The sequence below is a fragment of the Notolabrus celidotus genome, chromosome 16, assembly GCF_009762535.1.
Source record: "Notolabrus celidotus isolate fNotCel1 chromosome 16, fNotCel1.pri, whole genome shotgun sequence".
NCBI classification, from domain to species: Eukaryota; Metazoa; Chordata; class Actinopteri; order Labriformes; family Labridae; genus Notolabrus; species Notolabrus celidotus.
The window spans coordinates 28,724,088-28,845,983 of NC_048287.1; the positions used below are offsets into that span (position 1 = coordinate 28,724,088).

Below are 121,896 nucleotides of genomic sequence, written 5' to 3' on the forward strand. Positions count from 1 at the left end.
CTATGTGTGTGTGTTGGAGGGGGGTGAAGGGGGCATATGTGGTCAGTGTCTTTGGTTAAATCAGCTTGATATGACCTGAATCATCCAACAAAACTTCTTCCACAGAGACAAATAACCAGGAACTTCAGAAGCCGTTGTTTCGGCTGTGTTTCATCGTCTCTGTTTACAATTATCTCTGAATGTGTTTGAACTGGTGCTAAGTCAGTGATTCTAATATTATCTCTACTTCTCTTGTCTACAGCTTTGTTCTCTTTTCTTCCTTTCCTCCTCCACAAAATGTGTTCATTATTTTTCAGTGTGTAAATAAATAAGCGACTCCTGATTCAGCAAGGTGTCTTTTAAAATCAGAAGTTTGGAAGGCTGCAAGAAGTTTTGAGAAACTTGTTGATTTTGGCGAGCGTTGTGGACGAAGCAGTTCATCTGATATCTTTCCTGTCCGGTGCATTAGTAGTGTAGTATTCTGTAACCAAAGATCACCTCCTGCTTTTCTTTAACTGTATAATTAAAGTTGTATTCACACATGCACAAAACTCTGAAATCTACAGGTTGCGCTGTATGTGTGAACGCAAACATCAGAACTTTTTAACCCTGATTTTGCCCAGACTTTTTCCACACAGTCCCCCCTCGTAAAATTTCCACATGACGCCAGGGTGAGCCAATGGGAGAACGCAGCTAGGAATCTTCTGGAAAATTCACTACCAACATGCAGGCAGGTGATGACGTTCACATCATGTGACCCGTATCAGGACAAGTTAAAAAATCAGAGGTTAAAGAAGGAGAATCAAGATGTCTGCACATCTGTCCATGTACATGGAGCACTGATAGAAATGTAAAAACTGTCACCATCACATGGTCTCTGTTGCTTCAGCCACAATCATGCTGTAAACATCACATTGTAAGCTCTCACATACTGTCTTTTCAAGGCAGGACATTTGCGCCCTTATTGCACAATAAGTGCAATGTGTGATGCATGGAGGCTAGTGCTGGGGCAAAGTCGTTCCACCTCTAATCCACCATCAAAGGCAGTGACAGAGGCGTGATGGAGAGAACGGTGGCAGCATGTAGCGTCTGAGCATGCAGGGTGGGACAGTGCTCTGTGTGCATGTGCATGTCTGAGTTAGTGTGTATTGTGGGGCTTCCACTCGGCGTATTCAAGCTGTTCCTCTATATCCGCAACATGGAGTCACACCGAGACACTCACACTGTCCTGATGCAGGGTTCCAGTGTAAGTACTAAAGCGTAGTGATGGCAGGACTCCATTCTGGCACTGTTGTGGGATTGCAATGTGTAAGAGGCTTGTGGCTGAGACCCAGCTCCCCTCCCACCCACTATCCCCCCCTTGTACAACAGGTAAGACTTCATGTTGTGGGGGACATGTGTGAGAGAGAGAGAGCAACTTTGAAGAACTTCTGGGACAGAGCTCCTAAAAAAACCATCAGGAGTGCACGTCTGAGAGAGGCTGAAGCTCTCACTGTAAAAGTTTGCAGTGGAAGATGTAAACAAAGGCTCCTCTGGCTGAAAATAACTCTGTAGAAATCCTAAATCTTTTCTCTGATGGCCTGGTCTGATCATGTTAATCATATTAAGGCCTCGGTTTTAAATTCAGTCTGCCCATAACCAGTTAAATCCCCTCACGGTGCATTTCAGCATAAAACCTGGGACTGCAGATTTCAGTCCAAGGATGTGTTTTGAAGGGACCTTCCAACTTCAGGGGTTTGAATGCCCTCGACTTCACAAGAGGCGTGACCTGCATGACGAAGCAGCTGGATGCAGTTAGAGTGAACGTTTTGTAAACATTTGACCTTCTTTAGTTGAATGCATGTATCGGGAGATGTATTTGCAAACCTATTCATGGTCCTGTCATAAGTAGCATCAATGTGAATGATGTGTGTGTCAGGTTTTTATGCAGCACCAGCAGCACATTTCTGGAGTTATAGATATTACTTTAACTGTTTAAAAACTCCTCGTCTGATTTTCATGGATTGGAAGGAATCGTGTCTCCATGCAGTGAACTGAATGTCTGATATTGTTGGTTGCTTTGTGTGAACCCAAACACACATACAGCCACACACTCACACCAGCTATAATCACTGTATTCAGACTCTTTCCGTCAGGGCTGCGGGCGGCATCGTTATCAGAGATTGATCTGACTACGTCTTTCCGCTCACTTCATTTTGGCAAACAACCGCGCTCCGACAATCAGAGCTCTGTCCATCAGATGAGGGGGCTGAGATGAAAATAGGGGGCTTTAAATCATGCAAGTCATTTATCTGCTCCCTGAATAGTACCCCGTTCCATCTCTGTCGTCTCTTTTATCATCGCTCCTCACTCCACAGCGTCAGTGAATCCATCCCTCCGTGAAAAAGACCAGAAATCCAATTACAGAGCAGATCCAAACGTCCCCAAGTGTTGGGAAGCATCCTCAGAGTTTTATGTTGCTCTGACAGGGCTTGTGACAACTCCAAATAGGGGATACAATAAAAACAGATGCAGGTGTTTCTACAGTGAGCTGTCGATCCTCTTTTGATTTTTCTTTCACCAGTGGGAGAAGGTGGAAGTTTTCATGGGGCCTCTTTCCATGATGCCTTTAAGCGTGGCAGATTTCACACCCGAGATATGAGAGAAAGGAAAACAGTCACTGGCACCCACCACCCACACAGGAGCAATGTTATTCAATCTATACTGCTTGTTTCAGCTTGCAGGGTGTTTTTTAGGAGGGTTTCTCGTGGATGGCGGTGAACAAGTGCTGAGACAAGCATCTCTTCCTGAGAGGCGGAGACACTTCCTGACACTCTTGTTCTGTTAATAATAGAGTCTGTGAGTGGGTGGGATGAAATGCAATCATCGCAGTGTTTGTCTGATGCAGTGAGAGCAGACAAAAGTGCTGTCAGAGGCAACGCATGGAGATCTGCTGCGATACAGCAGAGCCTATATGCTGTTAGCAGCCTTTGTCTGACTTCTTCAGCGTTCTCACTCAGCCTGTCAAACTCATGAATCTTTTTTGACAACTTTGGACAGGAGTTTAATTCATTTGATCCCCTTTGAGTGTTTTCCTAAAAAGTGCTGAGTGTTTTAAACCACGTCATCACATCTTCTCTGTGAGCCTGTGCTCCTCTGGCCCAAAGGAGCCTGCATGCAGTCGATCTGAACTACGATGTCTACTTTAACGTTTCATTTAAATGCATGCATGTTTCCATATGCACAGAATTGTTTTGATTTTCTTTTGATAGTGTGTGAGTTTTCTCTTTTGCATCGCATTAAGTGCGTTTAACTTTGTGTTGTGCATTTTTATGCAGCCGCCCTTTTGATATTTTCTGTTTGGGCTAACTGAAAACCAGATCCAAGCGTGAGTATTTTGTTGTGACTGTGTTTCAGATGCAGCGATCAATGAGAGGGTTTCATGGTGTTTTTGAAATGATAAGAGTTTCAGGAAACACAGGACCAGACGGGTGTAGATGTCACTACTGTAGATGGACCATCAGCTAAAAACATACACTGCTGCATCCTCTCAGGTACTCTGAGATGTCTACCCCGTCTGCCCAGCCTCTCCGCCCTCAGCCCCTCCTTCTGTCTTGGCTGAATCTGACCCAGTGGTGCCCCTAGAGGCCGCTCCCGGCGACTCAGCACCTCCCAAGCTGCCATCAGGGGTAGCAGCAGCGAGGGAGCGAGGATTGGAGGCAGGGCTGGCACTCAGGGCGGAGTCAGGGGTCCGGCTTGCACTGAGGTCGCCGTGAGGAGTCAAGGTGGCCTCCATGCTCTCGGAGAGTACTTCCGTGGTCACAGCTGTGGGGGAGACGGCGTTCAGGAGAGGCTTGTGGGAGCCGTAAGTAATTGCAGCGTCAGTGTCGCTGTCCAACGGGAGGCTGGAGTGGGTGAACTCCACTCCAGAGTCGCTCATCTCCATGAAATTGTCCGAGGTGAGAGCCTGGTAGCGACCTGGTTTGGACACTTCAAGGCCCTAGAGAGAAGAGAAAGGGGAAAGGGTTAGGATCAGAGAGAACTTAATCGTTGTTTGTTTTAGATCATGAAAGCCAAGGACAAGAGGAGAGGAAACAAGTAGAAGGTAAAGGGGAGAGAAGATGTTCCATTAAACAATCGAGTGTTCAAAGAGAGGAACTAGAATATATCTGAGGAGGTGGAGAGTAAGAAGTAAGATATGAGAGTGAAAAAGAGGAGTACAAATCGACACTGTAAAAGATGGAGGAAGGATGGAGGGAGGGACAGGAAGTGTTAAAATTTAGGTCAGTGAAAAAGAGATGTGAATTATTTATGCACAAACATATTTATAGATTTACCTTCCACCAGCATGCAGCCAACACTACTTATTGTCTCTGTAACATGAGCAATAATCTACAAGGATGGGTGTGCATGTGTTAGAGACTAAAGATCCAGTATAAATGAAAACAGTGTAAATGTAGGTCGTGGATGAGAGGCTACGCTCACTTTTTCTGTTAAATATGCAGAACAAGTTTCATTATTTAGACAGAATGAATAAAACAAGTGGACAAACCTTCTGAATGACTGAAGCACATTAATCATCTGCTAAAATCAGCGTTTACTGTAGCTGTTATTGGTGAGATTAAAAGTTAAATCTGTGCATTCTGACAACTGTCAAACATTTGGGTTGGAGTTGTTACATGACTTTTATTTAACCCTTTATTTGGTGCATATTTAGGAATGAATAAAAGGCATTTAAAATCTTCTACAACAACAAGGCGAGTAAAAACAGTGAGTGCTCGTAATACTTGCAGCAGTTTAATCGATCTATTAAAAAACTCTGTGAACTTGTTGCAGTTTTCCAGAGAAGCACTTTCACATGTTCCTCAGAGCAGGGTTTAAGTGCATCAGCTGGACATAACTCAACTCAACTTTATTCATACAGCACCGACAAGCATGCAGCCCAAAGGGCTTCACAAAAGCATAGAGAGAGACAGAAAACAATAGGAATGGGTAACACAATAAAAGACATAATCATAAAAAGAACAACTTAAAAATAAAATGAAATCAATAAAATAAGTAAAGATTGAAAGCAAAATCTGTTCAAGTTAAAATAATCAGGTAAATACAAGAAATAAATAGAAAAACAAAATAGATAAGATACAGAAATGTTTAAAAAAATTATAAAATAATAGTAAAATTAATAATAATAGTAATAAGAAGAAGAAGAAGAAGAAGAAGAAGAAGAAGAAGATGGAGAAGAATAAGAAGAAGAAGAAGAAGAAGAAGAGGAAGAAGAAGAAAAAGAATAAGAAGAAGAAGAAGATAAGAATAAGAAGAAGAAGAAGATAAGAAGAAGAAGAAGAAGAAGAAGAAGAAGAAAGAAGAAGAAGAAGAAAGAAAGAAGAAGAAGAAGAAGAAGAAGAAGAAGAAGAAGAAGAAGAAGAAAAAGAAGAAGAAGAAGAAGATAATAATAATAAGAAGAAGAAGAAGAAGAAGAAGAAGAAGAAGAAGAAGAAGAAAAAGAAGAAGAAACTGACGCCCTGTTTGTGGATTTACCTTTTATGATCATATAAATAGAAAAATTTAAAAGTCACAGAACTTTAAAAAAAATGTGATAGCACAGGATGAGAGTAATCTGTGATTGGACCCTACTCAGAGAGCTGATTCTAAGGGTTTGTTTTACCAGGTAAGCTGTGTTTGAATTCATTAAAGATCTCTCTCCTCAGCTGTGGCATGAGTCTGACAGACACTCAGCGCTGTCCCCGCCCTGCAGGTTCTGAATTTATGCAAATGAAGCTGTCAGCTCTGATCTGTCAGGGCCGTCCTGTCCTGTGAAAGTGGGGCAAATCTCTCCAAATATGTCCGTGATCATGCTGCTTGGTAATGACGGTCATGGTTGTAGACCTCCCAGATATCCCTGTGGAAGCTTCTGCTACATGCTCACCCATCTGTTAGTTTGTGTAGGTGTTGTTTAGTTTCAGTGAGAATGTCTCTATAGTCTGCATTCAATACGAGTTTTGATGTTTTATCTCTTTCGGGTTGTGTTATCCAAACTTCTGCAGATATTTTGAAGCATGTGTTTGCGTGTTACTTAGCAACATTCAGCACTCTCAGTCCAGTCTCAGTCTCAGTGTAAGTTCAAGCTTAAGAGTCGTTCATAGTGCAACATAAGAGATATGACCGACTTTGGTTACTCCCAGCTGGTGCACTCAGCTCCAGGAGATAGTCTCTGGAGGCAGAACATGACATTAAAAGGAAACTGTGGAGGTCACAGCGTTTACAACTAACCAAGATGGCGGACAACGCATAAGACAAAGCATAAGACAGCTTCAATGCCACGTGTAATTGAACGTTTTCACAGTTTTACCAAAAAAGAGGTGAAAATGACACAGAAAGAGCAGAAAGAGGATGAATCGGCTTCATCACGGACACAAAGATCACACTGGTTTGGTCAACGTCATCTCGATCTCCCGCCCACTCATTCACAGTGAATGTTCCAGGATATTAGATGTGCAAGTGTGAAAAGGACCTGAGTTCGACTCATGTTGGTTTTTCTACTCTTCATAAATGAGAAGCAGACTAAAACAGACACTATAATCATTGATTATTGTTTTATTAACATATGAATTGTAGTGTATTGAATACATCATTTGTTGAACTGTTTTCCTGCCCATCTTTGACAAGAAATGCTTCTTGTTTGCTTCTCTTACCTTGATGGTGACCTCTGTGGTCTCTGTGGTCTTCTCACTCAAAGACTGCATCAGAGACTCCTCAGCAAACCTGGTGTATGCATCATGGACCACCTGCATTAACACACACACACATACACACAAACATAGGAGGCATGTCAAAATGTGGCCACAAAACATGAAACATCCCAGCAGCTGAGCATTTGTAAAGTGGTCGTCAAAGGCACAAAGGCACTGCTGAAGGGGACAGAAACACACACAGACACACACAGGGCACATATTACTGCACAGAAAGCACTCAGATATAAATATAAGTTTACTGAAGAGGACGTTTGTGTGACATAACGGAGAGACTAGCGTTATATTTTTGTCTGGAGGTTGAGAGGAAACAGAGCCACAGCTGAATATCAGATCTAAAAACTGTCAGTGTCTTTGAACTGCAAGAGAGAGCGACTATGAGAGAAAGTGAGGAAGATGAGGACGAGATGCTCTTGGTCTAAAGAACAGGAAATGGAGAGGAGAAGTAAGACTGGGGACATATTGGAAAACCTCAAACTTTGTGTAGCTGTTAGCTTTGTTTTTCATAAACTGACAGTTTCCTTGCAATGAGGCTAATTTGAAAAAGGGGCCTAAATGTTTGCATAATGTACGACTTAAATACGTGCAAAAAAGCACCAAGAAGCTACTGTCTCTGCAGCACAGTTAGCGGTGCATCAACCCCTTTGCATGTGCTTTAAAAGTTAGACTGTGTTTTGTTGTTAGTTGTACAGGTTTCGTTCAAAAGCTGTGCAGGCCCTTTGTGAATTTGCTCCATACAGTGTGAGTGAGGTGAGAGTCTTTAAGGAAAGAAAGAGAGATGCAAAGGGAACAAAAAGGAGAGAGAAAGGAAACTGCACTGATGATAGAGAGCATTGACAGTAAGATGGATGAAGGAAAACTATGTAGGATGGGTAAGCATTCAAGTCATGAGAGGAGGGATTGAAGAAGGCTGAGAGGTATGATGGATTTGGTTTTCATGCTGGTCTCTTGGGTTCAGACCCGAGGAGTCGCTAACATCCCCTCACACGTGTCGACTTTTGTTCTCAGATCTACGAGGAAATCCATAACATGTCAGAGCGACCATCCTCAAGGGCCTCTGCTGTCATCTCAACCTCCACTGTCAGCACATCAGAAGTCCCTGTACACACATGAAAACTCAACGGCAGCAAATGTAGATATGTAGGCAAATATGACAAGACAAGGATGCACACACACATACGCACGCACACACACTATCAGATCAGGTGTACACTCAGACACTTGGAGTGATGAGGAGGAAGGTGGCCGCTGGATTTACATGTTTTGTGTGGATTGAAAATCTATGCATGAGTGAAAACGTTACCTGTTTGATGATGTGGCTTTCACTAGTCGTGTTCTGACATGACTGGTTCGTGGACAGTGTTTTAATGTTGTGTTTAGATGAAGGCATGACGTGGAAACTTACTATGAAACATAATACTTACGCAAAACTGGACAAACACAGAGAGACACAACAAAGCACCAACAGCACACTCACAGACTGACTGGGCGAGCAGGTGATCACACACAGACAGTAAATCTACTGTTTGATCACGGACTGTTTAATAAACCTGCTCGTACAGTTTAATCACTACTGTCCTTAACACAACACAACGCGCAGAGTCGGCACAGATACCCACACATACACATCAGATATTTACCTTAAACTCCACCCACACAACCAAACAACACCGAGGGGAGAATCATGTGCATGTGTGTGCGCTAAGCTCGCTGAGTCACCACATACTGAGAGCTAAATACAGCAGTGAAGCTACGCGCCGGCAGTTATCAAAACCTGAATGTGTTTGAGTAACTGCAGAGCTCGATGTGAGCCGCTCATCAGCCCAGAGGAGGAGAGAGAAGGAAGGAAGGAAGGAAGGAGAGGAGAGGAGGATAAAGCAGAGGAAAGAAAGTCACACACCGCATCAGTGTGACTTTCTCTGATATTATAGCTCAGCTGCAGTTACACACACTTATATAAAGGAGTTATAAACCATCTCAACAGGTCGTTTAGTCGCTATATTTAAGTTTAAAACCTTGTTTTCTTAAAGCAAGTCAACAGAGCTGGACTCCACTTTGGTTTCATGAACTGGAGAGTAGAGGCAGCTCCTTCCCTGGGCTGCTTGTTTTAAGAAACAGGAGATTTTAAGAGTAAATATTGGATTAAAGTACTTGTTAAAATGGACATTATTTACAGTGCGCACCACAACCTGGAGCAGAACTGTGACTGCAATCCTGGAAGACAGATCTCTCTTGACTGAGCTCGACCGACCAACATGTAGCCTTATGTAGAAGGCTTTCTATATCTTTAACCTAAACGTAAAGAAGTGATCGATCCTTATATTAAACCTCTAATACACAGCAAACAACTATTTTGTTTTGTTGTTAGGGAAGCATGCTGGTGCGTTCCCATTTTGATGCCCGTTTACTACAAAGTGCATTCACAACAAACGATCATTTTTAAAGTTTACTATGAATCTTTGGTTGCTTTTAGAAGCTCTTGGTTTCTTTTGATTCACTTTTTTTCCTCTTAGTGAAATAATCTGAAGCAGTCTGACCTGCTACCACATGATACTAAAGTCTAAATTTAGATATCCATATAATCTGCATTAAAAATGAAACTCGTGCACAGCTCAGTCAGTTGAATATTGAGAGGTCTGTAAGGATCACAGAAACATCTTGTCCCAAGTTTTGGTGCCTCATAAACTAAATTCAATGTATCAACTTTTTGTCAAATCTGGTCTTTGATCAACTTTTGTATGTTCATTAAGACTTTAGCAGTTTCCGTTTTACATGCTCCATGTGCTTATCCATTTTTTTCTAAAGTGCCACAATGTCTAACGTTTCCAACCCTCATTTCTGAAACTGTCACTAGTCATTAATCAAACATCGAGCTGATCAGAGAGCGTATTTTCCAAAGAAAGCAGCATTTTTTTTAAAAACACCAATATGAAGAAGATAAAGAGGCCAGAAGTCAGTTCTCTCACCAAGCAGAGGCTCCGTTTGAGGCTCCTTAAAGTCAGAGGGAGAAACGTAGCGCACAGGCGACAGCGTTAGCTGGGCCTCTGATCAGACACAAGCTGCTGTGAGCACAAAGGACTCCTCTACAGCAGGGTTTGAAATTCATTCAACACCAAACACTCATAGTGAACCAAAGATGCACATCACAAAGACATCATCAACTGGACAAACATTTAACAGTCGTGAAACCCAATTTCTCCTGATATTCACAGGTATTAAAAACAAGTACAAACATATTTACATCACCACACAACCCCAAACCTGAAAGAAGTAAGAACATGAAACCTTTAGATGCTTAAATCCAAACATGTGTACAGGTTTACTCAAGTTTTATAAACAGATCCAGCTCATAGTCGTCCATGTGTTGCAGTGTGGTAGCACTGACTGTAACTGAAATAATGAGTTTAACAGTTTTGATACGTACACTTCCAGTCAAAAGTTTGAACACACCTTCACATTCAATGGTTTTTATCTATTTAAATGATTTTCCACAGTGTAGATTAAAACTGAAGACATCAGAACTATGAAATAATCTGGTTTTGCCATAATCTGGATTACAACAGTAGTCAAATAGGGCTATCCATTGTGTACTAACCCTACCACTGAACAACATAACTGATGGTCTCAAACACATTAAGAAGGCAAGTCATTCTACAAATGAACTCTTGACACGGCTCATGTTCATTAGAAACCATTCCAGGAGACCACTTCATGAAGCAGACTGAGAGAATACCAAGAGTGTGCAAAGCTGTCATGAAGGAAAAAGGGGGCTACTTTACAGAATCTAAAATATTAAACATATTCTGCTTTGTTTAACACTTTTTTGTTAATTAAATAATTCCATATATGTTCTTTCATAGTTTTGATGCCTTCAGTATTAATCTACAGTGTTTACAATAATTAAAATAAATAAAAAACGTTGAATGAGAAGGTGTTTCCAAACTTTTGACTGGTAGTGTATATTGTTAATTAACAGCGGAATAAAATGATTGAACGTTCTGATATTCAAATTTCAGAGGCATTTTAACGCCTCTCTCCAAAATACTCAGAAATAAAAGTACGCTTTAAAAATGTAAATCATATGAGATGTAGTTCAAACACCATTTTAAAGTCTCAGCACAGCAGTCCATCTCTGCAGCTGAGTCTGGGCTGTTTAAAGTTTTGACATGATGAAGACGGAGCATCCGCAGCGGGTTTCTTATCGCTCCATTAATGCATTCAGTCTAATGGATCATGTAGTAAAGATGCTGGTTCTGGGAGGAGGAGCTAACCACCATGTATTTTAAATGGCCTGATAATAATGTCATTTAATCATTTGGGGGACATTAAAAGATATATTAGTGATGCAAAAACCATAAAAAGTAATCTAGTGTGTCTGATTTCTTTAGATCTAATAGCTGTTATAGAGTATTCAGTGTTTCAATATCTTTCATTAAACTCTGATGTGATTGATGTGGACCTCTTCGATGTACCTGTGTGGTGTCTGTGACGCTCTATCAACCCTGAAGCTGTAAGTCTTAGGTTCAGGTGTCGTCTCTCGGTGAGTCACCTCTTTGTAATAGCTTTTTAATTGCCTTATAATTCAAGTGAAATCCCTAGATGCTGACACTGACTGAAGGCTAAAGTTAACTGTTAGCTCCTCTAAATCATCCAATCAGTGGGTTAATCAGCTGCTATTGATCAGCTGAAAAGGAGGAGAGCAGAGCTTAAATTGCCAATAAGCAAACAATCAATGCCACTCACTCTTTTATTTCTGTTTAAATGAGCTCAGGATGGTGTGGAGTCTGCACAATTCATTCTTAGTTAAAGAGTTTTATTCAGGATTGACATTCTGAGAGTAAGAGACGCACTGACGGCGCCATGCAGGGCTTCTTTCTTGTAGTGAATCAGTCATTCAAAGACTCTGAAAACTGATCAATAGCTCTCAGTTACAATAAATAGTGTTTAAGTTTGGATGCTGCACTGAGGCTGCTTGATGTTTATTAATGAAGCAACAAAATGCATTTTCACATATCGGCTTATATCGTGATTTATGATCAGTGCAAAGACAAACTGCAGCTTCATGAACGGCAACATGAATATTTGTTGCTACAATCTTGTTACTGTTTGCAGGAGTCATTTAAATAAAACTCAAGGTTTCATAATTTGCTCATGTTTAATTAGAGGTTTTGTTCTCATTTTATTTTGTCTTGGAGGCTGTAAGGGCTCAAACTGTAGAACTGGAATGGGACAGCACTTTGAGACTTCTCACATGACCTGCATGACGTCACCAGCTTACCTTAGCAGTGTTAGGAATTTTTATTGCACAATTTTTACTTTCCTCAAATTCAAGGCGTTTAAGGGACGACTGACTGCCATGTGATCCAGGCTCTGACCATACAGACTGCTGAACCACAACATTTAAAATATATAAATAGGCTTTATTATTATTTTATATAAATTCTACTGTATACACATCTGTGTGAAGATAAATAGATTAAGGCTGTTTTCTATATTTATACTTACAGGCAAACTTTTTTACCTGTAAATTTCATTGTAACTTTCATGCTTCTTTTTTACTGTCGTACTTTTTTAAATTTCATGTGGCGTTCATTTACCTTTCCATGCACACAGGCTTCCCCTAGGAAACCTGTGTTTCACGTCACAGTGCTATGAACTATGGGTAATTCCCTTACGCTAAGTCTGCAAAAATGCCCACTTACGGAAAGGGGGCATAAAGGGCTCAAAAAGTCTGAGAGAGATCCCTCACACACTTAATGATTTGACAGTGGGACAGCCCTAAGCCCTCACGGACTTAGCAGGAACGCCTCAAAGTCAGTGAGTGCTTGAGGGTGGACATTGAGATTGAGCCAGTGTCTGCGTGTTTCCTCCTCTGTAAATGTCAATAAAACCATCCTATCACACTTCACTCTTTAGCAAGGACATCCTTTATCCCTAGAGGCCCCTGAAACAACCTGTTTCATTCAGATGTCATATTGCAATCAGACGTTAGAGATGGATTCTGAAATTAAGTGCAACAGCATATCAAGTCTGGACATGACTTTTTTTTTTAGAGGTTTTCACATAACAGGATTATTTCGAGTGAAGCACAAACAGACCCAGGGAGCGGTATTAGAAGTACTGCATCACTGGGAGTTGTCCTCAGTTATGTTTCTTTGTTTTGGCTCTAACCATGCATGCCAGGTCCAGCACTGCAGGGGAGGACCAGCCGACCATCTGACACCCACAGCAGGAACAGAACCTTCCTGCTTTTAAACCAAAACACAAACCTAACTCTTCCCAATTGTGAAGCAGGATTTACTTTGCCTTCTCCCTTTGGATCATTTCTTGTTCTTATCCCTGTGATCTACAACATCCCTCCTCCACAGACAAAACGAAGGATGCACTGGGTGGGCGTTACCTGTCTGAAAGCATCGCCGTCTCCCTTGCCCGCCTGCTGAGCGAGGAGCAGAAGCTTCTTGTTCTTCTCGTTTCTTTTGTGCACTCTATAGACACAGGACAGCAGGCAGACCAGCAGCATGAAGGCGATCAGGCCCAGCATGGAGAGGACGGCCACAGTCAGCGGAGGCAGCTTATAGGCTGAGACAGAAGAAAGCACAGAGGAATATGAGTCTACTGTGGCTGCACGAATGTTGCTTTAAGCTCACTTTGCTGTGCAGCTTCTTAATCCTTCATTTTTGGTTCTTATTGGAACTAAACATTTCTTTATTCTGCTTTTAAATGTGTTTTGAGGTCTCCTTCACTGAGAATGTGAAAATGTAACCTAAGAACAACAACAAGTTCTTGTTGGTGGTTTTCCTCAGGTAAAGTTTTTTAAGTAATTGAACATTTGAGAGAATTAAAACTCTTGCATTTGTTTTTAGACCTTTCAGACCTTCTTGAGCAGAAATGGATAAAGTAGGTCGACATTATTAATCAATGTCTTCTCCTCTTACCGTCCACCTCAATGTAGACATTAGCCACAGGAAACCCAGCCAGATCTGTCACTTTGAAGACGCCTATGTCGGCCACATGGAGCTTCTTCATCATGAGCTCAGATCCCTCCACAGTCAGTCTGCCCTCCAACATAGTGTCCAGGGGAGACACCAGGACCCCTTGGTCCAGGACAGCCCGGGGCCGGTTGTCTGATTTGGGTATGTAGACGATGTTAAGAAGGGAATAGTGCAGGTAGAGTTTCATCTTCAGGTTTGCTCCATAGGACAAGCGCGGGAAGATCTGGTGCTCTGTGGAGAATCAAGGGGGAGAAATGTTAACTCTGTATTTAAGGAGGAGATTTAGACTGTGGTTTTCAAACGCTGAAATGTCTGACACCTGCATTCTTTGTAATAACCAGCAGGGGGGGGAGTATTCATCAGTACATCAGGGTATTCATTTTGTTTCATTGTATGGTCTATACTGGAGGTAAAGAGACTTTTAAAGCAGCAAAGACCACTTTGTCCACAAGGGGAGGGACAAAATAGACACAACCCAAAGTTCCTCACAGCAGCTTTAACTACTACAGATACTATCTTTCACTAAAGGTCATCCCTATTCAGAAAAATAAGAGGACTATCTTTACAAATCACATTGCAAAACTTCTGAAAGGTTAAAACTGTCCAGTCACTACAGAGATCACAGTCTTACATCCAGGAACATTTCCTGCTTTAACATTCAAGGGCTTAAATTTCAAAGATTATAACATCAGAGAGCTGTATGCTGTATGAGTGTGGTTTAAATATATTAAAAATGACTCCAGAGAACATAAAACCCAATGAAAGGTTTACTTAATGCATCACATTAAGAGGATATTAAGCCAGGAAACATTAGATCCAACGAGAATAGACACTGCATTAGCGCTGACGGCACAACTAGCTGAAAGATGAACATTCATTTGTGAAAAGCTATCTAAATAATGTGGGCAGGGTTTGATGCACATTTCTACAGCTAGCAGTCATGTTGTTAGGCTTCACTGCAGAGAACTTTGTGCAATCTTAAGCCATACTGACAGCCTAGATTGCAGGCTGATCGGTACACTGATTGGTACATCAGCAAATCCAGACTACCAGAACTCAGCACATAAGGTTTTAATAAGATCACATCACTTCTGTTTTAACATCTTTATGCTGGTTCCCTGTATGGTTTAGAAGAGGTAGTGATTTTAAGATATTTCTGATTACTTTTAAAGCTACTTTTAAATCTCTCTTTTGCCTTTCTCCCAGCTACACATCTACATGAGTACCGTACAAGCTGAGATCCTCGGGTAGAGGTCCTCAGTATGCATCAAAAACCAAACTGAGAACTAAAGCGGACAGAGCATTTTCAGCGAGGGGTCCAAGACTCTGATCGATCAGGTCAGCTGAGTCAGTGTTCTTTTTAATCTCTTCTGAAAACATACTATTATCAAAGAGCCTTTCTTGATTCCTTTAGAGTTTCCTTTAGACTTTATACAGACATTCCTGTTCTCCAGAGAATGAGTTCAACAGACTTTAATGGCTCTACTATTCAACATCTACATGCTCCCCTTAGGTCAGATAATAAGAAACAACCAAATAAAATACCATAGCTATGCAGATGACACACACATTTACATCACCATATCACCAGGGGATTATAGTCCCATACAAAGACTGAGTAAATGCATTGAACAAATCAATGACTGGACGAACCAGAACTTTCTTCAGTTAAACAAAGAAAAAACTGAAATGATTGTTTTTGGAGCCGAGGAAGAAAGGTTAAAGGTTACTGCTCAGCTCCAATCTGCAATGATGAAATGTTCAAACCAAGCCAGAAACTTTGGTGTAGTCTTAGACTCAGACCTTAATTTCAGCAGCCACATTAAGACAATTACAAAGTCAGCCTACTATCACCTTAAGAATATATCAAGGATTAAAGGACTTATGTCTCAGCAGGATGCAGAAAAACTCGTCCATGCATTTATCTTTAGCAGACTAGACTACTGTAACGGGGTCTTTACAGGACTCCCTAAAAAGTCCATCAGACGGCTGCAGCTCATACAGAATGCTGCTGCTCGAGTCCTAACAAGGACCAAAACAGTAGACCACATTACTCCAGTTCTTAGATCTCTACACTGGCTTCCTGTCTGTCAGAGAATAGACTTTAAAATCCTGCTGATGGTTTATAAAGCACTGAATGGTTTAGGCCCAAAATACATTGCTAATCTGCTACTACTTTATGAACCACCTCGACCTCTGAGGTCATCAGGTCCTGGTCTGCTTTCAGTCCCAAGAGTCAGAAGGAAACATGGTGAAGCAGCATTTAGTCATTATGCACCACATATCTGGAACACATTCCCTGAAAGCTGCAGGTCGGCTCCAACTCTCACCTCTTTTAAATCAAAGACTAACACTTTTTTATTTGCCACTGCCTTCCTATCTTAGCTCATTTTAACCCACTTTAAATTAAAATTTTAATGTAATTTTTAATATATTTCTAATTTTCCTTTTCTTTTCTGTTTTATTATATTTGTCATTTTAATTATGTTCTTTTATGCCTGTCTGAATGTCTCCAATGCTTTTAATGTTTTAATGTAAAGCACATTGAGTTGCCCTTGTGTATGAAATGCGCTATACAAATAAAGCTGCCTTGCCTTGCCTTGCCTAATGTCCTGACTTTCTTTGAGGTTTTCAGCTACTGGATGACCCACTATATCTGGTAAAGACACTCATGTAACTAAAAGTATGAATAATAAATACATCATCATTTTACTCATTAGTAAAGTACAATATCACCAAATTGATTACTGTGACCAGAACATCAGCATGAAAGCACGGCCACTGTGAGGATGTTAACTGTAGCACTGAGCTCAAACCACCACTAAGAGCTTCAAAGAGCCATCACTCTTCAGATGCTTGAGACATCCTTTTTTAGGAGCATACATAACCATTATGTCTCAGTCTGCGGTTACAATATTTTGTTCCCTAACCTTCATTAAATGTGTATTTGACATTCTTATATACACTCCATTCAACATACCGCCCTGCAGGCGAGTTTAACGCCATTTGAAATACATTAAAGAATAACTTATGACCTTTTTCACAACACCATTAAGATACTTTAATGCCCTTACGAAAAAGATAATGTGGATCAGGACTCTCTGCAAAGATTAAAAGGTAGTAGAGACACAAAAAGGGTAACACTACTTACATTTTGATTAAAAAGATATCAAAAGCTAAATCTTTCAGAAAAGTATTTAAGCTTTTATCAAAAACCTGACTCCCCACATTACCCAGCTCTAAGTATTGCACAGACATCAGTACTGCATTCAAATTAGCTCCACTTAGATGCCCACAACACATACATGAGATTGATGGATCAGCCAATTAAATCTGAGAGGGTGCAAGGAGCTAACGCTTAGGTCTCGCCTCACCTCTGACATTCAGACAGTTCCTTCTTCTCACTTTGCCCTCGCGGTCCAGCACCGTAAAGCTCCCCTCGTCCATCATCCTGACTGAGTGCAGTGTCACCTGTTTCTCTGACACGCCCAGGCGTCCCACATACTCCTCTGCAATCACCGCCGTCTGGTTGTAAAGCACTATGGGAGGAGACTCTGTAGCATGATGCATCAGAGTCTGATTGGGCTGAACCAGACTGGGCCTTAATATGGACAAGAACATATAATAGAACAGAATAGATAAAATATGGAATAAAGCAGCACAAGAAATGTTTCATTTTCCTTAACAGGGTTCATTCAGATAACAGTAGAACTTAAGAAGAGGCACATGGGTGTGTATAGGTCCTCTCAGTGTTTTTGTAGCTGTCTTTACAGCATTGAGAGCTGAACAATTTGTAACACAATGCAGATTTCTTTGTCCTTAACTCACTAACAGTACCTGAACTCCAGGGTGATGGGGCCTTCGACTTGGTTCAAACGGATGTGGTAAGTTTCTCCATACTTCACCACTTGCTCCAAAGCACAATCTATTCAACAAGACAAGAGGAAATTAAGGCTAAAGCACAATCCCTGTAACTAAAAACCACTGTGCAATGATATGGTTGAATACACTGCCTTCAAATTAACAAGAGTACAAAAGTTTAATCGTGTTCTTGTTTAACTTTAACTCCTCAGTCATTAAACAAATCTTCTGTTAAGTAACTCAATAAGAAAGTACAAAGCTTGGTGACCTAAAACGTTCATATTTCGTCAAGGTTTGCTAATAATCTGGTAAAAATTGGGGCACTGAATTACTGTAATTATTTCCCTTACTTCCAGATTAATAAGCAACTTTAAAAAGACAATAAAAAGTGACAATCCAGATGAGTTGTAGACTATCTTGTATGGCTCCAGCTACTTTAAAATGGCATTGCTGGATATACGATATGTCTCTACTATTTTTATTTCTGACAGTCCAAATATGTTGACACTGTCTGTCATTGCATTTATGCCTCCTTCTCGCCACAATGACCGCAGCCATTCGTGCATAACGCTGTGCCAGTTTGCACCTGCCTTTCAAACGTGCTAAATATAGAAGCAAAAACACCGACCGCAATCTGCTTCAGGTTTGATAAATTACATTGCTGGTGCTTAATGATTACATTTGCATCTCCTCCTCCCAGTATTTTGCTTCCTGATAATCTGCATGTATCCTGCATATTCATGAAGGCAAACACGCTAAATGGATTGCACGTGCTATTTTCCTCATTTGAAAGACGCAATCCTTGGTGCTCCCTATCAAGTTTACCTGTGTTTTTATACATGCAAACCCTTTAGTAGATTGGGCCCTTAATGTGTTAAATTTTCTGTACAACACAGCATGTTCACTAATGGGTAATTTGCACGCAGTTTTCATACCGCTTATAAGAAAACAAGCTAGCTTCTTGTTCTTGACTGAGCACCGTCCAGATCGCTAAGTGGCCTGACTGAACAGAATTTGTATATAATCATATTTTGTAGCTTTTACAAGTTGTCTCCATTAGAGCAATGCATTTCTTTCTGACACAACTATGACTTTAAATAGACAAATTCACACTGAGTAATACTTTTGAGCTTTCAGAGTTCATATCAGACAGCTCACCCCTGACAATGAGGATGAGGTGCTTGGCTGTGTTAGAGTTGTTGGCGATCTTGATGACATACACTCCCTCATCTTCCTCCTGTACGTCCTCGACCACCAGGTGACCCAGAGAGTTGATGTGGCACCGAGGACTCATCACCTTACCTTCCTGCAGCAGAGTCACCTCGGCGGAGCGATTGGTCCTGGGTTTGAACACCACCTCACCGACGTTCCCAGACGGGACATCGATGTGAATGTCCTCCCCAAAGAAGGCTGTCCTGTGTTCCTCTTTGACTGATTAGAAACATTCATGTTTCAAATCACATGCTGGAAAAAGTCTGCCTTATCTACCCAAGTTTTAAACATGTTAACATTTTAGCCTATCTCATGCACATGTTTTGTTTCTCAAAAGCATCCCCCGTCATGCATTGTAATCCAAACAAGCATGCATTTTACCTTTCAAAGTTGCTGACACAACTGTGGAAGAAAAATTAGATAAGAGTTTATTTTAAAATACATCTTTTTATAGTTATATTCTGATTTGTTCAAAGACCTCTGAATAATTTACTTTGTTCTTATGGAAAAAAAAAAGAACTTACACAAAAAGTATGAAAGTGTTTGAAATGTTAATTCCTCACATAATGACTGCTAAAAAAGAAGAGATGTAAATACAATCTAGTCTTTTTCAAGAAAAGAAAGGAGAGCGGAAAAAGGGTCAATTAGTTATATTGCAAAATTACAAATGTATAAAATATAGCTTGCTCTTTTTGTAGTGTTGGAACTCATTCAGTTTTGCAGGAGGCCTGTTTCAGCCATTTATCTTTCCAAACCCAATCCCATGAGACTGATTATATTGGTGCTTACCGGTGCAGAACAAGGCGCAGAGCACTGCAGAGCTGATTACTTTCATCTTGAAGAGTCTGTCTCTGGAAAAAAGAAACCCACACAGAAAATACAACAAATAAGGAAGCTTTTAATAGCATGAAAGTGAGTCTAAAAGATCAAATATGAGGTATCTAAAAAGAGATTTTTGCCATACTTATAAGACAAGATACATTTATTAGAAACAAGAATATCTGCTTGAAAAGGTCAGTGTGTTTAAGGCGAAGATAAAATGTCTAATTTGGGTTCAGTGTTCAGTCGAAAAACTAATCTGCAAAGTAGAAGCATGCCATCTTCAATCTGTGTTTTGAAGCTGAAGTGAAGTTCTGCTTCTCTAAAAAGAATTTCACAAATTAGCTCCTCAAATACCTGAGAGAGAGAGAGAGAGAGGAGAGAGAGAGAGAGAGAGAGAGAGAGAGAGAGAGAGGGTGCACTGCCAGCAGCCACTGACGAGGAAATCTATAGCCAAATATATGATCAGGCCAAGTTTTATGCACAGAGCGGCTTCGAAGCAAAGACGAGAGACGTGTGGTGAGCTGAAGAGCAGCTGTCGTCTCCCGCAGTGTGAGGAGTCGATCTGCTCTCCAATCACATCACATGACCCCGAGCCAGAGCGAGCGATGAGGATGGAGGGGATGAGAGGAAGAAAGGAAATGAGGAGGAAGAGGAGTGGAATATAACTTTTCTTTAAGATGCCGCAGTGCTTGAGGGAGCTTGTTGTAGCAGCTAGTGCCTCATGGTTAGCATGGTTTATATTCTGTTTGTACTGGATTAGCATGTGGTTGTTTATTTGTGAGCCTGCTGTGCTCTGTTTAAAGTCTCAGGAAGTAAATAATGCACTTTGGAAATGTGGCTTTGAGACTTTTTATTGATTAACACAGTTTCCCTTCTGAGATTAATGAATTATCTATCTGTAGTGACTACTTTAAACAAAACCAAATGTATCTTCAGTAACCTCTGAGAGGTGAATTGGGGGAGCTAGTATAGACACATGCTCCTGGCAATGCAATAAACAATGTCCAATGCATTGTTCCACTTTCATCTGCCCTAAAAATAAAACATAAAGCAAATAAAGTCAAAGTAAATGTTGCATGCCATCACAGTCAAAAGCTTGCATGTGTTATACCAAGCTGCAAACACCTGGAGCCTTAATGCCCACTATGAAGGCTGCAGCCAGTGTTCAGCATCAGGCTTACTCCTCCTCACAACACTCCTCGTCACGAGTGTTTCACATAAGGATAAAATAAAAGCAGCATAAACACCTCATTCTGTCTCTCTAAATGTACTTATTGACTGACTGAATGACTCCATCTCTGTTAACAGAACTTACAGCAGAGAGTGAGAGGGATATAAGTGCTGTAGTTCGTGATCATCCCCCGAGATGATGACATGGACTGGAGCCAGTTGGCATGAGGCTGCTTGACCTTTCACGACTGCAGCACTGGATTAGACTGAGCAGTGGCAGCAGAGGATGGATGGATGGATGGATGGATGGATGGATGGATGGATGGATGGATGGATGGATGGATGGATGGATGGATGGATGGATGGATGGATGGATGGATGGATGGCGGAAGAGACCAAAATAAACTGCTTTAAAGAGAAGTACTGAGGATGGAAGATTCAAAGAGTCACAACTCTTTGCTCTGACTTCCTGTTACAGACCGGATGTCGTTGTGACGTATGAGAAACACTGAAAACTGAAACGGCTCGTTTCAGCACACATTTACAGAAAGATGGAGAAATCAGAACAGGGGCAGAATGTTTTTTTTTTTCATTTTCAGGGGGTCTGTAAACAGGGACACATATTTCAGGTAGAGAACCATTAAAAAGTAGATTTTGCATGATATGTCACCTTTAATACTTCATTCCACCACACACAGGCTTTTGTGCATTTGATAGGAGACAAATGTGACACTTCTGCTCCTGTCTTCCACACGTATTCAGAGGTCATGCTGTGATGTTTTTAAGTTCATAATGATAGTCAAATGTTCGAAAAGTTAATATTTCAGAAGTACGAATTTGACTCTGTGTTTTCACTAGCGCTGTGGAAAAATACCTCCTGGAAGTCATATGTAGGTTTACTGCCAGATCAAAACACTGGCAACAAACCTACAAGTAACTGCCAGGAAAAATGGACCTGATATGTTTGCGCTAAAATGGCTTGTGCAAACAAACAGATTTGAGCTTCAAAGGGTGGAAAGTGTCAGAGACCTCCTCTGAAAAGTGAAGTAAGAGTTGTTGTGCTTTTTGTATCTCCTGCAGTGTTACAGACAGAATAATAGGATCACTGCATCTTTAGATTCTGAAAAGAGAATATGGAGGCATTGAATTCCTGCCAGCGTATTAAGATGAGGGGAGAGAGTGCCATTTGAAGGAAAAAAAGGAGAAAGCAATCTACTTTCCTTTCAACAGACGTGAAGTAACATCTCAATGACACTCAAGCATTAAAGTGGGCAGAAACACTGCCCGCAATGCACTCAGTCTTTTAGTGAAACACTATAATTGTAGCATATTTTTCTAATCAGTGCCTCGGGGAGCAAGTCTGATTCAACGTACTTTAATGTTCCACAGAGCCATTAGCTTATTACATGTGTGAGTGTTTGTGTCAGGGTGCTGAAAGGAATAAATCACAGGTTTAAATCATTGATAGAGAGAGCTATATATCTGAAGGAGAAATGAGAGGTTGCTGCATGGTTATATATGTTGTACAGAGAGAATTGACAGGTACAAGCAGATGATATGGAAGCTGCAAAGTTAGAGATGAAAAATAAATTATCAGAAAAGTGCAGTCATGGTAGAAGGAGTAGCAATTTATGGAGAGGTTTATGTATGCTTCATTTTCTGGAGAGTGATGCATCTTCTGGCAATTTCAAATATCACATCTGCTGCTTCAGAAGGGTGTTGTGATTGTGAGCCAGATATATAAGGATACAGGGTTTTCAGTTCAATGCATCTTGATACTTTAAAGCTGGGGTTGGTAGTCAGATTTAGATACACTTTTTGTTATACTGGTTAAAATGATCTTTCTGTCCCGATGACAATCAATACATAATGTGTTCTTTAAAAAGAGTGAAAAAAAGCTGCTATCTACAGCCGGAGTAAACCTGGGAAAACACCAACCAATCACCGTTTTTGGGGTCCAAAATTTTAAACCAATGAAATCCTGTCCTGCCATTCTGCCCGCCTCCTGCGCGTACATTCACTCCCCGTCTCCTGCCTCTGCTTCCCCTGACTCTATTTACTGCCCCTCTCGCTCGACCTCGGGCCTGTCCCCTCTGACCCGATGAGGTGCTTTGCTCAGGACTGTAGTCCGGATCAGAGTCTAAAAAGCTCTCACCACGGGGGCTCTGACAAGCAAAAGAATTAATGACATTTAGTAAGTCCTACAGAAACTGTAGATGTACTGTAGCGTCTGTCCGGACGCTGTAGGGATGACGAGCCGATTTGTGAACGCGTTGAGCTTTAACAACAATCAACCAATGTTTGAATGAATGAAGAACTTCTCCTCTTGTCTCTCCTCTCTCCCGCTCACACACTCTACACCTCTCCTGATGCCTTCACTGACTGTCAACACTGTAGGAATTAAGAACATCTACACTGAACACGTTTAACAAACAGTAGAGCTGTTAAAGTATTATATATGTGTTATAACTTTTCTCCTGATATCGTGTCACCGGTACAACTGGATAATGCTAGCATGACAGTTGTGAGTACTAACAGCAGCCATGTTTGTTTGTTTGTTTGTTCACCATTGGAATGTTTTGGTGAGGACCGGTTTTGAATCAGTCACCATCATATGGTCATGAATCAGGGGCGCTTGTACATGTGAGCGGGGGCGTCGTTTTGGAGGAGCTCCGAGGGGAAGGGAGGAGGAGTTAGACGGAGTCCTGAAGACATGCTACATTCAAATTCATGCTAGTTTTCTGAGACTACCAACCCCAGCTTTAAGCAAGGAAAATAATTTGTTGTTTTTTTATCTTATTATTGAATGCAAAGAACAATGCTCCAAATTTACACAACCCCAGTTAAAAAGTTATTATTTTTAAATATATTGAAACAGACAGAAATGATACTCAAGCATACACTCCTCTTTGAAGTCAACAGGGCCATTACACACATTGCAACTTTAATAGAACAGGACATCACACATCCACTGAACAAATATGTCATCCTACTCCCATCAGGTCGCAGATACAGGGCACCGAGGTGTAGAGGGACTCGCCTTGATCCCTGCTGCTATGGCGGCCCTAAACAAAAGGCCTTGCTGAACAGTGTAGAGTACAGACTTTGTTTGTTTGAATGTTGATGCTGGTGTTTGCTTGCAGTGTATTTCGTGTTCTTTTTGTGATGTATGTCTGTGGAACAGAAGAGGGGCTGTGGAGAAGGATCTCCTAAGGGGGGTAATAAAGTCTAAAGTCTAAAGTCAAAGTCTAAAACCAGAATCATGGGGCGCTGGTGACCTAGCGATCTAAGCGCCCCACATACAGAGGCTATAGTCCTCATTGCAGAGGTCGCCGGCCGCGACCAAGTCCTGGATGTCTTCCCCCCTCTCTGCTCCACACATTCCCTGTCTCTCTTCAGCTCTCCTATCATAAAGGCACAAAAGCCCAAAAAATATACCTTCAAAATAAAAAAATAAAATAAATGGGTATGTTTGCAAACACTTATAATTTAATTGTATTTTTGCATCACCCTCTACAAACAGGCACAATAAACAAAGGTAACAACACGTCCCTGGGTCCCTCTTAAAGTCCTAGCAAAGCATGCAGTCTCAACCTGCTTTTCACTGTGTGCTGTTAACCTGTGCTATGATTTGGCGGCATAATTAATAATTCATTAACTGATTGGTCTTGGTGTCTGGTTGTTAACAAAACCCTCCCTTGCCGATCAGAGGTGAGGACTTTGAGCAGTGTGAAAGGTCTGATGTAACCTGCCTGTTTCCTGACCCTGGACCATCATAAGTCCTGGATGGCGTGCAGGTTAGTTTGATTTTTCTCTCAGTGTTATTGAAAGGTACAACTATGAAGCGACCTTGGTCCTTTCACTTAAGGAGCGATGTCCTTTTTAAAAGCTTTGACAGTAAATGAGGTCACTGCTCTTCTGTCATTTGTTATCACCAATCAGATCAATCAATAGGTGCTGTGTGACACATTCAGCGGCCTCCTCAGTGTGAGAGGCGTGGAGATTGCCTCTTTAGTACTGATCTCTTCAGTCTGACATCCATCCCGACTCTCTGACACAAGAGCCTTCTCCTCTTATCTCTGCATCCTGCCTCCATCCTCCTCCTCTTCATCACAGCATTGTCCCTCTCATATTTCTGCTTCTCTGCTGTCCTGCCGTTTTCTCTTCTTTCTATTCATCCTCTCAAACATTCAGTCTTGTTCTGATTTGTCTTTGCCTTGTAATCTTTCTCTCTTCGTCATAATCCTTCTGACTAATTCCTATTAGACGTCGGTCCTGAGTGTTAATTTAATGATAAACTGGGCTAGAATTACCCTTATATTGAAATCATCTCCCAGAGCTGATATGGTGGTTTCTATGCTACAGTAATACATCCATGAACGTTCAGAGGTTTTTATCCTACAGTTAGCAGTGATGCCTGGTTTGGGACCATGACTTATGTGCTGCTGCTGCTGCTGCTGCTGCTTTCTATGTGCAATCTGTTGTTTGTGAATTTCATTGGTTTGTGCTTTTCTGTTTCCACAGCGAGGGTGATAAATGTGTGCAGCACTCCAGTCCAAGATAAATTTCCCTAAAGGACAGTTAAGCATATTGTGTTGAATCGTATACTGTCGTATTAAAGTGTGTCAGGTCAGAACTCATCATACTTTCTCATATAAGATAATTTTGTTTTTTATCTTATCTTATTGTTTCATAATCTTTAATATTGCATTGCATCATACCATAAGGAGAGTTGGATGACATGCACCACATCATGCCAGGACTGGGAATCAACCCCAAGGCACTGTGGCCTCAGTGCACAAGACGCTTCATCAACACTTAAAGGTACAGTGTGTACAAATGGGAATGTTAAGCTATATCTAGGGGTCAAAATCTCGATGAAACGCTCCTTTGCTCACTATTAAGCGAGGTAACGGTGTCCTTTGAGGACAAGAAGCTCCTGTGATGCATCAGTATGATCCTCCATTTGTCAAGTTCTTACCATCAAATATGTCTATCAATGCAAATACTTTTGACCACGGCAACCACGCTCTTCTTCATTTTTTGAAACATGGCTGTGCAAGATGGCACCCTCCTTTAAAGGGGGCTTCCTCCTATGTAAATATAAAAGGCTCATTCTGAGTTAACAGGAGTGTTTTACAAGAAAGCCCTAAAAGTTTACACTTTACCTCCAATAGCTTAAAAAACACAATCCATTGAGCTTTAGAATATTCAAACTCTCAAATAGAATTGTTAAAGGCCTACGTAAGAGCTGCACATGTAGATTAGCTTTCCAGCCAACTCCTTAATGTTAACATCCTGTACTTAAACACTGATGCTCATGTAAGTGCTCTGTCTCTATCCAACAAGAACTCACTCCGCCATGACTCAAATGCTATCTGATAGTTCCAGTTGCAGGAGCTTTTACAGTATTACTCTCCTTTACTGGATGTTATGAACCCTCTTATTCTCTCTTATCTGGTCCGATCGGATGGCACTCATGAGCTGCTACGCTGGCATACGTTTCTTTCTTTAATTACAGCAGACTGATCAGTCTCTTTGTTGTTTTTGCAGCATGACTTAATATTGTTTCTTAATATAGATTGTGTCACTTACAGCACCTTTTGACTAGTTTGTTTATTTGACCTCTTTTGTGAGCGTTCTTATGGGTCTTAAAGGGATATTCCAGTGTTTTTGAAGTGGGGTTGTATGAGTTTTAAATCACTTGTAGCCACAATGGATGCTGCTCATCTTGGCCCCTTAAATGAGAAACTCCAGGGAGCAACAGCATGCAACCTAGGCTACAGATTTTTGCAGACAGGATCCAAGCATTCATCTCGGTTTAGGTGTACGCTTGCACTGGAATTTTTTTTCAGCACTTTGCCACCAGAAAGCTCGTTCATTGCGGACACAACACACGTGCTCTTCTGCCTGCCCAGTAGAGCGTACCCCTAAACCGTGATGAGTGCTTGGGTCAGATTTTTTCAAAATTAGCTAAATCATGTAGCGGAAGTGGCCCCATCTGCAGAAATCTGTAGCCTAGCTTGCGTGCTTTTGATCCCTGGAGTTTCTCATTACATGAGCCAAGCGAGGCAGCATCCGTTGGGGTTAGAACAATTACTAGTGATTTAAAACTCATACAACTCCACTTTAAAAATACTGAAATATCCCTTTAAAACACTGTGGGCTGATCTGTGGTGGGTTACATGTAGGTCAAATGTACTGACATCAATACTAGACTCTTTCAAGGCACTATGAGGAGTTTTTCACCTGCTGAGAAACAGACTGAAACCAACACTGATGCCTCTGACCTTCAAAAGCAAACAAAACCGTAAACAACAACACTGATAACTTCTCTGTTGTCATTTTTAATGCCTTAAACCACTCGGAGGGGGTAGGTGTCAGACCACATGATTGACATTTGGCTTTAGAAACACCCTTTTTCGGCTGTTTTCATGGCAAATAATCACATTGAGTGATAAATCTGGCTGTTAAAAGACAGCAGGGTGAGGTTTTTTGTTGAAAACATTACTTTTGCATGTACAGAATTGGGGTTTGGGGTAGGCAGTAGCTCAGTTGGGGGTGGCAGTAGCACAGTCCATATGGGACTTGGCTTGGGAACTGAAGGGTCGCCAGTTCGAGTCCCAGTATGAACGAAGTTTGGCAAGTGGACTGGTGGCTGGAGAGGTGCTGGTTCACTTGAGCAGGACACCGACCCCCAACTGCTCTGGGTGCGCTGGTTTGACAGCAGTATCCTCACTCTGACATCTCTCCCTAAGCATGTTCACTGCATGTGTGTGCATTGTATGTATATACCCAAAAAAAAACTGTATGTGTAGCATGTCCAAAAATAGCATGAGTGAAAAAATTGAATTCCCCCCTGGGGATCAATAAAGTACCTTTATAAGAGGTCTCATTTTGTCCACAATGGGGTGCCAAAATTGATATAAATCAGAAGTTCCTCACAGCAGCTTTAACTAAAAGATAAAGACATCAACCAAATATTAAAAGTATGTCCCCTCTCTGGATCACAGTGTTTCCTGCACCTGCACCCCTCTCCCCCCTCCTCTGCCACACACAGCCTGGAGCAGCTGCTGGTGCACCAAGGGTGTGTCACGACCGGCATGAATGGGGGCTGTCCCGTTACGGGGATGTCCGGATGGAAGATGGAGGAAATGAAAGACAATGAATGAGTAATGAAGAGATGAGGTTGTGGTTGGATATATCCAGACACTTTGATGTCAGAGTCTGTGTGTAACGAGAATGGTTTTCATATTTTGGCATGCAGTCTCTGTTTCTGCTCTTTAATCCAACACAGACACTGATTTACATCAGGATTAAACTCGCTTTGTTCCTAAAATTACTCCTAAGAACAAGAGAGAAGAGTCCAGGCCGCAGAATTCACTGTTTTTAAAGACTCTCCTTCGATGGGATAAATACTTAGTCAGCGTCTTAAGTGTGCCGTAGCGCACAGCAGCATTGCGTAACCAGAACCGTAACCACCAGAAAATACCTCATTTCAGGCGGGTATATCCCACACACAGGGCAGAATAATGCAGCACAGCTTGGGCCACACACACATGCAATCTTTGCCGTATTCTGTTGTGCGTAAAAACCCCATCAGGGATCTCATTCTAAGCATCATAGTTGTGTCAGATTGAGCTAATTATCGAGACAGAAGCAGGACGGTGAGGGAATGTACCGTGTTGCCCACATATTGGAGGAGGAATGAGGCCACTCGGTGCGCAAATGATACCTTATGAAATAACATCCTCGCTTTTACGCGTGGATACTGAGACTTTCTCGGGGATTTCACTGTTTTTCCACATTTTAATGCATTGGAAAATGGTTCATATTTATGGTATTGAGTGGAAATGTCAGTAAATGTTGGCATCCAGCACACCTTCGCGACGTTGCTGGTGGTTTCACGCCCTGATCTCAATCAGCTGTACGGGGGGACCGCTCAGCACCAGCACCAGCACCAGCAAACACTCAGAACATCACAGGAAAGCTGCATAATTTAACCCAATATCTCCCTGTTTGAGACAAATACTGTGGAAACACACTACATGCTGTCATACACAAGGATAATTGGATGATGGTAATTACCTTTAGAAAAGCTTCGAAGCCGAAAACCACCGGGCTGGGAGCTGGGAGGGGCTCAGGAGGGATGCTTTCTGGAAATCTCCTTTTTTTTTATTTATTTATTTTCTTAATCTCGTCCACCCCATCACCCCCAAACCCCGACAACAACTCACTTCAATGGGGCCGGATCGGGAGGAACTGGAGACTTTCGGTTGATGTCGGGTCTGTGGACCATTTGAAATCGATAGCACTCGGGAAGCTTCGGTAAAACTCGTCGGTTGTGGCTCGGGGCCATAGAGAGCTGGTCTGCAGTTAAACCTAAGGACAGGCACGACTTCTCCAGGCTGATGTTTTATGTATCCGGTCACCAGACAGCGTTTTCCGCCCCATGTGTTACTTTGTTCTGCTCAGGCTGACTTATTTAGGTCACTGTTTATACTTGAAATATTTTTGTGTTGAAGTGGCTGAGGTAAAACCTTTAATATATGAGGGCTGCCAAAAGCATACATATTTTTAAAGGCAAACTCAAGACCTACCTTTTTAGTCTTGCTTTTATTCTTAATAGTTCTATTTATTTATTTATTTATTATCTATTTCCAATTTAGTCACTTTTATTCTACTTTATTTATTTATGTAATTAATTATTTATTTTAACCCTCCTGTTATGTTTGTTTCTCTGGAACAGCAATAATGTTCAGAATCAGAATCAGAATCAGAATCAGCTTTATTGGCCAGGTATGCTTGAACACACAAGGAATTTGAATTTGGTAAACTGTGCTCTCTTTGTACAAGGCATAAGAATAAGACCTACAAATAAAAATAAAATAAAAATAATAATAACATCAGCTATAAATACAAAAGAACAACAAATAGGCATGAATAAAGTTCCTGGGTCAATTTGACGCGAGGCATATTCAATTATCCAAAAGTATCAGAAACCCCAAAAATTCCAATTACACATTTTTTTAATCTAATTTTTAACTCCATTACTAACCATTTAAATCAAGATTTGGTCCATTTGTGTTTCTTAATTCTCACAGATCATGGTTCAATGAGAATAACTCACTCGTTTTCATGAAAATTAATGTTAAAACTTTTTTAATGTACATTGGAAAGCCCTAAATACAAATACAATGGTTTTACATGACATAGATTTTTGTTTATTTTATTTTAAATTTTTATTTTTTTTATTTTTTATGAAGTGATATTGATAAATTAACATGACACCTCTTCTGTCACATGCTGCCCAGATTTTTATACTGCATTTAGCTGGTTTGGAAGGTATATATTGCCTAAAATAGAATTTTAAAATGGGTCAATTTGACCCGCAACATAACAGGAGGGTTAAGTCTAGCATCTTAAGTTATTTTAATGGTTTAATATTTTAGTCTTTTATTATCTTAGAAATGTATTTTACTTTGGTGATTTTAATTTCCTGTTTTGAGTTTTAACATCTTATTTTACCTCCAGTGTTTCCCCATTAATATATCATCAGAGCATTTCCTCAGTTCGTTCAGCAACTTCTTTTTTATTTTATTTATTTATTTTATTTTTATTGTTTTTATTATTGTTGCATATTGTGTTCTTAACCTTAGGATTATGGAGTGGGTTTGGGGTCGGGGCTGGGGGTGGGATCTTTTTCTTGATTTATTCTATTTTGAAGTTATGTACAGCACTTTGTGTTACAATGTCATTGTATGCAAAACGCTTTACAAAACTGAATGCCTGCTGTGAATTGATCCATTTTCCCATAGACTGTATATTAAATCAATCAATCAATCAATCAATCAATCAATCAATCAATCAATCAATCAATCAGACTTTAATTATATTGTCCCTAAGTCTCCTGTCATGTGAAGGTTATTCTCTCTGCTACCACCTTGGCTATAAGGCTCAAATACAGAGCTTTGCATGGTCTCACATATAAATAAATGAATAAATAAACAAATCAAACAAATATTCTTCAGCAAAGACAATAAAAATAAAATGTCTAAAAATGCTGTTTACAGTGTTTCTTTTAAAGTTGATTGGGTGTATAGTTGTGCAAGAAAGAGTGCATTTGTACTAAATAACATGCTCAGCACAACAGAATGACTTTGGGTGTGATTTAGCTTTTATACAGCGGTATCATTCTCTTAGCTCCACTATCACAGGTTTCATGACTTCACTGCTTCTCAGAGCAAATATATTGGTCTTAGTCCTTACTATGGTGTGTTTTTCTACATCTTATAATTTAGGCCTATTGTTTAAATGACATGTTATTTGAGTAAATATCAGAGTACAGCTTCAATCTAGACGATGACTGTTGGCGGTAAAGTTAGTGAAGCCACGTAGAGGTATTCAGAACTCCTAAAGCACTATCATCACTCTCTCTCTTATTCTCCTCTATCCCTCTTTCCAACCCCAACTCGGTCTCAGCAGATGTGTGTCTAACATGAGTCCGGTCCTGCTGGAGGTTTCTGCCTGTTAAAGGAAGTTTGTCCTTGCCACTGTAACTTGCTAAATGCTGCAAAGTGCTCTGCTCATGGTGGATTAAGATGAGATCAGACTGAGTCCTGCTGTCTGTAAGATGGGACTGGATCTTATCCTTGATGCTGGGTCTTTGTTATTAATTGAACATAGAGTACGGTCTAGACCTGATCTGTTTGTAAAAGTGTCTTCAGATAACGTTTGTTGTTATTTGGTGCTATACAAATAAAGGTTGATTGATTGAGTGATAAAGCAGAGTGATATCTATGGTAGACATTCATACAAAGTTCCACAGCTGTTGTATACCTTTATATCTCTCGGCCAATCAAATTACTTGTTGAGAAGTGGGCCTGACTGTTGTACATGTGTCACACTGAAGCTCTGCTGGTTAACAGAGAACTCTTGCACTGAGCTCTTAGTGCCCGTTACCTTCATCACCAAGTCATCCAGAGAGAAATAAAAACACCAACCAGACAATAACTGTTGTTCAGAAGCAGGTCTCACTAGTAGTCAATCTTCATTCAATTAAAATCAAAGAATTGAAGTCAGCGTGAAGCGTGTGCTTGCATTATCAGCAGCTGTAATGTGTAACAGTGTTAGCTTCCTCAGTCTGTGCTCCTGTGGTGTATATGTATCATTTCCTTCCTCATTTCAAAGATTGAAGGTATTAAAGCTCCTGCAAGGGTTTTTTGCTGGCTATGAAACGGACTGAAATTAATACTGACGCCTCTTCTGTGCCACAATAGCAAAACAAAACCATCAGCAACAAGACTGATGTCTTCATATCCACACTCACCACTGCGATCTCTATAAATTGGTGAAGTGGCCCTCCCTTCATACCCGACAGCTTCACCACTGGCTTTATTTCGTATACAAGTCAATCCTGGGCAAGCCACCTCCCTACCTGTCCTCTCTTCTTCACGTCACCCAAGCCTCATATCGCACTAGGTCCAGTAACTACATCAAGTTCATCATCCCCGGTACTTCTACTGTTTTCGGCCGTAATTCCTTTGGTTTTGCAGCAGCTTACGACTGGAACAACTTACAAAACACCCTCAAACTCTCAACCTTGACTCCACTCACAACCTTCAAGCTAAAACTTCAACAGATTTTAATTGACTGTTGCTCCTGCTGATCACTTCGGACTTTACTTACATGCATACTTTTACACACATACTTTTTTACACCTTGCGCACATTGCTTGTTACTTGTTCACTTTTGTTCTGTTTATGTTTATATGACTGTGTATGTGTTCCTGTTGGCGCCTCTTGGTCAGGTCATGTTTGTAAATGAGAGCTGCTTCACAAACATTTTTACCTGGTAAAATAAAGGTCTAATAATATAGTTATTTTAATGGCTGAAACTGCAGCTTGGGGTAGTTGTCAAAGTAATTTACAGCAGGCTGCAGAAAGAGAAGTTTTTTGTATTTTAGAGAGAAAGTGATGCACTTGTCCGTTCAAAGAAAGCAGGATGAAGAACATTTCTTACACATTTAGGTCAGCAAAGAGATAACAGTTTGTCCACCAGGGGGTGCAAACATCCACACAAACTTAAAGCTTCTTACAGGAGATTTAAGTGTTCATAAATACCAACCAACAGATACATGTATATAGAAAATTGTGTTAAAAAGATCAATTAAATCAAGTTAAATCACAGACATATGACTACTGTTCGTAACGGGAGGAGTCTATGGATGCCTACCTTTCTGTTGCGTCTCCATCTGTTTGTTGTTGCCATGAAAGTGTAAGACTTCCTGGGTTCAAACCCTTAGAGAAAATAATAACAAATACAACTTTTTTTTTTCCTACAAATGCCTTTTTATTTCGCACACGTTTCACAGTCACATTGGGATCTCAGGTCAGATTGTTCTATGGGAATTAAAAAAGGTACAATCAAGAAAGCAGAGATACAAAACACACAGACACAAAGATGACACGGCCGAGAGTTTGATTTGAATACATAATATCGTGGCTCAGAATGTAAACTTGTGCACTTCTTCACAGGAAAAAACATTTGAATGCAAGAAATGAAAACCTGATAAAGATGAATATCAAATAAATACAAGTGATGTGGAAAATTCTGGAAAGCTTCATTGTGATGACAAATTTTAAAAGTCACACAGATTTTGTTTTGCTTTTCTTTAAACATATCGAAATGTGGATTTGTCTTTTTACAAAGTCTGAGTTAAACATGTTCACTAATTTCAAGTAAATGCTGGTGTGATGCTGCTGACATTTTCATTGGTTCTGGTCCCAATAAGCATTTTGAAAACCTAGTGTTTTAAACAAACTTGGGCCTAATCCGACTTGTTTCACACATGATAATAGTCAAGCTAAGAGATCAGGCGTTAAAGAGTCTAAAATATCAGTAATGACTACTGCTGACATGCTAACTTGCTTCCATGACCAGAGCTTTGCTTGCTGAAAATGCAGCGTGTGGATCCACCTCATGGCGTTGGCTGGCATCTGAGGAGGATGCCGACACTGCTGCATTTAAAATGTTATCTTGTACATTTTCACAAATTTACCGAAAATGATTGTATTTCCAATTTCAAGCTACATAGCTTCCAATGTAGAAGTAGCACAGATATCCGAATCCAGAAGTACTAAGTGCTGGACAGAGACAGCAAACATGAAGAGAGAATTTAAAGTCTGCACACCAGAAGCTGCAGACTTTATCTCCTCTTTTTACAGCTACATAAGTTGTAATTGCAGACTCTGTTCGCTGCTTCCTTTTTATTTAATCTATTTACTAGTTTTAAGATTCTACAGAGATAAGAAGGAAATGGTCCTGAGGAAGTTGTCCATGAAGATGTTTGGTGGTGCCTTCAGCTTTGAGCAGTCATGTTTTAATCATTTATGTCAAAGTTCATGTTAGTACACCTGCTTAAGTGTCAACCATCATCTCTGGAATCATAATACTCAGTCGACTTTATCCCACCATACTGTTTTGTTGTTCAAACTTTGACCTCAGTTTGAGGCAGAAGCAGGAAAATGATGTTTTTGATCGGTTTACTCAGAATCCACACCTCCGTGAGGCAACAAACACTGACGGATCTCCCACCTACAGTACGCTACCTCAATTCACATTTATCATTTAAAGTGAAGCTGGCAAAAAAAAAAAAACCCTGCAAAAGTGATGAACACTGATAAAAGCAGATAACACTGAAAATGGCCGTATGTCTTATCTGTACGGTTCAATTTCAACGACGCAGGACTTTAACAAAAATGTTTTTATATCCTCGTCTCACTTTATCCCACTGAAGCGCTTTAACACTGGAATTAAAGATAAAGAGTGACACACTTACTGGATGTTAAATCGTGTTTAATGCAGGAGGTAAAGTCATATAACAAGCTTGAATAGCCAGGTGCGAAATACTGAATTTGAAAATCAGTGATTTAATATTCTTTTTAGTGGAATCAACTTCACAGTCTAAAGGATGCTGAATTCTTTCCTGATTTACTTTCCTGTCACCGCAAAAGAAAATAAACATGCTGAAGTGAAGTTAAACTGATCTGTGTCTGGTTTGAGACTTTGCAGAAAGATAGATTTGTTTTGATGTCACAATTATCAGGAAACATGGCACATAATTTGGTATTTCTTAACCTGGTTTTCATCCCACCTCTCCCTCACCTCTCTGCCTACTTTCAGCCTCACATCTTTCTGTTGTTACGATCAATCATTTCCAAATTTCATCCTCCAGTCTTCTCCAACAAGACCTCCTTATTCTTTCCACTCCACTCCTTCAATCACATTTTTCTTTTTCAGTTTTTTTTTCTTCTTTTTGGTTGTTTAATTCTTCATCACACCTTGCTTGCTTTTTTTTTTTCCCGCTTCAGGCATCCTCCTCCACCTCTTCCTCAAACTCCCCCTCCTCCTCGGCCGTGGCGTCCTGGTACTGCTGGTACTCGGACACCAGGTCGTTCATGTTGCTCTCCGCCTCGGTGAACTCCATCTCATCCATGCCCTCGCCGGTGTACCAGTGGAGGAAGGCCTTGCGGCGGAACATGGCGGTGAACTGCTCAGAGATGCGCTTGAACAGCTCCTGGATGGCCGTGCTGTTGCCGATGAAGGTGACGGCCATCTTGAGGCCACGTGGCGGGATGTCGCACACGGCTGTCTTCACGTTGTTTGGGATCCATTCGACGAAGTAGCTGCTGTTCTTGTTCTGGACGTTCAACATCTGCTCATCCACCTCCTTCATTGACATGCGGCCACGGAACACGGCGGCTACTGTCAGGTAGCGTCCGTGGCGAGGGTCGCACGCTGCCATCATGTTTTTGCTGTCAAACACCTGCTGAGTGAGCTCAGGGACTGTGAGGGCGCGGTACTGCTGGCTCCCTCTGCTGGTCAGAGGGGCAAAGCCGGGCATGAAGAAGTGGAGTCGAGGGAAAGGAACCATGTTGACGGCCAGTTTCCTCAGATCAGCGTTGAGCTGGCCGGGGAAACGCAGGCAGGTGGTCACGCCGCTCATGGTGGCTGACACCAGGTGGTTAAGGTCGCCGTAGGTGGGTGTTGTGAGTTTGAGAGTACGGAAGCAAATGTCGTAAAGAGCTTCGTTGTCAATGCAGTAGGTCTCATCTGTGTTTTCAACCAGCTGGTGGACGGACAGCGTGGCGTTGTACGGCTCCACGACTGTGTCTGACACCTGAGGACACGAAACGAGGAGGATGAGCATCATTTAAAAAGAAATGACCTGAGAGGAGACATCAATGACGGGAAAGAGGTGCATGCTGGTGTATTTTATGCAATAGTATACAAACACAAAACCTGTTTTCGACCGTAAACCGTGAGAATGAGTTTGATGCGTTACCTTAGGAGAGGGCACCACGCTGAAGGTGTTCATGATGCGGTCCGGGTACTCCTCACGGATCTTGCTGATGAGCAGGGTGCCCATGCCAGAGCCGGTGCCTCCTCCCAGGGAGTGTGTGAGCTGGAAACCCTGCAGGCACTCGCAGCTCTCAGCCTCCTTCCTCACCACATCCAGGACGGAATCCACAAGCTCCGCCCCCTCTGTGTAGTGACCTTTGGCCCAGTTGTTTCCTGCTCCGCTCTGACCTGCAGATTTCAACAAGAAGATAGAATCATTTACAACCACAAAGCACTTTCACAAAATGATGATTAATGCTGAAATGCATGATGTATTCATTTAAGTCAACATCCAGAGTCTGTACCCCATCCTGACCTCTAAACTCCTTCAGTAAAGAAGCAACATTTCACATTGTCCTGTTCTTACCAAAGACAAAGTTGTCGGGTCTGAAGATTTGTCCAAATGGTCCAGAGCGGACAGAGTCCATGGTGCCTGGTTCCAGATCCACCAGTATGGCTCTTGGCACATACTTCCCACCTGATGAACAGACAGAAAACACAAACACATGTTAGCTCTACATTTCATTTATTCTGTCTTTGTAGAGATATGTTGGATCTTTGGAGAACAAGGAATAAAAGCAGCAAGAATAAACCAGATGGAGGTTGAAATGTTCGGACAAACTGAGGGTGTCCACTTAATGCCCCTCAACCCTTCTTTGACTTGAATTTCAAATCAATCAGACCTCTGAAGAAAATATTTATACGGAAAATGACTCAGTGGCTCTTGAAAATATTAAATGAGTATATTAAAAACAGATGAACCAAGAGGTTTTCAGTTAAATTGAGGGGAAACCCCTGAAACACTGTAACAGCAACAGCTATCAGGATGTAGTTACCTAATGTTACCACTAGGTGGAGCCAGACACATTGAAATTGAGGAGAGAATCTTCCAATGGTCAATACATGTAACATAGTGTAATTGCATGATTCATTACTTTAGGCAAAAGCTAATACTGAGTAAAAATATAAATTTGAGATCTTTTATTGGGAGGGTATTTTAACATTTGTAGTAATACTGCTTCAGATTTTTAATGTAAACCTGCAGCATTATGGCTGTTCATACATAAAACTTAGAGATGGAGGGATGACACAGAGACTCAAAGGTTGTTTAACTTGAAAGAACCACACCGTCCCTAAGATAGGGTGTCACGTGACTGATGACATAATAAAGAAATAAAGCATCAAGACATTATCATCAAGCCTCCCTCTGATCATTTAACTTAGTGAATATCAGTCCTTAGCATTAACTTCAATTCATTGCATTGCAAGTATGAAGTTTCACACATCAATCATGAAGCTCAGTGATGTTTTGCACTGGCAAAAAATATCAAATATTAGAGCTGAGTGAAACAGAAGGTTATTTTTTTCACTACATGTTGCACCAAAGTATCTACTAGTGCATCTCAAATGATTTAAATATTATGAGTAAGTTCAATTTTTAGATCAGTTATTTAGAAAGCAAAAATTTAAAATATTCTGGACTCAAACTAAAATAACTTTAGTTTTTGTTTTTGATAATTATTAGGGATGCACCGATCCTATTTTTTAGGTCCCGATACCGATATCGATACCTGGGCTTTGGTATCTGCCGATACTGATACTAGCCGTTCCTTGTATTGATTTAACAATCTCTATTCCTTAATGTGAGGATAGAATCATGTTTTGGCAACTTCAGGCTTTTCTGACTTGATGGTGAACTGTACCTGGTGCTAAACCAGAGGCTGGGATCCCTTAATTTCAAGGATCTGGAACAATAAAATCCACCAACCTGTCCGTTTTTTCACACTTTGAATCCATTAATAGAAGGTTTCTTCCTTCTTTGCAGTCAGCTACAGCTAAACTTCTTCGTGTGTAGAAGAAGAAGAACTCATAGAACTGAGAAGAATAGATCTGCCATATGGCTCGGCACTATATATCGGCCCCTTGTCACCGATATCCGATCTAGCTTTTTGAGTCCTATCTAGCCAATATCCGATACCAGGATCGGATCGGTGCATCCGCGCCTAATAATTATGGCCCTCAGCTCCAAAGTTAAAAAATATTGATATATCTCATTTCAAGTTACTTTAATCATTTTTGAGTATGAAAAAAAGTTGTAAGTTTTGAGATGCAGCAGCTGTTATATTTAAAGCAGAACATCCAAACAGAAGAATACAAATGAATTCATGTCATGATGCACAGGCTTCTCTCACTTTCCCATCTCACATATTAGAGTGGATAAAATGTCACTGCAGTGCGTTGGTGCTTCAGACCGTCACTGAAAAGGCTGCTGTACGATTCAAAAGCCACCAGATGTCAGTGTTTGAGTTTGAAGCTCTGACACATCCAGTCTTAAGAATCAGCTCTATTGGCCAGGTATGCTTGAACACACAAGGAATTTGACTCAGGTAAACTGTGCTCTCTTTGTACAAGGCATAATAAGGCATACAAATAAAAATAAAGTAAAAATAATAACAATAACATCAGCTATAAATACAAAAAGAACAACAAATAGGCATGGCTAATATGTACAGGCTAAAATAATATGATAAAAGTGCAGTGGTGAGTAGCAGAACAAAGAGAAAGAGAGGCCCAAAGCTTCATAAAGCTTCATTTTCACTGAGGACGTGTGGCACTTTAAAATTAGTCCAACATCAAAGAATGCAGTGTTTTAATAAATATTTCAGTGTAGGCAGTTTAATCCTCACAATGAACATCATGCTGCCTCATATGCACACTAGTGTCCAGGTTTGAAAGTAGAGGCTCCTTTTTGTGTAACTTCGGGGATGCTTTTAGAGACAGAAGTGACGAGTTTTAGAGAGATGTGGTTTGTGACATGCAGCACAGGATGCAGGCTTCGACTAAAACCTGTCCTGTTGCAGTTTTGACTCAGATTCAACGGTATGCACTTTACCCAGCAGTCATAGTCTTTTCTCTGTCTTATTCCTTCCTGCTGCCGTGAGTCAGTGTCTCTACAGAAAGGGGGGGGACGTCTCAGCTCATGTTATCAAACACAGACCCCAGTGTGATTCAGGACGTACTCACCAGAGGCCTCATTGTAATACACGCTGATCCTGTCCAGCTGCAGGTCGCTGTCTCCATGGTAGGATCCTGTTGGGTCGATGCCGTGCTCGTCGCTGATCACCTCCCAGAACTGAGCACAAACACAAAGGTCATGGCATCATCAGTGCGGAAGCTGATAAAGTGGTTTCACAATAGATGACTAATCTGCTGTTAGAGTTTGTCACCGTGTGTTGAATTCAAGTCAAGCAGGAAGCATTCACACGCTGATAAACATCCAACTTTCATACATTTCAAGCTCCTAACATTTCTCTCAATAAATCTAATGAAACAAAATGTTCAAACCTGACTTTTAACTTCTAAAATAAGTCTCCAGACCTAAAAATAAATCTTTCTCTGAGCTTTGAACCTGAAACATCCATTAGTAGCTTTCATCTTGATTGAATGCCGTGTGTTCAGAGGGGTTTTTTTCAGACACAGATCTGTAAACATGTCTCAGAGAGAAGCGTCTCTGTGGACACATTAGTCCATGACTGCAGCTCTGAGTGCAGAGAGAGGTTTACAATCACCGCTCTGTGCTTCCCAAGAAAACACCAACATCTGATTACCTGCTGCAGTCACAAGATCACCTCAAATAAGAAACATGTTCTGTGAAATCACCCTCTGGAATCTGGTTAGAGAAGATTTTCTGCAGCTTGTGGTGAACTGCAATCTCTTAGTTTCCTCAATCATCAATTTCATAGATATGCTCCCATCACATCATGTGGTGCACGAGTGTTAAGATGTACAACCACACAGACACTCATGATTAGTTCTTTCCTACCCAAAGGCTGTTTGAGATTAAAAGAGGCTGAAGCTTTGATCCAGATCACAGCGAAACGAAGACAAGAAGGCTGAAAGTGGCTAATAATACCAATCTGATTTAAAACATCTGCTGGATTAAAAACTTTAACAGCCATGAAGGTAAGTAAGAGGAAACATGCAGGTAAAAGCAGCTGGGTGTCCAGAGTTTTTTAAAGTTTGACTGCTCAGATTTTTTGACCTATACTGCAGCCAGCCACCAGGGGGCAGTCACACTGCTGAAAGCCTCAACACCAGGGCCGTGTCCGGCATGCTTGCTTGTGACGCTACGCTGTAGGGCGGAGCTTGTTACAGTGGCTTCACAGGCTCTGGCTGCACGATGGCGGCGCCCAGGAACGGGATTTTTTGGCTTCAAAACCATACAACGGGAAGAGGCGGAGCAACGCTGTCCATTTTATTTACAGTCTATGGTCGGGGCCCCCTGGGGGATCGTGAGACACCAATGGGGTCACGAGATGTCATCCAGATGTTGTTGTTGTTTTTAAGTAATCTTATTTTGCTTATTTTACTCATTATTGTGAAATAATGTAAATTGACAAAAAATAGAAGTTACATTTGAAATAAAACCCTGCAAATAAGTACATTTCATTAGTTTTCTGCCTTTGCCAGATGACTCCTAAAGTTTGGATTGGGGTTAGCTTAAAGTTAATTAACAAAAGGATCAGTGGCAGCAGGTTAATTCACAGGAAACACAGCTGGATGTGTGTGTAGGTAAACTAATTCTGAAGTATGAAACAACATTTAACCACTTCGAGGGACAGTGGGGGGATATAATGTCATGGGTTATATTTACCTCTGCATTTATTTATTTATCTTAAGTAATTTTTTTGCCTTATCTTTATTTATTTATTAATTAATTCATTTATTTATTATTATTACTTTTATATATTATTTTCTGTATATATATTTTATTCATTTGTTTATTTTTGTGTTTTCTTGTGAAGCACTTTGTAACTTTGTTTAGAATTGTGCTATAGAAATAAATAGTATTATTATTATTTAATGGACAGGACAGTTGAAGAGAGACAGGAAGTGTAGGGAGTAGAGTGTGGGGGAAGACATGCAGTAAACGGTCGAGGCTGGACTTCAACCTGCAACCTCTGCGACCAGGTTTATAGCCTCTGTATATGGGGCCACTTAAATAAACCAAAGGCGCCCCAACCTCTGCTTTTTTTAATGCATATTTCTGTTATTCAATTATATCTTTATTGTAAGGATAAAGAAGTCAAAATCTAAACAGCCTCATCATTTTATTTTTGTGAGAATTTAACTATTTGATGCTAAAAAGAGGGGACATCATGAGTGACATTGTGAGTGACAGCTCTGTTGAAAAATGCAGCACCTGCAGTTTTCTGTATCGGATTAGCAGAGCAGAAGAGGAGCAGTGAGAGAGAACGTAACAAACGCTACCAAGAGTTTCCATAACTGAGTGTCTGCTGTAAACCAACACATGAATCTGTTCTGCTGTGGACAGTGCTGACCTGAGGTATGAGCGATATGTTATCAGTAAGTCCAATGTGTGTTTTGGTTAGCGAAGGGGGCGTGGCGTCAGCTCTGTGGCTCCACCAGCCAGATTGCTTCTCACATGCCTTGGCTCCACCCATCCAGGCAGTGCTATTGTATTCCTTTTTACGATGGAGGCCCAAGCCAGTACTGTCCACCAAGACAAACATGCTCTGCCAGTCTCGTAATGTTTTTCTTTAATAAAATAGATGAAACATTCCTCTCTTAGAGGAAGAGGAGAGAAAATAAATCAGATAAAGGATTGTAGTTTTGGCTGTGTTACAGTCCATTCAAGCTCTTTTGTTCTTTCATCTTGTTTTTTTTCCTCTCTGCTAAAGCTGGTTTATACAGAGCTAGTTTACATTCTGAGAGACTCTAGAGAGTCAGTTTCCTCCCTCTAACTTTCAACACACCGATTCTTCTCAACACAAACATTTCCACACTGAAATGCAAACACAAACCCTCCAGTTATACCGGCCTCAATCATTGTTTGGGATTCCAGTTGGGGAGATGTATGAGGTGGAATTTGTTTCTTTAATATACGACCAAACAAAGAAGATTTCACTCTCACATGGAAATGTTTTTATTGAAAGTAAAACCAGTGTGTTTGTTTTAAAGTTTTGTTGCAAATAGAGAAGTTTGGAGACTCTTCTGACGTCTCTCAGCTTCGTTCTCACCCACAAGATTCACAGGAAGCAGGATGCAAACATTTCACATCACCTACCAACACTTTTTGATGCAAAACCACAACTGTTTTATTTACAAATCAAAAACTATGGGATGATCACACATCAGATTTTTCTTACGATGCCAAAAAAATTGATTGCAGTGAGGAGAGTTGTGTTCAATCCATTGCAAATATTTAATTTATTTTGAATTGCAGAGGAGAATGTTTACTCCCCTTAATTTTTTAATGATTGCATAAAAAAGACACAAAATTCACTTCACCTCACAGCAGGAATAACCCTAAAGAAACAGCTCATCTATCCTCTGATGGTCCTGATCGTTTGTGGATGTCTGACAGAGACATAAATGAGTTAAACTGAGTGTCTTTTAAATCATATTCTTTAAGGATAATGTTTAAAGTCGCTGCTTCATGTTGCTGCAACACTGTCTTAAAAAGCAGATCTCGTGGAGGTCTGTGAACACAAATCTGGCCTCAGCATAACCTCCACAACTTCATGAAAACTAAAACTGCAGTTTCTGCTGTAATCTGAGGGTCATCGGGAGCAGCGGAGGATCTCTGCAGCTCAGTTTTTACAGGCTGAGACTTTAACGCCAAACTCAGTTAAGACAGCAGCACACACTGTCACAGCTGCTCAGTCAACTGACCCTAATCTGTGCCACCGACTCTGAGAGAGACAGAGAGAGAGGGAGGGAAAGAAAGAGCTGGGTGGGCAAGAAAATCTCATTTTAATAATCTTCTGCTCTCACCTCACCATCTTTGGCTGTCCTCGGATTCACCTGTGATCACCACGATCACACGGTGATCAGTTTAGCAGAGTAGATTTGGGATAAACATCCCTCACATTCACACAGTCCGGTTGAATGTAAATTGTGATGCTTGACGAGTTATATGTAAGAATTCAAGGGTCAAACAGTCACCACGATGTGAAGCAAACAGGTGCCGAACCCCTCTGTGACCAGCTTATCTCTCCCTCTGCTTTGTGCATACAAGTTTTAAAGCAGCGTATCAGACCTGCACAGAGTTTTGGTTGGATCCAGATTGTGTAAACGAGTGAGTTCACGCAGAGTTAATCCATTGTTAAATGAGGATGACCTCAGTCTCACTAAGTCCTCTGCAAATACACTTGTCTTCGCTGATCAGGGCCATAGAGAAAGGGATGCAGAGTTAACCCATATGCTGCTGCCACACCTTGTTTTGTCACCAGGGGGTCAGAGTGTGAGGAGCTCGATATGTGCATTCAAAGGAAAGCCCACTTTCTTGTACTGTGCTTCAGTTGTATTACTCAGTTTTGACTGGAGGCAGGAGTGCTCAAAAAACAATATATTAAAGCAGGTCTAAACCTGGAGTAATCAGGCTTCATATTTTATTCATCTGACTGGATCATGTCAGTCATTTTCAAGAAATAATCTCCAACCTTTGCCGGTTTGAGCCTCTTGACTTAGAGTATTCACTGCCTTTACTTCATATTCTTGACAATACATAAGATGTTGTTGAATTTCAGACCTGTGGTTGAACAAAGAAGCCATTTCAAGGCCGTGGGAAACTGTGATTATGATTTCTTAAAAATGTTTCAACAGATTGATTAATTGAAGCTACAGTGAGGACCTTTAAGGTGGTCATTGAAGAAATGGAAATTAATACTGATGCCTCAATATGAACTAAAACAAAACCATCAGGTAGAAGATTTACAGGACCACCCCAGGTTGGTTATGAAGCAATCTACAGCGCACAGACCTAGCGGGCCTTTGTTTACATTTCTCTCTTCAAATATTCACATTTTTTTATATGTTTGACTTTTAAAAAGCTCTAAAATTTGATATTTTATTAAAGAGAACTTATGTGCACAAGAGATGATTAGCACAGAGATAAGAGGTTCCACTTTGTCCATTGGGGGACGCTAAAAACAGTGCAGGCCAAAAGTCCCTTACAGTAGCTTTAATTAACCCATGGTTAAGTCTTTAAACATTTTCAGAAAATGTGTAGCCTGGTTATCAAAAGTTTCATCTTCAAATTGCTTTTACATTTCACTGATCATCATTTGTGGCTATTTTAAAAATGTACTGAAAAAGTTATTGATTGCCAAAGAAGTCACAAGTTACTTTTCTTTGATTTACTTATCAAATGATGCCTTCAGTGTTTCTCTGAGAAAGGAAGTGTCATAAACCACGGGACATTTAAAGCACTGCAGCAAAACTAGGAAACACATACTTCAAAGATAATCACTTGATGTTCATGTGTTCCTGGTTGATCAGGGCCCAGGGTCCATGCATGTGATGCACTGACTGGAAAAGTAGCTATTTTAAATCCCCTCCTCTGTGCTTTCAGAGCAGACAGTGAGACACTTGTTATCTACTCCCCCCCTCCACCCCTGCACCCCTCCCTCGCCCCCATTGCGGCTGCGTTCCTCTCCTCTGCCTCAGCAAATTTCTCCTTTCTTTCCCCTCTCTCTTTCTAAATGACAAAGAGTCCGGCTCACCAGGCGGGCCAAGACAGCAGCTGGTCCCGCGTGTCTGCTTCATTAATGACGGATCAATGACCTGAGTCTCTGTTTTGTCAACAGACCCAAATCTGTGAACTGACACTGTTTTCATGATATGCATAAACACAATTCAGAGATTACAGTTCAATAATCCCACAGACACAATGTCACTACAGTATCCCTTAGACTGTTTTGGTAGGAGCTGGTGGCTTTAATAAACCTCTGTGTGTCACGAACACTAAAATCTTAACTTTGTTTGCACAGAATGTTTGCAGGGTGTATTAGGATTAAGAATTTACTTTGTGGGACTATTTTACTCCATCACATCCAATATTTCAACTGAGATTTATTGCTTTTGTCTCATACTTTGTACAAGACCTGCAGAACTGAAGATTTTACTAATTTGTCACTCTATAACTGTAAAAACAGGATTAAGGAAGACTTTCTAATGCATACAATATATTAGAAGAAATCAATAATATATCAATAGAATCAATAGAAATCAATATATATATATTTCTATTGGATAAAAGTAGGACTTTGGTTCTAGTATGGCTTGAAAATAAACTATACCCAGTGTTTCTGAGGACTACAGGCCCAAGCCATGATGTCCTCATGTTCATATTTTTCATGAGCTTCACTAGGACTACAAATTTTGTCTTAATCCAAAAATTAAATACATTTCAGATAATCAACAACACTGAAGACCCAGACAGGAACTGGACAGGATGTGTTTACATGGCTATAGTGTAGACATGCATTAACAGAGCAGCATGGTGTCTGGTTCAGTTGTATTAATAAAAAAAAAGAGGAAATAAAGTCAGATTTGACCTTGAAAATAATTTGCATTATTTTCTGCACATTTTTCTAACAGAAATAAAAGGTTAAAGAAAGTTTCAAATGCTGAAATCTCCACCAAGCTGGAATAAAGCAACAATAAAAATGGGCGTTAATCTGAATCCACTAATTTTCCTACCTTAGCTCCGATCTGGTTACCACACTGGCCGGCCTGGAGATGCACAATTTCCCTCATGATGGAAAGTAGTAAGTGATGGAAGTGAAGTGTAGAGAAATAGAGAGATACTGTTGCCTTACTGACTGATCACAGACAGAAAGAAAAGTGAACGTGCTTCCCTGAATGTAGCAGGCGGGTCTAAAGGCTTGGGACGCAGCCATCAAGCCGTTTCACGCTCCTGATTGGCTGTTCACGCTGTGGCTCCGTCGCTGATTGGCTGGGGCAGATTACTTCCGCTTTCAAAGGGGTTTCCTGGGCTCAAAGGCAAGGGCCGGAAGTAGAGAGGGAGTGCCGGGTTCGTCATCACTGCCCCGTTGGAGCTTCACAATGAAACAAAAGAGAAATGGATGAGGTCATATTTAGTTTACTTCATTTTAAAGCAAGAAAATGTGATTAATTATATTTATTTTAAGGCAAGGCAGCTTTATTTGTACACGAGGGAAACTCAATGTGCTTTACATTAAAACATTAAAAGCATTGGAAACATTCAGACAAGCATAAAAGAACACAATTAAAATGACAAATATAATAAAACAGAAAAGAAAAGGAAAATTAGAAATATACTAAAAATGACATTAAAATTTTAATTTAAAGTGAGTTAAAATAAGCTAAGATAGGAAGGCAGTGGCAAATAAAAAAGTCTTAATCTTTGATTTATAAGAGGTGAGAGTTGGAGCGGACCTGCAGCTTTCAGGGAGTGTGTTCCAGATATGTGGTGCATAATGACTGAATGCTGCTTCACCATGTTTCGTTCTGACTCTAGGGACTGAAAGCAGACCAGTACCTGATGACCTCAGAGGTCGAGGTGGTTCATACAGTAGTAGCAGATCAGCAATGTATTTTGGGCCTAAACCATTCAGTGCTTTATAAACCATCAGCAGGATTTTAAAGTCTATTCTCTGACAGACAGGAAGCCAGTGTAGGGATCTAAGAACTGGAGTGATGTGGTCTACTTTTTTGGTCCTTGTTAGGAGTAGGACTCGAGCAGCAGCATTCTGTATGAGCTGCAGCCGTCTGATGGACTTTTTAGGGAGTCCTGTAAAGACCCCGTTACAGCAGTCTAGTCTGCTAAAGATAAATGCATGGACAAGTTTTTCTGCATCCTGCTGAGACATAAGTCCTTTAATCCTTGATATATTCTTAAGGTGATAATAGGCTGACTTTGTAATTGTCTTAATGTGGCTGCTGAAATTAAGGTCTGAGTCTATGATTATGCCAAAGTTTCTTGCTTGGATTTGAACATTTCGTCTGTGCAGATTGGAGCTGAGCAGTAACCTTTAACCTTTCTTCCTTGGCTCCAAAAACAATCATTTCAGTTTTTTCTTTGTTTAACTGAAGAAAGTTCTGGCTCGTCCAGTCATTGATTTGTTCAATGCATTTACTCAGTCTTTGTATGGGACTATAATCCCCTGGTGATGTAAATGTGTGTGTCATCTGCATAGCTATAGTATTTTATTTTGTTGTATCTTATTATTTGACCTAAGGGGAGCATGTATATGTTGAATAGCAGAGGCCCCAGAATGGATCCCTGAGGTACTCCACATACGATTTTCATCCGCTCAGATGTGTATTCACCTATAGACACAAAATATGGCCCGGTCATTTAATGTCATTAACAGGCAAACTGTGCCTGCTTCTTTACAAGGGGGAGAAAACGGGGGATAGAAAAATGAATTTAAAAAATAAGAAATATATTGAGTCAGCAGCGTATTCAAGAAATTCAAAATGTTTTTATTTTTGACTTTGAAGAGGATCTTATTGGATTTAATAATATACAGTCATCCTAATATCATACCATGTACCATTTGTAGTCCCTCTCTCTGAACAGATGTTAACGCCTTCTGTGACTACCAACAGCAGCTTTAACCTAACACACCATACCTTACAGAAGCCCTTAAAGGACATGCATGCACATGTTTATTTTCTCTGTTTCAGGCGATAACAAGTTGATATTCATGTTTTTTCAAGATCTTACAGAGCCCCTGGACTCCATTTCCATGTCCCGTGTTGTAAGCTGCTGTAACAAAAGAATTTCCCCCAATGGGAGATCAACAAAGTATATCTTATCTTATCTTATCTTATCTTATCTTATCTTATCTTAAGCATTCATACATTTTATTGTATTTTATTTTTCTGTGATAAGTCATTTTTGGTTGTTTTAATCCTGCTGATGGTTTATAAAGCACTGAATGGTTTAGGCCCAAAATACATTGCTGATCTGCTGCTACTTTATGAACCATCTGGACTTCTGAGGTCATCAGGTACTGGTCTGCTTTCAGTCCCAAGAGTCAGGACGAAACATGGTGAAGCAGCATTTAGTCATTATGCACCACATATCTGGAACACACTCCCTGAAAGCTGCAGGTCTGCTCCAACTCTCACCTCTTTTAAATCAAGGATTTAGACCTTTTTATTTGCCACTGCCTTCCTATCTTATCTTATTTTAACTCACTTTAAATGCAAATTTTAAATTTACTTTTAATATATTTCTAATTGTTTTATTATATTTGTCCTTTTAATTATGTTGTTTTATGCTTGTCTGAATGTTTCCAATGCTTTTAATGTTTTAATGTAAAGCACATTGAGTTGCCCTCATGTATGAAATGTGCTAAACAAATAAAGTTGCCTTGCCTTGCCTTGAGAGCTGAAATTATTTTTTCTTGTTTTATTGGGATTACAAAGCTGGTTTAAAATTAAATGGACGTTTTCATTGGTTACAAATCATGATCATCATACATAAAGAGGAGATTTTGAGATAACAAGTAACTTTAACTTGTTATTTTGGAAAAAAGTAAATAAAATGCATCTGCTTTTCCACTTAGGCCTTCCGTACTTTACAGATAATTTAATTGTATGCATTGGACCATTTTTGTTTTTAAGATAAGATAAGATAAGATATACTTTATTTGTCCCCCGTTGGTGGAAATTCTTTTGGGACACGGGACAGGGGAATACAACAATGTACTAACATAGTTAAAAAATGTAATAACAGTAATAATAGCAATGACAAGGGTAAAATATAACAAAATTAAATTAAATTAAATTAAATTAAATAGAATAAAATTAAATTAAATTAAATTAAATTAAATTAAATTAAATTAAATTAAATTAAATTAAATTAATACAAGCTTTCAAGAGAACTTTTCATTATAAATTCACAAATTGCAACTTCCATACCCCGTTGTACAGCAAAGTGCATTCAAGCCAAACCTGGTAAAACAGACCCAAAAGGCAGTAAAGCGCATTGAACAGAAATTATCCAAATACTTTTAGTTTTTAAGCAGGCACACACACAGGGCCCAGGCATCAGGTTATTTTAAAATGAATAATTATTTAAAATTGCTATAATTATTTCTCAAATCTTCCTCAGGCATTACATTTTCAGAAAATAATACAAGGGAAAAAAAACTGATTTATTGTGTTAATTAATGTATTTGTTTCAACTTATTTATGCATCCAGAAAAAAATGTGTGATGCCTTTTCCAACAGTGGGTGCTGCAGCACCCTCAGCACCCCTACTTCCCACGGCCATGCAAATGAGTGTAGCACTGACCATAGGCTCTGACCCATAGATTGTATAAAATGCACTGACCTGAAGAAGCAGCTTCCTCGTGTCAGTGAATGTGTTCATGTCATGGTTCATGTCAGTTCTCCACCAGGCCGCTAGGTGGCGGACGTACAAAGCTTGAATGATGGGCTCAATAGAAGCCTGTGAGCTGCAGTCAGTGTTGTGTTTTACAGGCTGCATCAGCTGGTTGGTACCATACGGGAATATTCGACACCGGGGATAACATTACATTATCTTAGACCACAACACACCGATTCTATTTCCGCCATTTTCCCCTCAATCTACAGAAACCACATCGTTCATATTTAAACCGGTGAGTGAGTAAATGCATTCCCCTCTATGCAGTCTCGACTGTAAACACAAATGTGTCAGCCAAATTGATTGAGCTAGAAAGCATTCTGCTGCATGGTACAGTGTTACACTGTTTTATTTTTGTACAACACCCCCTTTAAATGTGAGCCTCTAATGTGTGGCTTTGCATTTATTTGTGCAGCTTTTCTTGCAGATTTCACTGCGCAGCATTTTCATTTGTAAATTAGATTTAATCCTGCTGGTCTGCTCAGCTGTCTGCTATACCCACCACCATCCCTCCATCCTCTTTGATATGTCTTATTATATAGACTACTGTGAATATTTGAAGGCCTTATTTTTTTTGGGGGGAAAGGGAGATTTAAACTGAATTAGTTCTATTGATTCTGGTTGCAACTGGACTTTCAGGCCAATTCCCAAAGTCCTCAATTTCAGGAGAATGTTCTGCACTGCACCTTTAGGGATTGACTTCTTTTATTCATCAGTCTGCTTTTTTCTTTGGCTTTCAGTCTGGAGGAGGATCAGCAAACATGTTCTACACCTGTGGTCCCAATGAGGCTATGGTGGTGTCAGGTAAAATATGGCCTTCATGATGGAAGCATCAGTTACAATTTATTTTTAACAAGTTAAATACACCCCCCACATACACACACACACAAATAGACACACACACACCACTAGAAATAGTCAATTATATGACGTTAATCAGTTTCCATCCATTTGAATGGTGCTTTAAAATGAGACAGAATATACTTAATACTAACTTTCTTCAACTAATGTTAAATTAAACATTGACATAGTTTGCTGCTATGTTTGTCCCTCTCTAACACTAGTTATATTTAGATTGAAGGCTCTTCTTGCTCTTATCTCTCCCAGGTTTCTGTCGCTCTCCTCCACTGATGATCCCAGGAGGCCGGGTGTTTGTCATTCCGTGTATTCAGCAGATACAGAGGTTTGGAAACTTGAAATATCCAGGGTTTGGGGTGATGTTTATGAGCTGACATGTTATTAGATAAACAAAACATGGCAAACATGAACAGAAGGCGTCGGGCTCTGCACCAGAAACAAAGAGTACAAAATGAAGAGACAGACTTAGGATACTCATGTGTATTTAAATACACTTTTATAATAATGTATGACTGAAGGACACAGATTGAAAACAGAGGAATCTTCCATCTTACATACACGTACATAAACTACTGCTCCTTCAGTCAACAAGACTAGATTTCTGCACCCCTGTCAAATGAACCTTGACCTCCTCTCAGGACACATTCGTAAATACTGCTCCTCCTGCAGTTATTCTTGTTCATCACATGGTACCAGTCTGACTGTTTTGTGTTGCACCCATTAAGTCCTGCATTTCAAACTTGAAGCCCAGCACAAGGTCCAAGCAGAAAAGTCTTCCCGTTGATGTATACTATTAGAGCAGCAGGTATTTAATCAATAACCATCATTTCCTTTGCATGTCTTTCTCTGCCTCTCACCAGGATTTCTCTGAACACTCTGACTCTGAACGTGAAGAGTGATAAAGTCTACACCCGCCATGGGGTGCCCATCTCTGTCACCGGGATAGCCCAGGTCAGTAGGACTGGTACAGACAAACTGGTGAATAGCTTTTGTGAGTTATCAGGAGTAAACTAACCATCGGCAGTCATCTAAACACTGCTCAAAGACAAGATATAGATGTAGCTGGTATGAGCTAATGGCCTGTAATGCCTCCTCCATGGTCGTCCTTGTCCCTGAGTGCTTGCTGGACCAGGCAGTCAGTGTAAATGAGTAAACATAGCACATCTGCTCTTCACATATCCTTGAATGTATTCACTGAAATTAATCAAACAGGCTTAAGTACAATATACTAACCTCAACACCAGAAAGTGACTTGTTAGTATTTTGAAACATGCATGCTACATTTTTCACGAGTTAAGAGAGTTTTTGTGAGTTTATTTATGAAACCAGCCAATATTTTCACAGTTCTGTTATTCATATGAAATCAAATCATCATGTCAGTGCTTTGCTGTAGACTTTATAATAAACCAGTCACTGCTCCCTGCAGATGAAGATCCAGGGTCAGAACAAACAGATGCTGGCTGCAGCCTGTCAGATGTTCATGGGGAAGTCAGAGGCGGAGATCGCTCAGATCGCCTTGGAGACGCTGGAGGGACACCAGCGAGCCATCATCGCTCACCTGACCGTTGAGGTGAGGATCTGATGGAGATTTACTCCACTGCAGTCTCGCTGTATGCTTTGAGTGTTTCAGTGATGTTGTTTGTTGATGTGACATTGCCCTCCTGTCTTTTAAAAAGGCCCTGCAGTACAAAGTCCATGTATCACTGCATAGATTTTTCTTTCAGGAGATCTACAAGGACCGGAAGAAGTTCTCGGAACAGGTTTTTAAGGTGGCCTCCTCAGACCTGGTCAACATGGGCATCAGCGTGGTCAGCTACACTCTCAAAGATGTACACGATGACCAGGTACCATCATTTTTTTTTACAGTGGAAGAATGTAAACCCTTTCTAATCATTTATAGTTGAATGTTTCCTGTTAAATTTGATGTGTGTTTGTTAAGTTCAGGTGATAAATGATCTTTAATGAATAAAAAACTGCAAACAGGAAGATGTTAGTATGTTGGCGGTTTTGTTTTGCTATCAAAGCCAAAAGTTTCTCCCTGAAAGCATAAAATTGAAAGTACTTTTCCTTATGTTGGAATAAATCTCGAGTAAGGAGTACTTATACCTCTTTTTTTGCACCCAGGATTATCTGCACTCGCTGGGAAAGGCTCGGACGGCTCAGGTTCAGAAAGACGCTCGCATCGGAGAAGCCAAGAACAAGAGAGATGCTGTGATCAGGGTGAGCAATGAGACGCTTCCTGTTTTCTGTTATCCCTGTAAAATGCTAACTGCTGCTAACCAGGCACACCAGCTACAGAGTTTTTTTACAGTCATGTTTTCTATTTTGAGAAGCACTGAGACAAACCTTTTCTGTGGCATGTGACGGAGGCTGTTTTCATTTTCATGTCGCTGACCTTTCAGGATTTGTCTAAATCCTTGTCCATAATTATATCATCCTCTCTCCCTCCTCGTCTCTGCAGGAGGCCCACGCCATGCAAGAGAAGGTCTCGGCTCAGTACAAGAACGAGATTGACATGGCGAAGGCTCAGAGGGACTACGAGCTGAAGAAGGCGGCCTATGACATCGAGGTCAATACCAAGAAAGCTGAGTCAGAGATGGCCTACCAGCTGCAGGTACACACGAGAGAAAAACATCTGGGTAATGTTGTTAGTGGACATGTGAGCTGGTTATTTTTAGAGTCGAGAGGCTGTGCAGGATTGGTCAGTGTCAGGCAGACACAACCGCACAGCGATAATCAGAGGAAAGGATACCGATAAGATCATGGAAATAGAGATGTGACAGCTGCACACCACAGAGGGAGAACAGATAGATGTGCAAGCACTGCAACTTAAAAAAAAAATCAGACTGAGCAAGAGAATCAAAGTTCAACCTTGTTTGCACACTCTGCATCTTTTGTTACCAGGTAGCAAAGACTAAGCAGCGCATCGAGGAGGAGAGGATGCAGATCCAGGTGGTGGAGCGGACGCAGCAGATCATGCTGCAGGAGCAGGAGATCTCCCGCAGGGAGAAGGAGCTGGAGGCTAAGGTGAAGAAACCTGCAGAAGCTGAGAGATACCGTCTGGAGAAACTGGCAGAGGCTCAGCGGTGAGTTCACATGTTGTATCTAAAAACTGTCCAAGTGGGCAGGCGAGGTGTCAGTTAAGAGAGTTTGAGTCTCATGTGTTTGCAGCACATCCTCTTCATTGGTGTGTCTCAAAGATGCTGAATCACGGTTGTTTCGCAGCTGAAAATGTGGAGTATGAAGAATCTTTTAAAGTGTGTCAGTTGTTTTTTCTGTTATAGCAAGAAGAGCCTGACAGGATATTTTCAGGCCTGTGTCTGGCATCAACACAGATATCCTGTTTTCGCTAGATCTCCCCTGACATCTGCCTTTATAAGAACTTTTCTTTCACAATACACAGTGCAGAAAAAAAAGTAGTGTGTTTGCACATTTTCTAGAGCAATCTACACTCTGACTCCAAAGTTTAATGTACTCTCAGCACTATCTACAGCAAGGGTATGCACAAAAAACAGGTTCACTATGCATTTGCAATAATAACATGTATAAGTGGAAGCATTCTGAATGCCTTTGCACAGTCACATCAGTGCAAAATCTGCAGAGGATATCTATGTTTTGATTCAGGTCATAACTTTACTTTGTCGGACAATTTATTCCTAACATTTACGACTGATGACGGACGAGATTAGAAGACAGTCAGTGCATTCTTCCTCTCTAAAATCTGTTTCAGTCTTGGCCTCAAAAGTCCCATCTAAGTCAGACTTTGATAGCAGGTCTTCTACAGCCAATAGTCGCCAGATACTGTATAATGATATTTAGTAGTATAGTAAGGGGACTTCAAAAGAGACGACTGGAGCTTCAGGCTGATATTTGTCCTCACTTTGCAGAAAGTTAAACAAAGACTTTGAATCACGACTGAGCTTCTCTTGAGGGAAGTAAAATGATCATTATGTATAAAATGAAGATCAGAAACTAGAGCTGCTTCATGTGTCAGTATTCCTCATTCTCTCTTTCTCTCTGTCCAGTCTGAAGTTGATAATGGAGGCAGAGGCAGAGGCCGAGTCCATCAGGGTGAGTCACTGGTCACCACAGCCGAGTCTAAGCTCAGCTCCTCTGCACACAATCTGTCTGATCTGTCTCTGTAGCTCTTTTTGGGACGGTGCTTCGTGCTTAAAGTTTCTCCGTCTTGCAGATTAAAGGTGAGGCTGAGGCATTTGCCGTGGAGGCCCGGGGTCGCGCTGAGGCCGAGCAGATGGCGAAGAAGGCAGAGGCCTTCCAGCAGTACAAAGACGGAGCCATGGTGGACATGCTGCTGGAGAAACTGCCTCTGGTGAGAGACAAGACGCTCTACAGTCCATAACAGACATTGAGACTAGAAATACAGCTTAGTGTTACTGTTTGCATCGCTGCTGAATGTAGTGGGACTTCATAAATCTCTTATCTGCTGTCTCTGAAGCAGGTTTCATGAGATCTGTTGAGTGCAGCCTTTGCAAAGTCAAACATTAAAAGAGAGGGGTTGTCTTTGGATAGCTTTTCACAGCATTCATTTTTAGAAACTTGGAACCTGCATGCGCTAAACTCCTCAGACACATGCTGACAGAATATTTATGGCTGTTTTCATCTCTCATCTCTAGTTAAGTCGTACACTTCAGATTTTAAAGACTCTCATTTGAAGCCATGCAACTCATCATTTGACTGTTTTGCAAATCAATGTAATTTCTGGATTTCTTGAAGTAACTTAGTTTTCATTTTTCAGCAGAAGTTCAACTGGAGGCTGTTTTGTCAATTTTTACAAAGATCTGTTGTCTCCCACTAGATGGCAGAAGAGATCAGCAAGCCTCTGTGTGAAGCCAACAAGGTGACCATGGTGTCCTGTGGAGGAGGGGAGGTGGGAGCAGCCAAACTGTCCGGTGAGGTGCTGGACATCATGACCCGCCTCCCGGAGGCTGTGGAGAAACTAACCGGAGTCAGCATCTCCCAGGTAACACACTCCTGCACATACTTAAGTTAACAGACTTATTTTAACAGAGCTGAAGAACAAACACACCTCTCCCTTTATTCTGCAGGTGTCCTATATTAAAGGCTGAAGACGTGACCAGGCAGACTCTCTCTCTCACCGTCTTATCAGTTGCCTGGACTCACGCACGAGTCTGCAAACACTAACAGCCTCTCTCCTCCTGTCCCATGTGTCTGACATCACATGTGTACCTGCCTCCCTCCTGTGGCTTTGTCGACATCTTGCTGTGAGGTCCATGTGTCGTGAAAGTGGCGAAACTTTCCTCTGTCTTCATTATTTTGGTCACTATCACCTGCTCTGTGTGGACTAAAGTATTTGCACTTCTCTGGCTACAGTTACAGCTGCTGTTTGTTTCTATTCAACAAACAATACTATCTCTTATTCTTATTAAAATTTGGTCCTATGACTTGATTTTGATTTTAAAAACAAGCAACAACTGTAACAGTAGACTGCTTATTTTAATTTCATTGTCTCATCAGTCTGTCCTTTCCTTCCTTCTCTTTCATGCCTAATTGTGTGTTTATTTGTCGATCTGGTGAGAAGGTGTTAATTTGATTCTCTCCACTGCCTGTTTACATTTAATGTCTTCTCATAACTGCCTGTGCACTGCCTTGCTGCCAAACCGTAAGTGCATCTTAACATGAGAGTTTTAAGCAAACATACATTCACATTTAGCTACCACCTGTAAATCTGCACGGCATCGCTTTGTTTTATGTTTCTGAAACCTGTCAGTAATTTCTCTTTTAAGTCTTTGTCTGTGGTGAGAGTCTGATGACTCTTAGCTTAAGACGTACATGTGTAATATGAAACCTTAAAAACCTGAGCAGGAGCCCCGTAACACGCTCTGTGTATTTACGAAAAGATGTTAGCTAATGTTATGGATGTTCACTGACCCTCAACCTGTGTTTATGTCTCCACCATTGACTGTATATTTATATGAAAGTGCGCCCTCATCTCCTCCAAGTCAGGGGCGTGTCCAGAGGGGGGACCAGGGGTGACACTGGCCACCCTTGAAATCTGATTTTCCACACAGGTGCCATCCCAAGTTCCCAATAGCTTCCTTATAAGAAGCATTTCTTTTTCGGATGTGTTAGCGCACTGGCAGCAGCTCTCTTTGTATTTAAATGCAGGATCATTTATTTTGTTAATTCCCTCAATCACACCAGACAAACTATATAAGTTTGCAAAGAATTAAGCTCTGAGGATCTCTGTGTAGCCACTCTGTTGTTTCTTTTTAAGACGTAATATAAGACCATAGACTGTATAAATAATGGATGTAGTATCCATGACGTCACCCATCTGTTTCTGAAGCGCTGTTTTGAGGCCAATTGGCGGCGGCGGCCATATTGGAAATGTTGAACGTGTGTGCCAATCGAGAAATGAGCTATACAGACTACACTCTTCTTTTGTACCAGGCTGTAAACATGTTTATTTCTGCTGTACAGATCGGCTTTTTTGAATTTGTGTGTATGTGGTTTCTGGTACTTCCAGAGCCAGTCTCAAGCGGATCCTCGATGAGCTGCAGTTTTTAACACTTCTGCATTGGCCTCAATTCTCGCGGCCAGAGGTTGCCGCTTGTACAAGACATGGGAACATAACAGCTTACTAACACTTACTCCAGTCAGTGCCCCAGCTGGACACACCCCTGCTCCCACTCTGTGAAGTAGGGCCAAAATACTTCCAAGATGAACACTGACACAATGCGCATGGTGAAGCCACCAGGCTGACGTCACACACCTCCTGTCGACCAAAACACACGTTTAGCTCACCGATGAAACATGAACGATCCTTCAGGTTGGTTCAGCCTGCAGCCGAACAGATTCTTGTGTTGGTTTGAAGCGCACTCTCTGGTTATGGAAAGTTCAGTGACTCTTGTGTCAATGTTAGTTTTCACTCACTGTTCCTCCTCTGCTCTGATGAGGAACATTGAAGAGCACACTTTTGTCAACAGAGCTGTCAAATGTCAAACTAAGCTTCTCTGGAAAAATGAACACTTGCACATAAATCAGCACGATGAGAATGAACTCTAATGACAGAAAGGAAGTTTGAGAAAAAATGTATGATGTGTATTTTAATTTTTCTAGTTTGACCCATGTTCCATCTGTTACAATGGAGGATTCTGGCTCTAAGGACTTACTCAGGGTGGCTGTTGTGTCATCCATGGTTATATACAGTCAATGGTCTACACCAAACACTTGTGTGTTCACACGTCTGATATCTAACTCTTGTATTAAGAGCTATTATCAGGGCACTACGTTGGTCCCAGTTGTTGTTGTATGATAACATGGACGAATCAGGGAATTCAACTCACTTTGCAATGAACCTCGCTGTCAGGATCAGAAGAGTTATGATGTTTTCCTGAGTTTATAAGTGAGAACAAATATAGATATACACTATTATTACATACACTTTACTAGATAAGAAGCTCATGTAAAGTGTGGAAACTTGTGTCATTATTGCCGTCTATGTAGCAGCTGTAAAGAAGGTGTGGCTTGTGGAGAGAAATATAGCTTATACCTTCTACTGTAGCAGGAAGATGCTTCAGTCTAGTTATGCATCGTTATTGTTTTGTTGTTTTATATTCAGTTAAACACAGATGTGAAGACTGATGAATCAGATGCGTGACAGTCAATGAGACTACTTTTACAGTGTTAGCTTGTACTTATAAGGTGTTTGAGGTACCAAGTGATCCATTTAAAGGAAGTCAAAATCTCATCCCCTTGAAATTAGCTGTTTTACAATCAATGCACTCAGAAGCATCAGATGGTGAGACGTAAAAGTTAGCTTTGCATCCGAAGCCTCTTTGACACATGCACTTTTGAAAATGTCCTGGATTTTCCCAGCTGCGTTCTCACATTGGCTCATTCCAATTTCTTGCAGAAATGTTATTCAGAGGCTGGTCTGAAAAATGCTGGTGAAAATTTCGCCTGTATACGTTCACACATGCAGCCCACCCAGAAAATACTTGAAGTTTTCAGGAGTTTTGTGCATGTGTGAATAAAGCTCAACTTACTTTATACGCTAAGCATTCGACTTGGATTACACTTGTCACTTAAAAAAGCTTAAACTTGTGAGAATCACTGCACTCGTAGAGGGCCGGATTTGAAGCAGGTCATGTTTATTTATTTATTTATTTGTTTGTTTGTTCGTCTCTCACTGTGTTCTCTTCACTAAGTACGGTACAGCCAAATGTATTGAAATGCTTTCTGAGGATGGTTCAATTTGTTTAAAGAGGATATGTACTGTTATTGTGCATGAATATGATACCTGTTACACTTACACTTCAGTTTAATCTTACAGTTAGCTTTACTCTGTCTGACTGTGGAATTACCAAAGTATAAAGAATTGACTATCAGTTAGTTATAGAGAAGGACATGTGATCTGTGTTCTACAGTAATGGACAGTGTGATGTGTAACAATACTCTGAAGGTGCACTACATATAGATATAGATGTATTATACAGTATATATTTGATACAGCAGCACTGCTTGCTTTACCATTAACACCTCTACTAAATCTAACTACAAGCATCCTCAGCGATTCATTATAATAAATGTTTTGTTGTCAGTTTTCTGTGGTATTTAAACTCCTGCTGTAGTTTGCTGGTGAATTTCTGCCAAAATAAAAAGTAGCACTTTGTTGATCTGCTGTAGACTATAAATTTGTCATTAAAGTGCTGACAGAAAACCACTTATGTCCTCTTTAAATAGAATTCTACAGATGTATGATACAATTCATGCCTTGCTTGTATATTATTTCTGTTGACACGTGATTTGTGCATTTCTTTGGCTTTTTATTTTTGTTCCAAACTTTATCTTCCATGTTGAAAATGTTTTGTTTTTTTGTATTATTCTTACTGCATAACTTTTCATGAATAACTTATTTCACATGTATGTTGGGGCTCTAATAAATTGTTTTCTCCACATTTTGCTCTGAGCAACAAAGTAGGATCATTATGTATTTATTTATTTTCAGGGATTCAAACTATCACCTTTCTCAATTCAAACTTTTATCACACTGCTGCTGAGGCCATGATAAATGTTTGATTTATAGAAAAGCTGGTGCACTCTTCCTGACACTGGCAGTGATAACAAAACCACCGGAAGACACTGTGGGGACCTCAGCAGCTGTGTCAAGTTAAGTGTAAATAACCAATCCAAAACAGGAAGTAAGATAATTCTTGACTTAAAAATTAAGATGATACAGGCACAGGGCTTAGGGACCCATACATTGAACCCAAAGAGCAGCGTTTAGACTAAAGACAACATCATTCGTATCCATTACTCTTAACTTTAGTTTAACTTAATTTTAATTCAGTTGTTTCATGAACAATACACTTTTTTTTAACTCAAGACCTACCTTTTTAGTCTCGCTTTTAACTGAGTCTTATTCCATTTTTATTTATTTATTATCTAGTTCAAATTGTAGTCACTTTTTAAAGTATATTTATTTATTTATTTATTTATTTTTATTTATTAGTTTATTTGACAGGGGCCATGCAAAACAAAAACTGTCAAGCCAGAGTTAGCTATAAGCTAATTTTAATCTGTGGTCCCTGGGCAGGAAGATGTTCACAAATGTACAATAAAAACGATTAAAAAAAAAAAACATACTAGCATTTAAAACAATACATAGGCTACTCAACACAGTCCATCACTTATAACGACACATTTAAAATTACATTTCATTGTCTCTAGTTTGATGCATTCAGATGATCACATGATTGTTTTTCCTTGAGCCACAATTTCAGTTTACTTTTAAAAACACTGAGGCTTGTACAGTCTCTAAGGTGGGTCGGGATTGAGTTCCATTTTCCTGCTGCTCTGACTGAAAATGCAGACTGTCCAAATGCAGTCTTCCTACGTTTAGCTGAACAGTCTCCTCTTGCTGATGCCCTGGTCTCTATACTGTCCAATTTAAATTATTATAGACACATGTAAATATATATTCAGTTATTTATTCTTTTTTTTTTTTTGATGTAGTGTGTGTAGTGGATTATTACATTTTTTTTATTTAGTTATTAATTTGATTTTATCATTTCATGAGTTTTACAGGTTTCCTCTCAGCATTTTAATATTTTTGTCTACTTTTAGTATAGTCTCTAAGATTCTTTCACTGGTTTAATCTTTTTAGTGTTCTTTCTTTTAGTAATCTTTTTTATTTGCGCCGCAGCTACAGTTTGAAGGGGCTGAGACAAAGCTTTGCAGACCTTAATGGATATCATCATTGAAGACTACTTTAGATGTGGATTCACAAATCGTGAAATAACCTTTTTGAGGGCATCCATTGTTTTTTAAGTTACAGCATCAATAAAATAACCTGCAATGCTTCTAGCCATATCATTTTTATTGAAAAACCATCAATGCAACCACTGATGCATATTCCATAGGGCTTTAATTTGTCATAGCCATCTCTATATGCCATACATAATTTGGCCCACGACTGACGTACACACGCTGTCTCAAACTGTTGGGCGCAAACAGTTCTACCCCGCACCCATCGATCAGTCGCATCAATTGACACACAGTTTCTCTGTCTGTAATTATTCTGGCCATCCAACATATTTGGTGCATCCAACTGTAGCTGTGTTGCTTGCCAAACTTTTGCAACTGAAAGTCTATGAAGGCCTATCTCATAATTATGACTTAGTATCTCATTATTATGACTTCATTTATTTTTTTTATTTTTTTTTTTTTAAACTTTTCCTAAAAAAAAAATTAAAAAAAATCTTTTTAATTTTCAATTTTTTTTTTTAAACTGGCGGAAACGGGCTTCCATATGTTCCCCTGTCCCGTGTTGTAAGCTGCTGTAACAAAAGAATTTCCCCCAACGGTGGACAAATAAAGTACATCTTATCTTATCTTATCTTTAACTAAAATGTGGTTTTATTTTGAAAAATGGACCGGAAATGCTCTGGTGTAGTGGTGTAGTTTGACTCTGCTGAAAGAGAGCTGGAGGGGAAAAAAAGAAAAAAAGGCAGAAAAAAGGAACATCTGAGGGGTTTGAGGGGCGGATTTGGACAAAGTTTCCCAACTGTCCCGACCCGAGGAGGCTCCGGGGGGGTTGCCGGGGAGTCGATTTGCCCGGTAATGAACACGGTAGTTGTTGTTGGTCGTTACCGATCTGATATTTTCAGTTTGTCTGGGAGCAACTGTCGCCACAACCGCCGGAAGTCTGCATGAAGCTGCGTCTCGTGCAGAGGCAGCGGCGTCGACGTTTTTTTTTTCTGCCTTCGTTTTTTTTTTTTTTTTTTTTTATTGGAGTTTTTTTCTGTTTTTTTATTTTCTCACGGAGAGATGAGCAGGGAGAGAGGAATGGAGGCAGAGAGGCTGTTTGTGTTTACAGAGCGACATGCTAGTTAAGCAGATGAACACAGAGGCCTCCTTGTAGCTTAAAGCGAGCCAGCGAACAAAAGGAGAAATTAATGGAGGCTAGTGAGCTGGCTCCCCTCGTCTCCCCTCTAACAAGCTAACTAGCCATGTTTGTTTACAACCCCGACAGCTCGTAAAGCTATTGACAGCTGTTCAGGTGCGATGTGACACATGCAGTGCTTCGAAAGGACTTCCTGCTTTAAATGTTATCTTCAACATTAGCATTTTAAAGGTGTTATCAATCCCTGCTGCTGCTGCTGGGAGTTTGCTGTTAGCAGAGCCACAGTGTTGGAGGCAGCTTGTCAAAAATGGCTCTCGGGGCTCTGAAACGTTGACTTTGTTTTTGCACTTTTTAACATCCTACAAGTTTTCAGACAGCAACAGCATGTGAGAAATTAATGATTTCTTCTTTAAAGTTGTCATTTGAATTATGTATGGATTGTGCATCTGCAGAGGGGAGAGGGGGGGCTCATGAAAAACAACGTAAAACATGCCTTGAATTACACAATAAGGCCTGCAAGATATGAGAATATATATATATGTGATGTCAGATAACACTGTTTGATGTTGTGATAGTGGTATAAACAAAATCAAAGAGTTCAGGTTCAGGTTACTTTATTTGTACCCATAGGTAAACTTGTTTTGCAGCCAGTGAGATGTTAGGTCAATACAGAGTTAGAAGACAGATGTCTACGGTGGCCCTGAAGCGCAAATCAGAACTCCAAATCAGAAAACACTACGGAATATGAGAAAACACAACGGCAAATTAGAAAACACTCAGAATATGAGAAAACACTACGGCAAATTAGAAAACACAACGGCAAATTAGAAAAAAACTTCGGAATATGAGAAACACTACAGCAAATCAGAAAACAACGGCAATTCAGGAAACACAACAGCAATTTAGAAAACACAACGGCAATTTAGAAAACACAACGGCAATTTAGAAAACACAACGGCAATTTAGAAAACACAACGGCAAATTAGGAAAAAACTACGGAATATTAGAAAACACTACAGCAAATCAGAAAACACAACTGCAATTTAGAAAACACAACAGCAAATCAGAAAACACAACGGCAATTCAGAAAACACAACGGCAAATTAGAAAACACCACGGAATATTAGAAAACACTACAGCAAATCAGAAAACACAACTGCAATTTAGAAAACACAACAGCAAATCAGAAAACACAACGGCAATTCAGAAAACACAACGGCAAATTAGAAAACACCACGGAATATTAGAAAACACTACGGCAATTTAGAAAACACTACAGCAAATCAGAAAACAACGGCAATTCAGAAAACACTACGGCAATTTAGAAAACACTACAGCAAATCAGAAAACAACGGCAAATCAGAAAACACTACAGCAATTCAGAAAACACTACAGCAATTTAGAAAACACTACAGCAATTTAGAAAACACTACGACAATTCAGAAAACACTACAGCAATTTAGAAAACACTACAGCAATTTAGAAAACACTACGACAATTCAGAAAACACTACAGCAATTTAGAAAACACTACAGCAATTCAGAAAACACTACAGCAATTTAGAAAACACTACAGCAAATCAGAAAACACTACAGCAATTTAGAAAACACTACGACAATTCAGAAAACACTACAGCAATTCAGAAAACACTACGGCAATTTAGAAAACACAACGGCAATTCAGAAAACACAACGGCAATTCAGAAAACACAACTGCAATTTAGAAAACACAACGGCAACTCAGAAAACACAACAGAATTGAAAACACACAACAACAATTCAGAAAACACAACAGAATTGAAAAAACACAACAACAATTCAGAAAACACAATGGCAAAAACTTTTCCTTCCAGGTCACAATGCAGTTGTGTTTCCTGATTTGCCGTTGTGATTTGCACTTCAGGGCCACCGTAGAGGTCAGACAGAACAAACTTCTTAATCTGCAAAACAAACAAAAATATCCTAAAAGTAATCTAACATTTAAAAAGGTCAAATTAATAGACATGATGAAATGATAAAAGTGCTAAAGGTTCCATTTAAAAAGCATATCAGAGAACAGTTAATCAATAAAAAGTATAAAATCACGTGAATAAATAGAAAATCTGGGCTCAAGTCTTAAAATTGGAGGTTGTATTGCTTGTTCAGCTCAGAAACATCACATTGAAGTTATAACTCACAGTTTTTATGATTGCCACCTGCTACATGAAACCTGTGATTCCAACAAATCCCTCCTGAATCCAAAATAAATCCCAAGAACATTTAATGTCACCTCTAGATGAGCACCAGTCAGCCTCAGTGCAGCTGATAGCAAGCTTTAACACCATCTGGCTACATTAAGAAGGTGTAAAAGTTCAAAGTTAACCATGCTGAGTGACAGAACATTGTTGTTGTTTACTTATATGTTTCTCATTAATTGTGATAAATTCAGATTTAGACTTTCCTGATGTGTTCATTGCAAATGCTCACATTGAGACAAATCTTGCAGCCCTTTTACCCTCTGCAGATGTTTTGCATATTGTGATCTCACCTTTGGAGTTAATGTACTTCATTATTGTGTTGTGTTGACGTTTATTTTTCATGGGCCTCTGCTTTCTTAAAGAGCTTTACACACAAACGCATGCTAAGTGCAGTAAAATGCATGCTTTTATCGTAAATCAGCGATGTGTTTATGCATGGCGTTCATGATCTTAGCACAATGAAGGCAGACTTTTTTTAATAACTGGTCAAAAAAAGTAGAAGTCTGTGGAAAACAAAGCGCAGATTCATGCAGAAATAGAAAAATGGAAGTATGAAACTTCCTTTTTTGTGCAACTGAAAATGTGTTAGTGTGAGAGGATCAGGAAACAGAAGATTAGAGGTTTGATAATAATAATAAACAGACGCCTTTATGTTATTGTTGTTCCATCACTTTTCACAGAGATCACAAACTTTGACACTAGACTACAAGAGGGTGTAATGTTTAAAAGCAGCACCTTGTAGGGGGGAGGTTAGGGACATAATCAAAAGCCTCAAAGATGAGTGTTTTCTTAACTCTTGTCTCTTCTGTCGTCCTGTAGATTTATTTCCATCCCTCGAAGGATTGAACATCTTTAAGTGATTCCTTTCACATCCTCTCCACTGTAAATCTCATTAAATATAATTAAACAACCCTGCAAGTATTTCCCTGAAGCCACTCACACTGATAACAAACATGTCACACTTTTGGAATGGGATCCCACAAATCAGCAAACTGGCACTGCATAAGTAAACACAACGAAATGATCCTTGTCACTTTGAGTACTTAGCGCTGATCTTTAACGTGACGTGTTCGGTGTGTCAGCCGATGGAGGAGAGGATGCATGGAAAGGAAACAAACTTAGATGATTGAAATGCAGCCGTGCATGGTCTTGTTTCATGTGAAAGACGAGCACAGTGACGAGGAGGAGGAGGACGGGTGTTTACTAAGTGTGTTGCTTTTTAATTACAGAAATAATGGACGACTCCCATTTCAACTCGTCGTACTTTTGGTCTCCCGTCCCCACTGTACAAGGACAGGTAGAGACACCCTTATTGTTGGAATTGTCTTGAAATACACTTGGTTTATTGGAAGTATGTGCAAAAGATAACCAGCAGGAATGATTGTTTTATTATTTATGGAGATATTTTAATCCTAACACCATTTCACCTTTAACATGTTTACGTTGACTGTTTGAAAACTACATTTTCTGAAACAGGAAGGGTTGACTTGATCACGTGATCACTCCTGTCCCTCTCCTCTCTCATCTCTTCAACCCCACTCTCTTACTTTTGTGTTTACTTCTTGCATCTCACCATGCCTTCGTTCTCTCCCATCATCTTCTTTTTCTCCCCACATGGATCTAACCCTCCGTCAACTCAAATCACTCCCTTTCTACCAATCTCTTCCCTAATTCTCCTCCTTTGCATTCCAATTTACAACACCTTCCCTTCTCCCTCATTCACCTGCCTACCGTCTTCCTCATTGATCATAAAACCAATCATCTTCCTCACCCCCGCTGTCCTTGTAAATCTCCCAATATTCCAACCTCACCCTAATTTCATCACCCTTCCTCTTTTCCTCCCTCCTGCCACCATCCCATCCCTCCACTCGTCCCCGTCTAGATCGAGAACGCCATGTTCCTGAACAAGGCGAAGGAGCAGCTGGGTCAAGAGAAGGCCAATGTGCCCTCCTTTCCTCACTCCTCGGCGTCTTCCACCTCCTCCCCCCACTACCCGACGGCCGTGCTCGCCATCCCCGGCTCGGTGGATGGAGGGACCGGGCTGCGGCTGGTCCCCAAACAGGAAGGAGGTGGAGGAGGAGTTGGGAACAACGGCGGCACACTAAGTGTAGTCGGGGGACAACTGCACCAGACGCACACCTCGCAGAACATCACCGTTGTGCCTGTTCCCTCCACGGGGATCATGACTGCGGGTGAGTGGACTGTCATTTCTTTATCTTCCACTTCACGACGCTCTTCACGTCTTTTGTCAGTTCTGCCCGGTCTTATTGTTTATTTGCAACTTTAAGATGGACAGACAACTTGAAATAATCAATCTTTGTTGAACTAAAGCTTCCATGAGCTGCTGTCACCTGAGATTCACTGATTAGACGGTCAAAAGAAAATATTTTAGTAAACATTTTGACTATCCATTAATAATTTCAGTCATTTTTCAGCAAACATTTAGACAACTTTAATGGAAAATGTAAGAATCTGCTGTTTTTTTGTCATATATGCCTCTTACTGAACTATTTTAGGGTTTTGTTGCTGATTCATCAAAAAATGATAATTTAAAGGTGACATATCATGCAAAATCAACTTTTTAATGGTTCTCTCCCTGAAATATGTGTCCCTGTCTACAAACCCCCCGAAAATGAAACAAATCCATTCTGCCCCTGTTCTGATTTCTCCACCTTTCTGTAAATGTGTGCTGAAACGAGTCGTTTCAGTTTTCAGTGTTTTTCATACGTCACAACGACATCCGGTCTGTAACAGGAAGTCAGAGCTCGGAGCTTGTTCAGCCCATAGACTGTATGAAATACAACTCAACCCCTCCTCCGTTTTTCATTCCCTGCACACATGTGTGCTAACAAGGAGCTTAGGAGGGAGGCATGCTAGTTGTAGGCTGTCTTAATAAACACAAAGGTTGGTTTTACTCCCCACGTCTGCAGATTTGAAGATCTAGTGGATGATTTTTATTTTTCATGGAAAAGTGCTAGCGCTAGTTAGCATAGTCACATAGCTACATGTTCGTAGCGACCAAGACACACGTCGACATACTGACAAATAAAACAACAAGAAACACTAAATCTGTGACCAATGGTTCAGAAAGGTCCTGCTGCAGGCGCCTCTCCGTCAGGATCAGATTCTGGATCAGATTCAGAGGGTTGAAGTAACGCGGGTCTGTGAGCAGCCGTGTATATTCAGCCAACATGTAAACATTAGATCAACGTGCTGGACAGCAGAGGCCACACCCACTCCCTGAGGGGGCGTGGTCTGAGAGAAAACAGCCTGTTCTGAGCAGGGCTGAAGAAGAGGGTTTTTCAGACATGCCAAAATCTGATTTCAAAGTGTTTTTTTGAGCATAAACTTTAAAGACATGTTTTGGGGACATTTTGATGAAAAAGAGCGTAATATGTCACCTTTAACAGAACTGCTTTGGACAGGATGATATGAGAATTTGTCACATTTTTTTAATTTATTGACCCAAAAATTCTAAAAGTTCATCCATCAGTGGATTGGTCAATTAAGAAATGAGAAGTTTCATCCCTTTTTCTTGTTATCTGTTGTAGTGTAGTCTTTCAGCAGCCCACTGCAAGAAGGTGTAAAAAGTATGAATCCATTAGTAGTGTTAGTGATGTGGTCTTGATCTTTACACATGTGTTGTTGTGGCTTTAGTTATTGGCAGGTCATTTAGTCAGTGGACAAGTTTTAAATTAATCTCACCAGGAATGTTAGCCTGAAGAATTTGTTTGAAATGTTTTGTTTTGATGGAATGGACACTGAGATGAAAGTTTGTGTTTGTCTCTCAGCGGGGTTAGTAATCACCACCCCTCAAGGCACGCTGCTGCCCACTGCCTCCACACAGTCGTTTGTAACGGGACCCCACACTGCCACCACCATGATTGTGTCTGCACTGCACCCCTCGAATACAGGTAAAACACGGATACTTCAAGTCTTTTCAACACTTTTAAACATCTGTGAACTGCAGATCACTACATTCAAACTGTTAAAGCAGGCGTGTCCAAAGTACGGCCCGGGGGCCAATTGCGGCCCAAGGTCCATTTATTTATGCCCCCAAGCTTCCATCTTAAAATGTGTTATTTATAGCACAGAAATTAATCACATTCTGAATCATCTGTACATTTGCAGTTTCTTTCAAGTGCACAAACAAAAATTAAAGTCAATCCAGAAACGTCTCAAAAAGCTTCATATGGACTACCTGTCTAAAGCCAAAGCACTGGGAATTCTGCAAGACGGCAATAAAGAAGAAACACAGGAAATCTTAAAGCTGACAGGTTTTCAAATTAATGTTTTTATCATGATGTGGAAATGTTCTTGATGAACACTAAAAGTTCAGAAGACACAACAGAGGACACAAGACAAGATCAAAATTAGGAAATTGTGCAGAAAAGGCTAAATTTGGTGCATAAAAGTAGTTTGGAATGCAGGAAAATAATTATTTTGTTCTTAAAATGTTGTCTGCTGGTCAGATAAGTCTTAAAAACAACATGAAAAAGAAGTGTGGTGAAATCCAGATCGTGATCCTGCCATAGGAAAATAATGAGACAATATTTTTCCCACATTGCCCGACCCCAATGAAAAACATTTTCCTCCAGAAGAAGATAAAGTTTGCTAATGTTTACGTGGCTTATGGAACACTGAGGACTTCTTAGTTACTGTTTTATTGAGAAATTTTTTTAAATAATTGTTATTAAATAGAGATTTGATAGAAAACTTATGATTCCTAAGTCTCAGTAGGAGCCAATGGCCCTGAGTTATTCTGACAACATCATATGTGGCCCTCTTTGAAAAAGTTTGGACACCCCTGTGTTAAAGCAAAGTGTAATGATCATTTATTTTTCTTTCTTTTTTTTAATTATATTTTGGGACTTTTTTTGGGCCTTTATTGACAGGACAGCTGAAGAGAGACATGTGCTCATCATAGGAATATATGATCACTGTTTGACAGACAGCTGTGAGACAGCTGTGGATGAAAGGCAGGCGGGACAGGACTCTGTTTTTTTTTTTTTAAGTTATATTTTTGGCCTTTTTGCCTTTATTTGATAGGACAGCTGAAGAGATACAGGAAATGTGGGGAGTAGAGAGCGGGGGAAAACATGCATGAAATAGTCGACCGGCCAGGAATCAAACTGGCGACCCCTGCGATGAGGGCTGTAGCCTCTGTATGTGGAGCGCTTAGACCGCTAGGACACCAGCGCCCCAAGAGTTCAGTTTGATGTAATATATTTCTCTAGATATATTTGGATGAAAGTAAATCAAGGCTTGACCCACAGATATCCCCCACTATCAGGACTATCATGTGATAGGTGATTATTAGATGCTGTCCTCTAACCACACCTTCTGACTCGCCCTTTTTTTTCTCTGTCTTGTGATTTTTATTCTCCTCTTTTAGACAAGAAGGATGACATTAATATCCCACCTGCAGTTGTCATGCCGACGCCATCAAAGCGGGGCAGGAAGAACAAACAGATGATGGGAAGAATGGCAGGAGTGGGTGGGGTCCTTCCTCCAGGAAGTGATGCGTTAATATTGGCTCACCTCGCAGCTGGTGGTCAGGTGAGGAGCTCTTATATTCCTTTTTTTTTCTTTGATTAAAATATTAATTTAACTGAATATCAACTTTCAGCACACAAGCCTTTTTTATAACTAAAATATAAAGATGTTTTTGTGTCACAGCATCACTCTGCTGATCCTTATGATCTATCCAATGATGAGGACGATCATCCCAGCAAAGAAGGTCCCAAATCCTACAGGTGATCAGAACAGAACATGTTTGATTATTTTATATGTACATCATTTAAATCCGCTTGCCTGCTTTCTGGGTCATAACAATTTCCTCTCTCTCTCTCTCTCTCTCTCCCTCGTCTCTTCCCAAGGTGTCGAATGTGTGCAGTGACGTTCTTCAGCAAGTCCGACATGCAGATCCATGCCAAGTCCCACACCGAGGCCAAGCCCCACAAGTGCCCTCACTGCTCCAAGTCGTTTGCCAACTCCAGCTACCTTTCCCAGCACATCCGCATCCACAGCGGGGCCAAGCCCTACTCCTGCACCTACTGCCAGAAAACATTCAGGCAGCTCAGTCACCTACAGCAGCACACACGGTACAGCGCTGAGTGCTCTGTGACTTACCCTGTGGATGTGTGTGTGTGTGTATGTGTGTGTGTGTGTGTGTGAGCTTGCTCATTCATGGGGTCTCTGTTGGGAAAGCATGTGTGTGGGCTTGTGTTTAGATGGGAGGGGTAAGAAGTTATTTGGAGATTGTTAAAAGAGGAAAGCTCTTTCTGCAGAGTTTATCATGACCTTCGAAGGTGAAACACTTCATTAGAATGAAATCCTGAGTTTTTCTTTGGTGGTTTTAAGAACAATGTTTTTAATCAATACATATTAGTTCCTCATGAGCAAAGCACACTTCTTTAATTTGACACTTGCTTTAATCTTTCAGAAGTTGTCACAAAACATATGAATGTCTGGATAGATGCATGCCACAGTGTTTGATACCTTCATTTAGAAGGTGACCGGTGCTAACCCTCTCCTCCTGTTACCATCACAAGCTCAGCATGGTCCTGCATGTATCTACGTTTTTCTGTTGTCTTTGGCTTCACCTCAACTTTCACACAGCTCCTCCAAAACACCCTCTTCGGTTCGCACCACCTGTCATAGAAGCCACTTGTCATGCGCCTCGTTTTCAGATGAAAAAAAAAAACAGCAGAAGAAATGTAATTAAAGTCAAATCTGCATTTTGGAGGCAGCAGCTCTGATTATGTTTTTAAAAAGATGGTGTTTGTAGAATAATGTACTCACTTCATACATTCCCCCCTCTGCTCTTTGACCTTCTGTTACTGCACTCAGTCTTCCTGCATGCTTTATAAACCCTCATTATCATATCACTAAAACAGCGGAGCCGCTGGTCAGACATAGATAATAGTTTAACTTGTGCTTTTATTACTAAGTGATGAAAGCACCTGTCCCCTTTTCATGCCATCATGAACTTTATGTTTCACTCTGTCATTCACCTTATTTATGTTCTCATTTCCCCTTTTTGCCATGCACTTGGTTTTCTTTGCTTGCTTCAGGGCATTAATTTTAAACAGGAAGATGCGCTCTGCTGGCCTGCAGCTCGTCTTAAATTTACATTACAATCTGACTGCAGCAGAGCCAGGCAGCCATAGACACACTCAGTCCACTCAAAGCAGGGCACACCAAGAGGGAGAGACTGCAAGAGAGAGAAAGAGAGAAAAGCGTGACTGTGCTTGCTGTATGTTTTTGTTCTGTGTTTTCACAACTCAGACACAGCACAAAGAGCACACGAATGATCTATGATCAACGCTATTGATTGTAGATCTTCTTAACTCTGACGCATGATTTGGTCTTCAGTTCATCTTGAAGTTTGGTCATGCTGTAGCTTAAAAATCTCTCGCTGTTTCTCTCTCTGTTTCTCTCTCTCTCTCTCTCCACCTCCTCACCCCTCTGATCCCGTGTCCCGTGTTAGAAACCACACTGAGGCCAAGCCCCACAAGTGTCCCCACTGCTCCAAGTCGTTTGCCAACTCCAGCTACCTGTCCCAGCACATCCGCATCCACACCGGGGCCAAGCCCTACGCCTGCTCCTACTGCCAGAAAACATTCAGGCAGCTCAGTCACCTACAGCAGCACACACGGTACTGGGCTGGGCTGGGCTGGGGTGGGCTGGGCTGGGCTGGGCTGGGTTGGGTGGGTTGTAATGGCTGGGTCTCTGTGCATGATTGGGAGCAGGTGTGCGGTGAGTTCTGGCATTATGATTGTGTTCGGTTGTTGCAGCAACCCAGACATAAGTACAATCGACAATAAGTTTCAATAAGTTAAGATAAATAAGGATAGAATAAAAATTGAAGATGTATACAAATGTTACAAATGTTTAACAAAACACAAACACAACTTTTTTATCATTAAAAAAGGGCAAAAAATAAAGTTTAAATAAAGTAAAAAGGTAAAGGGGTTCAGAGCTGCTGCGATCGGATGCTGACCTCTCCAGCGCCGGAAGTCTAATGTCTTGATAGTTAGCTTCAAGTCTCCTTCAGCAGATCATCAACTTGGTACAATGGTTAGACTTTAGGAGTTTGCTGCCAACCTGATCTGTCAAGGAGGCCCAGAAACCACATCTTTTCTATCGTCAAAGTACTGTTACTTCCAGCTCCAAAAACCTGACCTGGTCACTTTGAAACAGTAGTTCAAGGAGAAATGGGTGACTTGACTTTGGACTAATCCTCTTCATCCACTGTTGTGTTTTTCAGGATTCACACAGGTGACCGACCGTACAAGTGTAACCATCCCGGCTGTGAAAAAGCTTTCACTCAGCTGTCCAACCTGCAGGTGAATACATGCACAGGTTTTATACTTGTTAACGAATCAGTGTCATTTCATACATTAAGACTTTGACTTCCTACCAATGTCCGTTGGCTAAAACATAAGCATGACTTAACGTGTTATTCAAGTCATGTTAAAAAAGTTGATTTATTTTGTCTTATTTTTGTTTTGTGGCTCCTCTGACATATTATACTCATCATCAGATTTGAAGCGCTGTATTTTTGCAAAACGTCCTTCATCCAAATCCTCTCCTCCCCACAGTCTCACCGTCGGCAGCACAACAAAGACAAGCCGTTCAAGTGCCACAACTGTAACCGTGGATACACGGATGCTGCCAGCCTGGAGGTGCACCTGTCCACACACACCGTCAAACATGCCAAGCTGTTCTCCTGCGGCCTCTGTAACAGATCCTACACCTCGGTAGGCCCTCTAACGTGTCAATCAAGCACCAGTCATATGTTTACACTGTGCACTGACTCTTAATATTACATATTATATTAATATTATTAAAGCATGTTTTAATTTAAAGACAAAAAGGACTTTTCTATGTACCGCTGCAGAAGAAAACAAACACAACATTTACATTTTCTCTCCATTATTTCAATTTAATAAAATAAAGATGTCAACGTTAGAGAGGGAACCAATCTGCTATCAGACACTGACAGATACATTCTACACAACCTTTTTTTCATCATCCAGATAACTCACATCTCTCTCTCTCTCTCTCTCTCCTCTCTCTCTCCTCTCTCTCTCTCTCTCTCTCTCTCTCTCTCTCCTCTCTCTCTCCTCTCTCTCCTCTCTCTCTCTCCTCTCTCTCTCTCTCTCTCTCTCTCCCTCTCTCTCTCTCTCCCTCTCTCTTTCTCTCTCTGACTCCCAGGAGACGTATCTAATGAAACACATGAGGAAGCACAACCCTGACCCGCTAACGGTGGCAGCAACAGTCGCCGCTCAGCAGGCGCAGGGCCTCACGCCGGGCAGAGGCAGAGGCCGCGGCCGAGGGAGAGGAGGCGGTGCCGGGGGAAGAGCGGGTCAGCTCCAAAATCAGAACAACCCCAACAACAACCAGAACCCTAACCCCGGACTCCCAGGCAGCTACCAGCCCCCACAGCAGCCCACAGAAGCTTTGGTTCAGTGTCCGTTTGACCTCCACCAGTACAAGACAGTGGCTGCCAGCGAGATCCAGTACAAACCAGTCACGGTGGGGGAGCTGCCAGTGACCCACAAAGACCTCTGCCTCACTGTCTCCACATCAGCCATACAGGTGGAGCACATGAACTCATAGGCTGCGTTTCCCTACTCTGTTTGAGGGAGTACTAACCATGTCCGAAGTGTAAAAAAGCTCCATATGAACGAGTCATTCAAGTGCACTCATTATTCTGGTCACCTGAAGAGAGAAAAGTTATCCAAACCTCTTTTTTAAATACCTCCACACGAGGAAAACTGAAACTCACCCAGCAGCAGGTTTTTTTTCTTCACTTTTCAGGAGCTTTAATGCTGAGTGTAACTCTAAATGACTCGTTTCAAAGCAGATATTTTACAGCCTACTTCTTGATTCCTGAGCCCACATGTGCCAAGTATCTCTCAGTACATTTCTGGTCTTGATCACTGATGTGAGTAGCTAATTCTTCAGCATGAAGCCAAAACCTTCAAAAACCTAATCTGGGATCAGTTTTAGCTTTTATATAATCATGAGTGACGTTATATTCATACCTGAATTTCTCAAGAAAACCTGTAGTCTGACCAGCAGTTCCTCTCTGGACATCAAGAGTCTCACATATGTCTCTTTTTATTGCATTGTTTGTTAATGGGAATCACTGGAGGATGAAGGTGTAAAATATCTGTAAAGTTCAAAGAAATTACACTATTCTCCGCTCGTAAATTATCTGGAGAATGGTGTCATTTTGAAGATATTCAGATCACATTAATCTGAACATTCTCTTTAGTTCAAGCCAAAACAAGGGGGAGAGAACATGACGAGGAATCAATGATAAAGACTGAGGAGTTACGTAAAAGCAACTGGGGGAAGGACAGGACGAAGTATTGCTTCAAGATATGAGGAGTGACTGAGCAAACACACGTGAACAGCTTCTGAATGACACCGTCAACGTGCCGAGGAGAAAGGCGAAGTTAGAGCCTGAGAAAAGACAGAAAAAGGAGACGCTCAGCAGGAAGAGGAGGATGCAATGTATTTTGGGATTAGGCTACAACCTGGACCTGAATCTTTAAGTGTGCATTACACAAATCATGATGTCCTCATTGACACCCACTTACCCTCAGACAGTGGGGAACGGAGGAGCTGATTCTTTATTGGAGCGCAAAGAAAAGAATGCACTAGACGTGAGGGGATCTGCAGAGAGCGAGGTGGAAACAGGAGAAAAAAGGGGAAGGTGGGGTGGGAGGGGTTTAAAGAAAGCACTTGATGAAGCTTGTTCTTCACGCCTATGTTTGTCATCATTGTACTTTTTTTTATATATCATATGTATGTATTTTTCTACCAACAGAGGAACGTGTGAACAAACTCAGAGAGAGCGCAAAGTGAACGCATGAATGTGAAGGGAACAGAGAGAAAAAAGGCCAAACAGAGTGATTTTTTTTTTTCACTTTTTTTTGTGTTTTAACTCAAAGAAAGATCGTTTACTCTCCTCCAATAAGAACAGAGCCCGGCTCGTCGTTTTCAGGGCGGTTTGTTGGGGGAATAATGATTGTGTGATAAAAATGGCTGACAGGTACTGTTATCAATCTTTTTTTAAAAGAACTTTTCATACATATTATTACTACTTTCATTATTACTGTATTGCAAATGTTATCCACATTATTATCAATCTGAGGCATTATTGTATTGCAGTATGCTGTACATAAAATAGATAGAAAATACTTTTTCATCCTTAAAAGGGAAGTTGTCTCATGTAAAGCATATATGGAAACTTAAAGGAACTCAATTTAACGTGTATCAAATCACGGGCTGTGTCTCAGGTCACCTTTAGAGACGTTTAGTCTCAGACCGTCTTCAGAGGGGTTTGTTTTCTCTCTGTGATGTATGACGCCATGTGCATCACGTCCTGCTCTTCAAACCAAACACATGTTGCACTCTGTGATATTTATTCTGATTATGATAAGACCTGAAGAGATTCGGCCAAATTAACTTTGTTTTGTTGGGAGTCACTAACAGAAACACAAAGACTGTAGATGCTGCTCAGTGTCAGCTGCCCTGCACAAATGGACAATGAAAAAGAGTGTAGAGATAATCTCTTCACATGCATTTGGATTATGATGTAACCTGCAATGGTTTGGTTACTCTGTGTATTCTCAAAGAAGGGAGTGAATCAGAGATTTGGTTTTTGTTGATATCACAAAGTCTGGCAAAACACTTATTTTGTTTGTTTGATTACGGCGGCCTGCGGTTTATATGAGGGTGGATCATATATGGATCAAATCCAATCATGAAGTCACAAAAAAACTCTAAAATATGATTTGATAAATTTCTAACTGGAATTTTCCAGATGTTTAAATGAAAAACAATCTAATCCTTTAACAAAATAAATATATGCAGTGGTTGGTTGATACATTTGTCGGCAAATGTTAAAGATAATAATATGAAGTGACGTGCCAATGACTTTAATTTAATGATAAGCGAATGGATCCATAGTTTTATATCCTATTTGGCTCATTAGACAGTGCAGAAGAGATCTACACCAACTTGAAAACCAGCACAAACTGCTTCAAATGAAGCATATCTCAATGGTTTGATATCAAAACTGTGATGTGGGATGACCTGGGACACAGCAGCCATGCTTTGTGCATAAGCTATCTCTACCCATTGAAAATGTTGAAGCAGCCTGTTCTACTGGCTCATAGTCTTCATGTATACTCCTCCTTGTATTTCATTGTGTCTTTTTATGAAAAATAACCCATTCTCAATACTCTCGTTAATGTTATTACTGATGCTCCTGATAATAATACATTCATCATCTGCCCTCTGATGCTACACTCTTGCATACTGTACGCACAGTTACACCTCTTTCTCATCTGAACAGACTGTTTCTTCCCTAAAGGAGAATAAAGTTCCAAAACAGACTATGATAAAAAATCACAACATTGTCTGATTTTTTTAAAGTAACATGCTGGTTTTATGGAAGTGATAAGAATGTATGACTGTGATTTTTTCTGAGTTAGATATTTTAAATCCCTGCAGAGTTAAGTTTACAAGTTACTTTTATTGAGCGCTCAAACTTCAAAACCATTGATACAAGTAAGAATTTGGCCGGGCTTAGAATTGATCAATCTGCCCAAAGTGAGATGTTGTCTCTCCCAAACAAAGTGAGTTCCACCTCTAAAGAAAAAAGTGATTTACTACCTTATAAACACAAAGAACCTTCAGATCATTTGCTGTGACATTGCGCTCAAATATTTAAGCAGCTTACATCTCAAAGACAAACAGACAAAAATATATACTGATGCCTTGTGATACAAAAAGCACTATTTATTTAGTTTCATATCTGAAACTGCTGCTACTTTTCTGAATTTTCCATGACAGAAATGCACAATCAGTGATTCATTTGACTACTCATGTTCAGGCCAAGATCTGCAAAGCTCCTGTTTTGTCCACCAGGGGCGCCAAAATCGACACAAACCGAAAGTTCCTGAAAATGTGGTTGACGCATATTAAATAATCTCAAGCAAAGTATTTTAGTACAGAAGCCCTAAAAGGACATGATTAAATACATTTATTTTCTCTGTCTTCTTGAGATAATGAGTTAATTTAATCTCTAATTGAATCTGGAGAAAAAAAAGCTTGTTATCTCTAGATCAGGACTTATTTTTCTTGTGATAATGGGATCATTTATCTCGTTTTATCCACAGAACGAGGCCTGTTTTTTGTGGTTTTGATCTTCAACCTGTAAGATAAATGTCTCATGACACAATAAATATGTATTCTTTACTGAAGCAAAATGTTCTTAACAATGTTTGGGAAAAAAACAAACAAACAAACAAACAAACAATTTAATGTTAACAGGCCTTTCAAATTACCTGAAGTTACTTGGTTACCATATGTATATATCTGCTCCTTTTATGATTAGTACGAATAGCCCTATAACAGGGCTATTCAATTAAATATTTGGTCGGGCAGGACTTTCAGACTGAGGACATGAGCTGGGCCGGACATTTTTAGCAGACAGTGAGCAAAGTTAACCATTTAAAAGAAAAACAAATAGATAAGATAACAAACACACTGGATGTTTATTAACGTATTGCCACATCCAAAAGGGCAGAAACACAATAAAAGAGCAGTACTTGTCAGTGCTTTCGGGCCACTCGAGGGTTGCTTTCGGGCCGCATGTGGCTCGCGGGCCGCTAAAAAAAATATATTATTTTTCTCGTTTTCCAAGAAAACACAGCTTGTTTTCTTGAGATAACAAACAAACTAAGTTGCAATTTTGAGAAAATAAGTGAATTTGAACTCATTATCTTGAGAAAACAGAGAAAATATAATGTATTAAATCATGTCCTTTTAGGGCTTCTGTATTTTAGTATTTTGCTGTCAATCTGCTTTTTGTTTCTGGCTTCAGAACTGACCAAGGCCTTCTTTCATATAGTTACATTATAAAATATAAGATCAGTTTTATAAGGTCAGTTTGCATACGGACAATGGTAAAGGGTGTGATACTTTATTACAGCACCTAATTTGTATTGAAACATTTTTGTTATGTGTGAATAAAGTAAAGGCAGTTGTTCAACTTTAATTACACAACATGTAATTCGCTCTATGACTTAGCCATACACTGATTGCGTGCATTTATTTGCAGCATACTTTTTAAAAATTGGATTTAACAGCGTTTATCCCGCCCGTGCAACATACTGTGTATGTTTGCTTTTAAATAACCTGGTGCAATTTTTATCGTGCAATAACTTACCTTATCTATTTATAAGATAGAAGTGTACATAGTGTGTATATATCTGTAATAGTTGCCATATTTTATTTTATTTTATTTTTACTTTATTTTATTTTATTTTATTTTATTTTATTTTATTTTATTTTATTTTATTTTATTATATCATATTTTGCCCCCATTGCTATTATTATTGTTATTATATTTTTTAACTATGTTAGTACTTTGTTGTATTCCCCTGTCCCGTGTTGTAAGCTGCTGCAACAAAAGAATTTCCCTCAACGGGGGACAAATAAAGTATATCTTATCTTATCTTATCTCATGCAGGACTCTGAGGACAATGGTTCAGGTTCAGGTTCAGGTTCAAACTTAACTTCAAAAAGGGGCAGTGTTTCACTCCAGTCCAGAAGGTGGCGGTAATGCATCAAAAAGCTGTTTGCCAACCGCCATTAAAGGACAGAAGAAGAAGTAGAAGGGGCGGAGTTTAACCTGTCTCGACCAATCACAGCAGCTTATGTGAGGTACCCACCAAAACATTTCAGTTTCAAATTCAAACGGCTGGAGAGAGACGGTGGACAGAAGCTTTCTTTGACCGGAAACAGACTTCTATATTAAGGTAACCTTTCATGAATAAATCCTTAATGTGTCGACCGGCTCATAATTTAGTTAAACATTAGATCAGAAGTTAAACAAAACTACGTGTTTATGTCTTTAAGTAGCTGTTCGTTGTTTATGGTCAACAACAGGGTGGAGCACAGGCTTAGGTTACATGAAATGGTGATGGCCGATACTCTCCCCTGCTTCAAGTGTGATCCACTTATTTACATCTGATTAACTCTGATAAAGGAGACTTTTACAGTTATCTGCTCATGCTACAGTAGAAGGGATCTGGTACTTGGCATCAGGGCAAAACACGCCCTGCAGAAGGCTGTTAATGTTTCATTCAGATGAGATTTGCTTATAACTAAGGCTACAGGATTTATTTCACACCTAAAAGTGTTTGTAAATTAAGGATGTTTGGATCCAAGTTTATGCCTGTTAAAACAATCAGCAAATTAAAGTCATGGAGCTTAAAATCTGTGCTGCATCTGCTTCTCAACTAATGAATACAGTTGATACCTTATGATCAATGCCTTTGCTTAATTATGTACCTTAATCCTAGCTTTCAAAACAATGTCATAGTTGTCTTTGGTAATGTAACTTTTCAAGGGTGTAAGTCTGCTGTGCTGTCCAAGTAGGATAACACAGGCACAACATTAGAAACCATGGCTGTGGGAAGTAGGGGTGCTGAGGGTGCTGCAACACCCACTGTTGGAAAAGGCATCACACATTTTTTTCTGGATGCATAAATATGTTGAAACAAATACATTAATTAACACAATAAATCAGTTTTTTTATTGTATTCTTTTCTGAAAATGTAATGCCTGAGGAAGATTTGAGAAATAATTATAGCAATTTTAAATAATAATTCATTTTAAAATAACCCGATGCCTGGGCCCTGTGTGTGTGCCTGCTTAAAAATTAAAAGTATTTGGATAATTTCTGTTCAATGTGCTTTACTGCCTTTTGGGTCTGTTTTACCAGGTTTGGCTTGCATGCTTTTTGCTGTACAACGGGGTATGGTGTTGCAATTTGTGAATTTATAATGAAAAGTTCTCTTGAAAGCTTGTATTCAAACCAGATAAATAAAAATAAAATGTATGTGCGCTATAGCCTATCAGTTGCATAAGTAACCTAAATGCAAAAAGAAAAAAAAATTGCACCTCTTACTACAGCACCCCCAACTTAAAGCCACTTCCCACGGCTCTGGTAGAAACTCACTAAAATCTTCAATTTTGTCAATTAAAGCATGGTATTTTTTCTATTCTAAGTCTTTGAATATTGTATTCTGGCCATAAACTGAGATAAAAACATGATTTATGCCTGAGTCTTGTTTCTGTGATCATGGTCTGTAAACTCAATTTACCATCTGACCTCGACAGATCATGTCCCGCTTGCCAATCAGCAAGAGGGTCTTTCCAGGCAGCGGCTCGGAGATTGGCCAGGACACGGGGCCTGCTCAGGTTTGTACAAAAAAAACACTGATAACACATCAGTAGTAAATTCTGTTAAATATGTTGAGTTTTTCACTGTACTTCAAGCTGTGGAAAAAAACAAGTTTATAAACTCTGGTTAAAAACCAAAAATCTATGAAATTCTAAACATTTGAATTCTTTGCAGTGACTCAGTTTGTCTGTAAGGCAATCACATAAACACAGACCATATAATGTCATTTAAAGGCTTTAATTCTTCTCACATATGTACTTCATGTTGATGCTCTGTCTGATTGTTTCCCACCATCATGCACTGATGTTGTTGCAGAGCCCTTTTATAAACACCTGGTCAACACTTCTTTGTGTTATAAATATCCGTGCACGATTGCTGTCCAAAGAAACTGACTAATTGATTGGTAGCTCTTTCCTTATGCTTTTGTTGTTGTTTTAATATCTTTATGTGTGTGTGTTTGTGTTTGCAGAAGAAGATTCGTAAGGACCCCGACACAGTCAAACCTCAGACAGCAGCGACGATCATCGGAGGCAGGCGGGCTCCAGTTGCAGCAACCAGAGCCCCCATTTGTAAGTTTCTACTTCAAACCTGAGTTTTTAGGAACATTTATTTTTGTCAGAGACCAAAAAGTGTATTTGTTTCCAATACATAATAACCAAACCAAAACACTTTAGTTATTGTCATTAGCCATGTCTTTGTGTCTTTAACCATCCTTTTATTTAAGTTGTTTAAGCTCTTTTTTCTTTTCTTTTTGGTGTGTTGCTTCTGATCATCTGCTGTCTCTGATTAGGAGCAATGTATAACTCTTACATCCTCACTTTGTCCCTCACACAGCTAGGCCGGTCAGAAGTGTGGGAGCTGCCACCTTGGCTGTTGCTCCATCCAGAGGTGAGATCAGCGGTCTACTCGGTGATGGGGGATCTTTAACAAAGTGTTATTTTTAAGAATGCAGAGAGTTCAGATTGGTATCATTACAAAGGGTATTTCATATAAGATCAGCAAGAAGGGGGAGTGCTTTGAACCACCATAGGCACACGGTATTATCAGAAGTGATTCTGTTACAGGCAGAACTTGTTTTTAAGCAGCGTCTTCTCTTTTTCCCAACAGGTGTCCTGAAACAATCGATCGCTTCAACCACAGCAAGAGGCAACATGCGACAATCTGGTGCTCCCACTGCATCAAAGCCAGGTGACACACCTATTACACTCTCTAGCCTCTTCAGCAACAATAACATATCAAGTGAAGTCATGGAACGCATGAGATGTTTTCTCCTTGCAAATCCTCATTCTGCAGAAAATGCTTTGCCTGAAGTAAAAACTGGAAAAGTTCTGATTGAAATTGTCATATGTGCTTATGATGCTGCTGTGCGCAGGTGGGGGCGGGGTCATCAAACGGAACAAGTGGGACCTGAAAGGCAAAGTCACCGACATGGAGGACAAGCTGCGTAACTACCAGACCAGGGTCAAATCTACAAACCAGGAGAACGAGGTCCTGAAAGGCTCGATGGCCCAGAACCAATCCAAGGTGGCGGAAATGGACAGAGAACTTCAGAAGCAGCGGAAACAGATCAGGTACAAAATCATTTCATCCATAGCTTAAATCACATAACGGTGTTATAGTGTAAGTTTTATGTTTGTATACATCATTAAATACCCTTTCTTATCCTCTTCTCGTCATTAGTGAGTACGAAGAGGAGCTGCAGGCATTGTCGGGGGTCCAGGCTGAGCTGGAGAGAGTTTGCAGCGATAAGAGCACCCTTCAGACGGAGCTCTCCAACTTACAGGGAAAATACAGAGTCATGGAGACTCTCCGAGACAGTCAAGAGACTGAGCTGCAAACTCTGAAGGTAAAAAAATCTTCTGTTGGGTATCAGTCAGTACCGGTTATTTACATCAACATGCTATTTAACAAACCAAAAGAGAGCAAAAAAATCATGGAACAGGTGCCATACTTTTCTAATGAGCATATCCAGCATGGTTAATCTAGCCACAAAATATATAGTATTTCACAAATGATGATTGTGTCTTTCCTCTGCAGATGAAGCTTTCAGTGCAGGAGTCCACTCTGACCCGCGTGCAGGCGACCCTCAGGGACACAGAGGAGGAGGTCCGCTCCCTCAAAGAGACTGTGGCTGAGCAGAAAGACGAGCTGCATGATGGAGAGATGGAGCGCAGACGGCTCCACAACACCATCCAGGAGCTCAAGGTGGGTTACAGTGTGTTCAGCACAGCCCAGTGACAGTCACAGCAGCTTCTGGTCCTCTCAGCTAATCCTTGAGCAAGACTACATTACTAATTGGACCCTCCCATTTTTTTTTTTTAAGCTTGCTCATTTTCCAACAACCAAACAAATGTTCTTCTGTCAACAAAGTTAATTTGTGATTTATCCTCTTCCTGCAGGGTAATATCAGAGTTTTTTGCAGAGTGCGCCCCCTGGTGGATGGAGGGCTCACCAAGCACATCCAGCTCCCTGCCAGTGACATCAAGATGATAACACTGGCCAAAACAGAGGAGGTGAGGATCCTTCAGCGTGCCTTAAGATGTGTCAGGGTGTCAAAGTCATCATTAATACCCTGCCTCTCAGTGTCAAAGTGACCTCTTCACAAACACACCTTAAAGAAGGGACAGAAGGGTGAACAAGTTAGCTTCAACTGTGTCAAATATCACTATTTACAGACCTGAACTCTCTCCTTTGCTTTTCAGTCTCACACAGGCAAAACTGCAGACACTCAGAAGAATTACAACTTCAGTTTTGACCGAGTGTTTGGCCCCCAGGCTTCACAACAGGAGGTAAACAATGTCACCTGTGTCATAATTTACAATGAAAATAAAAGTGTGAATTAATGCAGTGGTTCTGAATACCAATACATGATAACTTTGAGGCTGTTCCTTCAAAAGAAGGTGATCTGTGTTGACTTTTGTCGCCTTGTTTTCAGGTCTTTGAGGAGATCTCACTGCTGGTGCAGTCTGCTCTGGATGGCTACAACGTCTGCTGCTTTGCTTACGGACAGACGGGGAGTGGAAAGACATACACCATGGAGGGAGACGAGTTTGATGCCACAAGAGGCGTCATTCCCAGAGCTGTGCAGCAAATCTTCAAAGCAGCTGAGAAACTTGGAACTCAAGGCTGGGAGGTTAGTGTGTTAATCATGCTTGAGAAAACACAGGGAAGGAAGAGGTAGAATAAAAAAAGGGAACAATCAGTTATTACAAGCACAAAATATTTACATTAAATGCACTGGTGTAAAGTTGACAAAGACGCACAAACCACACTTGTGAATAGGGGATTGAGCTACATATGGGTGAAAACTAAGAATGTACTCTGACACATTTTTATAAGACACAACAATGTCACACTAGAGCACGAGACAGAGGTGTGAAAACAAGCTCATTTCTAGCAGCACAGGCTGTTTCATTGGAGGAATTTCACACCAGCTTTTTTTTTTTTTTTTTTTTTTTACTGGAGCTACAAGAAAAAAGTGTTAAAACTCTGAGGTGGCTTATTTCTTGAACAGATTGCAAAATACGCTGTCTCATGCACAGAAGCTGCCATGACACCCAACACAAGTTATAAATCCACACCACTAAAACAGAGCAGGGGTTGTTGGTAAACCTGACACTCCTTTGCTTTAATGTTGGGACTCTTTCTGTTTCCTTTCAGTTCAGCTTCACAGCAAGCTTTGTTGAAATTTACAACGAGACCCTGCGGGACCTCCTGTACACCGGGAAGGCCAGCAAGAGGCCTGAGCACGAGATCAGAAAGGCAACCAACAACGAGGTGACAATCACCAACCTCACTTACGAAAAGGTCTCCAACGAGGACCAGGTAGGCTGCGTTCAACACCTTGATATGCATGTTTGAGACACTCTAACCCATCACTAACAATCAGTCATTTACAGCGTGTTCCTACATTACCTTGAGGTAAATTATTTGTTTGCTCCTCTACACCTACCAGGTTCTCGGCCTCATCGTTCTGGCCAATCAGAACCGCTCCACAGCTCAGACCGCTCAGAACGACCGCTCCTCACGCTCCCATTCAGTCTTCCAGCTGGATATCGAGGGAGTCAATGTGGGCAGGGACATCAAATGCAAGTGTGAGTACAAACTATCAGATTTAACTGTCACAGCTTATTTTCTTTAAACCTCTTTCTTCTGTTTGACTGAGAATGTTTTCCATTTGTTTCCTGCCTACAGCCACTCTGTGTCTGGTGGACCTGGCAGGCAGTGAGCGAATGCTGAAGAGTCAGTCTCAGGGCGAGCGCTTCAAAGAGATGACCGCCATCAACGGCTCCCTCTCCAACCTGGGCATCGTCATCACTGCACTGGCCAACAAGGTCTGTGAGCAAGATAAGATCCGGATTAGAATAACAATGTTGAGTTCAGACTTACAGCATGGTTTATCTACAGTTGAAGTGTTTTGACCTTTCAGAATTAGTTTTTGTTGTTGTGACAAAAATGTAATTTGCTTGTATTTTTTAGGAGAGCTACGTCCCATACAGGAACTCCAAGCTGACCTACCTCCTGCAGGGATGCCTAGGAGGAAACAGCAAAACGTGAGTTCTTTATAAACATGTCTCCAAGATGTCCCTGCTGTGGTGTTTCACTTGGGCTCAAGGCAGCACATTTCATCCCAAATTCAGATTCAATTCATCTGCATGTCAAATAAGCTTCCACATCTTACTCATAACCTCTCTAGTCATAATATTAACTTTATCACTCAAGCATGCTCTGCTGGTTTTACATCTCCACCTCAGTAAATGTTTTTAGGAAATCCAGTGAGTTAATTTACATTCATGGTAATTATTCTCTCTTTTTGCAGCCTGATGTTTGTGAACATCGCCCCAGAGCAAGACAGCTTTGGAGAAACCCTCAACTCTTTGAGGTTTGCCAGCAAGGTCAGTGGGATCTCTGAGTGAACTCGATCATTAGGTTTAATAAACTGGAACTTCTGATCTCAAAAGAAAACTATTAAACTGTCAATATGAATGTGTTGATTGTTCCAACAACATGACTCCTGGGCTGCGTTAAACTCCCTAAATGTAGTATAAACACGTCTAAATGAGTGTTTCACAGTAAAATACACAAACTGCTTCTTTTGGAGTCTCATTAAGTGTTTTGTGTTTGTTCGTTCTACAGGTGAACGACTGTGTGATTGGGACCGCCAGTGCCAACAGAAAGTAGAGCGACGCCCTGAAACAATCCCAGTTCTGTTTTTGACGCCATGCTCGCCACCTGAAATTGTTGTGTGTAAATATTTCTGATGTCTTTCATTCACACTTTGTGTTGTGTGGCACACAGTCCGGTGCCAACCTGTATGAAACCAAAAACTATATCATTTGTGTATTCTCAGGACTTCGATTGGTCGCCACTAATACAGGCTTTTAAACATTTTTTCAGCTTCTATGTAAATCAAGTGGGTTGTATATATGAATGTGTCTGGTCATTTTTATAATTTGTTTTTTCATTGCGTACAGCTTCCATGTGTTTTGACTGATATAATTATTATAGTGAAACATTTAATCTACAATTGTTTGGTAACATCTTTTTAAAAAGGGACACTTCTCCTTTTTTTTTCAATTTCACTAGAGCGCTACATATATATAACTTGTACCATAATTACAAATAAATGTAGTGAGATTAAACTGATGCTGTATTTGTTTGCCTTGACTTTGTTTAGATATATTTCTATCCGTATGCTCGCTCGGCATGGTGACTTAGCAGAGGGGCCACTGATATTTCATGAGCTGCGAAAAGTTCATTTAAGACAAATCTTGTGTTCACAAATAATCCTATATCATACATTTACTGAATCCATATTCAAAGAGCACTCACTCTGTTTGAATACTCTTGTACTTCACAGGCAGAGGACTTTAGCATAAGGCTTTTGAAATATAAAAACACAAACATACATATATATGATTAAAGCTGCTGTTGGTAGGAATGGTGTAAAAAAGGTTACTTTTTTTCTGCTGGGTTTGGAGAAAAGGTCATAATGCCCATCAGTAAGTGAAGTAATTTGAGGCTATTGCGAAATCTCTGTGTTTTCCAATGCCTTTGTATCAAGTAATGCTATTATTCCCCTCGTTCCTGTTATGACAGACCAATCATAGCTAATCTCCAATCCTCTGTCCTGATTAGTTAAGGGGCGGCCCCCTACTACGTCCTCTGATTGGTTATGAGTCCGGCACTATCATGACTGCACACGCCAATCTGTGTTGGGGGGCTAAGAGGAAATCTGGTTGGGAGGGATAGTGATTGCATTCGAAGTCCCTCTCTCTGAACAGATGTTTACTCTGTGACTACCAACAGCAGCTTTAAGACAAATATTGTGTTCACAAATAATCATATATCATCTTACATTTACTGAATATATACTCCAAGAGCACTCACTCTATCTGAATACTCTTGTACTTAACAGGCAGATGACTTTAGTATAAGTCTTTTATCTTCTTCTGTTCTTTACTGTGGCATGCTGGGGTGGAGGTATCAAGACAGGTGAGGCCAGCAAGCTCAACAAGCAGGTAAAGAAGGCCTGTTCTGTGGTTGGCCTTGAACTGGACAGTCTGGAGTCCAGTTCAGTCCCCGTCCCCCCCCCCCCCCATGAACAGATCCCTGCTCTGTCTGTCATACCCCATCATCTCATCCTGAACTGACAGTCTTGACTGCTGCTGGCATTATAATGCATAATATATAATATTATATAATTATCTTGCTATATTATATTATATTGTGTTATATTACATTATTATTGTTTACTACAACACACGGTCTTATTACATACCCAGATCCCAGATTTATTTTTATTTATTGCTTAATCTGTCATTACCAACCATAATCACACCATGTCAACCTGTCACTACTGAAACATTTTTAATACTCCCTGTAATTACTGCTATTTAATCTAAATTCCATTTGTAACATTGTATATATCTAAATTGTATTTTATCTTTATTTATCTATTTTTATTTTTATTTTATTTTATTTTACTTATTGAAACTTCTTCTTGATTGCTGGGTTGCTGTAACAACTGAATTTCCCCCCCCAGGGATCAATAAAGTAATATCTTATCTTATCTTTATGGTTAATATATATTTAAAGGTAAAGCAATTACAAAAAAAGAAATTAAAAATACATTTTAGCATTCTACATTTGCATGTCATACTTCCTTATCCCTTATTTTAATGCTGATCCTATGATTAAAATAAATAAATATTTTTATCTAATGCACATTTGAATATTTATTGAATGTATTTCTTGTCGGCCAAAGTCTGGCTCGTCTGTCTGGAATCCTCTTAAAGGGGACGCGTCTCTGTCTGCCGCTGCAGGAGAGATCAGATGGGAGGAACATCTTGGGAAAATGCTTCTCAAACTTCAGAGCCTGAACGAACCGGCAGGACACCCAGCCTGCAGCTCGGTCCCAGACTGCTCTGTTGAAGGCTGCAGGGTCAACTAAACACGGTGAGTTTAATGTCAGCAGCAGCTCATGGTGTGTGGAGCCAGCCGGCTGAGCTAATGGGAGCTAGCAGGCTAACGGTGTGATGGGAGTCTGAAGCTGTTTGTTATTGTTTCTCTGAAAGGAGAAGAATCATGTCTGCAGAACATAATCACAACAACGCTGGCCTGACTGTCAATCCACAGCTTGGCTTTCTTGACTTGTCATCTGAAAGTGTTGGTACTCCAGCTGTTGATTTTCTCACTGATAACACAGCAACAAAGTGCTCAGGGCCAGAGGCGTGTCAGGAAGGGGGACAGGGAGGCATGGCCCCCCTTTGATATTTGCTGGGCCACCTCAGGTGCTTTCCACAAATCTGAAACTCTGATTGGCTACTTGCCTTGTTGGAGGCTGGTTTTATTTTAAAATAAAATATTTTGCAACAGGCTGCTGGAAGTTAATGTGGAGTAAAAGCTAGGGTTGGTAGTCACAGAAAACTAGCATGAATTTGAATGTAGCATTTCCTCAGGACTCCGTCTAACCCCCCTCGTAGCTCCTCCAAAACGACGCCCCCGCTCACATGCATGAGCGCTGCTGATTCACGACCATATGATGGTGACTGATTCAAAACCGGTCCTCAGCAAGGGAGCCGGATGCTCCCCTGGTGGTGAAGCTTTCAGCAGAGTGTCTGCCCCCTGGTGGCTGGCTGCAGTATAGGTCAAAAAATATGTCAAAGCAGTCAAACTTTAAAAAATAAATACACATGGTACGAATGTTTCTCACATCCGTATGCTGTGGTGATATGTAGTTAGTATTTGACTGTTTTGTGTCCAAGGCCTCTTCTTCCTGAAAAGTTTTTTTTTCGTTAGTTATTAGAGTTTAAAAAACGGGGTTTTACTTCCTGTTTCCTTTGATTCACAGCCACCGTAGAGGGAAACTTCAAAGGACACACAGCGTCTTGTGACGTCACGCTGTAGGGCGGAGCTTATTACAGTGGCTTCACAGGCTCTGGCTGCACAATGGCGGCGCCCAGGAGCGAGATTTTTTGGCTTCAGAACCGTACAACGGGAAGAGACGGAGCAACGCTGTCCATTTTTATTTACAGTCTATAGTTCTCACCACATCGTTTGTGTTTTGCACTCTGTCAACTCATGTCTCACTCAGCGGTAAGAAAACGCCAAAACATTCTCATAGTGAAAGTTAAAAACACAAACAAACATGAAATGTACGCTCTGCAGGAGGCGGGCAGAACGGCAGGACAGGATTTCATTGGTTTCATAATTTGGCTCCTGATGGCAGGGATTGGTTGGTGTGTTCCCAGGTTTACTCCGGCTGTAGATAGCAGCTTTTTTTCCACACTTTTTTAAGAACACATTATGTATTGATTCCCATCTGGACATAAAGATCATTTTAACTAGTATAACAAAAAGTGTATCTAAATCTGACTACCAACCCCAGCTTTAAGTTGAGTAAGTTTTTATTTTATTAGGACTTGTAGAAAAAACATTTGCACATCTTTTCATAGTTTTCAGTCACGTGACCATCACAGAATCCTAGGCTGGATGTCTCAATGTCCACCCTCAAGCACTCACTTACTTTGAGGCGCGTTTCCTCTAAGTCCGTGAGGGCTTAAGGCTGTCCCACTGTCAAATCAAGTGTGTGAGGGATCTCTCACTGACTTTTTGAGCCCTTTATGCCCCCTTTCCATAAGTGGGCATTTTTGCAGACTTGGTGTAAGGGAATTACCCAGAGTTCATAGCATTGTGACGTGAAACATGGGATTCCCAGGGGAAGCCCTCGAGCTTGGAGGGGTAAACGAGCTTGGAGGGGTAAATGAGCGCCGTAACATGAAGTCGCAAAGTGCTGTCCCGTTCCCAGTTCTACAGTTTGAGCCCTTACAGCCTCCTGCCCTCATTCACTTTCTGGGTGACGTCAATTAAGTCAAGAAGGGCTCAGGGCTCAGGGCTTAGGGCTCAGGGCTCAGGGCTCAGGGCTTAGGGCTCAGGGCTTAGGGCTCAGGGCTTAGGGCTCAGGGCTCAGGGCTTAGGGCTTAGGGCTCAGGGCTTAGGGCTCAGGGCTTAGGGCTCATGGCTCAGGGCTTAGGGCTCAGGGCTCAGGGCTTAGGGCTCAGGGCTTAGGGCTCAGGGCTCAGGGCTTAGGGCTCATGGCTCAGGGCTTAGGGCTTAGGGCTCAGGGCTCAGGGCTTAGGGCTCAGGGCTCAGGGCTCATGGCTCAGGGCTTAGGGCTCAGGGCTTAGGGCTCAGGGCTTAGGGCTTAGGGCTCAGGGCTCAGGGCTCAGGGCTCAGGGCTTAGGGCTTAGGGAGGACATTGAGATTGGGCCCTAGGGGGCAAAAAAGAGGACAGTGAAATGACGGCTTCCATTCATGCAGATCTGTAAAACCGTCTCTCCCTCCCAAAAGTTCACCGTCAAGCCTCAACACTATACTTCATTGTCACCAGTGTCAGGTCAAAAGTGTCCAGCTGTGAAAACGGAGACGTTAATACTTAAAAAGCGTAACCCGGGCTTGTCTCCTTGTCAACTTGGGCATATAATTGAACGACAACTGTCAGGTATTTTAAAAAGTTTTTAAACACGTTGTTGGCAGCACAGTCCAGGAAGCTTTTTTTGCCCTCCAGGGGGGCCGTTCCATACGTGTGTGACGTCACGTGAAAACTATGAATTGAACAAGACAGGTGCATAGAAGAGGAAGCAGTCCATTAAAGGTGCAGTGTGTATAATTTACCTAAGTAGTGGGTCCCCTTCCACGGGGGCCATTTGTCTCGTACCGTGATATTTATACAGAAGCACAGATCAACATAGGTCAACGCAGGTCAACGTACAAGTTTGAAATTTCAAGATTCAAGATTCAAGATTCAAAGGTTTTTGTTGTCAATTTTCACTGTATATACGAGACATACAGGAAAAACGAGATGCTGTTTCTCTCTTCCAGCTTTTAAATATCTAAAAATTAAATATAAAATACAATAAAATATAATAAAATACAGTTATATAAAATTACTATTACTATTTTTTTGGATCATTCCTGTTTTTCAGCGCCTAAAGAGTTAAGCTTAGAATATGAATTTATGAATATGTTGTCATTCTGTTGTGCTACTTTTAAAAAGCTGCAGTGTCGTCCAATTTTGTATTTAGCAGCATTTAGCCGGACATACATGGTAGAATTTAATATTGTATACTGTGTATCACATGGACATTAACTTCTGAAGGCTGGAAACATGTTGAATTAATATTTCTGTACAATTTTTAGATGTACTGATGATTTAAACCTCATGTGACTTTAAAGCTGGGGTTGGTAATCAGATTTAGATACACTTTTTGTCATACTGGTTAAAATGATCTTTATGTCCCGATGGCAATCATTACATGATGTGTTCTTAAAAAAGAGCGAAGAAAAGCTGCTATCTACAGCCGGAGTAAACCTGGGAAAACACCAACCAATCACCGTTTTTTGGGTGCCAAAATTTTAAACCAATCAAATCCCGTCCAGCCGTTCTGCCCGCCTCCTGCGCGTACATTTCCCCGGCGTTCAGTCCCCGTCTCCTGCCTCTGCTTCCCCTGACTCTACTGACTGCCCCTCTCGCTCGACCTCAGGCCTGTCCCCTCTGACCTGATGAGGTGCTTTGCTCAGGACTGTAGTCCGGATCAGAGTCTAAAAAGCTCTCACCACGAGGGCTCTGACAAGCAGAATAATTAATGACATTCAGTAAGTCCTACAGAAAATGTAGATGTACTGTAGCAGCTGTCTGGACGCTGTAAGGATGACGAGCCGGTTCGTGAACACGTTGATCTTTAATAACCGGTCACTGTCGGCCGTGATCACACCAACCAACAAAACAACAATCAATGTTTGAATGAATGAAGAACTTCTCCTCTTGTCTCTCCTCTCTCCCACTCGCACTCTTTACACCTCTCCTGATGCCTTCACTGACTGTCAACACTGTAGGAATTAAGAACATCTACACTGAACACGTTTAACAAACAGTAGAGCTGTTACAGTATCATATATGTGTTATAACTTTTCTCCTGATGTCGTGTCACCGGTACAACTGGATAATGTTAGCATGACAGTTGTGAGTACTAACAGCAGCCATGTTTGTTTGTGTTTTTAACTTTCACTATGATAACATTTTGGTGAGGACCGGTTTTGAATCAGTCACCATCATATGGTCGCAAGTCAGTGGCGCTTGTGCATGTGAGCGGGGGGGGCATCGTTTTGGAGGAGCTCCGAGGGAGGAGGAGAGGGGTTAGACGGAGTCATGAGGAAAAGCTACATTCAAATTCATGCTGGTTTTCCGAGACTACCAACCCCAGCTTTAAGTCTGAACAGGCTGACAGACTTGAACCTTTGTGAAGCATGCAGTTAATTGAATGTTATGAAGCTGATGATGTGCGTATTGTTGAGACTGCATTACACACACTGACAGGCAGGAGGAGGAGGAGAAGGAGGAGGAGGAGGAGGAGCTGGCTGCACAAAGACACACTGTGACTGAGGCTGAGATCTAACAAAGACTCTTCAATCTGACACTTCAGGTTTTCAGTTGCACAAAGCTGTCTAGTGCTTGACTGTCTCAAGTAGGACTTATTTGCAGTGTATTCTGGGTAAATGTAGTGTCTTTCTAAGTGAACAGAAGTGGCAAATGAAGTCAACTGCTTGCTATGTTGGACACTGTTCCCTCTGCACGTACCCTCTCTCTGCTCTCCCACACATTCTGCTTTGTGATGGCAATATTCATCTTTACATTCTTTGACTGGTGCAGCAGAATCTGAATGTATCAGGTAGTATCAGCTGTTTTTATGGAGTTAATCAAATGTTGGAGGTTTGAAGTGTCAGTCGTAGAGGTAATATTAATATTAGACTGCTGAGATCAGAATTACAGGGTTGTATTTTCCTACTACTCTATACCTCCAAAGAAAAAGCAAGCTTACATGTTGCATCTCCTACTGAAGGTGCACAATGAAGCAGAGGGAATGAGAAAGAAACTTTTCAGACTGGAAAGTTGTGGATTTAACTTTAGGATTATTATTTCAGAAGGCGTTAACGATGTTCTGGTGAAGTATTAAGTGTCATTGAGAGTTATTTCTAGCATTTTTTCGTGCCAACCAATTTAAAAGTACAACCATGGTCCTAAAGTTGAATCAAAACAAGAGCTGCTGCAAACTTCTTATGAATGGATAAGTTTAGTGACAGAATGTTAATCCCCTGCTTCTCTGATAAATCATTAGTTTGTAACTAGGACGTTTCTGGATGCAGCGTCTTCAGTGTAAAGATTTCCTGCTTCTCTCAGTTTTATATTGATCTTAAAATTTCTGATCAAGACATCTGAAGACATTAACTACATCTTAAAATACGTTGACATTTTTTCTATTTGCTTACGTTTTATAGGCTGAATATCTCTAAGGCGTCTTCTTTAAGAAAATTGAATGTTCTGTCAACTTCTCTAGTTTAAGCTGAGTTCATTTATTTCAAACTGGAGGCTTACTTCAGTGTTGGAGAATTTGGCATGCTTTCCTTTTTCAACTCATCACAATTCTAATAATAATCATATAACTTTATTTATACAGCACCTTTAAAAACAAATGTTTACAAAGTGCTTTAACAAACAAAGCATGGTATGAATAACAGAATACAACGCGAGGTTAAAAAGAATAAACGTAAATTAAACCGAATGAAGTGGTGTGACACTACACTGCGTGCACAATTATTAGGCACGTGAGTATTTTTGTGAATATGTTAAAAACTATGTTAACAGTCGTTTTCAAATTTGTCAAGAAGTCAGATAGTGAATATATTTCTTCAACTGTGTGGTTAAAATGATGCTTATCAAATTACGTTGGCTGTATTTTTAAATAAATGCAGAATCTGCAGAAATGAGCGTGCCAAATTATTATGCAAGTTGGTGATAAGAGCATATAACTTGTGAAAATTAAAAACTAGGCACCATTTTAAACGTTCTGTTGATTGAAAATAAAAATATTTACTACAGCTGTTTTCAAACTTCAACAAAAACAACAGTTTTCTTTACATTTGTTACAAAATAAAACTGTTAATGTCTTTGAAACATTTCAAATCTAAAGTGTTTCTCTAATGTTCAAATAACCTCCTTTTCTTTCAGTGAGGGTCAGAGGTCACTGTAAACTCATTTAGTGAGGTTTCTGATGACTTCTCTGCTGACTCTGTGAGCTGTACCTTGTATGGCTTTCCAAAGAGGCTCTTTTGAGCTGTATTTCTTGCCATTACTGTAAATTATCTCCTTTATTATTGACCACAAGTTCTCAGTCGGGTTGAGATCAGGTGAGCAGGCAGGCCAGTTCATGAGGCGATCACACAGTTGAAGAAATATATTCACTATCTGACTTCTTGACAAATTTGAAAACGACTGTTAACATAGTTTTTAACATAGTCACAAAAATACTCACGTGCCTAATAATTGTGCACGCAGTGTAGACCAGTAAAACATTGTTTAAGAGGTTTTTCAAAGATAGATAAATAAAAATGGATAAGTAAATACAAGCATCAAAAGGACAATAAAAAAAAACAAGATGTAAACAGGATGCAATTTTTAAATGATTTTTAAAGGGTGAAAGTATCCCAATTTATGCTGAAGCTTAAGAGAAGAGCTTCCCTCATATAGCTGCTATTTATGATGCTTTTATTTTGATTTGACAAACACTTTTTTAGGCAAGTCAAGGCAAGGCAACTTTATTTATATAGCACATTTCATACACAAGGGCAACTCAATGTGCTTTACATTAAAACAAACATTTTAAGGTACTTCTGTGAGATTGTAAAGCTACGAGAGAAAATGTAAACACAAAACAATAAACTGTAAAAATGCTGGATGTGTTCACACTTTGAAGAGGTCATACTGTTGTCTTTATGTCCCTTTTATGTTTCCTCTCTCTGTCATTTGCAGAACAGATGTTGAGATGTTACTTGTGACCAGGAGTAGAGAGACAGATAGACATCATCCACAAGTATCAATCTTATCTAGATAAAAACAGCAGAAAAGGGTAACATGGTTGACAGATATACTTCAGTGGGCTGCCCTGGGGTCCACTGCCTCAGGAGGTACCGCTGCATCTTAAGAGTGATAAACAGAAGAGCATGTGACATTTAAGAAAGTGGCATTTGAACAAGGTGGTCATTGTGTTGTGACGCACATCAATACATCAAACTTGACCCCCGGCGTGGACAGCAGACCCTGCAGGCAACAGAATCAAAACAACTCCATTGTACAGGAGTCCAAATTTACCATAAACCAAATGTGCCGTTTGTTTTCCCCCCCAGATGCAGTCCCTGCCCATGGAAGTGGGAAGCAGCAGCAGCAGCTCAGCCCCCGGCGACACATCCAGCTCGGTGGTGCAGGTGAGCTTCCCTGGATCTCAGGCCTCGGTCCTGGACAGTCTGAACCGGCAGAGAGAAGAAGGCCGGCTCTGTGATCTCTCCATCCACGTCCAGGGACAAGTGTTCAAAGCCCACCGCTGCGTACTGGCCGCCTCCTCACCCTATTTTCATGACCAGGTGGGAGTTTTGTGCTGTCATGACACAGCTGCTTTGTAATCTGTATTACCATATGAAAAGCTGCCCCGAGTCATTGCTGTCAACTTCACACCATGAATGTGGAGACAGAATGTTCTTAGGAGGTTATGTTACGTTTGGTGCAAGCAGCTGTGTTGGATTTTGTTGCATTTGTCTCAGTTTTAAACCTCCTGAAAGCTGTTGGAGGCTCCACACATGACAACAAACACTGACAGGTTGAACAGCTTTGTTCCTATAGTGTTTGGAGAGCAACAACATGACCAACACAGCACAACAACAACCAGAGTCCACACTCTGTAAACTGGACATCTTGTAAAATCTCTTGAGATTGAAAACAACTTTAGATTAAAGAGTCATGGCAGAAATTAGTATTTCTTTCCTCTCCTCTTCTTGTCAGTTGTGTCGTGTTGTTGCCTCAAATCAACAAGTTGGTCCTCCTTGTCCAACAGCCATTTATGCTTTGTGTTAACCATCGCCACCACGGCTGCGTTTGTTGTGCTTCCTTTGTAAGTCAGTTTGCTTCCTTATTGACTAACACTTTGCTCTACGAGACAATCCATAGAGTGTGTGCTCACCTGTCCCTCCCATATAACAGGAACTTTGATCTGAAAATATTGAGCATGGTTAATATTTACCATTGCAGTGTACAACCAAGCGGCAACCTCCAGTCTCAAACGATGAGTCCAATGTGGAAGTGTTATAATCTGCAATACATCGAGAATCCGCTTGAGGCTGGCTGCAGAAACACAGTAAACCACATAGACATGAATGGGAAAAAGGCGATCTTTGCAGCATTAATAAACATGTTTACAGCCTGGTTCAAAAAACAGCTTGGCTCTACGTAGGTAATCTCTCTATCGGCACACACTGTACGGGGGGTGAATTTTTCTAACGTGACGGTTCAGAAGATATTAAGATTACAAGTTTTTGCCCAAATAAGGACATGACTGACGTGACTCCCGGTTGGGAACACATAGCTGTTGGCTAGGAGACTCAAACTCCGCCCCTTTACGTCACACTCTGCCTCGTTGAGTTCCGCATTTCCAATATGGCTGCCGCCGTCGATTGGCTTCAAAACAGCGCTCAGGAACAGATGGGTGACGTCACGGATACTATGTCCATATTTTATACAGTCTATGTGTGCAACCCACTCAACACGGATGACATTGAACTTCCCGTAACTACTAATGGCTGACTGAATCAAGAAAATATTACACCATACACCAGGGGTTCCCAAAGTGTGGGTCTGGACCCCTGGGGGGTCGCGAGATAATAATGGGGGGTTGTGAGATGTCTTCCAGAATTTTTTAAGTTATGTAAAATTAGTACATTTTACCCATTATAGTAGAAAATAGTGACAAAAATAGTAGCTAAGCTTGAAAATAGAAAGTGTAATGAGTTTTCTGTCTTTCTTTGTTGCCAGATGACTCCTAAATTTAGGGTTAAGGAACAGTTAATTATCAAAAGCATCAGTAGCAGTAGGTTAATTCATAACTGCACAGGAAACAGAGACACATGCTCATATAGGTAGGGTCACTTTCAGCAGACCAGCTAAATGAAGCTACATGAAATCACTTTGAGGGACAGTGGGGGTCACAAGTCTTTGGCATCTATATTTTGGGGGTTGTGGGCTGAAAAGTTTGGGAACCCCTGTACGGGCCTGAGTGTTCTTTGTTGTTTTATAAGAAGGTTAAATGCATCTTTATTTATCAGAAGGGGGCAGGACACCAGCACTGTGACTCTACTGCACATGCTCTGATTCCAAAAGTGAAAGATTTGTGTGTCAGTCACAAGGGTGCAACATTTTGGCATCACTTTTTTTGTGGGAGGAGGAGGTGGAGAAGCAGTCAGTGGGCGGGACATATACAGATTTGATGTAGGTATTAATGTGATGTATCGTTCACTTCCCATCTCCAGGTACTACTGAAGAACATGTCTACAGTCTCCATCCCGGCTGTAATGGATCCATTGGCGTTTGAGAGCGTGCTGAGCTGCGCCTACACTGGTCAGCTCCGGATGCTGCGCGAGGACATCGTCAACTACCTCACAGTGGGCAGCGTTCTGCAGATGTGGCACATCGTGGACAAATGCACTGAGCTGCTGAGGGAGGGCCGGGCAGGAGCGGGTAGCAGTGGAGGAGGCAGCATGCCGGACGGAGCGGGCACCAGAGGAGGTGGAGGGTCAGCTAACCTCGGGTGTAGCAGCAGCAACGGTGATGGTGATGTAGGTGGTGATGATGGAGCCGGTAGCAATGGTGGGGTTGGTGTCGGTCAAGCCAAGGTGGTTGGGTCCAACGAGCCCCAGCGTGCCTCCCAACCTCCCAGCCGGCCGTCAGTGAGCGAGAGTCAGTCTCCCAGCAGCACCAACTACTTCAGCCCCAGGGACGGGAGCAGCTTCGGAGGGAGCGGTGCAGCTGCAGCGAGCGCTTCGGTGGACGGAGGCGGAGCCAGCAACACCCCCAGCTACTGCACCCCTTCTGGAGGAGAGGAAGGATTTCTCATTGAGGAGGAGGAGGAGGAAGTAGAGGAGGAAGAGGAGGAGGTGTTGTACCACCAGAGGAAGAGAGTAAGAAGGGGAGGAGGAAGTGGAAGGAGGAAGAAAACGAGCTCAGTGTCAGAGCAGGAAGTCGGGGTCAGCGATAGCTTCGGTGTGTCGTCCTATCAGGTGAGGAGTGAGGCTCCATCAAAGTAAAGTTCATGAGACACTCTTCAAACACTGCGAGGATATAATGTTGCTTTACTTTACCTTAAAATGATATTATTAGCATGAGTTCCTACTGACAACAAAAAAGAACATCCTTCATTACTTTATTATAACATGAAATATCTTGATTGACAGGATGGGGAGGAACCAGCACTGATAACACAGAAGCGTCCGACCTACAGCCAGCCCAGCATCATGCCTCGTAAACAGTGGGTGGTCGTGAAAACCGAGCGAATGGAGGACGACGACCTCATCGTAGTGTCCGGGGAAGAGGGAGGAGAAGACGAGGAGGATGAAGATGAGAGGGAGATGGAGCTGGTCCGAGAGAGGGAAAGAAGTGACTTCAACATCTCCAACGTAAGGAGCCTTTCAGCCGAGCTGGGGGGCCGAGCAGAGAGTGACATGGACTCACAGGTGGGCTGAGACTCACTTTGAACCCACAGTGTGCAGAATGTTCCTGTGGTTACAGCGTCTTTCAGAATAATCTGTCGGCAGAAGATGTTGTCAGAGAAAATGAGCAACCCTTTTTGCAAATGTAAAAGGAAGAAGTTGATGTGCTTTCTGGCAGAGATCCAACCTCTTCTCTGCAGCATTGGCAAAGAGAGATCATGTCCAAACCGCAATACAGCTATTTTGCAGTCAAATCCAAAGAAAGTGAAAACATCATCGGCTGATTTTAAAAGAGTTTGATTTCTGTCAGAAAGCCTCTCTGCAGAACAACACTTCAATCTGTGGTTGAAATGGTTGTTGTGTGTTTCCAGGGCAATAACAAGTCGCCACGGTTGAAAATGTTCAGGCAACAGATGAAACAGAAACATAACTAAGTGACCCGGACTCAAAGTGATGTGGAAAAGAAAACATTTTTAAATAACTCAAAGTTTTTTAGTGTCATGCAACATTTAAGACTTGCACTGAACTTGCACTTGAATACACTCCCTGATGCGTACTCTCCACTGAGGGCTCTGCAGTCTGTTGAAAATATTGAAGTCCCTGTGTGATGATTTTACACATTCCTCTGGTGCTGCTAAATCCCAGATATTTGTTTGTGACAGGTTAGTTTCTTTCTTAGTTTGTGTTCTTGCATTCTTTACAGATCTAAAGTATATCTTGTCTATCTGCAGGTGGACTACTGCCACTCTTCAGAAGACTACCTCAAGTTCGAAGGCAGTTTAATGGACCAGACTTTAGCTCAGCACCTTCATGAGAGTGCAGCAGGTCAGAGCCAGAGCACCAACCGGGCTGTTTCTGCACTGCTGGGTCAGGTTCAGTCTGCAGCCTCGGCCCGGGCTCAGCTCTTCCCCCTGGACATGCAGGGCAACCAGATCCTCCTCTACAGCCAGTCCTCAGGTCTCTCTCTGGACACAGGTGCTCCTCCCCTGGGGCTGGCAGGGAGTATGATGGGAGGGGCTTCTTTCAAAGGACCCGGTCTGGAGCATGGTGCAGTGCACCTGTCGGTGCAGGGAGGATTAGGAGTTGATAGCTTGGACGGTGGGGGGGTCGGCGGCGGAGGCGGGAATGGGGGCAGTGCCAGCAGCACGGGGGGTTCAGGGAAAGTGTTCATGTGCCACTGTGGGAAGACCTTCACTCACAAGAGCATGAGGGACCGCCACATCAACATGCACCTGGACCTGCGGCCCTTCCACTGCCCCGTCTGTGCCAAGAAGTTCAAGATGAAGCATCACCTCACTGAGCACATGAAGACGCACACGGGCCTCAAGCCGTACGACTGCCTCGGCTGCGGCAAGAAGTTCATGTGGCGCGACAGCTTCATGAGGCACCGCTCACATTGCGAGAGGCGCAGCGGGCTGGGAGAGAGCAGCGAAGGGGGGAGCAGCGTTGAGGGAGGGAGGAGAGGAGGAGGTGGAGGTGAAGACGGGCCAGATTTGATGTCCTCACCTCACCTCCTCCTGTCTGCAGGTGAGGGGGGGCAGGGAGGTATCCTGGGAGGAGGAAGAGGAGGAGTGTCTGTTACCTCTCCACATCTCTCGGGCTCTGTTCTGTCGCCACAGCACGGCGGCCTCTCAGTCACGGGGAGCAGCAACAGTATGAGCAACAGCAGCAGTGCTGCTCTGAGTAACAACATGGCTGCTGCAGGGGCACTTCTTGGGGTTGTTTCGAGTCCAGGTCAGGGGTCAGGGATGTTTGGTGGTCTGGGGTTGGGTCGAAGTGTGTGTGATGAAAATGTGTGTGAGGTAAGTGCCAACGATAGTAGCGTGACTTAAACCAAAAGTGCATGTTATGTCCAGCGGGTGCCTGTCGAGTGTCTGGTTCCTGCGGCTGATTTCACTGAATCGTACACTTAGAATAAGTGAAGCACTTTTAACTGCCAATGTTCACATCAGCAGTGATGTTGCAGACCCGTATCAAGTCTTGCAACACTATCATTGGACACACAACCTGAAGAACCTGTAAGTGTCTATAAAAAGTTGCCGTTTTAAGATTCCTCAGTTGACTGTTGTGACGTGAAGTTTCCAATAGTGGTCGTTTTGATGCCATCTTTAATTATCCTCCAATCCTCGCACCACAAAGACTTTGGGAAACTTGACTCAAAAAGTGGCCTCAGTAAAAATGGACCTGTACTCTCAGTGTTTTTAAAAACCAGAGTTGTTGTAAAATTCAGTTTTTTTAAAAGTTCAGTGTAAGAAAGCTGTTTATATTGAGAGGAAACCAAAAATGAGAGGAGCGCGCTTCACTACGTCTTACCTTCGTTCTAATGAGTAGAGTAGAAAAAGGCTGTTCTAAATTGCTGTGATTTCTCTGGTATTGTATTGTGATGTATTGTTATCACAAGATTTAAATGATCTAAACTGCGAGTGAAAGATGTTCTTCACACATAATCCATAATCCAGTGTTTGAAAATAAGAAGCTAAAGTTGCAGAGTTGTGTTTATTTTCTTGATAGCAGCAGTGAAACATCCTCTCCTGTATTTCAGACAAACTCAGCACTGCCGTGATGATTTACAGGATCAATTATTTCTCCTCTTCATGAAGGAACCAGATAAATCCAGACGGAGATTCTTACCAGACACTAAAAGTTCAACTTATAGCGTTTGGTGAACTCCAGACTCACTTCGATTAGTTTGTGGATTGTTTTTAAAGAGGCAAAAATGAACTATGAAGTCTCTTGTCCAGTATGCTCCCTCCTTTTATAGACATAAACTCTACCTTTAACCTTTTGAACCTCTCTGGATCTTTAAAGCAGGAGGCGACTCATCCTCCTCAGCCTCTGTTGGGTACAGTTTTGCTGCTTTCCTTTCCTCGTTGTGCACAGAGTTCTCGTGCTTTGAGAAGTATATTATTATTATTATTATTATTCCTGTAAATACACAGAGATAGTTGTTGTTTACTCAGTAGACCTTAAACTCATACTAACTTGTTGTACTGACGCACTTGCTGCCATCTGATCTGCTTTAATCAGCTGTAGAGAAGGAGTTCTGCAGGTTGACCAGATAGAGTGTCTCTTTAAATGTCTTATTCAGTGGAACGTGTGGAAGCCAAGGAGTGGTAAACAGTGATCTTATTAAAGCTCAATGGTGCAAAGTGTGCTAACAAGCAAACCTCTTCAGAGCCGTCACGCCCCACTTTAAGGCGGCCTTGTGGGGCCAGCAACAATCCACTACATTACCCAACACAGAAAACACCTTAAAGGCTGAAAACAGTGGGGTTCATTAAGACAGAGAACTAAAGCATTAAACACAAATTAACTAAAGGCTAGGTCAACAGGAGTGTAAAACCCCCTGACTGAGAGACTTAAAACTGTTGTCCCCTCTCCTAACACCTCTGTCTTCTGCATGGATTTCACCTGTGGGGTGACCGACGACACACAGGGAGAACATGCAGCAGTATCAGATGTTAATCTAAAACAAGCTATGAATGCTTATTTAGAGAAAACCTCACTTTCCAGTTTCTGTTTTACACAGAAATGTCATTTATTTATTTTACCTTTCTTAAAAATAAACTGATAAACTTAATTCATTTACTTATTTGAATTTTTTGCACAGGTGGATTTTTGTTACTGTGATAATTTCAGAAGCATTCTTACGAGTAAAAACGTCCTGACCTCCATGAGATGTTGGTTTTAACTTTGTCCCGTCAGAGGTGTGCAGCTGTCCCCTCACTATTCATGTTTGTAAACAGTGGATTGGATCGTTCTGGATCTTCTCCCCACACTTTGTGTCTCTCTTCAGCTGTCCTCTTTAATAAAGGCGAAGGAGCACCAAAAATTGTCTTTAAAGAAAAGATCAGTTTGATTGAAATGTAAGCTTCTTGAAAAGTCTGATAAAGATGGTAGAGGTAGAAATGCTTGTAAGCAGAGTCGTAAGGGTAGCAAGATTAGTTGCAGTGTACTACCTCACCACTAGATGTCAGTACATCTTACAAACTGTCTTTATTCAAAGGAAGTTGGGTTTCTTTTTGGATTAGATCAACAAATCCTAAAATATTATTCACCTAAAAACCTTACATTGACATTTTAACCATGAAATTAGATTTCTGCGACCGAAATCTTTTACCAATTGTAACGATTCAAAACAAATTAAAATTCAAACTATGGTGCAATCAAGGGAGTCATAATCTGTGATAACTAAGCTGCCTTTTATCTTTGTTTTAATCCGTGTTTGAGAGGCCTGAAGGAGGTGTGCCCCCTTGTGGTCACTGTCGGCACTGTGATTCAAAGAAAGTGTAAAACCATTTATGACGCTGTAGATTTGTGTCTTATTTTTTATTCCTCTGTCTAGTGTATCGAATCAAACTGTGTAAAAGAAACATACATCAGTGTGCCAGTATACCCTCAGACCAGGACAGTCAGTGGTGGAAGAACTATAACACATGACCTCGTAAACATTTTGCATGCCTTTTAGAGATTTACCGGGGAACAAGATGTCGGAGCTGAATGTTTTTACCTTCCGTGAAGGCTGGGTTTGGATATTTTTATACGCTGGTTTGGGGCTCAGAGTTTTTAAAGGACTGTTGAATATGTTCAGTTAGCTGTGAAGTGAGACCTCAAGTTTTACCTCAGACTCTGCCAACATGTTTTTTTATTTCTTTGTCTTCTGTAGTTTTGGTTTCATGCTTCTTCCTGTTTGTTTATCACATCTGAAAAGCTGCAGAGCAAAAGCAGATGATTGTAAGAGCGAGATGTGTGTGAAATGTTTAAATGTTCTTCTAATCTAAGTGTAAACACGGTAGAAAAACTGGGTTGAGCACATTTATTTCTGTGGTTATGATCCTCAACAGAGAGAAAACATGAAGAGACAGAGATTTGACAACAGTTTTCATTTATGTCTATTTCTATAGTCCTCCTCCAGTCAGTCACAGCCCTGAAGTTTGATCCTGTTGTGCTCTTCTACACTATCTCCTTATGTCAGATCTGACCTTTTCATGTTTTATAAATATACTGAGGAAGGTTTCACTGAGTCCCACAACTGAGTAAAAGTTGAATTAAGATGTGCAAATGTTCACTGCAAGCATGTGTGATTTGTAATGATCACATTTCCCTAAATAATCAATAAAACCATTATATTTCATATTCACATTTTTATGCACTGGACCTTTTAAACTTCTGGAGAATTTAAAAAAATCGATATAAGGCTGTTGTAATTTACTGCTTTGCTATCTTCAAGTGTTAACAATGTCCTAAATTAGGTAAATTAGGAGGTGTCTGTTAAAGCTCCTGTGAGGAACTCTCAGTTTGTGATGATTTTGGCCCCCAAAATATATATATTATACAACATCCATCCATCCATCCATTATCTTGACCGCTCATCCCGTTAGGGGTCACGGGGGGCTGGAGCCTATCCCAGCTGGCTTCGGGCGGAAGGCAGGGTACACCCTGGACAGGTCGCCAACCTATCACAGGGCTAACACAGAGAGACAGACAACCATTCACGCACACACTCACACCTACGGGCAATTTAGAGTGATCAATCAACCTGAGCATGTATTTGGATTGTGGGAGGAAGCCGGAGTACCCGGAGAGAACCCACGCATGCACAAGGAGAACATGCAAACTCCACACAGAAAGGCACCCGCCCAGCTGGGGATTTGAACCAGGAACCTTCTAACTGTGAGGCAACAGCGCTATCCACTGCACCACCGTGCAGCCCATATTATACAACATATACATGCAAAAGAAGTAAATCTCTTTTTGACAACAAACGTCTCAAACACTTTAAATTCTTGCTTTAGAAAATGTAAATAAAGACTGTTTCAGCAATCTGACACCTACCCCTCGGCAGCATTTTAAAAAGCTACAAAGAAAGAATCAGTCTTCACGTGGATGATCTGAATCCTTTTTCATAACCACACAAAAACTCTTCACAGGAGCTTTAATGTTTTTAAAATAAGAAGTTAATATGATGCACCCAACACTGTCCAATACTAAGATTAGTATTCATTCATCTCTTTCCCCTTCATTAGAAATCTTGTATCATCACAATGGGTTGTTTGAACGAGTGATAGAAGAGCTCAACATTCCTGTTTCTCGTATAAAGAATAATGTGAAGATGGAGGGAGCAAAGTTTAGAGCTAAAGCTGCTGCTGGAAACTAGAGTGAAGTATTTTGTATTATTTTTGTACATCCCTCAAATGTTAAACTTCTTTCATGTCCTCTGAATGACCAGCTGATTGTTGAACAGAAAGGGACAGTTGTTAATAGAGATGATATGTAAATCCTGAGTGGTTATAATAGTGTAATACACTACAGTACATCAATATTCACCTCTGCCCTGTATCAAAATAACACATCAATAAATTATTTGGTGAGAACTTTGTTGTGTGTCATCTCTTTTTCAGTCTCTGATGTATACACAAACAAAGAGATACAGGAATATGAATTTACATTTACTATTTTACAACAAAGTGTTACAACTGCTTTTGTTGCTTTATTAAGTGTCAAACATACGATGCATATGTGGATGGATTTTTTATTTCCACTGCATTGTTAAAGAGCCACATAATGGGAGCCTGTTTGTGCCAGGTAAGTAATAATAGAAGTGAGACTTGCCTAATGAGAAAAAAAACAGAAGCCAAAATTATGAGAAAAAAAGTCAAAACTTCAACATAAAAAGTTAAAAATACAAGATCAAATGATGACAAGTTGAAATTATAATATAGAAAGTTGAAATTATGTGATTAAAATATGAAATGACAACACAAAAAGTCAAAATTGTGACAAAAAGTTTAAAATAAATGTTAAAATTATGAGGAAAAAAAGTCAAAATCGTGATAAAAAGCTTAAATTATAAGACAAAACGTTTAAATTCTAACATAAAAAGTTTAGATTATAACAAAAAGTTTGAATTCTGACATACAAAGTTTGAATTCTGACATAAAAAGTTAAAATTATGAAAGAAAAAGTTTGAATTGACATAAAAAGTTGAAATTATCACCTAAAAAGTTTTAATATAACATAAAAAGTTTAAAGAATGACATTAAAAGTTTAAAGAATGACATTAAAAGTTTAATATAACATAGAGTTTAAATAATGACATCAAAAGTTTGGATTATAACAAAAAGAACAAAAATATAAATGCAACACTTTTGTTTTTGCTCCCATTTTTCATGAAGATCTAAGACTTTTTCTCCACACACTAAAGCCTGTTTCTCTCAAATATTGTTCACAAATGTGTTTAAATGTGTGTTAGTGAGCACTTCTCCTTTACCGAGAGAATCCACCTCACAGGTGTGGCAGATCAAGATGCTGATTAGACAGCATGATTATTGCACAGGTGTGCCTTAGGCTGGAAACAATAAAAGGACACTCTAAAATGTGCAGTTTTATCACACAGCACAATGCCACAGATGTGAAAAGTTAAAATTATGACATAAAAAGTTTAAATTATGACATAAAAAGTTTAAATTGTCAAAAGAAGTGTTCAATATGACATACAAAGCTTGAATTATGACATTAAAAGTTTATATTATAACATAAAAATTTGAAATTACACTGAACAAAAATATAAATGCAACACTTTTGTTTTTGCTCCCATTTTTCATGAAGATCTAAGACTTTTTCTCTGCACACTAAAGGCCAATTTCTCTCAAATATTGTTCACAAATGTGTTTAAATGTGTGTTAGTGAGCACTTCTCCTTTACCGAGATAATCCATCCACCTCACAGGTGTGGCAGATCAAGATGCTGATTAGATAGCTTGATTATTGAACAGGTGTGCCTTAGGCTGGAAACAATAAAAGGACACTCTGAAATGTGCAGTTTTATCACACAGCACAATGCCACAGATGTAAATAGTTTAAATTATGACATAAAAAGTCTAAATTATGTGATACAAAGTTTAAGTTCTGAACATGAAAAGTTTAATTATGACATGAAAAGTTAAAAAATATGTGATTTAAAGATTAAATTGAGAAAAAAAAAAGTCTCAGAATTATGACTCACTCTTGCACAATTTTGACTTTATCTCTTGATCATGACCCGCTGTCTCATAATTAATTAAGTTAATATTCTTTTGGTGGTTTTAATCTTTTTGTTTTATTTCCTTCTCATTTTCTGTCATTTGTGGCTCTTATGTTTGTTAGACTTTTTCATTTTTAGTCATATTCCTCACATTTCTCTTTTCATTTGTAAATCACAACAGGCTTTATAAATAATAATTATTCTTATTTATCATTATTCTTATAATCATCCAACTATAGAGGCTAACAATCTCCAGTCTTCCTTCATGAAAAACATCCCTGAGATGAGTTGAAACAAATATAGTGGAGTTATTTTGTGAATTAAAACAACTCAAAACATTTATTTGGAGCAATAATGAACTTCTAGTAACGACACAGACCAGCAACATGTCTTACATTTTTAAATTATTCTTTTAATTGCTTTCTTTAAATACAATCTTTCCCTTTTTGGAACGTGAAGACTGATACTGAGGTTGTTTTGCGTCCGTCCTCTGGGTGTTGATTTTATATAAGGCACTTACTAGTTTCTACCACACATAAGTGTTTTTATTCTTTCTTTATGTGCTCTGTGTTTTCTGTTCCTAAACAAACTAATGTGAAGAACTGATCATGGAGACTAAACTTTTAACCGAGCAGAGCACTTCTTGTGCAGATCAGTCACTAAATTTGGACTAAATTCTAACATGTGCATAAACTAAGTTGGTGATGAAAGCTGATGCGAACCCTTTGCAGAAAACTTCAGAAATCAGTTCAATATATTCTGGACAAGAAAAAGTAAAACCCAAATCAATAACACACACATGCTGTACTTACAAAATGTATCATTTAATATCAAAAGTGAAGAAGGAAAATTTCACAGTGAGCGATGGATCACTTCTCTGTATAAACGAGGCCTGACAGGTCGTAGCTACAACTACATTCAAAGTCTACTTTTTCAAAACTCTGCAGAGAGGACTAGATCCAAAATCTGATTTCACCTGTGTGAAGAAAATATTAAAATGGGAGGAAGAGGAAAATACAAAAAAATTAGGATGGTACAACTCTCAGATATGTGATGCTCTATGACCCAGGGTTCAGCCAAGGTGACAGTTTATACAGGTCACAACACTCAGATGTGTTTTTTTAATGCTAGAGATCTTCAGTGTAACGCTGTGAGAGGAGATAAGAGCGGCTATGTTTATCTGAAAACCAGTGTGCTGACAGGAGGAGGCACAACTGTGCAAACAGTCGTGTACTGATGTTAATCTATGAAACAGAATCTTCCTCAGAAAAAATGTTCTCTACTTAAAGTTCAGTGGTCAGGGATTTTTCTTTATTAAGATTTAGAGAGAATGTGATGTTCATGTCAAAAGAGCTCTGTGGAGGCTCAAACTGTGAGAAGCAGCAGGATAAAGGTAGACATCGGAGCTCAGAGCAGAAGTCCGGCGAAAAACTACCAATGCTACATTGAGTCTCATCGCTGTTTCAGACACCTTTGGAGGAGGAAATGTTTAACTCTCAGTTTCTCCTCCATAACGTTGACACATGTTGTGCTGTAGCTGCTTAAAGGAGAAGGCTGGAATTGTTTCACTTTTTTCCTGGTGTCAATAAATCCCTCCCTAAGAAGATGTTATTACCCTCTTCTCATCTCTGAGCCCTTTTTGTTCGTCAAGAACACACAAATCTAGAAAAAAGGGTCAAAAAATAGTTGTATTTTATTGATTATTTGGCACAGAGGAATGACAAATATAGGGCTACTGATAAAGACATCAAATGATACTAATAATAATTGGGGATAGATGAAGTTTAGATTTTTCTTTCACTCTGTTGTCATTGATCCTGATCAGTTTTCCTCATTCGAACTAGAAGCTATCTGAAAACTTGTTATGTACCCTGCAGCAGAAAGAGCTCTGAAATAAACTCCCTTTATTAAAGACCTAAAAACAAGAACTGTGTTTAAAAGAGGGAACACATGGAAGGAAAAATCAACACGTCAGTGTTCTCTATCTCCACCGCTGCAGCCCACAAGCTGCGCCATCAGTCAAACGTTCACTGATTCAATGCATAAATATCAACGGCAAGTAAAACAATGTTTCCTCAAAATTCTTTCCACGCAGACCCGCACTCCCCTCTTCTTTATTGGAAAAAAGCTGATTAGAAATATAAAAATGTAAACAAACTGGCAGTGAGCTCACCCAGCTCTCACCAGTCCAGTGTGAAAAAACCCGCCCCGTGTGTCCACACGTCCCACAGCACAGTTCACTTCATCAGGCACTGATTTCTTCCCCAAGCCACGCTAACAGAAGTTGAAGTCAAGAAATAATCATCCCGAGAGAGAGCGAGAGAAGAGAGCGTCGAAAACCCTGATTTCTTTTAGAACATGACCAGTTAAAGCAGCTTTCTTTCAAAAGATGTTTTTATATTCTAACAAAAACACTGTCTTGGCTTTTGTTCGGTAAAAAATGCAACCAAGTGACATGAGGTACTCAGTTCATACCTTTCCCTGTCTTCCACAGCTACGGACGGCAGTTTTTTTGCATTCTGCAGAAACTTGATATTGACGGTTCATTTAATATTCAAATCAGCTGATTCACAGCTTTAATTGGAAAACACTGAGTGAACGTCTGTGCCTTCAGGAAAACCCATCTCAGAATGCAAAGTGAGAGGTGGACGAATCCTGCAGGACAGTGAGAGGTCAAAGGTCAATCAGAGTCTGAGAGGACGATGGTCTCCTCCGGGTCACACTGGGTGGCCACGTTGACCTGCAAACACAAAGAGTGAAAAAAGACTTGAAAAAACTACAGCTGTATTTTTACTCTCAGTTTGGAGGACACTTGAAAAGTTGCTCAAACCCTAAGCTGTCATAACCCACTCCTGTGCCCCACCTTGTTTCTCTTCGGCGGCGGCGTCGACTGTGAGCTGCTGACTATTTCCTGGGTTGGAGTGTCTGCTCTGGTGGACTCGGCCTGCTGTGGGGACTTGCAGCTAAAAACGCCCATGTCCAGAGGAATATCTACCTCACTGCGGAGGGGAAGAGGGAGAGAGAAGTGAGGGAGAGAAGAGCACAGGTAAAGGAAAATAAACAAACAAGAACCTCAAACACGTACGAGAGCTACGATCAATTCTCTACACAAGCTATAATCCAGCACGCCTCCCTACACTGGTCTTAAAGGTGCAGTGTGTAGCAGAAATGGAATATAATATTCATAAGAATGTTTAAATTAATTTATAATCACCTCAGAAGCTGCCATCCTGCACTGCCATGTTTCTACAGCAGCACAGGAGGGACAAACTAGTAACTCACGCTTTCTGGATTTGTTGAGCGGCCTCCAAAAAGAGCCCCGATGGGAAGACACAGAGGATCATACTCCTCATGCATCACAGGGGCTTCTTGTCCTCGAAGGCCGCCGTCGCTTCATAACTGACCGCTAGGTGTTGCTAAATATTTCTACACACTGTACCTTTAAGAAGTGGAATGATGAGCACAAAGCATGAACTTAGCGGTGCATTTAAAGGCTGAATTAGAACACAAAGCTCATCTGTTTGTAGATAACAAAACAAACACATAGATCTGAAACTGCTTCACTGAACTGTCCTTTTGCTCTCATGTGTTAGAAGTTGATGCTTTTCAACAAGACCTCACAGATACTTTTGGAAACCCGGTTCAATCACTCAAGATGAAACTGAATGTTTAAAACGTTTAACCTTTGTCAGAGTCTATCCGTTTGTTTACTCTCTGGCACCAGAGAAACCGTCCTCTGACTCTGCAAAAGCAGCAACATCTCTTATATTCTCCGCTCAGCCTGATCGATGTAACAACAGCAATATGGGAGCAAACTACAGAGACTCATGTGATTGAACACAGATTCTCAGAATCCATGAAAAGAGGACGATCTCAAAGGAAGGTGAGATGGATGAAGGAAGCACGAGGTGAAGAAAAGGTTTCTATTTGTACCGAGGTAAACAGTTGTTTGTTTGTTTCAGCTCATTAACTGTTACATCAGTCAAATCAAGTGATTACAGACTTGAAAACCTTTTGAGTTTTGCATGGAACACAATCACCGGGCTCTCACTCGAGCACTGAAACGGATTTCAACTTAAATCCTGATCCATCGCTGACTAAGCCTCACAGTACCTGTCATGGATGATGATGTGTTTCGAGTTTCGGGAGTTCTCTGAAGAAACGTCCTCTCTCTTCCTCTTCTGGCCCCTCGTGACTTTAGGGGTGGACAGCGGCGACGTGCCCGTGGTGGTCTGTGTGTCACATGACTCTATCAAGACCGCCTGTGGCGACGACACCCCATTGGCTGCGACAGGAGATGGCGGGCTCTCATTGTCTTTGCTTGTGCTGACCGGCACAACTGAAACATGATTGGTGGACTCCACGGGCTCTTTTAATCCTTCGAGGTTACCATTAGATAAGGGCTGGTGGTCATCAGTCTGCATGGGCTCTGATTGGCTGGGGCTGTGTCTGGGAGAGGGGATGTCAGACAGCGGAGAGATTAGGGATATGCTCTCATCAGAAAGAGGACTGGGTCCACTGGTGACGGGCTCCTCGTCCTCATCTTTAATGTTTGCTTCTTCCCCTGCAGAGACGCTTCCTGACTGCTGGTCTGTCTGATCCTCTTTGATGGTTTCATCACAAGCTTGCTCCGCCTCGTTGTTGTCTTCCTCCTCATCCTCATCCTCATCTACAGAGAGGAAAAAAAACAGGGAAATATCAAACAACCATTTATAGCACAGGTCTGGTGGTTTGTACTGGAGCTGCCACACTTAATCTGTTAGCTGTCAGCTCTTTAACTGATCAACAACTTTCATTATCAAACACGATTGGACAAAGTCTTCATAGGACTGTATTTCTCGGTGTCTTGACTCTACTTCGACAAAACAAGACATATTTGGAAACGATATTCAACAGTTTTTACAACTTTTTGACGTTTTTTAGACCAATAGACCAGACCAGAATAAACCTCTACACAGAGATGATACTGCAGCTCTGAAGCGTCTTTCACTCCTGTTTAGCCAACTGTTCAGTTATACGGTGTCAAAGTATGAATATCACACGACTGATAACAATGTTACTTCAAACTTCTCTGGGTAAACAACAGACAAGTTTAGGGATGGAGAAAAAAACCCAAATGCGAGAGCATTAGCTCCTAACTTGAAGTATTATTGTTATGAAAGAAACCAGCTAATCCTAAGAGGGTACAGTGACTACAAAGTAAAAGCATACATTAGAAAGGCTACACACAAAGAAGCGTCCTGGATTTATTATGAAAAATATTTAAAGGGGACATATCACGCTTTTTTCATCAATATGTATTGGTCTAAGAGGTCCCAAAAACATGTATTTAAAGTTTATGCTCAAAAAAACACTTTGAAATCAGATTTTGGCATGCCTGAAAAGTCCTCTTCTTCATTCCTCATCAGAACACTCTGTTTTCCCTCTGACCACGCCCCCTCCGGAAGTGGATGTGCCTCGGCTCTCCAGCACATTGATCTAATGTTTACATGTTGGCTGAATATACACGGCTGCTCAGAGATCGCGTTACTTCAACCCTCTGAATCTGATCCTGACGGAGAGGCGCCTGTAGCAGGACCTTTCTGAAGGATTGGTCATAGATTTAGTGTTTCTTGTTGTTTTATTTATCAGTATGTAGACGTGTGTCTTGGTACACAGCTACGAACATGTAGCTATGTGGCTATGCTAACTAGCGCTAGCACTTATCCATGATAAATCATCCACTAGATCTTCAAATCTGCAGACGTGGGGAGTAAAACCGACCTCTGCCAGAAAGGCAGCAGGACCTTTTATGAAGGATTGGTCACAGATTTAGTGTTTCTTGTTGTTTTATTTGTCAGTATGTCGACGTGTGTCTTGGTACACAGCTACAGCTACAGCTATGAACATATAGCTATGTGGCTATGCTAATTAGCGCTAGCACTTATCCATGACAAATAAAAATCATCCACTATATCTTCAAATCTGCAGACGTGGGGAGTAAAACCGACCTTTGCGTTTATTAAGAAAGCATACAACTAGCATGCCTCCCTCCTAAGCTCCTTGTTGGCACATATTTGTGCAGGTAATGAAAAACGGGGGAGGGATTCAGTATTATTTTATACAGTCTATGGGCTGAACAAGCTCCGAGCTCTGACTCTGTGACAGACCGGATATTGTTGTTACGTAACAAAAACACGGAAGTCTGAAACGGCTCGTTTCACACACATTTACAGAAAGGTGTAGAAATCAAAACAGGGGCAGAATGGATTTTTTTCATTCTTGGGGGGTTTGTAGACAGGGACACATATTTCAGGTAAAGAACCATTAAAAAGTCAATTTTGCATGATATGTCACCTTTAACATTGAGGTTTTTAAAGATGGGGTAGATTATCTGTAGAAACATTTAGGTCAATGCTCTAACAATAAGGTGAAAATCTCTGGTGTCTGTGGCAGCTACAGGCGGGGATAAGTTCGCCCAATCGTGTTTAAGGTTTACAGTCTGATAACAATGTGAGAGGAAGAGCAGGCAAAGTTTTCAGCTCCACTTCCTCCAAAAACTCCTGCTACAAAGAGCAAGAACAGGGAGACAGTAGCTGACGAGGCAACAACTTTAGAAATGGAATCAACACATCAGACAAAGGTTGTCTTTCACAGCTGGACATCTTTTATCTAAAGGGGTCTATTTTTTCTTTTAATGGTTGAAGCAGAGGCAATATTTCAGGGTGTTAGACTTTGAAACCCTGCAGAGCGGGGTGCTGGTTTAGCTCAACAGTTGCAGATTCCAACCTGCAGACAGTGTTTTCCTGAGTTTCCTACTTTATCCACAGAGCTCTAAAATAAAAAAAAGGCATATCCCCCCATATATGAATTTATCATATGAATTTAGAGTTTAAAATAAACTCTAAATTCATAATGTGGAGGATGGTATGAAACAGATCTGTGTAAGGTGAGCAGATGTATCACAGGTAAGCTGTCTCAGCACCCTCCCCACGAGTTTGGCTCTCCTTAATCTGGAAAAGCTTTTGCTGCATGGCGGGATCAGGAAAGTTGACTACAACTACATGATAGATAAGGTCAGATATTCCTAATTTCATTCTTTTTGGTTATATTTTGGGGCTTTTTTGCCTTTATGGATAGGACAGCTGAAGAGAGAAAGGAAACAGGGGAGTAGAGAGTGGGGGAAGAAATGCAGCAAATGGTCACGGCCAGGAGTCGTAACAGCGAGCTCTGCGATGAGGACTATAGCCTCTGTATGTAGGGCGCATAGACCGCTAGGCCACCAGCGCCTCATTAATTTCATTCTTTATGATCTTTTTAACCTTTTCATTGCCCAGAGAAGTCACGTGCATGATGTCGTCTCTGCGTGGAGTCTATGATGGGGTCCGTCATGGTGAGAAAGAGATCAATGTGCGATGTAGGAGATACTTTCTATCGTAAAGCCATCTACCAGAGATGTTTTCAGAGTACGCAGCTGACACTGTTTACCCCGGACCTCATACTTATCACTTTGAAGCCTCTGCTCTTACCTGGTCCGTCCTGCTGAGTGCTGGCCTGAATCTCTTCCTCAATGTCTGGGTCTGAAGATTCGTCATCTTCATCATCCTCCTCCTCCTCCACATCTTCTTCTGCTTCCTCTCCTACTCCGTTTGTCTCATTTTTTTCTTCCTGCTTCTCTGATTTGTTGCCCTGAAAACAAAAAGTCAGAATGAGACAGACTGACAGTCAAGATGAGTTGACACCTTTAAAGTTGGGATCAGATAATTACAAAATGGTCCAGTCTAAACCCGTCATCTGAAACAGTCTCCTTAAAGCTGCATTCATGAACATTAAACCAACAGCATGAGAAACACCGACAGTATCAGAAGCTTGTGATGATTTCCCCTCACCCAGCTCTCGTACCTCTTTGTCTTTGCCGTCTTTCTCCTGTCGTCTGATCCTCTCCAGCTCCTCGGTGTCCTCTTGTTTGACAGCGTACTTAGTGATGACCTCCTCTAGACGGGTCAGGGCCTCCTCTCTGTTGGAGCGCAGCTTACGGAGCAAGGAGGTGTCCGACAGAGCCGGGTCTGTGGCTGTAGAGGGGGGTGGAGAAAAAGAAAGGAAAAAGGAGCAGAACAAAGTATTAATAAAGTACTTATCAGTTTGAAGGCTCAGAGACACTCTACACTCAACACATGTGGACTAAACCCAGGCAATGAAACAAGAAATTTAGGAGTGATATTTGATTCTAATATTCAAACAATTAAGTCATAATTCTGTAATGTCAAAAATCTGAACCCTGACGGTCGATCTGCCGTAGCAGACTAAAGGACTTTTAATCCCTGCCTGAAAACCTCACCCGGCTTGTAGGAGTCAGTGAGGTGCGAGCCGAAGTTGTACACCATGTCCAGGTGGCGTCTCTCCTGCATGCGGCTCCCGGTATCTCTGAAGGCCTCCTGGGCGATCTGGTTCAGCTGTTTCCTGCTCAGGCACAGGTTGTGGCGCTCGTTGGCTCGCAGAACCTGCCGGAGGATGTCTGGGTAATCCGGAGGGTTTCTGTGCGCCTCAGGACTGTTGATGAAACGTTCGATCTGACAGGAGGAAGGAATGCAGGCAAACGATCAGGATCGCATCGAAATCAAAACCGCTATCCAAACCTCAGCAGAGTCCACATGCAAACAGCAGGGTCATGGCTACAACAGATTTCGTAAGTCATAAAGCTCTGTATTTGACTCTGATCTGAACGACCATATTTACTTATATGTGGATTAACTATCAAACTAAATGAACTATCGGCTTTTACATTCGGCACATTTATTTTCATGAGCTTCATATCTTTGTTTTATTGTCTGTGTTTTGTTTCTCTTGTTTTTTTATGCTGATGTGGACCTGTGGGTATTAAATTAAGTATTAAAGCTAGGGTTGGTAGTTTCAGAAAGCTAGCATGAATTTGAATGTAGCATGTCTTCAGGACTCCGTCTAACTCCTCCTCCCTTCCCCTCTGAGCTCCTCCAAAACGACGCCCCCGCTCACATGCATGAGCACCGCTGATTCATGACCATATGATCGTGACTGATTCAAAACCGGTCCTCACCAAAACATTCTCATAGTGAAAGTTAAAAACACAAACAAACATGGCTGCTGTTAGTACTCACACTGTCATGCTAGCATTATCCAGTTGTACTGGTGACACGATATCAGGAGAAAAGTTATAACACATTTATAATACTGTAACAGCTCTACTGTTTGTTAAACGTGTTCAGTGTAGATGTTCTTAATTCCTACAGTGTTGACAGTCAGTGAAGGCATCAGGAGAGGTGTAGAGAGTGCGAGCGGGAGAGAGGAGAGACAAGAGGAGAAGTTCTTCATTCATTCAAACATTGATTATTGCTTTGTTGGTTGGCGTGATCACGGCCGACAGTGACCGGTTATTAAAGATCAACGTGTTCACGAATCAGCTCGTCATCCTTACAGCGTCCGGACAGACGCTACAGTACATCTACATTTTCTGTAGGACTTACTGAATGTCATTAATTATTTTGCTTGTCAGAGCCCCCGTGGTGAGAGCTTTTTAGACTCTGATCCGGACTACAGTCCTGAGCAAAGCACCTCATCGGGTCAGAGGGGACAGGCCCGAGGTCGAGCGAGAGGGGCAGTAAATGGAGGCGGGGAAGCAGAGGCAGGGGACGGGGAGTGCATGCAGGGGAAATGTACACGCAGGAGGCGGGCAGAACAGCAGGACGGGATTTGATTGGTTTAAAATTTTGGGACCCAAAAACGGTGACTGGTTGGTGTTTTCCCAGGTTTACTCCGGCTGTAGATAGCAGCTTTTCTTCGCTCTTTTTTAAGAACACATCATGTATTGATTGCCATCAGGACATAAAGATCATTTTAACCAGTATAACAAAAAGTGTATCTAAATCTGACTACCAACCCCAGCTTTAAGTAAAGTAAGCATAAAGAACATGCAGGGTTGAATTTACGGCGTCTCTAAAGAATGAAATAAAACTGAGACACTTCAGATTTTCATGTTTCATGTCGTGTCTTTATCGTCCTCTACCTTCCTGTTGATCTCAGGGTAACGAGTGCTGCTGTAGGAGATCTTCTGCTCAATAACCCGGCCTGTTAGTGTGTTGCAGCCCTTCAGTTCGCACAGCTTCTCATAAATCTTCATCATCTGGAGGAGAAGAATAAACAGAGAAGAAGAGGTGTGAATAGATGTCTCAGAGCCCGGTGAGAGTTCTCTTCAGCAGTTCTTAGCATAAACTCCAGCCTTACTTTGCGTTTCAGTTTGTGCTCCTGGATGTACGTCGAGTCTTCGGTCCCCATGTCGTCTAAACTCATCTCGGCCCGCTGCAGACGGCTGATCTCATCATTGTACACCTTCAGTAGGTTCTCCAGGTACGCTATCTGAGGAATGAAAAACAGACACGATGAGATGCTTAGAAGAAATCCACCAAAAGTCACGATAAATACCTGATAATAACTTCATTCACTGACTTGTTAAATTAATGCATTTCATATTTATTAATGCTGTCATTGATCAGTTAGTCTCTTCTGCTCTCCAGGGGGACTTCCTTTTCTGTCGTCTTTTGATGAAAGACATTTCATAAACACAGATGTGACTTTTCTCCAGCCTGATGAAAGTTATTTAACCATAACTGATAACAATGTAACTAAAAGTGGCGTTCAACACAAACCTGTTTCCTGGATGCCCTCTTTGCCTTTTTCTCAGCTTCCTGTCCCCCCTCAGCGCCCTCCTGCCCCCCCCCAGCGCCCTCCTGCAGCCCTGACGTAGAGGGTTGCTTATCATCTGAGGCCACTTTGCCCCCGCCTTCCTCCTCATCCATCTTATCTTTAGTCTTGTTTGTACTATTGAGAAAAGCAGAGGTAGACTGGAAAGAGTTCGACGTTGAGGTACAAGGCCCAGGCTCAACCTTGGTGAGGGTCTGCCTCTTCTTGGCCGCATGCTGCCTGAGCACGGTGCACAGTTCATTGATGTAGACGAAGGTTTTGGAGCGGTTGGCCTGAGCACGAGTCAAACATCGTCCAATGGTGTTCCTGAACTCCACGGATGACAGAAAGTCAGGGGAGGCCTTTGAATGCTTGGCTTGGAGGAAGGTTAAGACCTCAGGGCAGTCCTTGGTGAGAACTGAGCAGTGCTGCACAAACTAGGAGGAGAAATAAAGAGATTGTTAACACGGGGCAGGAAAGATGACCAAGAAAAGGACAGAAATAAATAATGAGACAGTCAGACTGAAACCCCACTAAGCCAAATGTCTTAAAGTCGGACTAACATACCTACACAACACGGACTCCTGCATGTAAACACCTCAGTCAGACCCATACTGGTCTAGGCAGGCTTTGACCCAAACAGCATCAATGTGACTGATTCTGCCGTTTGTACACTTGAAAGGAAAGTAGTCTGATCAAATTGCCCGATTGAGCTGTATCTCGACCTAACTGTTCATGTGAACGTACTGAGTATAAGAACGAAGAGGTTCTGTTTCTTTTAACTCGCTCTCAGTGTGTCGTTGATGTAATTATCCCTCTCTGGTCTCAGACATCAGAATGTCAATAATTAAGAGGTTTACAGTCATAGACGTGTAAACAGGCACATGAACTAGTCTTATCTTCTTTCCCCATCAAGTTAAAAGGAAACTCTCTCTCTTAACTCTGTCTTTCATTTCTCTATTTGGTTGTTTGTTTTCTCTATAAGTCAAATTTTGTTGTGAATTTGTCTCATTTCTGTGTTTAAAACTCTGAAAAATCAGGGTACACTGTTATTCCAACGTATTTGTTTGCATTCTTAATTGTTTTGTATCTGAAACGTCAGGGGGTTCAGATCAATGCCATGAAAAGAGAGGGATTCTTTTTTTTTTTTTTGGTCTTTTTGCATTTATTTTTTAGGACAGCTGAAGAGAGACAGGAAATGTGGGGAGTAGAGAGCGGGGGAAGACATGCAGGAAATGGTCGACGGCTGGGAATCAAACTGGCGAGTCCTGCGACGAGGACTGTGGCCTCTGTACGTGGGGCGCTTAGACCGCTAGGCCACCAGCACCCAAAAGAGCGATTCTTAAGCATACCAGAATCATCAGGGTAAAAATGAATCACAGATATCAACCAAATAATACAACCTGAACAAATGTTTGTCATTTGTGCTGTTTTTGTCCTGTACAAGCACTTTGGTCAACTCCGGTCGTTTTAAACGTGCTCTATAAATAAAGTTTGAGTTGAGTTGAACATTTACATTTGTCTTCTTTTGTACCCCTAATATTTAAGCAACTATCTTTTGAGCTTATTCTGAAACAGTTAGAAATGTTCAGCCTCTGTGGAACCACCTGATGTGAGCTTACCTCTGAGAACAAGCTCTGATTTTCCACCTTCAGAACGTGTGCATCCTTCTTTGCTGAGGCAAAAGGTGACTGGGTAATGTGGGTCGGGGCAGACTGCTGAGCTTTGAGTGGCGAGACCTTTTTGGCTTGATGCTGAGAGGACGAGGTGGAGGCAGCGCAGGAGGGCTGAGGACAGTCCTCTTCATCTTCATCATCAAGGACTATGATCTTATCCGCCATCGAGGCGGGAGCCACCGCCATCCAAAATGTTTACTGTGTCTGTTTTAAGAAAACACAAACAGAAGAAATAGTTTTAAAAGGTCTTTCCTATACTGGACTTTACCTGACACTCTTAATGTGATCATCTACTTGATTTAGTCTTCTTGTGTCCTTACTGTCTTATTGTGTCCTTACTGTCTTATTGTGTCCTTACTGTCTTCTTGTGTCCTTACTGTTTTATTGTGTCCTTACTGTCTTATTGTGTCCTTACTGTGTCCTTACTGTCTTGTTATGTCCTTACTGTCTTATTGTGTCCTTACTGTCTTGTTATGTCCTTACTGTCTTATTGTGTCCTTACTGCCTTATTGTGTCCTTACTGTCTTGTTGTGTCCTTACTGTCTTATTGTGTCCTTACTGTCTTGTTATGTCCTTACTGTCTTATTGTGTCCTTACTGTCTTATTGTGTCCTTACTGTCTTGTTGTGTCCTTACTGTCTTATTGTGTCCTTACTGTCTTGTTGTGTCCTTACTGTCTTATTGTGTCCCTACTGTCTTATTGTGTCCTTACTGTCTTATTGTGTCCTTACTGTCTTATTGTGTCCTTACTGTCTTGTTGTGTCCTTACTGTCTTATTGTGTCCCTACTGTCTTATTGTGTCCTTACTGTCTTATTGTGTCCTTACTGTCTTATTGTGTCCTTACTGTCTTGTTGTGTACTTCCTGTCTTATTGTGTCCTTACTGTCTTATTGTATACTTACTGTCTTGTTGTGTCCTTACTGTCTTATTGTGTACTTCCTGTCTTATTGTGTCCTTACTGTCTTATTGTGTACTTCCTGTCTTATTGTGTCCTTACTGTCTTGTTATGTCCTTACTGTCTTGTTATGTCCTTACTGTCTTGTTGTGTCCTTACTGTCTTATTGTGTCCTTACTGTCTTATTGTGTCCTTACTGTCTTGTTGTGTCCTTACTGTCTTATTGTGTCCTTACTGTCTTGTTGTGTCCTTACTGTCTTATTGTGTCCCTACTGTCTTTTTGTGTCCTTACTGTCTTATTGTGTCCTTACTGTCTTATTGTGTCCCTACTGTCTTGTTGTGTCCTTACTGTCTTATAGTGTCCTTACTGTCTTGTTGTGTACTTCCTGTCTTATTGTGTCCTTACTGTCTTATTGTGTCCTTACTGTCTTATTGTGTCCTTACTGTCTTGTTGTGTACTTCCTGTCTTATTGTGTCCTTACTATCTTATTGTGTCCCTACTGTCTTGTTGTGTCCTTACTCTCTTGTTGTGTCCTTACTGTCTTATTGTGTCCTTACTGTCTTGTTGTTAAGTACCAGTGGTCCATTCATCACGTCAAATTCCCTGTGTGCGAGCTCACTTGGCAATTCTTGATTGATAGGGAATTGCTCTAAAAGCTGGCACCACAAACACTTTTGTTAATAACATTTGCTGGTTAATCAGTCAAAAGACATATGGGACAATTTATTCATTTTTTTTTCCAAAAGAACAATCCAACATGTTCTGGTTTCATCCTCTCATGAGTGAAGTGTTGTGGCTACACGTATCTGCTTTAGTTATTTAATTACAGCTGTTCTCCAATCCTTTATGGGACTATTCCTACACTGGTAGAGTTGGAAGTAGTCAGAGGAGCCCTCCTGAAACCTCGGTGCCACAAAAGTTAAAGCGGCATCCCTAACACACACAACCATGCCATGTGCTTGTGGTTATCCTCATGATGCTGTAGCACTGATCCATCATCCATTCTAAACAGAATCTATTTCACAATATTAAATACTCTCATCATGACAGGCAGTAAACAACCCTGGGATACTTACGTGGAAGTGAAACAGGGACACAGGCAGAGCTTGATGACACAGTATAATACAGACAGATGGAAAATAAACCAGCAGCTGTCGTCAAGGAAGAGAGGAATAAACTGTCACATACTGTGGTATACTCACACTTATTAAGTTCTTGTTTATGAGCTGTGATTCGACAACAAAACAGGATCCTTTGTCATAGAGCTTCATCATTAAAAAAAATGTAGCTTCGGGTTAGCTTACATTAGCATTAGCTAGCTAGTTAGCATTGTGAGTAAAGGGGTTAAAGTGAAGAAACGAGCTTGAAGGAAAACACCTCTTCCTGTTTGTTACGACATCGCGTGACAAACAAACAATAAGTGAGCCTCGTTAGACTGGTACTTTTAAATCCTGAGGACTTTCTAGTCACCAAAACAATGCTCGTTAACTTGAATAGTGTAGCCGACTTCAGATCGAAAGTCTACCCGCTAAAGCCGTCGCAACATCAACGCCTCTGATTGGTTGATAGCGATGACGCGCAGCCAGCACTGCCGTTAGCTATTGGGTGTCTCTCTCCCGTTTGCAAACCATCGGTATCTTGGGGGACTATTTTTAAAAACATAGACTCTACTAACCTTACATGGTACAGGAAAGCCTTGTAAATGTTACATAGATGATTATATCAAACATAAATATAAGTCTTGCCCGTTCCCTTGATGTAATATGCTAAAATATTGTCCAAAAATACATAAATATAAAAGATAACGGCCGTTAATCTTATCTATCACGACTACTTCCGCAGTTTGGTTATTCGAGGTGTGGTATTTTTTATTCTTTATTAAAACAGACTTTTTTTTTAACTGGAGTTGAACGACTCAGTATCATATTAAAAGCCCCCCCCCCCCCCCCCCCCCCCCCAAAAAAAAAAAAAAGTTGACCGTGTTTTATTCTGAAAAGCACAACGGAAGTCACACTTTGTCATTGACACCAGCTTTACTTTATCTAAGCTATGTTTGAATCTCATAAAGTATGTAAGAAGGTCTGGGTTTTACAAGAACAACACGACCAAATACAGTCATGTCATGTACCAGGGGAGGTGAGTGCTTCACTGCACTCTTGGATTAGATAAAACACTATAAATTGCCTTCTCTGGATCCCTTTAATTGGAAAACACATTAAAAAGTGCCCTCTGGATACCCCTCACATGTATATAAAACATAAAAAGTGCACTCTGGATGCCCCTTAAATATAGAGAACATAAAAAGTGCTTTCTGAATGCCCCTCACATATAGAGAACATAAAAAGTGCCCTCTGGATGCCCCTCACATATAGAGAACATAAAAAGTGCCCTCTGGATGCCCCTC

The 121,896-nt window shown here is 40.9% G+C and overlaps 6 protein-coding genes across 12 annotated transcripts; 4 read left to right on the plus strand and 2 right to left on the minus strand.

Annotated features, from left to right (window-relative positions):
• Window positions 1–34,604: 34,604 nt before the first annotated feature.
• On the minus strand, window positions 34,605–45,868 carry LOC117827976 (tubulin beta chain-like). Its single transcript, XM_034704893.1, has 5 exons — window positions 45,674–45,868; window positions 39,191–39,299; window positions 36,534–36,644; window positions 36,111–36,355; window positions 34,605–35,945 (listed from the first exon to the last, which is right to left on the minus strand). Exons 1-5 carry the CDS (start codon window positions 45,728–45,730, stop codon window positions 35,133–35,135), a joined length of 1,335 nt encoding a protein of 444 aa, XP_034560784.1. The 5' UTR covers window positions 45,731–45,868; the 3' UTR covers window positions 34,605–35,132.
• Window positions 45,869–46,001: 133 nt separating this feature from the next.
• On the plus strand, window positions 46,002–58,920 carry flot1a (flotillin 1a). Of its 3 annotated transcripts, XM_034704896.1 has the most exons (14): window positions 46,035–46,064; window positions 49,454–49,593; window positions 50,099–50,162; window positions 50,466–50,541; window positions 51,077–51,167; window positions 51,643–51,786; window positions 51,941–52,060; window positions 52,341–52,436; window positions 52,678–52,830; window positions 53,121–53,302; window positions 54,242–54,287; window positions 54,409–54,546; window positions 55,033–55,197; window positions 55,283–58,920. In XM_034704896.1, the coding sequence occupies exons 3-14, from the start codon at window positions 50,120–50,122 to the stop codon at window positions 55,301–55,303; spliced, it is 1,275 nt and encodes a 424-aa protein (XP_034560787.1). In that variant the 5' UTR covers window positions 46,035–46,064; window positions 49,454–49,593; window positions 50,099–50,119; the 3' UTR covers window positions 55,304–58,920. The 3 variants fall into 3 exon arrangements, with proteins under 3 accessions (XP_034560785.1, XP_034560787.1, XP_034560786.1); XM_034704894.1 differs by lacking the exon at window positions 49,454–49,593 and having other exon boundaries at window positions 46,002–46,064; XM_034704895.1 differs by lacking the exon at window positions 46,035–46,064 and having other exon boundaries at window positions 49,439–49,593.
• A 2,254-nt stretch (window positions 58,921–61,174) lies between these two features.
• On the plus strand, window positions 61,175–76,279 carry znf384a (zinc finger protein 384 a). 5 transcript variants are annotated; one of them, XM_034705731.1, is made up of 11 exons: window positions 61,175–61,331; window positions 65,071–65,138; window positions 65,724–66,033; window positions 67,633–67,755; window positions 69,237–69,400; window positions 69,521–69,597; window positions 69,721–69,945; window positions 71,334–71,501; window positions 72,114–72,192; window positions 72,448–72,606; window positions 73,064–76,279. In XM_034705731.1, exons 2-11 carry the CDS (start codon window positions 65,076–65,078, stop codon window positions 73,466–73,468), a joined length of 1,773 nt encoding a protein of 590 aa, XP_034561622.1. In that variant the 5' UTR covers window positions 61,175–61,331; window positions 65,071–65,075; the 3' UTR covers window positions 73,469–76,279. The 5 variants fall into 5 exon arrangements, with proteins under 5 accessions (XP_034561622.1, XP_034561621.1, XP_034561620.1 ...); XM_034705730.1 differs by having other exon boundaries at window positions 61,175–61,319; XM_034705729.1 differs by lacking the exon at window positions 61,175–61,331 and adding an exon at window positions 61,492–61,991.
• A 2,281-nt stretch (window positions 76,280–78,560) lies between these two features.
• On the plus strand, window positions 78,561–85,510 carry kifc1 (kinesin family member C1). Its single transcript, XM_034705727.1, has 17 exons — window positions 78,561–78,690; window positions 80,057–80,137; window positions 80,590–80,689; window positions 80,955–81,008; window positions 81,228–81,308; window positions 81,493–81,691; window positions 81,801–81,966; window positions 82,158–82,325; window positions 82,520–82,633; window positions 82,823–82,909; window positions 83,056–83,253; window positions 83,781–83,945; window positions 84,076–84,214; window positions 84,315–84,454; window positions 84,600–84,673; window positions 84,940–85,015; window positions 85,257–85,510. Exons 2-17 carry the CDS (start codon window positions 80,060–80,062, stop codon window positions 85,299–85,301), a joined length of 1,884 nt encoding a protein of 627 aa, XP_034561618.1. The 5' UTR covers window positions 78,561–78,690; window positions 80,057–80,059; the 3' UTR covers window positions 85,302–85,510.
• A 1,885-nt stretch (window positions 85,511–87,395) lies between these two features.
• Window positions 87,396–104,581, plus strand: zbtb22b (zinc finger and BTB domain containing 22b). The gene is made up of 5 exons (XM_034705723.1): window positions 87,396–87,578; window positions 94,863–95,096; window positions 97,032–97,778; window positions 97,953–98,231; window positions 98,939–104,581. The coding sequence occupies exons 2-5, from the start codon at window positions 94,863–94,865 to the stop codon at window positions 100,037–100,039; spliced, it is 2,361 nt and encodes a 786-aa protein (XP_034561614.1). The 5' UTR covers window positions 87,396–87,578; the 3' UTR covers window positions 100,040–104,581.
• Window positions 104,582–107,032: 2,451 nt separating this feature from the next.
• Window positions 107,033–121,078, minus strand: daxx (death-domain associated protein). Its single transcript, XM_034705725.1, has 11 exons — window positions 120,695–121,078; window positions 118,544–118,801; window positions 116,888–117,358; window positions 116,466–116,597; window positions 116,248–116,364; window positions 114,547–114,778; window positions 114,111–114,280; window positions 113,738–113,897; window positions 110,343–110,898; window positions 109,093–109,228; window positions 107,033–108,969 (listed from the first exon to the last, which is right to left on the minus strand). The coding sequence occupies exons 2-11, from the start codon at window positions 118,781–118,783 to the stop codon at window positions 108,910–108,912; spliced, it is 2,274 nt and encodes a 757-aa protein (XP_034561616.1). The 5' UTR covers window positions 118,784–118,801; window positions 120,695–121,078; the 3' UTR covers window positions 107,033–108,909.
• Between the last annotated feature and the right edge of the window lie 818 nt (window positions 121,079–121,896).

What these genes read in the sequence shown, in the direction of transcription:
- LOC117827976 (XM_034704893.1), bottom strand. Translation starts at nt 45,730, where the DNA reads ATGAGGGAAATTGTGCATCTCCAGGCCGGCCAGTGTGGTAACCAGATC. An exon ending in ACCCGACAACTTTGTCTTTG is followed by an intron (nt 36,356 to 36,533) that starts GTAAGAACAGGA and finishes TGAAATCTGCAG; the next exon opens with GTCAGAGCGGAGCAGGAAAC. An exon ending in GCGTGGTGCCCTCTCCTAAG is followed by an intron (nt 35,946 to 36,110) that starts GTAACGCATCAA and finishes TCGTGTCCTCAG; the next exon opens with GTGTCAGACACAGTCGTGGA.
- flot1a (XM_034704894.1), top strand. An exon ending in TGTATTCAGCAGATACAGAG is followed by an intron (nt 50,542 to 51,076) that starts GTTTGGAAACTT and finishes GCCTCTCACCAG; the next exon opens with GATTTCTCTGAACACTCTGA. An exon ending in AGAGAGATGCTGTGATCAGG is followed by an intron (nt 52,437 to 52,677) that starts GTGAGCAATGAG and finishes TCGTCTCTGCAG; the next exon opens with GAGGCCCACGCCATGCAAGA.
- znf384a (XM_034705731.1), top strand. Translation starts at nt 65,076, where the DNA reads ATGGACGACTCCCATTTCAACTCGTCGTACTTTTGGTCTCCCGTCCCC. An exon ending in TCCCCACTGTACAAGGACAG is followed by an intron (nt 65,139 to 65,723) that starts GTAGAGACACCC and finishes GTCCCCGTCTAG; the next exon opens with ATCGAGAACGCCATGTTCCT. An exon ending in ACCTCGCAGCTGGTGGTCAG is followed by an intron (nt 69,401 to 69,520) that starts GTGAGGAGCTCT and finishes TTTGTGTCACAG; the next exon opens with CATCACTCTGCTGATCCTTA.
- kifc1 (XM_034705727.1), top strand. Translation starts at nt 80,060, where the DNA reads ATGTCCCGCTTGCCAATCAGCAAGAGGGTCTTTCCAGGCAGCGGCTCG. An exon ending in GGCTGTTGCTCCATCCAGAG is followed by an intron (nt 81,009 to 81,227) that starts GTGAGATCAGCG and finishes TTTTCCCAACAG; the next exon opens with GTGTCCTGAAACAATCGATC. An exon ending in CCCAGGCTTCACAACAGGAG is followed by an intron (nt 82,910 to 83,055) that starts GTAAACAATGTC and finishes CCTTGTTTTCAG; the next exon opens with GTCTTTGAGGAGATCTCACT.
- zbtb22b (XM_034705723.1), top strand. Translation starts at nt 94,863, where the DNA reads ATGCAGTCCCTGCCCATGGAAGTGGGAAGCAGCAGCAGCAGCTCAGCC. An exon ending in TCGGTGTGTCGTCCTATCAG is followed by an intron (nt 97,779 to 97,952) that starts GTGAGGAGTGAG and finishes CTTGATTGACAG; the next exon opens with GATGGGGAGGAACCAGCACT. An exon ending in AGAGTGACATGGACTCACAG is followed by an intron (nt 98,232 to 98,938) that starts GTGGGCTGAGAC and finishes GTCTATCTGCAG; the next exon opens with GTGGACTACTGCCACTCTTC.
- daxx (XM_034705725.1), bottom strand. Translation starts at nt 118,783, where the DNA reads ATGGCGGTGGCTCCCGCCTCGATGGCGGATAAGATCATAGTCCTTGAT. An exon ending in AGAGGGCATCCAGGAAACAG is followed by an intron (nt 116,598 to 116,887) that starts GTTTGTGTTGAA and finishes TTCATTCCTCAG; the next exon opens with ATAGCGTACCTGGAGAACCT. An exon ending in ACCCTGAGATCAACAGGAAG is followed by an intron (nt 114,779 to 116,247) that starts GTAGAGGACGAT and finishes TCCTCCTGTCAG; the next exon opens with ATCGAACGTTTCATCAACAG.